This window comes from Peromyscus maniculatus, chromosome 12 (assembly GCF_049852395.1).
Source record: "Peromyscus maniculatus bairdii isolate BWxNUB_F1_BW_parent chromosome 12, HU_Pman_BW_mat_3.1, whole genome shotgun sequence".
Lineage (NCBI taxonomy): Eukaryota > Metazoa > Chordata > Mammalia > Rodentia > Cricetidae > Peromyscus > Peromyscus maniculatus.
In genome coordinates, this window is record NC_134863.1 from 78,518,777 (window position 1) to 78,662,955 (window position 144,179).

The 144,179-nt window shown below is 38.8% G+C and overlaps 3 protein-coding genes, 1 long non-coding RNA gene and 1 other non-coding gene across 10 annotated transcripts; all 5 read right to left on the reverse strand.

Moving 5' to 3' along the window:
• Positions 1 to 20,239: 20,239 nt before the first annotated feature.
• On the reverse strand, positions 20,240 to 46,136 carry LOC121821621 (uncharacterized). Of its 4 annotated transcripts, XM_076549151.1 has the most exons (5): positions 46,013 to 46,136; positions 37,679 to 37,753; positions 25,740 to 25,788; positions 22,870 to 22,989; positions 20,240 to 22,204 (listed from the first exon to the last, which is right to left on the reverse strand). In XM_076549151.1, the coding sequence occupies exon 5, from the start codon at positions 21,669 to 21,671 to the stop codon at positions 21,282 to 21,284; it is 390 nt and encodes a 129-aa protein (XP_076405266.1). In that variant the 5' UTR covers positions 21,672 to 22,204; positions 22,870 to 22,989; positions 25,740 to 25,788; positions 37,679 to 37,753; positions 46,013 to 46,136; the 3' UTR covers positions 20,240 to 21,281. The 4 variants fall into 4 exon arrangements, with proteins under 4 accessions (XP_076405266.1, XP_076405267.1, XP_076405268.1 ...); XM_076549152.1 differs by lacking the exons at positions 37,679 to 37,753; positions 46,013 to 46,136 and adding an exon at positions 41,593 to 41,964; XM_076549153.1 differs by lacking the exons at positions 22,870 to 22,989; positions 37,679 to 37,753; positions 46,013 to 46,136 and adding an exon at positions 41,593 to 41,958.
• Positions 46,137 to 49,075: 2,939 nt separating this feature from the next.
• Positions 49,076 to 49,181, reverse strand: LOC121821859 (U6 spliceosomal RNA). Its single transcript, XR_006062734.1, has one exon. It is a non-coding gene; the product is annotated as a U6 spliceosomal RNA (small nuclear RNA).
• A 6,199-nt stretch (positions 49,182 to 55,380) lies between these two features.
• Positions 55,381 to 82,086, reverse strand: LOC143268157 (uncharacterized). 3 transcript variants are annotated; one of them, XR_013043851.1, is made up of 6 exons: positions 81,879 to 82,086; positions 68,989 to 69,077; positions 63,521 to 68,632; positions 63,073 to 63,361; positions 56,621 to 56,674; positions 55,381 to 55,753 (listed from the first exon to the last, which is right to left on the reverse strand). It is a non-coding gene; the product is annotated as an uncharacterized LOC143268157 (long non-coding RNA). The 3 variants fall into 3 exon arrangements; XR_013043852.1 differs by having other exon boundaries at positions 55,941 to 56,674; XR_013043850.1 differs by lacking the exons at positions 63,073 to 63,361; positions 63,521 to 68,632.
• A 10,922-nt stretch (positions 82,087 to 93,008) lies between these two features.
• Krtap8-1 (keratin associated protein 8-1) lies at positions 93,009 to 93,576 on the reverse strand. The gene has a single exon (XM_006994262.3). It carries the CDS (start codon positions 93,534 to 93,536, stop codon positions 93,351 to 93,353), a length of 186 nt encoding a protein of 61 aa, XP_006994324.1. The 5' UTR covers positions 93,537 to 93,576; the 3' UTR covers positions 93,009 to 93,350.
• A 19,737-nt stretch (positions 93,577 to 113,313) lies between these two features.
• On the reverse strand, positions 113,314 to 113,623 carry Krtap7-1 (keratin associated protein 7-1). Its single transcript, XM_006994263.3, has one exon. The coding sequence runs from the start codon at positions 113,621 to 113,623 to the stop codon at positions 113,360 to 113,362; it is 264 nt and encodes an 87-aa protein (XP_006994325.1). The 3' UTR covers positions 113,314 to 113,359.
• Positions 113,624 to 144,179: the final 30,556 nt, after the last annotated feature.

Here is a 144,179-nt window from a genome sequence, read left to right on the forward strand (position 1 = left end):
TATGGGGACATTTTATTAATAAAATCACCTGCCAACCCTACGAGATTTATCTCACATAATTCAAAGCACATGATATTTCAGTTATTTAATTTCAATACTCTATTAATTAATGATCACAATTACATAAAGGAGTCTATACTTCTTAGTGAATCATTTATTTTATTCAGAAACTGGCATTTTTTTTCACATTCATATATTCCAACTGGACATTTCTTCTGTGCCTCTGAAGACAGCTGCAGCACAGGCTCCAAGAGGTGATTGTGAGGGTTTACACTTCAAAACCCAGTAAAATCAAATCCATCTTCCATGATGTGCTGAAAGTATTCAGGCTATACCAGGAGTAAACAGATATTGTGAGATGTTCCCAGGTATCAGCACACAGCTGTCAGTCATTCCTTGAGCTCACAGTAAACAGATGAAGGTTCCAGTTGGACTTTCTCTTGCAGTGCTTGTTCCCAAGCTGAAGGAAGAATTGCGCTGGAGACTAGCAGCAAGAAGAGTGGCATTTTCTGTAGCAAAGAGGTCTGTAGCTACAGCAGCCAGAGCTGAATCCACAGCCATACCTGGAACCATATCCACAGCCAGAGCCATATCCACAGCTGTACCTGGAGCCATATCCACAGCCAGAGCCATATCCACAGCCGTACCTGGAACCATATCCATAGCCAGAGCCATATCCACAGCCGTACCTGGAGCCATATCCACAGCCAGAGCCATATCCACAGCCGTACCTGGAACCATATCCACAGCCAGAGCCATATCCACAGCCGTACCTGGAGCCATATCCACAGCCAGAGCCATATCCACAGCCAGAGCCATATCCACAGCCAGAGCCATATCCACAGCCATAGCCTGAGCCATATCCACAGCCGTACCTGGAGCCATATCCACAGCCAGAGCCATATCCACAGCCATAGCCTGAGCCATATCCACAGCCAGAGCCAGAGCTGTAGCCACAGCCTCCACAGGAGTTTCTGTAATATTTGCAACACATGGTGTTGAGAGATTTAAGTTTCAGTTGAGAGGTCAGATATTTCTGAAGTGAAGCTACCATCCAGTCTCTTCAGACCTTTATATACTTACAGGACTGGATGGCTCATGCCATCACATGGGTTCCTCTCTCTTTTTACAGCCATGTTCCTGAAGTTAACTCATCCCCTGAACAGTCATGTTAGGAATTCACAATTTACTTCTCAGGAACTCACACAAACATTTAAAGAAATAGATATATTTTCTGAACACTCAAACTTATGCATCATAATTTATTCTCCATAAAGTCATTTTATGACCATGACATAACAGAAAACATCACCAGCCTATGTGGAACCTGTGAAGATGTGTTTTTCACTATATTATTGAAGTCCTCGTTATCACATGCTGTATACTTAGAGTTAAGAGCATCACCAACAGTAACAGCTGGAGCTTCACTCTGTGACTTGTTCTCCTTTCCTCATGATTCATCCTCCCCATCAACAAATCTCGAAATTCCTTTTCATGGATTCTGGACAAAGAAGTATATTCTAACTCGCTACAACCACTTTTTAAGCTTCCTCCTTCCCTCTTATGGAAGTCTCATCTGTCTGTCCTTCTGTAGGTGGGTTTTGTACTTCTCTTTCTTTCTCTTTCAAAACATGTTATTAAATTCCTATGCATTGGCTTCTGAGTATATTTATCTCATTCAGTTTAAAGGTGAATGGATCCAAAAGTTTCCATGTGGAGAGTTGAAAATGTTTTGGTTCAGTAAGTTACTTGTTCAGTTTTTAGACAAATTGAGTGGAAAAAAAAATTAAGCAGGTCAATTTTTGTGAGATTACTCAATCTACACTTAGATTTGGTCAGTGTTTCCATGCTTCCTTATACAGTGTGATTAATATATAAGAGTTATTCTGGATGAGTGGAGAGTATATGTAAATGACATCTCAATCAAATGGTATGGAAATATAACTAGAAGCAGAGTGACTTAGTGTCTTGTTGCCTGGAATGGTTATTATAGCAAATAACCATGCTGTGTGCTTCAAGGCATCTATAAAAGGTGGTTTGGGCCAGGCGGTGGTGGCGCATGCCTTTAATCCCAGCACTCGGGAGGCAGAGACAGGCAGATCTCTGTGAGTTCGAGGCCAGCCTGGGCTACCAAGTGAGTTCCAGGAAAGGCGCCAAGCTACACAGAGAAACCCTGTCTTGAAAAACCAAAAAAAAAAGGTGGTTTTGGCCAAGGGGGCAGAAGCATGTTTGTTAAGTATGCATATGATCTCGTCTCCATAAATGGCCATAACTTATAGGAGATCTCTACTTTTATCTAAAAAGTATGTGCTTAATTACCTTTTTCTCCCACTATTTCTATAGTGATGGGTTTCCATAAATTACTTGTCTCTCATTCTTAGCGATCTTGAGCTTGAACCTTTTTCAAGATCTTCACCTTGAACCTTTTTCACTCTTCTGCTCACTGTAAATGTGTACTACCCCTGGCTCAGCTGTCATATGCACACAATCACACCTCAGTATAAAAATCTTCAAATAATTCTAAGTCTAGTCAGTAGTTGTAAGCCACATATGAGACAGTAACAGACAATTCAACACAAAATCATTATTCCATGAAAGATAAGAATTTAAATGTATTATGAATATGGTCATCTAAGAAAGTCTAGCAAATGCTTACAGGACGACACTTTATAAAAGGCATCATTCCCATTTAACAAATGGACTGAAATCTGTGCTACACTCCACAATGGGGTACTTGGCACTTTGAAATCCGTGAGAAGCAGCTATCATGTTAAATATTCCTGTCATGATTTTTTTTTTAAAAAAAAAAGCAGAATAAGGAAATTTGACAGGGATTAATATGTTTGATTAATTATACATGACAGATTTGCATGTGCAAGCATAGCTCTAAAGTCAGGAATTTATATGCATTACATTCACGCACTTTATATGAGTGATGTCTCCATAAGGCTGATGAACAAATACACAAACAAACACGCCTTGCTGTGTAGTCATTAGAAAAGTGGGACTAACCTGCCGGAAACATAGTGACAATCAGCAGTGCATTTTGGAAACAGGCATAGGATCATAAAAGGCTTCATAAGTGACAGCCTATGATGAAGGAAGAGAGGACAGATGACATTGTCATCTGGTTCCATATATATGGCTAGGAGGCTACCCATATAACAAAAGCAAAAACAAAAGTCAAGGTGGTACAAAGGCCTAACCCAGTAAGGGGGAACTGGAGAGAGGGGAATCCCTGAAGCTCACAAGCCTAACCCCAGGCCAATGAGATGACCCTATCCCCAAAAAAGGGAATGGAATGTCACTAAAAGCTGTCTTCTCCTTTCTACACGTAGCAAACATATGTGCACATGTTATACACATGGAGGTGGGAGGTAATGAATAATACAGCCCCCTTCCTTCTGTTCTGATGTCTTACTTTTCTTTTCTCAGGCCATACAACTCAGTCACCTGTTACATTCCTGAACAGGTATGGCAGGAATGGGCATCCTTTAGGAAAGGCTTCAGATTTTCCCTGTTGAATATAATGTTAGCATCAGACCCAGTATGTACACTTTAATGTGTTCAGGTAAACTGACTACAGATCAAAATAGTTGAGAGTTTTTTATTGTAGACTGTGACAAGTATTTTTCTTTGTCTTTTCTACATCTGGTACTATTATTACATGAGTTTTGCCTTTCATTGTGTTAACATGGTGTGTTCTGTTGTTTATTCAAGTGTAGCAAACCATCCTACCATAACAGGACAAATTCCACTTGTCCATGGGAAATGATTCTCATGATGCCTTATGGGTTTTGGTTTGCTAACTGTAGAAGATTTCCACATCTGTGTGCATCAAAAATGCTAGCCTCTTACCTTGTTTGCTTACCATACTCTATCTTCCTTTGGTTATAAAAACAAAAAACAACAATAATAAAACCACTGGACTCATTAAACAAATAACAAATATGGCAGAGTCCCCTACTCTTCAATTCTCTGGAAATGTTATAAATGGTTTTACCTTAGACCTTAAAATATTTGATAAGGAAAAGTGAGAGTTGAGTGATCAGCCCTAAATGAGACATCTGTATCACTCCTCTTAAATGCCCAGGAAGCATAATCACAAAAGAGGGTGAAAAATATTGTAGGTTCCAGAGAATGGAAAGGGTCACTACAAACACTGTCTTCTGCATATATCCTATTGTGCCTGATTAATATATCTTATCTGCTCTGATTTTGGGATATACTAATGGAATTATTATATATTTCTATTAACGAATCCCCATATCATAATATGCAACATTCTTCATTCTGTTTTATATTTCTGTCTATTTCTCATGATAATCTCTTCTCACTTGCTATTATTTGCCACTTACATAAATTCACTTTTAATAGATCATGTTGTTAATTGTAAAGTGAGTTTCTGTTGGGCAGCAAAGAGGTGGGTGATGTCTTATTACTCAGTTAAGCATTGAGTGTTAGTGATTAGATAATTCTAATCATTTTGATTGAAGCTATGGCTGCTATTACTTAGATTATTTAATTATTAATGGAAACCTATAAATGATGGAAGTAGATTATTTCAAAGTTCATCAAAAATGTAATATTATTCCTCATAAATCCACAAATAACTGAGCATCATTTTTCCTTGATTTGCTGAACACATAGTCCTTACTCTATTTTTTTGAATGTGTTTTTCATTTATTCTTCCCTTACAGAATGTAGAAGTGATTGAGAAGGATTAATTAACTAAGCTTGCATTTTAAGTGTGAAAAGTTACTCAACCTTACAACAAGTAGAGATCCCAAAAATTGAATCACTTCATGACAAGACATGAAGGGAAGCTCTTCTGTTTTTACACCCCTCTAAACATTTCAGAAACTTCTCATATTGTGAAGAGTATTTTGCATTAAATTCTAACAGTTGATGTAATTCTTTTCAGTGGTAATTAATTCCACATCATACACAAAAAAGTAAGATTTTAATATGCATAAATATGCAAAATATTCATAATATGAATAATATGCATAAAATGAAAGAGCTTAATATGCAGTTAGAGATAAATGTGAAAACACACTAATAACACAGAGTCATCACATAAAAGAGGAATGGCCAATCAATTGAAATGATTTGCTGCCTAGCAGATTATGCAGAGAAAACCTTCTCAACATAGATAGATATGAAACTGAAATTAAATATAAAAAGGAAGCTTCTTGGAGGTTAATGATCCAAATGTGAAACATAAATATTTTAACAAATGAGTGAAATGTAGAATTTTTTGGCTTTTTTACGTGTTTTCATAAAATACTTTTATCTTTTCCTCTCCTCCAACTTCTCCAAGAATCGTCCCCACCTTTCTACCCACACAACCTTTTCCTCTCTATTCTTTAAAAGAAAAAAACATTCCAGCAAACCAGATATTAAAATATACAAGCAAAATACCACACACACGCCCAAAAAAAAGCAAGACAAAAATAAAATAAGTTCACTTTGTGTTGGTGAAATACTCCTGGGTATTGACCCTATTCTGAAGTGTAGATAACACATACAGTGAGACTCCATTGGAGAAAATGAATTTTTCCTTTGCTGGTGGGTATCTATTTTAGATAGCTTCTTGGTTAAGAATGGGATCGTGTGTCCACTTCCTTTTCTCAGTACTGGAATCACATCTGGTTTGAACCAGTACAGGCCTTGTGTGTGCTGCCACAGTCTCTGTTAGTTCATATGTGCATCAGTCCTATGGAGTCTGGAAAACATGATTTCCTGGAAGCCATCCATCACCTCTGGCTTTTATAATCTTTTTGCCTCCTTTTCTACATGAGTCCATGAGCCTTGAGGGGATACAGACCTCCCGTTTAGGGTTGAATGTTTCAAAGTCTTTCACTCTCTGAACATTTCTAGCAGTTCTGTGGTAAGAGCAAAAGAGGGTAGATTTTTATGACTCTTTATGATTATGGAATGGCAAACTTCTGTGTCTGTGACACGTGGAGAACCATGAAGCAAATAGAAATAACAAATATAGGTAAGTACAAGATGTAATTGTCTTTATCATAAACCCCTCCTATTTACAAATGTCTATGCCCAAATGGGCACATGGTAGCAAAGATGAATCTTTCAAGACAAAGCATGCTTAATGATAAAAAAAAAAGATTTTTCAAAGATAGCTAATATGTTTTCACCACCTGAAATGCACAGAGATTAAGATGTCCCTTACCCACTAGCACTAATATATTTTGCATTTTTCAATATTTATATACACAAAATAAGATGTCATACAAATGGGATTCATATCTAGACAGAGAACTCATTGCATTCCAAATAATCCTAGCACACATAGTGTGAAGCCAATGTTTTTCTTTGTTGCTAATATTTTTCGGCACAACATAAATTTTTGCAGTATAGAATTTTCCAGTGGTCAACAAATGAACCCTTTCACATTTGGAGGCTTCCAGGTTTTATACTTGCATAGTAGGTATATGCAACTTATAGAATGATCATTTCTCTGGGGACCAGCTGGCAGGTGTTGAAATGTGATAGAATAAATTGGAAAAATGGCTGAAAATGGATGATGGGGAAATGAATAGAAATCAAAACAAAACTGCAGGAAAAATAGTGACATTTGAAAGGGCACAAAAAGCCCGTGGGAACAATAATCTAATGGGAAAGGGGTGGTTTATTCAGCTCACTCTTCTACCCTGTATGTGACACAAGTGTGTGCCTGCACAGTCAGAATTCCCATCAGTCACCTGTTCACTAAACTTTTGTTCACTTAGATCTTTGTTCTTCTCCCCAGAACCCCAAATCTATCAGATTTCAGAACACGCTGGATGGCTGACATGGCAGCTGCTCACACACCTCCTCTGCTCAGCCGCCTTTAACTGTCAGTGGCCACAGGAGCGTGTGTTAGGCAAATATAGATGAGCAGAAGGTAGGCAATTCCTTTTCCAAAAATGTAAACCAAGGTTCTCAGTAAGCTTTGCTTGCCCTCACCATCCACCATCCTTGTTTTCATGCCTAGATCATGAGCAAAATGGGGGTCACATTCATCACCCTCTTTGAAACATGATCATAAAAGTAATAGAGCAACAGCAGGAAGAAAAATCCTAGTCCTTTCCAATGGTTTGGGTTCTGGCATATTTTATGCACTCTAAGACTTCTTATTTCACATATTTCAAAAATGTTAGTTTTCAAGTATATAATAATTAAAGATAATGCTGACAGAAGAATCCAGACTTCATGGTAAATGAATTAATTATTTTATTCAGAAACCGGCATTTCCCCCACATTTGTATATTCCAATTGTACATTTCTTCTGTGCTTGTGAAGACAGCTGCATCACAGGCTCAAAAAGACAGTTATAGTCCAAAACCCAGGAAAATAAAATCCATCTTTGTAATGAGTCAGACTCTTCAGTTTATATCAGGAGCAACTGCGTATTGTGAGATGTTTTCAGCTGCCCGGCACACAGTTCTCAGTCATTCCTTGGGCTTGCAGGGGATGGATGCAGGCACACACTTGTGTCACATCTAGTTCAGCTTGCTCTTACATTGCTTGTTCCCAGAGTGAAGGAGGAATTGTGGTTGGAACTAGCAGCATGAAGAATGGCATTTTCTGTAGCTCTTGCAGCCTGAGCCATATCCATAGCCAAACCTGGAACCATAACCACACCCAGAGCCATATCCACAGCCATAGCCAGAGCCGTATCCACAGCCATAGCCAGAGCCATATCCACAGCCATATCTAGAACCAGACCCACAACTAGAGCCATATCCACAGCCATACCTAGAACCATATCCACATCCATAGCCAGAGCTGTATCCACAGCCATAGCCTGAGCCATATCCACAGCCATAACCAGAGCCATATCCACAGCCATAGCCAGAGCCATATCCACAGCCATAGCCTGAGCCATATCCACAGCCATAGCCATATCTTGAGCCATATCCACAGCCAGAGCTGTATCCACAGCCTCTACAGGAGTTTCCGTAGTAGTTGCAGCACATGGTGTTGAGAGGTGAGGTTTCAGTTGAGAAGCAGAGGGATGTTTCTGAAGTGTGAATGTCATCCAGTCTCCCCGGACTTTTATACCCTACAGATTGATGGCTCATGCCTCACATGGGCTCTGCTCTCTCATTTTACAACCATGTTTCCAGAAGGAATTCATTCTCTGGAAGTTTTGTTAGGAACTCACAATTTACTTACTACTACCCTAGGAACTCAAACAAGCATTCAAATAATAATAATAATACATTTTCTGAACAGCAAAGCTTAGGAAACTATAACTTGTCCTCTATAAAGTCAGTTCATGACCATGACACAACATAGCACATCACCAAATATGTATGACCAATTAACATGTGTTTGTGATTGTGTTTTTCAAGGTCTTTGGAAATATCAACTGTATAACCTCATTAATGGTAAGGAGAGTCATTAACTATCCCCATTAACTGCTGTTAAGGAAGAATCATTGCACCAACTTAGTTTTCATCATACAAATCAGTCCAAATTACCTTTCATAGAGTTTTGACAAAGACTTGAGTTTTGAACCTACATCTACAGCCATAACTCAGTTCTTTCTGAAGGAAGACTTACTAACTCCATCATTCCCTGAATGAACTCTTTCGATTAAGTTCCTTATGCATCAGTTACGAAATGAGACTTAGTCTTATCATCCACTGACAAATATTTCCAAGGGTTATCACCTAAAAGGTTGAAAATATCTTGGCTCTATTTTTTAAATTGTTGTGTTTCACTTAAATCAAATTCTTAAACATTAGTCAATCTTGGCAATTACTCAAAGTACACTCATACTAATTCAGTATATAAATAAATATAATTACTTTTCTCTAAAATATAAGTAGCCAACAGTGACTACTTCCATATGGGTGGAGTAGATGGGTAAATGAAAGATTTTGATCAAAGAGTATGTTCTAAGAGACTAAGTATGTAAGGGACACAGCTCAACACAATAAAACCAATTTACGGCAATCCCACAGTCACCATCATTCTGAACAGAGAGAAACGCAAAGCATTCCCACTAAAACCAGGAACAAGCCAATGATGTCCATACCTGCTCAATATAATACTAGAAGTCTTAGCTACAACAATAAGACAATTGAAAAAGGCCAGATAGAGACTAATAAAAAAGGAAGAAGTCAAATTATCCTCATTTGCAGACGATATGATTTTATACATATGGAAGTCAAAGACCTCACTAGAAAATTTCTACAGCTGAAAAATTGTTTCAGCAAAGCAGCAGGATACAAAATTGACAAACAAAAATCAATAGTCTTTCTATATACAAACGACAAACATACTGAGAAAGAAATCAGACAAACAGTACTTTTCACAATTTATCAGTAACTATCAAAGCAAATGAAAGAACTGTATAGTAAAGACTTAAGACCTTTAAAAAGAAATGGAAGAAGACAACAGAGGATGGATAAACTTCCCATGCTCATGGATCAGTAGGATAAATACTGGAGTTCTAAGTACAAGGAGCATTATTTAGAGCCCTATTGCACAGCACATGCTGACCATGGTAAAAAACCATGAATCATATTTACAGACATTTCTGGAAGAACTGATTTTAAGTGTTTTCAGACTAAATACTAATATATATATATATATATATATATATATATAACATTGTTCATGAGAACCTTCTAAGTTGAACCATTCCTCCTAATTCTCCTGGTCCTACTCTCGTTTCTCTGCTCCAAAACACCATTTCAGCAGGATATTTAATGCCATTGCTTTGATAGGTTTCTGCAGATGTGGTATGTGTGGTGGTCGACTTTTCTGGGATTCTATTTTCATCTTTGCCTTTAACTTCATGCTATCTTCATCAATTGATTCCATGATAAGGGTGTCTACTGAATGTTTCTTAGGAATATTCTTTAAATGTTTCTGCTCTGGGAGTCATGCTGGGATCGGATCAGTATGCACCTTTAAATCTTTCATTACATAACAGGAAATTTTGTGCCTTAACACTGATTCAACTACTATAGATGCAGAAGTGACCTCTAAGCTGAAGATCCTCTAATCAACAAGATAACAGCCATATAAAAGTTCAGTTTTAGTATTTAGAAAAAAAAAAAAAACCTCCCAGACCATGAAACCCCACAACTATGATACATGTGAGACTCAATGCTATGGATATCGCTCTGTATAAATAAAATACTGGTTGGCCAGTTACCAGGTATGAAGTATAGGCAGGACAAGCAGAGAAGAAAATTCTGGGAACAGGAAGGCTGAGTCAGGAGACGCTGCCAGCCGCAGCCATGAGTACCAACATGTAAGATACTGGTAATCCATGAACCATGTGGCAAGATATACATTTATAGAAATGGGTTAAGATATAAGAATGGGGCCAGGCAGGAGCAGAAAAATTCTAGCTACAACTCAATGTGAAATTTTTGTTCTCTGAAAATGTTCAAGGGATCTTAAACAGGGTACTGAACTGTAGCTAGAGTTTTCCTGCCTTACCCACAGTCAGAACAAATCTCTGTCACCCGCCAGTTCCACAGCCGCTCAGACCCAAACAAGTAAACACAGAGACTTATATTGCTTACAAACTGTATGGCCGTGGCAGGCTTCTTGCTAACTGTTCTTATATCTTAAATTAATCCATTTCCATAAATCTATACCTTGCCACGTGGCTTGTGGCTTACCGGCATCTTTACATGCTGCTTGTCATGGCGGTGGCTGGCAGTGACTCCTCCCACCTTCCTGTTCTCTCCATTCTCCTTTCTGTTAGTCCCACCTATACTTCCTGCCTAGCCACTGGCCAATCAGTGTTTTATTTATTGACCAATCAGAGCAATTTGACATACAGACCATCCCACAGCACTGAACCTGATGTATAAATATTTCAGGGAGATATTGTAATACAGCTATCAAGATTCTATTATGAACCTAAAATTAATTTTAAAAAAGGAGAGTAGCTGTCACATTGCAGGTTGCCATCACAAGCTTGTCAGAAGCTTGTCAGTGCTCTCCTCCTCAAGCTGTCATTTCTTTATTACAAGTCTTTGTGTTAAAGTCCCCTAAGTTTGTTCTATTTAAAAATTTACCATTTATAATGATCAGATAAGTAGTCACAATGGACTCTGTTTACAGGGAGGATCATTACCCATCCAGCAACTTTATAGTTGGAGTATAATTAAACCCATTTCCTAAAACCAACTCTTTAAGCTTAGTCAGAGCACTCTTGTGTCCATGCCGTATGTAGACCAGAGCTCCTCAGAGAAATAATAACAGTCAGTATTTACTTTAGATGAGGATGGTGGTTGAAAGAAGGAAAGTTTTAATGAAAACATACAAATTTTCAATTAATTATTATGGACAATCTTTAATGCCTTGCCCAAATGAATGGTGCTTATATAAGAATGTGCTATGTATCTCATCATTGCCAAAAGGTGGGTTTTAGGGAGTCTGAAAAGATGGCTCAACAGTTAAGAAACCTACTGCTCTTACAGAGGACCTGAATTTAACTCCTAGCACTCATATACGGTAGCTCACAACCATCTGTATAACTCTAGCTCCAGGGGATCAGACCCTCTTCCAGCCTTGATGAGCACTGCAGATACCATGAGCACACTTGCACATGTGCACACACACACACACACACACACACACACACACACACACCTCAAGTAAAATAATTTTAAAGTAGGTTTTAAAGTATTTTTCAACACCGAAATAAATATGTGAGTTCACAAATGTCAAGTCATGAGATCCTGTCATTGCACACCATTTCTCAATCCCCTTTTGTGTCCTCTTCAAAATAATATCCACCAAATATATTTACCCACAATAATTTTGCATATTCTTGTATTAAAAAATCAAACAAAAACATGAAACTTTTGGAATTAATGAGTGTGTTGGCACTTTGGTTGTCATGATGAATCTGTGGATGTAGTCATTTATCCAAACCTCCAAAGTTAAATATGTTAAATAAGTGTATTCTGTAATGAGTCTTTCTCTGTTCTGCCAGTTAGCTTCCAAATAATAACATGGAGACTTATTTATTATGAAAGCCTGGCCTTAGCCTAGCCTTTTCCCGCTAGCTCATATAACTTAAATTAACTCATTTCCATTAATCTATGTTTTGCCTCTTGGCTTTCTACATTCCTTTCATTCTGTATGTCTGCTCCTTCCATGTCTCACTGGTGTCTGACATGCACCTAGATTCATCTCCTACTTCCTTTCTCTCTGCCGAAGTCCCACCTATACCTCTTGCCTACCTATTGGCCATTCAGTTTTTTATCAAACCAATCACAGTAATATGTCCTCACACTGTGTACAAATATCTCACAACATGACTCTTTATATCAATTATACTTTCATAAGCCTGGCAAATTAATAACCCAAAAAATACCTTTTTATGCAGTTACTGAAGAAGAAAGACCTTCCTCTACAGCACAAATGGTGAGTGAGTGATCATCAGACAGTGTTGTCTCTGTCTGGAGGGCTGGGAAAGTGGATCACAAAAAGACTAAGTGGAGAGATGGGTTAGAAGACAGAGGACATGTAGATTCTTGGGTGGGCAATAACCAACTTGTAGTATCCCATACATGACAAGTACTCTCTGTAGTAGTTTATGTATCAGTAGTGGAGATACATAAGATTGCTCTCAGGTAATAGGTCCAGAACATAAAGGAAAGACTATAACAATTTTTAACTTGCTGCTTCAGTTTCAAATTTACCCCTTGATATATGAACTTTGAGCATTTATCTTTTTTTTTTTTTTTCAAGACAGGGTTTCTCTGTGTAGCTTTGCGCCTTTCCTGGAACTCACTCTGTAGCCCAGGCTGGCCTCGAACTCACAGAGATCCACCTGCCTCTGCCTCTGGGATTAAAGGCGAGTGCCACCACTGCCCAGCAAGTGTTTATCTTTAATTATGAATGCAGACTTAAGCTTTCTCAAGAGAGGTTACATACACACATTGAGGGAAGTATTGATATTCCTAGATTTGTGGTAGAGATAATGAAGGGAAGAAGATATTGTTGGACAAGTATGTATGAGGAAATCTTTGGGAGTCTGACTGCTGTATCTGGAGTTTCCCCTTAGCAAAAGGCACACAACAATATGTATGTAAATACAGATGTGTACATTCATATATGTGTGTAAAAATGTATGCAAGTGTGAAAATGTACAAATTCAACTACAAGCTGCACTAAACAAAACCATGTGGTGCTGATGAAAGAGCAGAAAGTATGAGACTTAAGACAAGCAGTAAGTAGACCTGAGTTCCCACTACCACAGTCACAGTGCTTCCTCAACCTTCCAGAATCCCAATGATGCTCCAGTCAGTCATGACTGACAGCAAGGACGCAAATTCTTGCCAAAACAAATGAAATGCACTGACTGAAAAAGCATTATTTTTCCAACTATGAAGCATTTATTTACCACACAAAAAGCATAATAAGAGAAACAAGAAACATTAATTTACATTTTGCACATAATCAACAATCTTCAGTCATTGATACCCATAATGGAAGCATATATATTCTCTCAACAACAACTTCTCTGAAATTAATTAGCTGTCTAATCTGTGTGTGAATGCAGAAATGATAGAATGGGGCGCTTTTCGTGGAGAAATGTTAATCTTGAAATACTTTGCTTCTTAAAAGATTTATCTTATTTCTAATTATGTGTATTGTATGTGTGTCTCTACATGGGTATGTACACATGAGTACAGATGGCCACAGAGGCCAGAAAAGGGTATCAGACCCCCTAAAACAAGAGTTACAGGATGTTGTAAGCCACCTGATATGGATGCTGGGGAACTTAACTTGGTTCCTCTACAAGAGCACCAAGTGTTCAGTGGTATCCAGCCTCTTGTAACACTTTACAGACATGTTGTACAATGATGTTCTATCGGCATGATGTATAACATATTTTATAACAGCTATATCCATAGCCAGACTTGTGCCCACAGTATTTCTGGAGCCACCATAACAGCAATATCCACCCCCACAGTGACGTCCAAAGTGGTTTCAAACAAAGTGCCAAAAAGCCAGGTTGAGTGAAGGGGCTGGATTTTTCCCACCTTTGCATTAATCTTAGAAACACTGTAATTCACAGGAAGATCCATAATGATTATGGTAAAAAAAAAAAATTCATCTAATGCCTAGTATGTATGAGTCATCTCACTTAACTGCTAATAAGAGAAGCTAGTCTCTTTATAGCTATAGCATCTACCTTAAGAAAACAATTTATTCTAAGTTCTTCAGTTTGCTATAGAACTGTGTGGTTGTCAGTACTAGTCATCATCCTATGCCAGCTTTCAAGTCTACATGAAAAGTCTACAGTCAGGTAGCCATCTTAACACATGACTCCAAAGGTATATTCTATATAGCGAAGCTCTGCAGGAGATTAGGCAATGTGTTGAGAACGCAACTGTGAAATGAACTTGACTGATTACATGCATTGGTTTCCTCGTTTCCAATTGCTTCATAGGCAACTGTGAGAGAACCTGAGGCCTCTCACACAAAAACTCAGTGCTTCATCTTCCTCAGGATCCACATAGCCATCAAAAGAACATGTTAATAAGGTGTTTTTCATTCCTAGGGCTCAATAAATTTCTCATCAGCTCTGTGTACAGATTTAGCTCAAACTAAGATAGAAGATTAATATCCTCTACAAAGAGAAGATAAATGTTTTGTAAATCATAAATTTCTTCAATTATTTCATCTATACAATCTCAGTTGGGAATGTGAGAGATGTAGGTACCAAATAGATAGAGGTCAATGAAAAAACTGTTGAGAAACTTACATCACTAATATATTACCAAACATAGGTATGTATTTTTCTTCCTTAAGCTACCTAAAATCCTCATTTCTTACTACCAAAATATTGAGCATGAACTGTGGCAGGGACTTTATTACATCTTATAGTGACCCATCACACTCTGTAATTATTTTTCAGTAAAACACACACACACACACACACACACTAGTGTATAGTAGTATATAACTAGTGTATAATCATCCCCATAGCATATAGACAAATTGTTTTAGTGTCTTATTCTCATGCCTCCTCAGTCAAGTATGGAGAATGGATCTTTTCACTCTCACCTTCATTCCATAATGGTCTATTTTTAAAACATTCTCATGGTATTATCTTCCTAATCTCTGATAACATGTGAATATTGTTCTGGTCACCCATTGTGACCAAGACTTCACCGGGTAGTTCACAGGTCAGAAGAGGAAGCCAACAGTGGTTGTTTTCTATTACTATGTAACAAATTTTTAAATTAACAATGTAACACAGGATTCTTTATCTTGGTCTTTGTTCAGTGTTTGTAAATCAGAAGTCTAGATACAAGCTAGCTGGAATCTCGAGTATCATAGTGCTACCACAAAGTATCAGCCAGAACAAGCTCAAGCTTTCTTTTCCAGATAATTTGAATAGTAAGGAATCACTCACTCCATGCGTGAAACATACTTGCACCAGAAAATTATTTCTTTCTTTCTTTTTTTTTTGTTTTGTTTTTTTTGGTTTGGTTTTGTTTTGTTTTGGAGACAGGGTTTCTCTGCGTAGCTTTGCGCCTTTCCTGGAACTCGCTTTGGAGACCAGGCTGGCCTTGAACTCACAGAGATCCGCCTGCCTCTGCCTCCCGAGTGCTGGGATTAAAGGCGTGCGCCACCACCACCCAGCCTTTATTTCTTTTTGTTACCTGCAATTCAAATAACCTACATGTGCTTTGTCCACCAACCCCAAACATTATTACTTAAGTGATATCCTCTCCTCTACGCTAGGGTTAAAAGGAAGCTTCTTCCATACCTAAAAAGACAAGTCACAGAATGGTATAGGTCATTAGAAGCCATCTTAAAATTCTCTCTACCAACACCTGTGAACTTCTGCCTTGACCTGTCTTGTGATTACATTTTCTCCACAATGACTATGAAACTAAGCTTCCAGCATATTGACAGTTCCAAAATCTATCTCCCCACTCTCCCCTTCCAAGAAGGCTCCAACTCTTCCTGAACAATTTGACCAACTGTCATTCATCCTCAATATTTAACTATAATTTTTCTTTTTCAAAAATATTTCCAAACTTTCACTCTAATCTCAAAAGAAAAGATTTCCACAAAAACAAAAACTTAAGAAGCTGAAAAGTTTAAAAAAAAAAAAGCTTAAATGTTCACTAACACGCTGAAAAAAATCCAAGGCCATCAATGCTTGTGAGTGGTTGAATCTTAATTATATAACTGAAGGCTTTTCTATATTCCAAATGCATAATGGGTCACTACAGAGAAATAAAAAAAAATGTAAGAACCTCCCTTTCTGCATTTTCCTGGAATCAGCATTACCATTTTAACAATCAGACATTAGTATCCTAGAATAGAGTGGGGACAAATATATATATATATATATATATATGATCCTGTTATTCCTTCTTGCTTGCTAGGTTCATATTATTCCCCCAAAATGAACTCTAACAGTGGGTCAGCTACATGGTTTTAAATGAATCTGTTTGTAAATTACCTGATAAGGAACTCATTCTTGATGTGCTGAATCATGTATTGGGAATAACTCGGTCACTGCTTCACTGCTGCCCATTCACTTCAAACTTAACTGTCTCTCCAGGGACAGAGAACACGCCTGTAATGTTAATCTCATTTTCTATCACCAGTCATTCAGGTATACAGTTGCAGCTCCTTCTTGGTACCATTTATGTCAACACACAAAAACAAGTCGGCTCAACAGTCTGCAGGACACTGAAATTTCTAACTTTTGAGCTTCTGTCTCAACCATTCCACCTGCAGGGGTTTGCCCCACTGGTAGCTTTCCTAAAGGTCTCTCTCTCTCTCTCTGTCTCTCTCTGTCTCTCTCTGTCTCTCTGTCTCTCTGTCTCTCTCTCTGTCTCTCTGTCTCTGTCTGTCTCTCTCTGTCTCCCTCTCTCCTGTCTCACACACACACACACACACACACACACACACACACACACACGCACGCACTCATGCATGCACATGCACATGTATGTTAATAAGGGCATGAGTGCTGGCTAATCTAAAAATTAAAAATGGAGAAGGCTAAAGCACACCCCCTTTCAGAAGACCAGAGTTAAAGTCTTAGAACTCTCATCAGGCAGCTCACATCTCACTGTGACTCCAGAGCCCGGGGATCGGCTGTCTTCTGATGGACTCCCCAAGCACATGCACCTATGTTCTCATACACACATACACATAAATCTTTTAAAAACAATAAGCCTTTCAGGAAAGTGAATTGGAAAGGCAAGATTCAGCCAATAAAGGACCATTCTTTTTTGTAGGTTAAATATTCAAGATATGCAGCATGGGCATGGCCAGCTAAAATGATTGTTCAATTTATACAAGTGACACAAATAGCTAAGTGCTAGTCCTGTCAATCTCTCAGGATGTCATAGAGTTTTAAAAAAAAAGATGAAACTATGTTTGTTTTAATCAGTTTTTTACCACTATAAGGATGTGTCACTTTGATGACTGTTTTATAAAGGGAAATGATTCATGGTTTTGGAGGGCCCAGTCCATGATTGAGGGGCTGTATTTCTTTGTTTCTAGGGCTGACCACTCAGTATTGGAAAAATCAATCAGGAAAGATTCACCCTCTCTCAGCTGATGTTAACTGCTTATAACTCTTCCATCTAAAAGTGGTGCCCATCCACACCAACATGTCAACTGGTGATGTCATTGTTCTGGTCTTGTTTAGGCAGCCATGCTATTGAGATTTTATGGGTGTAGCTGCCTTGCCATAGCTATCAGGTCCAATCTCAAGCAAACTTCCTGATTGTCTGGCCTCTACATTCTTCTACATTTTCCACAATATTCTCTGTGCCTTAGGCACGGGAGTGTTGTTGTAGACGTACCCACTGAGGTTGGGCACCACACATTCCCACTGGCCACATTTTAAGGTTCTTTTAATAGATGAACTATCATTGTGCCTTTTTATTTCTCTTTACTTCACTTAATGCCAAAATATTGCTAATCAATACTTTAACAATATTTAGTATAGCATTTGGTGGCTAGTATATATTTTAGGTCTCCTTTGGACCAGTAGTATTTTAAGTGTCTGATGGCTTTCACACTTGACATTGCAGCTTACTCAGAAGGCTGAAAATTACTCAATGGAAGTTGCTCATGAAATTTCTCTCAATTTCTACATCTCTTCATTGATAGAGAAATAAACATCCACCTTACAGGCCTCTTTCCTTGAGTTATCCACTATGAATCTATTTCCCCTCTTCTGTGAGTTTGATTCCATTCATTCTCCCTTGGAAGCAGTTTCTGATCTTGATCTGCCCCCCAACTTCATAGTCTGCCACCTCTTTTCCTCTTGGTAGTCACAGAGCACCTGTACACACAGCTAGTAACTCTAAAGTGAGATTGTAAGTGACCACTTTTTAACCAACTGAAGCTAGACCAAACTTAGACAGTTCTCTACAAACTGACAGCAAAACCCTATTGCTGAAGAAAACACCTACTCAATTCATTGAAAATGGTCAAGCTGGTACTTGCCTAAATCCTTCACCCCTACTGGCTAGTGTCCGTGGTGCCAGAAGGTACTCTGCCCATTACCACAGAGAAAGATAAACACCAACCTAGCTACAAACTCTTCTATCTACAATGTTGTCCTGCCTCCAAGATATGCTAGGGCAATGGCAGCACAGAGCTTGTCAGAGTAACCAACTAAAATCTGATTTGACTTAAGGCCCACTCCATGAAATGGAACCCAAACATGACACTGCTTGCATGACCAAAAAGCATGAGACTAGATAGTCCATGGACCTAGGGTAAATCAAATAACTAAATAAAGGACTGTAGCAATAAGATGACTCCTAATGACATTCTGCCATACTCAGAGACCAGTAGCTTCCTTAGCCATCATCAAGGAAGCTTCCTCTGCAACAGACATGAACAAATACAGAGACCCACAGCCAGACAATAAGCAGAGAATTAAAGACCCTGGAACACTCAGCCATAACAGGGGATTTATCTATCAAATCCCTAGCCCCAGGGCTCAGAGAGCCATACAGAAGAGGAGGCAAAAAGTGTGCAAGAGCCAGAAGGGGTGGAGGACAAGGAAACAAGGCCTTCCAAACACAAGAGGACCACTGCACACAAGAACTCACAGAGACTGAAGCAGCATGCACAGGGCCAGCACAGATCTGCACCAGCTAGGAACCTGGAGCTGAAAGGAGACGTGGACACAAGCTCCATCCCTAACCCAGACACTACCACCAATTTATAGCCACTTGTAAATTAAAATATAGTTTTCTCTCAGGGGCTCTCATTGGGAAAACAGACTACTCTTAAATGTAGGCCCCATGTCCAGCAGTCGATGGCTAACAGAAAACAAGCTCAGCAGCATCTTTGTAGGTTCCTTGACTCATAATGTTGTGGCAGAGCTTTTTCTTTTTTCTTTTAGGATTTTAACTTTTTTATTTTTACTCTTTTTTTTAATTGTATATCTCTCTTCTTTTTTGTTATCCTACAGGTCCTTTGTGTATATGTTATGACTTCCAGTGTTGTGCTGTTATGGGGTCCTAAGAATGTGAAAACATGACTTTCTGTGTCTATGTTTGTTTTGCTTTGGCTCTTTTCCTTCTGTTTTTGTTTGTTTGTTTTCTACGATTCCAATGTTTGTCTTTGTTTTATCTAATTATATTTTATTATTATCCCTTCAAAGCCTATTGGTTTTCTAATAAGAGACAGAAAGGATGTAGACCCAGATGAAAGAGGAGGTGCTGGGGACAAACTGGGAGGAGTAGAGGAAGGAGAAACCATAATCAGGAAGTAAAAGAAAAATCTATTTTCAATAAAAGAAAAATATATAATAAAAAAAAATACCAGGCGGTAGTGGTGCACCCCTTTAATCCCAGCACTTGGGAGGCAGAGGCAGGCGGATCTCTGTAAGTTCAAGGCCAGCCTGGGCTACCAAGTGAGTTCCAGGAAAGGCGCAAAGCTACACAGAGAAACTCTGTCTCAAAAAACAAAAAAACAAAAAAATAAGTAAATGAATGAATGAATGGATCCCATTGTCATGTCTAATTCCTTCCAAGAGAACTCATTGATATGGCGTTTGATAGTTAGCATATATTTCACACTTCATTTCATACTTGCCACATTTCACATATTCCACAGCCATGTCCAACAGTTGATTCTGGTGTCTTCACCTGGTCCTAAAATGCAAGGAACTTCTTTATATACTTAGCACTTGTTGCTAAATTTTCTTGTCTTTCTTTGCTACTGTGATTTTTTTTTTTTTGGTATTAGCTCCAAGAACACTACTTCAAAATACCTCCCTGAACTGCCTGACTGATCCATCCCTACTCTTTCCCACTGTCTGCAGCCCCTCAACTGGAGTCATATATCAGTATGTATCATCACTGTTGCTGTCTTCTCTATTGTGATGCAGATGAACTGAGAGAACAGAATTCCTCTGTAATAGTCTTGCTGTATCCAGGATGTGGTCTATTCAAAAACACTTGCTGTTTAAGAGAATCAAATCACTAGGCTGAATTCAGCAAAGATATTTGCATTTCTATCTGATGTAGAATGTATAATATATTTTTCTTCTAGCTTATCCCTTTCTGGGGTTTTAATCCTCCTGCTTAACATCCAAGTCTCACTTTAATTCTTCAATAACTCTGAAAACAATCCCTCTCATTTCATTCCTCCATCCAGGTCTCAGGCTATCTCTGTTCCCCCTTGGGACATTTGCTATAACCTCATAAGTGGGTATCATCCTCCTCTCATCCTCTCCTTCCCCATTTCAGGCATAGTACCATTTCCAAAGCTCAGTGCAGAAATACCCCATGGCTTGTGCTTAGATGAATGAAGTCCTGAGATGTCCTTGGAAAGCATGTAGAGAAGACATTATTGATGCAAAATAAGAAGGTCCACACATATCAGATAAGTGCTCCATAAACTTCAGCCAATGCAGAGTTAAGCCAGGTTTCAAGAAAAACCAAGGCAGGAATATACAAGTACACAAAGATTTGTTAGAATCCAATGCTCATTTTATTGAAAATAAATTATGTTCCCAGCTGTAGATGTTACAGCCATTAACACATTCAGACAACGGAACCAGAGGGCAAGAGAGCAAAGACTGACATTTGAGAACCAGTGAGATGATACTGTAGATGCCACCATCACAAAGATTTCTTCTAAATATGTGCAGGTGGAGGTCAAAGATTTTGTCAAGTTTGTAGTTTCTTGGACATAGAGATCCTGGCCATGGGTCTTAAAAGAAGCATGATCTTCAGAAGTGTCATTTCAGAAGCAACTGGTCCTCTCCTAGGGATGTTTTAGCAGCAAGAATAGCATTTTCTGTAGCAAGATGGTCTAGAGCCACAACAGCCGGACCTGTAGTAGGAGCCATATCCACAGCCACTTCCATAGCCACAGCCATATCCACAGCCATAGCCAGAGCCATATCCACAGCCATAGCCAGAGCCATAGCCAGAGCCATATCCACAGCCATAGCCAGAGCCATATCCACAGCCATAGCCAGAGCCATATCCACAGCCATAGCCAGAGCCATATCCACAGCCATAACCAGAGCCATATCCACAGCCATAGCCAGAGCCATATCCACAGCCATAACCAGAGCCGTATCCACAGCCATAGCCAGAGCCGTATCCACAGCCATAGCCAGAGCCAGAGCCACAGGAGCTGCCGTAGTAGTTACAACACATGTTGTCAATAGGGGAGAATTCACTTGGGTTGCAAAAGAATATTTCTCAAGTGTAGATGCCTCTGCTATCCTGGGACCTTTATATACTGCCAGTAATTGGCAGAGCATACCATTCATTCCCTGACTTAACTAACAAACATTTAAACTATTGCATTCCAGTCACTGTTGACAACCCATAATGGTTGCTTAAAACAAGCACATTACTTTGTAAACTCATTTCATTTAGAGAGCATCATTTCAATTTCCTCTGTTAGAGAAGTTTCTTAGTCAGATCATGTTGCCAAGCACAGAATTAATCTTTCCACTTGTCATTCAGTGTGTATCTTATACAGCGAGGCTTGGAGAAACTGTAAGAAAATCTCTCTTGGGGGCTGGAGAGATGGCTCAGTGGTTAAGAGTACTGACTGCTTTTTCAGAGGACCCAGGTTCAATCCCCAGAACCCACATGGCAGCTCTCAGCTTACAACTGTCTGTAACTCCAAGATCTGACACCCTCACATAGACGACATGCAGGCAGGCAAAATACCAATACACCTAAAATAAAAACAAATAAATTATTAAAAAAAAAACTTGTTTTAAAAAAAGAAAATCTCTCTCCTCCTCCTCCTTTCTTTTTTTAACTCTTTCCTAAATTTCTAGCTTCTCCTACCTGTCTTCACTTTTACAACCCCCTCTACCCAACATCTCTACAGATACCATATATCTGATAATTCAAGTACAAGAGCGTCTATTGGGTCTCTTATGACTTATAGATATAATTAATATGCTATCTGTATTTGAGCCATGCATATCCTTCTTTCCTCCAAATGCCAAGCAAGCTAAGGTCCTGAGAACCTCAGCATCTTTCCTCTTATCTCTTGCTTTCTGGGCCAAAATATGTCTTGTTGTTGAGATACCTTAAAAAACATAACTAGCGTAATTTGGATGGAAAAGTAAAAATTTTAAATCTCACTTAGATAAGGAACTATGTTCTTTTCTGAAAAGGAGTTTTTTTTCAGACTTTGTAGATGAGATACCTGTGCATTTGTGGAATTTAATAAGCCATTTCCTTCTCCATCCACTAATGTTTCTTCACCTTTAATTTGGAAGTTAAAAGATGATGAGTAATTTTAGGATGCTGACAGCAAGGTGCCCTTGCAGCTCCTAACACTTTGCAGATATAAAATAGGAAAAAAATATAATTTCTTCCATCTACTCACACTGGCTGAAACTACTCATTTTTTCCAAATTCTGAGACTTCTACACCCAAAAGAGTTGTTCATTGTGACTCTGAAATATGGCATTTTTCTCAAGCTCCTCAGCAGTTGTATCATGTTGACCTTTCCAAGATGTAAGAGAGAAGAATGAGTATCATTTCTTCAGATACTAATTTTTCCTTGTTGTCCTTATGCCACAGCTAAAGAACATCACTATTTGTACATTAAGTCAAGATTTCAAACCTTATCCTATAGGAAGGATTTTCTTGCTGATACTTTGATGACTCTCCTCTTTACTCTTATGTGTAAATAAAAGTCATGGACTTGTCACACTCTACTGAAATTTTGTTTTGTCCATAGATTAAAATATGGTGTTCATGAGGAGAGAAATCATATTGTCCACCTGGGAACTTCCAGTCAGATCCATATTTTACTGCAAATAAGCTTCAGATGAACATGAGACCTTGACAAAGAAGACATTCACATTGAAAGCTTAAATATACCAGGTTCTATTGAGGCAACGCTGAAGAGCTGAAGAGTCTACTAAAGTTCAAAACATGGTCAGGATTCAGGGTGGTATATGTAGGATGTGGCTGCTTGATCAGATGGTTGAAAGGTTGACTAATTTGGCTCTAAAATTCCTATTATATCCCACAAAACATCGAAGAAGTATTACTTCTTTTTGTATTTTCTCTAATTAATTTAAAATTGTACTTTTACAGATCCACATGAACCATTGATATTCTCCAAGGAAATGTTCATAATTTGTGTTTGTGCCTTTCCTCTCTATATATATCTATTTAATGTCTATATCCCTATCCTTCCATTTGTAACAGTTTGTTGCCATATACTACCTTAGTGGAAAATAGTATGTGTGCAGTGTAACTCAGTGCTCCATTTACATGATACAGAATATCTTTCAGAATATTGAAATTGGTGTAGTTAAACAAAGAGTAAAAAAATCTATCTTTCGATGAACTTTATCTTATATTCCTATCACTAAAGAATTTCAAAATTCATCCACACCCATAGTAAAGATAAAACCTAGAACCACGTCATTTATCAGTATCCCTCAGACATTTATGGCAGCTGGTTATCCTCGAATTGATGTGGGGCAGATTGCATCAGTTGTCAGTGACTACACTGACATCTCTAAGGACTTGATATTTTCAAAAGAATGTGGAGCTTAACAGAAGCCACTATACAGTGTGCAGGATGGGGAAGCATATTGTAGTTTGGTATTCTTCTCTCTCCTCTGTTCTTTCTCAGAGTACAAACCTACTAAAATAATTATTTGAGCAACAGGATAGTGTTGTGCCCTGGTTGTTATTTGAACCTATATTCGTGCTACCATGCCATAAGAACTTGTATTTAAACTTTATGAAATTCCATTTAAGGGAATATTCATAAACTACAAAGATGAGTAGTTCTTGAAGCAAGCTTAGGGAAGAAGACCACATCCTTTCTACAGGACATGGAGAGGTATCAAACAAATTTGGGGTCCTTAGTGTATTGGTCATCCTAATCAATGCTGCTTTCCATGTTTCTAGATCCTTAAAATCTAACCCTGGAGTTCTAACTCTAAATTTAATTCCAAGGATCAGATCATAAACTCATTGATTCCCACCCCCTCTGCAATTAAAATCATGAAACACACTACAAAGAATTCATAATTTTTTGTCTCTGAGTTTTATCTCTGTGCAGGCATCACTTGGACAACTGAGCTGAGTATGACAGACCCTAGATAAGCTCATGCTAGATGAAGGGTGTTCTTTTGGGAACTGGGCATTTGCAAGATCAGATATATGCACAAAGAAAGTCACTCCCATTGGAGACCTTATACAATTCCAAGTGTAGGGCTTATTGTTTCCAATATTGCAAGAACAGAAATGGAGCTACTGCCGCATCTTTCCAAACGCTTTAGTTACTTTGTCATGAAAGTCTTATAACTAACATGAGAAAAACTATATACAAAAGTACAATAACTATATACCATATATACAAGTAATAAATAACTAAACAATGTCTAGTCCATTTGTATTTGACAAATTCAGAGAAAATAATTCCATTATCTATCCTATTTTGGTAAGTCCAAAATGTACCTAATTCACTTTCTATCTTAACTAATCTTCAACTATAACTAATCTTCAACTCCCTTCTTCAACTTCATGTCCACAACCATGAAATCCAAGTTGGAAGTCAGAATAAAAATTGTATTCTTGGCCATGGATGATTGTGCTGTTGGAGACATCTGGAAATCACTGGAGAAATTTTCAATTGTTTCAATTTATGGTGAGAAGGAGCCTCCTGGGGTTATCAAGTGCTAGAAACCAGGAATGTTCCTAATTTTAGGAGACCAAGAAAAGTACTAGATAAAAGTGTATCTGACCTGAAATACCAATACTGTGGAGGTCTAGAAACTGATTGACAGCCATATGTCTATCAAGAGATGCATCTATTATGAAAAATTCTAATCCAAGCATGTATTTTTTCTTATGTTTACTCCTGATCCTTGATATCACTGTACATAAAATGCAAATGTTTTAAAAATTGTAAATTAAAGGAAGTCTGCTTACTTATTTTTCCTTGTCCTGCTTACGTAGATTTGATTTGAGTATCACCTTAGAATCATGCAGACTCCAAACTCCAGCTGTTTTTCCACTCCAACAACCATGAGATCGAAAGTGGAGGACAATATAAACCAGAAAGATCATTCACCTACTTAATGCTTGGTTTCAGAAGGTAGAATAATGAATGGAGAGCCACTAAATTAATGAATGTCTTCAGTAGGGTTTTCCCACAGATGACAGTTACATTTTGTGATGACTTAAGGCACCAAGCATTCCTTCTCCTTCTGTTGAGGAATCACCTACCTTTTCTCCCGGTCTTTGGTCTTTCTGGTCCATCTGTGGTGCTTCATCCCTAGCAACAAACATCAAGAAAATAAAACTTCACTGAGAATCTCAGTTTCTTTCCTCTTCTGTCAATCTGGAAATTCAAAACTATAAATCCTACTTTACAGATGCTATGGAATGGATGCTTTGCTTTTCACTGCCACAGTACCTACTTCCAAAACAGAAAGCACTAAATTATCTCAAAGTTTTCCCATCCAGACTGTATGGCTTCCAGTACTTCCCCATGAAGATGTTGATCCAGAAAAGCAAAAAACAATCTGTACTATGTACATCCATGAATAATCAGATCTGAATGAGTGCTTCACACACAATTTATACTTATCCAAGGCTTCATGCCTTTGGAAATGTTTGGGGTAGAAACTGCACTCAAGAAATGTTACTCCCTCATTTTGTTTTTTTAATCACACCATAGTTTTAGATGCTTGTGTGTAGTAGACTTTTGGACATCCATACTTAATTATATTTAAATACTGATGTACTCATACTTTAATGCAATAGTTTTAAAGTTTAAAGGCACATACTCAATGGCATATGTGTGTTCTCTAATTCACAAAGTTGTGATGAAGTTAGCAAAACGTTTCAGATATAAATCACCTTTTACATGGCCTTCATACAACCTGACTAAGTCATTTTCATTATTTTCCAGTAAAACTATAGCAGCAAGCTTATGCTATTGAGCATGATGTTATATGTGTTCTCAAAGTTGGCAACTACAGAGTGGCTGTGAGGTGTTTCTATAGCATTTTACTTGATAGCATGATTAGGCTTCTGCTGGAAAAAATATCATGGGATATTTTGGGAGAACTACTAGAAGGATTCAAAAATTATTGTAAAATATTTTATTGTTTGGGCTACAACCATTTTGATAGCTTTCTTGAGTACTAGCCAGTAGGGTATGTTAGCCAATGTCAAATATTTGTTAGATAATAAATCCTTAGTGTCCATGAAATATATTCTAGAAACTTCCATAATTTGGGTTGTACATGAACCCCTAACCCCTTCTCATATATTGGATTTATAAGTTCTGGTTCCAAAACTATTCTAAACTTTTACTAAACAATGAATAGCATACTTTTAATCGATATATCTGTATTATTTGCATAATATCTTTACACATATCATCTCAATTTATTCTTGTAATCTGATGTCATGAGTAAAGCAGGTAGTTGTTATACTCATGTTTAAAGAAAGAAGTGTTGATCAAGCCACAAGCTAAAGACACATAGCTGACAGGTGCTGTTCCTAGAAAATCTCCTTCCTGTTCATTACAAGGTGAGTGACTGAATAAGGAAAGATTTAAAAAGACCTCTCCTGACTGGGCAGGCAGTTACATTCTCCCAGCCGTGGTCATAAAAGCATTGGCATTCAGTCCTCCTGTCCTAACGCACTGGCCAATTGCTACTCTTGCTTCCTGCCTCCAGTCAAGTGCCCTCCCTTATGGAATTCTTTCTTGATTCTCTCACCACTAAATCACCCCCTTGTGTTTTATAGCTCTATACACTTGCTTCTAAAGATTGCCTCTTAATGTTTTTATTCTTGTTATATAATCCATATAAAATTTAACAACTGCTTTCCAAACTACTGAGTATCTACAAGACTTGATTTTTATCTAAAAAAAAAAAAAAAATGATATTTCACCCCAGCCCTTAATAGTATTCCTGGAGGTTTTTGTTTTGTTTTATTTTTCTGTTTTTATTCTCATATCTGTTTTTCTTATTCAAAAATTTTAATAATTGTTTTTGCTTTTTTGGCTTATGACACATTTGATCTAGCCATGGTGAGTTTTATCATTCAGGTCTGTCTTGCAATCCTAGGCTTCAAAAGCTAGTGTTTAATACAAAGGTGGGTAACAGAATAGAAAAGAGGAAATGTGAAAGATGTTTGGGCCTGGTGAAAATTGTATTCAATTTGTTTTCCTTGCCATTCATATTAGATCAAATAAACTTAAAGTAGGAAAAAGGAAATAGGTTAAAAATTAAAGATTAAAATTTCAACTTTACCTTCCATTGGTTATACAAATATACAATTCCCAAATCAAAATGTTAGGAAAAATGAGATGGTAAATCTGTCTAATGTGTGGTATGTAAAACAAGATCAGGGCTCCCACCACTCTCTCGGTTATCCATATTCTCTTCTCTCTCTCTCTCTCTCTCTCTCTCTCTCTCTCTCTCTCTCTCTCACACACACACACACACACACACACACACACACACACACACACACACACACACAATACATCCTGATTATAGTTTCCCCTCCCTCTACTCCTCCCAGTACTTCACCTCCTCCCCTCAACTCCAGATCCACTCCGTTTCTGTCTCTCATTAGAAAAGGCAGGCTTCTAAGGGATAACAACCAAACACAACAAAGTAAAATAATTAGGTGAAGGAAAAACTATCATACTGAAGTTGGACATGGCAACCCAGCAGGAGGCCAGGAGTTCCAAGAGCAGGCACAAGAGTCAGAGACCCACATGTTCTCACAGTCAGCAGTCCCATAAAAATACTAAGCTAATAGCTGTAGTATACACACAGAGGACCTGGTGTGTGGTGGTATATTGTTTGTAATCTAGGAAATAAAGCTTGCCTGAAAATCAAAGGACAGAGCTAGCCACAGAGTTAGCCATAGAAATCAGGCAATGGTGGCACACACCTTCAGTCCTAGCACTTGGGAGGCAGAGGCAGAGATCCATCTGGATTTCTGTGAGTTCAAGGCCACATTGATTAATCCAATTTAAAAGAAAAACAGAGCCAGGCAGTAGTGGCACACACCTTTAATTACAGCACTTGGGATCACACACCTTTAATCCTAGCACTGGGAGGGTTGAGACAGGAAGTGATATGGCTGGGCAGAGAAAGGAATATAAGGCAGGAGGAGACAGAAACTTGGTCTCCCTCAGGCTGAGGAATTGGTGAGGTAAGAGGTGGTGGCTGTGGTTTGCTCTGCTTCTCTGATCTTTCAGTTTTCACCCTTATATCTGGCTCTGGGTTTTCATTATAGGACCATTTAGGATTTATGCATCACTGGTGTGAACCCATACAGGCCCTGTGCTTGCTGCTTCAGTCTCTATGAGCTCATATGTGCCTTGCTTAGTTGATTCAGAGGGTCTTGTTCTGGTGTCCTTATCTCCTCTGGCTCTTACAGTCTTTTCACCTCTTCTTCCTTGGGATTTCCTGCACTCAGAGGCAAGGGATTTAATGGAGACCTCCAATTTTGTCTCTCTTTCCAACAAGTCACTCTGATGATGACTGGATAAGGCACTGATCTATGAGTATAGCAGAATATCATTAGGAATCATTGTATTGATTTTTTAAGACAAGTAGTGTTTGGTTTTAGCCTATACCCTAGGTCTCTGGCATATCTAGTGTCTGGTTCTAGGTTAGCCAAGCAGCATATGAGTTCCTTCTTAGGAGCCTTAGGTCAAATCAGACATTGACTGGCTGCTTCCACAAGTTCTATGTGGTCATTGCTCTAGCACATCTTGCAGGCAGAACAGATTGTAGGTAAAAGATTGCGTGACTGGGTTTGTGTCCACGTTTCTTTTTCATTAGCCTTCAAAGTACCTTCTCACACCAAAGAGCCTAGGAGGTAGGAGTGAAGACTCCATGGAGGCACCAGATAGACTTCTTGGTGTTCAAAGAGTTGTGTATATGTTGTCCCCAGCAATGAGGACCCACTGTCAGTTTCTACAGAAAATATTTTGTCTAAGCAACAGCCTGGGTTGTTTGGGAATTTCCATGAGACCCCTTGGCCAACAACCTAGTTGAATGTAATCTAGTCCTGCCCCTGAAAGCCTTGCCTGGCCATAAGAGATGGCCAGTTGAGACTCTATTCCCCCTGACTAGGAGTCTTCATTAGAATCACCTTCATAGACTCCAGGAAATTTCCATTGCACTAGGTTTCCACCCCCTAGCACCACCCCCTAGTTCCAGCTGTCTTCTCTCCACACTCTCTACTTCCCCCCCATCTCCCCTCAACCTGATCCCCCAGCTCCAGTCCACATCTGACCCAAGTTCATCTATAAAATATATTCTATTCCTCCCTGCCAAGGTAGATCCATGCATTACCCCCTAGAACCCTCCTCCTTATGTCTCTGGATTTATAGATTGTAGCTGGATTATCATTTACTTAATAATTGATATCCCCTTATAAGTGAATACATACCATCTTTATCTTTCTGTGTCTGGATTACCTCACTTAGGATGATTTTTTTTCTGCTCCCATCCATTTGCCTGCAAATTTCATGATGTCATTCTTTTTAAAAGCTGAGTAATAATACTCCATTGTGTGAACATACCACATTTTTTATGCATTTGTCATTTAAGGGACATCCAGGTTGTTTCCACTTTCTGGCTATTATGAATAAAGCCTCAATGAACATTGTTGAGCAAGTGTCCTTATGGTTAGGAAGGAGTCTCCTTTGCCCAAGAGTGGTATTGGGTCTTGAGGTAGATTGAATCCCATTTTTCTAAGTAACCACCATATTGATTTCCATAGTGGCTGTGCAAGTTTGCACTCCCACCAGCAATGTAGGAATATTTTCCCTTGTTCTACATTCTCACTAGCATGAGCCATCACTTTTTTATTGATCTTAGGCATTCTGACAGGTGTAAGATGGAATCTCAAAGTAGTTTTCATTTGCATTTCCCTGATGGTTAAGGGTGTTGAATACTTCTTTAAGTGTTTCTTGGTCATTTGACAATCCTCCATTGACAATTCACTGTTTATAGCTGTTCCTTATTTTAATCATTTGTGTTTTTTATATATAGTTTCTTTTTATAGTTTTTTATAGATTTTGGATATTATTATTATTATTCTATCTGATGTGGAGTTGGTAAAAACTTTTTCCATTCTGTAGGCTTTGTCTCCTTCAAATTACAGAAACTTTCATGTGATCTCATTTATTGTTAATCTCAGTGCCTGAACTATTGGTGTTTTGTTCAGAAAGTTGTCTCCTATGCTAGTGTGTTCAGAGCGCTTTTTCCTGCTTTCTCTTCTATTAGTCTCAGTGTGTCCAGTTTTATATTGCAGTTTTTCATCCACTTTGACTTGAGTTTTGTGCACAGTGATAAATATGGGTCCCTTTGTATTCTTCTACATGCAGAAATCCAGTTTGACCAGCACCATTTGTTGGAGATGCTTTTTAGAGTGTATATTTCTGTCTTCTTTATCGAAAATCAGGTGTCCATATCAGGTATGTGGTTTTACGACAGGCTATTCAATATGATTCCAGTAATCAATGTGTCTGCTTTTATGCCAATACCATGTGGGTTTTATTAGCATAGTTCTGTAGTATGACTTGAAACTGGGAATGGTAGAGCCTCCAGAGTTTCTTTTCTTGTTCATTATTGTCTTAGCTATCCTGGGTTTTTTGTTTTTCCATATGAAGTAGAGAATTGTCCTTTCAATGTCTATAAAGAGTTGTATTGAATTGTATTGAAAAAATTTTGGTGGGGATTGCACTGAATCTTGGATTAAGTTTGCATGTATTTATTGAGTATTTTTACAACTATGTTCATATAGGAAATGTCTGTAATTCTCTTCCTTGAGTCTTTATGTAGTTTTGGTATCAGGGTAGCTGTGGCCTCATAAAATGAATTGGGTAATTCCTTCTGGAATAATTTGAGGAGTATTAGTGTTAACTTCTCTTTGAAAGTCTGGTAGAATTCGACACTAAAACCATCTAGCCCTGGGCACTCTGGGATAGCTTTAATTATTTCTTCTGTTTCACTAGGGGTTATAGGCCTATTTAAATTGTTTATCTGGCCTTAATTTAAGTTTGATAAGTGGTACCTATCAAGAAATATTTTCCATTTCTTTTAGATTTTTCAATTTGTTGGAGTATAAATTTTTTAAATATGTCCTTATGATTCTCTGAATTTTCTCAGTGTCTGTTGTTATTCCCCCCTTCCTTTCCATGTCTGATTTTGATAATTTGGATATTCTCTCTCTGCCTTTTAGTTACTTTGGATAAGGGCATGTCTATCTTGTTGATTTTCTCAAAGAACCAACCCTTTGTTTCATTGATTCTTTGTATTGTTTTCTTTGTTTCTGTTTCATTGATTTCAGCTCTCAGTTGATTGTTTCATGCCATCTACTCCTCTTGGGTGTGCTTACTTCTTTTTGTTCTGGAACTTTCAGCTGTGCTATTAAGCTGTTAATATGAGATCTCTCCAATTTCTTTATGAAGGCACTTAGTGCTATGAACTTTCCTCTTAGCACTGCTTTCACTGTGTTCCACATGTTTGGGTATGCTGTGTATCATTTTCATTGAATTCTAGAAAATCTTTCATTTCTTTCTTATTTTTGTCTTGATACATTTTTTTCATTCAGCAGTGAATTGTTCAGTTTCTATGTGTTTGTAAGCTTTCTGTAGTTTCTGTTGTTGTTGAAATCAAGCTTTGTTCCATGGTGATCTAATAGGATGCAGGCAATAATATCAATTTTCTTGTATGTGATGAGACTTACTTTGTGTCCAAGTATGTGATTGATTTGGGGGAAAGTTCCATGAGTAGAAGGTATATTCTTTTATATTTGTTTGAAATGTTCTGTGCATATTTGTTTGGTCCATTTGGTTTACAGCGTTAATTAGCTCCATTATTTACCTGTTTAGTTTTTGTCTGGATAACCTGTCCATTGGTGAGAGGGGATTATTGAAGTCTCAGTGTGCGAGAGTCAATTATGTGATTTAACCTATAGTGGTGTTTCTTTTACAAATGTGGATGCCCTTGTGTTTGGGACACAGATGTTAAGATTTTAAGTGTCATCTGGGTGGATTTTTCTTTGATGAGCATACAGTGTCCATCCCTATCTCTTTTGGTTAGTTTTGGTTTAAAGTATATTTAGTTAGACATTAAAATTGCTACTTTAGCTTGCTTCTTAGATCCATTTTCTTGAAATATCCTTGTCTATTCCTTCATACTAAAACAATGTCTATCATTGACATTGAGTTGTGTTTCTTGGATACAGCAAAAGGATGGATCCTGTTTTTGCATCCATTCTGTTTGTCTGTGTCTTTATTGGGGAACCGAAACCATGGATATTGGGAGATATCAATGACCAATTCTTGTTGATTCCTATTACTTTGTTGGTGGTGGTGGTAGTGTGTGTGGGTTTCCTTTGTTTGATTGTTATGATGTTAAATTATTTATTTCCTATGTTTTCATGTGTATGGTTAACCTATTTAAGTTACAGTTTTCCTTCTAGCACCTTCTGAAGAGCTGTATTTGTAGATAGGTACTATTTAAATTTGACTTTATCATGGAATATCGCATTTTCTCCATCTACGGTGATTGAAAGTTTTGTTGGATATAGTAGTCTGGGCTGGCATCTGTGGTCTCTTAGAGTCTGCAGCCTATCTGTCCAGGCCCTTCTGGTTTTTAGAATCTCCATTGAGAAGTCAGATGTGATTCTAATAGATCTGCCTTTATATGTTATTTGGTCTTTCTCCCTTGCAGCTTTCAATCTTTCTTTGTTCTGTATGTTTGGTGTTTTGCTATTATGTGGCAAGTGGACTTCCTTTTCTAGTCCAATCTATTTGGTGTTCTGTATGTCTCTTACACATTTATAGACATCTCCTTCTTTAAGTTAGGAAATTTTTATTCTATGATTTTGCTGAAAACATTTTCTAGAACTTTGAGCTGGGTTTCTTCTCCTTCCTCTATACCTATTGTTCTTGGGTTTGGTATTTTCATAGTGTCCCAGATGTCCTGGATGTTTTGTGTCAGGAGTTTTTTTTTTTTAACCTCTTCTTTTATGGATATATCCATTTCTTCTATCATATCTTCAATGCCCGAGATTTTCTCCTGGATCTCTTGTATTCTGCTGAAGAAGCTTGCTTCTGTAGTTCCTGTTCAAGTTCCTAAGTTTTTCATTTCCAGAATTCCTTCAGTTTGGTTTTTCTTTATTGATTCTATTTCCAACTTCAGGTCTTGAACAGTTTTATTTCCTTACACTGTTATTGATTTCCCAGTTTTCTTTAAGGGATTAATTAATTTCTTCTTTAAGAGCCTCTATCATAATCATAAAGACCGTTTTAAGGTCTTTTTCTTGTGCTTCAGTTATGTTGGAATATTTGAGGCCTACTGTGGTAAGATAGCTGAACTCGAGGGAAGATATATTGGCTTCACTGTTGATTGTGTTTTATGTTGGCATCTCATCATCTGGGTTTGTGATGATTGAAGATCTAGGTGCTGATTTCTGGATTTGTCTTTGTTGTGTAGGTGTTTTGTTCCTTGGTTTCTGCTTCCTCTCTGGATTTTCAGAAAGTGTGATTGCTGTGTATTGGCTGTTTTCCTGGCCTGTTCAGCTGGTGAGTTCACATGTAATGCCTGCTGGTGTGGTGGCTGGGAAACTGGAATGAGTTAGAGAAAGAAAGTTAGAGGAGAAGGTCTTTGTAATCCGTTAGGGTTGGGATCATACAGAAAAGGAGACTGCAGCAGGTTCCAGCTGCAGAGCTGTAGATGAGGCTGGAGGTATTGGATCTCAGGAGCAGAAGGAGAGGTGTGCATCTGCCTTCAACCTACTTGTTGCCCTGAGAGGGGTGGCCCTTTGGTTAGCAGCTAGTGTATGCTGGAGTTGGGGTCTGGGATACAGTGATGAATGGAGAATGGGGGCAAGGAGGAGGCAGTCTGTGAATCCACAGGAGATGTGGACAGGGGTGAGTGAAGGCCACAGCTGGTATTCTGTTGTAGTGATCAGGACAAGACTGTGGGATTGGGTCTGGGAGAACAGAGAGACAGGAGGTCCGCAGGCAGCCTATCTGGGTTTCTGGCCAGCCTATTCCTCATATTCTAAGACACTATCTCCTTTGAAAAACCGCCTTTCTTTTTCTCTAGAATATCCAATCACTGCTACAGGTGTGTGAGACAATAGATTCAAGAGAGAGAATAGCCTTCCACTCTCTTGTTCCTATTAGTACAACACTGATTCATCTACTGGTCAGATCCCACATTCAGTTCTTCTTAACCTTCTTGATAGGTGGCTCAGAGAACGTCAAGGCCAAGGTAGACACAAGGATGCCAGCTGGCCTGGAGCTCCACTTGTAGTGATCTATCTTATCTCATCTAGGATCTGGTATCTGGCACATATATTCTCATGAAATAGCTAATATAGTGCTGAGGGCTAAAGTTTATTGGGAGGATGTTTTACATTTAGAAGTTATTATCCCTAAAAATATTGTGTAATAAGTCTAAGAAGAACACTTAGTCCTGTTGCCACATCATAAACTTCTGTGTGAGTTTTGATAACCCATGGGGCATCACTTTCCATGAGTATGGTGTTATAAGGATCTCTTCCTTAGGCTTCTGTATTCTTCCCTTATCCTGTCCTACACTCAGAGATTTGATCTCCAGACTGAAGTCAAATTTATTAACACCACTTTCCTGATTCATTGGAACCAATAATCAGTTCAGACCTGTGACAGTGTGTTGCTAATCAGTCTCCTAGACTGATCCTTTCCTCTTTTAATCATGTTTATAAAATATTACTTGTTGCAGTTTCTATAATTTCAATTCTTAATTCTTTACTTATGAAGTTACAAATATACATTTCTTTTATTTCCAGTAAGAGTGATTATGAAAAGTACATTAGTTTTAAAAACTGGGAATTTTTTTTGTTTGTTTTTTGTTTTTTGTTTTTTTTGTTTTTGTTTTTCAAGACAGAGTTTCTCTGTGTAGCTTTGCGCCTTTCCTGGAACTCGCTTTGGATATCAGGCTGGCCTCGAACTCACAGAGATCCACCTGGTTCTGCCTCCCAAGTGCTGGGATTAAAGGCGTGCGCCGCCGCCGCCGCCGCCGCCGCCGCCGCCGCTGCCGCCGCCGCCGCCACCACCGCCTGGCAAGGGAAAATTTTGTAAAGAGAAGCAATATTGAAATCACAGCAAACTACATACCGAATTGTACTTATAATAAAACAGAAGAGACACCAAATTTGAAGTCATTGATGATTTAAAATAAGATCAGTGACATGGACTTGATAGAGTTGAATATGAACTTTGGAGAGGGGAGGGAGCAGCGTGATTCCAAGGCAGAGCATTTGTTTTCAAGGTCAAACGTCACAAAATTGAAAGCAACTAGGAAATGAAAAGGTTAAATTTTAGACAAAGTGAATGAAGTGCAACCGGTCTTCCAAGAATGTCAACGTCCTTCTGTGACACACAAAAACACTCACAGGGGGCTTAAATTGAATCAGAGTTTTCAATGTCTTCTCCCTTGGGACAGTTTTCTTCTTGTTACTTCAGCAGCGAATGATGCACTAGTAATTGTTTTTTGAAGCAAGAGGGAATAGCATCTCTTGTAACAAAAGTGAATGGTAACCATGATAACTGTAGTCAGAATCAGAACCATGGCAACTGCCATTAGCCTGACCCAGAACCAGACCCAGAACGCTAGCCAGCTACATCCACAGCCTTAAGAGAAAGCTTCAAAGAAACAGCAACCCACAGCTTTGGGAGGGGCACATGTCAGGAGTTGCCAACCAGGAGCTTTGCAGGTCTGAATTCCACCTGAAATCTTAGACTTGCAACATGCAATTGGGGATGGGTGGGATGCATCCAGGCTGCAATTTGCTTCAAGTAAGTTCATTTTACTAGGCACTCCAATTGTGTTAGGAAGTCTCTTTTTAATTGGTTGTCTCCCAGTATTTATTTCTAGTTAATAATGGGCCTGAAACAAAATTGACTTATAATTCATCATTCTTCTTTTACTAAAAAAAAAAAAAAAATCTTATGACTCACAGTCCTACATAAATCAAAATATGTGTTTTAGCCTCTAATTAAATTGAGCAGCTTTGAAATTGTATCTCTGTGTGTACACATGTATAAATATGTTTGTTTAAATCCTTGTTAAGTAAGATGGGTATTATTATTCTAGTTTACAGGAAATAATATTGTCTAAAACTAAAATAAGTGTCTGGGAAAGAAACACATAGATGTACTATATAACAGAGGTATAACTTAGTCATGAAACACCAAATTCCACATTTTTCATGTCTGAGCTCAAAATAAGAGGCAAACTTCCAGGAATTGGCTTTCACTGTATCATGGAAATGTCGATATTGGCATCTCATAGAAGGCACACATTCTTGATCTGCTTTTTTCATTAACATGTCATTTATACCCCTATGTAATTGTCACCCTCGGCACTCATCACAGACACTTCTTTTGCAGTAAACAGATACCATCACGGAAAATGACAAGTGTTTGAAATAAAGACATATAACTGGCCATGAAGTGCCCAGTTCCAGCTGATGCATCTATAATACCATCCATATAACTAATGCTCAGGGAAAGTAGCAGAAGAGGAAGAAGAAAGATTGTAAGAGCCAGAGAATGAGGATGTCTGCTGTAAGGTAGTGGATTCTATATATGATGGAGATCTCCACCGAGAAAAATCTCAACAATATGGTTGATTAAACAAGGCCTGAGTAATGGCACCACCAATTGACATGCCAACGTGGGTGGGAGAAACCTCCTAAGGCTCCAATGCTGGATGAAGAGTTACAGTGAATTAATAGCAGCTAATAGAAGAAGAATCAGCATTGCCCAGAAATGAACCCCCCTGATGGGTTATCTAACCCCAAGTGGTCAGTTCTAAAACATACACATGGCACACACTAAGTGAAGTCAGGAGACTATATCTCTATATAAATATGTGTGTGTGTATGTAAGAGAGACAACGGTTAATGGAGAAGAAGTCATGAACTTGGGAGGAAGTTGGTGGGAGGCCCAGAATAAGTCACAGGAGTTGAAGAATAGATAGAAATAATGCAAATATAGTACTCACATATGAAATTCTCAGAAATCTTTAAAAATTAAATTAAAACATCACGTTTCTTGCATTTTATTTGACATTCATGCATTTATAGAAGGCAAATGTAACTGGTTGTTTGTAACTTACCCACTCTCCCATTCATACCATTCTAGATGTGGTCACTGGAGGTCAGAGTAACTTATAGTCTTCCTTCTGAAAAGACTAAGTCAAGAGTAAGAGAAAAGGAAAATGGTTTTCACAAGCCTTATATTTCTATATGCAAGCAATTCACTTGACTGTTCCATGCTTAATTTTCTTTGTCCTAAAATAATGTAATACCTTATGTACCTATCTCTTTGGAGTGTGAGGATGATTTGAATTAATGTGAATCCTTGGCCGATAATAAGCACAATTCAGAGGGTTTATTTCTAATATAAAGTCGAATATCTGTTCTTACTGCCCCTCACACTTACAAGAGTATGAATTCCTTGGATTCTAAAACTTTACCATAGATCATTAAATTCACAGTGCTGAGTAAATCCCAAAATATAGTCTATAGATGTTTGATGCATAACTGTTAATGCATCAGAATTTAAACAGTTTGAGAGGTAGATTTTTGTCTATCTTCAAAGCATTAACACATTCTATCTCCATCTCTTTTTCTCTCTCTGTCTCTCTGTGTCTCTGTCTCTCTCTCTGTGTCTCTGTCTCTCTCTGTCTCTGTCTTTCTGTCTCTGTCTCTGTCTTTCTCTCTCTCTCTCTCGCACACACACACACATACACACACACACACACACACACACACACACACACACACACACACACACTTTACCTAACCGCTGCTTTGGATCACTAATGTGCTCAGTACTAAATAGATGGTGTCTTTTCAGTATGACCAGGTTTCTATAATCTTACTAATACTATTTGTTCTCTTCCTCTATTATCTGTTATCCTGTGATCTGATCTTCTGTCTTCTGCTTCTGTATCCAACATTGTCATTCTTCTGAAACCTCCATATTCCACAGCTACTCTTTGTTTGTATGAATGCAGTAACTACGCAAAATTTGAAGAGGCAATCAGAGATTCATCCCTCCTGGAAGCTGGAATTGAAAGGGCAATGTGTGCATATGTTGATGGCTCTTCCTTGCACCAGTTCCTTCAGAGACAGGGCAGCTGTGGCTGCCCATGTTTTTCCAGGCAGAACTAATTACTAGAGGAACCTCTTCAGGTGCCAAGTCTGACCCACTGAGACTTACATCTATTTATTCTGATTATGGTCTCTTGAATGGGAGAGAGAGAATAAAATACAGCTCTCTAATAGTATTCGAATGCACGGCACCAGAGGCAAAGTTCCCGGAGCCAATTTCTATACTTTTAAACACTATAAAGTACCATTTTCATTGTGTTTCTAGGAAAAGCAACCAGCCATCTTCCCTTTCCTAATACTCATTTTCTGATCATTTAAAGTTATTTCCTTCCTCACCTATTGCATTTTCACTATCCTTATCTTTATGAATCTAACTCCTTTTATCCAAGGAGATCGCTATGACTAATTCACAAGTCTGTATGTCAGCTCTAGACTAAACATAGTTATTATTCCTATTGGTTTATGGATGGTAAATCATAGAAGAAACAGAGGGGGGATTCCTCCAGGAATGTCCTTTCTTTTGTAATAATTACCAACATCAACAATAATCATGTTTAGTGAATGGCAGATTTCAAATGTCTAGAAAGGAGGGGTTTAAATATTTTTGCCATAAATAAATGATCTTTGGGGTGATAGATATATCTAACCTGATCTAAACATAGCATAATACGAACATGTGTAAAAAAAATCACAATACCCCACTACAGTGTATAGCATATTTTACTTTTGTATCAATTAAAAGTCTATGCCATTCTGGTTGATATCCATGGGAGGCCTGCCCTCTTCTGAAAAGAAATAGAAGAAGAGTAGATGGAGGGGGCAAGAAGTGAGGCAGGAAGAGGGATTGTGAGGAGAGGGAGGGGAAACTGATCTTCGGAATGTAAATAAATAAATTTAACTTTACAAATCAATACTTGTGCTAAGGACAAAAGCTTAAGTTTCAGCCATTTGTGTAAATTTCTCATTATGCAATCATAATTGATAAGCTGACAGTTTTTATCCATTAGAGTTCTCAACCACAAATGAGACATCTATATCACACACCCTTCCCACAAGGCTCAAGGAACATCCTGGATGAAAGAGCAGAAGATTGTAACAGCCAAAGGCTAGTGAGGAATAGAGGTAAACAGTGTGTCCTGGCTATGACAAGACCACTACCTCCATTAACTCAGAGCAGCTATGGTGACCTGCACAAGATCAAAACAATTGACATTCATTTCAGGGTGGACTGGAAAAGGGCAAAAGAGCTCCCAGTCCTAGAGGAGGAGCCATTGACACTTGAGGGTTGCTAGAAAAGGATGAGTCAGTTTTCTATAGGGTGTGGCTCTTGGTAGGTTGACCACGCTGCAGTGGATGGCTCCAAACCCATGCGCACATCGACAGTACTAACTAGATTTGGTGGGTTATTTTTTTTAAAAGGAGTGAAGTTAGAAATGAGTATGAGGAGGACCCAGGAGGAACTGGATGAGGAAGAAGAGTGTGGATATCATCAAAATATATTGTATACATACATAAAATTCACAAAAAAATAAAAATTATATTTTTAAAAATAGCCTTCCTGAAGCCTAGCATTTTTCTACATGTTTATCAAATTATTTCTCTCTCAACTAATTCTATAATGTTAGATGCGTTTATTGATTTTTTTAGTAGTGGTAATAAGCATTAGGTCCTCATTAAGCACACACAGCACAGCTGATATACTTTTGGCCACAGGGCAATGTAGTAGCTGTCAGAATGCCTACCAGTATCATGTACCTCTTTATGTATGTAATCTATCAGTTTGGATATACACAGGATCTGTGTCTTCGTCAGTGTTCTATTGCTATGAAGGGACACCATGACCAATGCAACTCTTATAAAGAAAAGCATTTAATTAGGGCTTTCTTGCAGGTTTAGGCCATTATCAGCATAATTGGGAACCATGGCAGCAGCATGCAGGCAGATATGAATGTTAGAGAGGAGATGAGAGTTCTATCTACATTTAGATCCAAAGGCAGCAGGAAAAGAAAGAGCCCACTGGGCCTAGCTTGGAGTTTTGAAACCTCAAAGCCCACTCCTAATAACACGCATGTAGAATATTATTTTAAGGTGTGTTAGTTTTGCTTATTGCTTTTGTTGAACTCTGGGAAGCTGTGTTACTGTGCCTGTCTAAAACACCTGATGGTCTAATAAAGAACTGAACAGCCAATAGTGAGGTAGGAGGGAAAAAGGATGGATGGGGCTGACAGGCAGAGAAAATATAGAGAAGGAGAAATCTGAGAGGAAAAAAAGAAGTAGCCAGAGAAGGAGGAAGACATCAGGGGCCAGCCACATAGCCACACAGCCAGCCACGGAGTAAGAGTGAAAGTAATATTACAGAAGCAAGAAAAGGTAAAAGCCCAGAGGCAAAAGATGGGTTATTTAAGTTAAGAAAAGCTGGCAAGAAACACGCCAAGCTAAGGCTAGGCATTTATAAGTAAGAATAAGCCTCCATGTGTGATTTATTTGGGAGCTGGGTGATGGGCCCCCAAAGAGATAAAGAGCAAAAACAAACAACATACACTTCTTCCAACAAGGTCATTCCTACTCCAAAAAAATGCCACACCTACTCAAACAAAGCTATACTTCTATTAATGCCACTTCCTGGTAACCAAGCATACAAATCTATGAGTCTATGGGATCCATTCTCATTTAAGCCATCACATTCCACTCCCTGGCCCCCATAATCTTGTAGCCATGTCATAATGCAAAAAAAAAAAATGCTTTCAGTCCAACTTCAAAAGTCCTCATACTCTGTAACAGTCTCAAGACTGTTTAAAAGTACAAAGTCTCTTATGAGACTCATGGCAATCTCTTAACCATAATCCCCTGCAAAATCAAAATTAAAAAGCATATCACATACTTCCAGCATATAATAACATGGAATGTATATTACCAGTCCAAAGGGGGAGAAAGGGAGAATAGTGAGACCACATACCAGCTGGGCAAACTCCAAACTGTGCACCTCCATGTCTAATGTCAAAGGGTTCTTCAGATCTCCAACTCTTCTCAGCTTTGTTGATAGCAACATACTTCTTTCTCTTGGGCTGGTTCCACACAGTCTGCAGCTTTCTTTGGCAAGTATCCCATGGTTCTGTCTCCTACAACATCTTGGGGTCTCTAACACTTCATCTTCACATTTTCACACAAAGACCTCCCTGGGCCTCTGTGCAGGGACACCCCTGACACATGTATGGCCTTAGTGGCTTTCTTTAGGCATGGAGAGAGATTCCACAACCCCTTTTCTTGTATCCTTGACTCTAAAGCCAGAACCACACAGCTGAAGTTGCTGAGTTCTGCTGTTTGCTGGGCCTGGAACATGGCCACCTCATTAAATTATGCTGTCATCAGCTTTTTGGGTTTGGTGGGTTCCTTCACTGCTTAAGCTTTTCTTTAATTCCTTTTTACAAGTTGGAAGGTTAACTGAGTGGGGCCTTGCCCTGAGATCACCACTCCCTTAATTCCACTTAGCATCAGGCTTTTTTCTTTAATCTTTTGTCTCCTTGAGCACAGGACTTAAGTCTATTACATTTCCTGGTGCCTCTTTTCTCCTCAGATTGTGCACTTTGTATTTTTCCTTGCTCAGTTTGCTCCTTTTCATTATAGATCTGCATAAGAGTGACCACTAATAACCACATAACAGTGTCAGTACTAGGTCCTCTTGAAATCTCCTCTGCCATGCCATTAATCCAAAACTCTCGAATTTAACCCAGGCATACTTTTTGACAAGGGCAGAAAGGGCACATTCTTCACTGAATAATCACAAAAAGTGTCTCTAGACCAATTACTAATATTCTTCTGAAACATCTTGAGCTAGGCCCTCATAATATACATTGTTCTCAGCACCACTGTCTTACTTGCTTCTACTAGCATGTCCCATTAAGCCCAGTTTAAAGTGTTCAGTTGCTCTCCTAATCCAAAGTCCCAAAGTCTAAATTCCACCAACAAGCAGCATGATCAGGCCTATGACAGCAATACCCCACTTCTGACGCCAACTTCAGCTTAGTCAGTGTTCTATTGCTGTAAAGAAGCACCATGACCATGGTAACTCTTACAAAGGAAAGCATTTAATTGGGGCTTTCTTACAGTTTTAGAGGGTTAGTCCATTATCAGCATGGTAGCAAGCATGGTGCTGAGACTTCTACATCTGGACCTATAGGCATCTGGTTGAGAGAGCCAGTGGACCAGCCTTGGGCTTTTGAAACCTCAAAGCCCACCCCCAGTGACATACCTCCTCCAAAAAGGTCACACCTACTCCAAGACCAGACCTTCTAACAATGCCACTTCATGGTGACCAAATGTTCAAATCTTTGAGTCTATCGGGGCCATTCCTATTTAAACCACCACAATCTATAAACAAAGAATAGATAGCACCCTCTTGATTATTTTTGTCTCTTAGAGCAAAAGTAAAAGGAATTCACCAATGTAATGAAGTCCTCTAGTCAGCTGATTTAATCAAAGGGGTATTTTTAGGTATGCCTCACATAGTCATAAAAAAAACTCAAACTTTCCTCCTCTTCTTCCTCCTTTGCCTCCTTTTCTTCCCCTCACCCTCTCTTTCTCTCTCCTTTACTCACTTCCTCCTTTCCATACCTCTACCCATATCACCAGTCTTCAGCTGCCCCTCTCTCACACTAACAGCTTTGAACAACCAGGTATTATTCCATAGAACAAGAAATAGACTCATCGCTAAACCTGAAGAAACAAAGTAGATACTTCTGCTCAATCCCTAGATGAGAAATCAACTGGCCAACAACTTGATTTCTAGAGTTAAGAGAGATTTTAACCTGAGCACCAAATGGGCATTCAACACAGTTGCTCTAGACTCCTGATCTATGCTGAGATAATAAATGTATACTTGGTAGCTAAGTTTATTTGTTACATGACAATAGATGGCATACATGCAAAGCCCATGAGACATGCAAAGGTGAATAATCCTCCATTTCTCACCTTCTCTTGTCCATAAAGCTTGCTACAACAACATACCACTTGGTGCTTACACTACTTTCCAATAAATTCATTGCAATCCAAACAAAGTGTATTCCCTCCTACCACTCCAAAGTATACATTGTGTTCACTAAGACAACGGTAACTGACCAGTCAAAGGATAAGTGGAAATTTGAAATTATTGTTACAAAGAAGCAGAGAATAAAAAGTGAGAAACCATTCACAAAACAAACCTCTCCTTTCCACAGATATATCATCTGTTATTTTAAGTACTTCACATAATTTCTTATTTATAATATAATGAAAATAATAATATTCCCTTGTCTTACTACTTATCTGCACAATATGTTCACAAATACTGGAGGTGAAATTCAGGACTTCCTCTATGTTGTTTCCAGTGCCTGGGAAACATTGCGGCCAGAAGTGTGTCTGGCAAACACCAACAATCTGTCTCTGGACTTTCAATAGAAGCATCACCTCCTCCAAGAGAACTTCTTTGGTTCATACGATTTAACATTTCTCCTCTCCTCTGAAGCCATCACCCCTGCTATATTACACTACAGTTTTTTCATGGTTTCTCTACCTTTCGCTCCATGTTCTTGCCAGCAATGCCTCTATTACTTATCTATCCCTAAGACACAATCCAATGTCTGACTCAAAAGTGGCAATTGAGCTGGAGATAGTTTAATAAATAAAATATAAGCAAGGAAATGAATTATTGCTTAGCTAAAAAACAAAGATATTGATCTGATATTTAAGATCTCATTTTAACCTTTCATTTTTATTATTTTAACATAGATGAAATAGTCAAAATAACAGCTTAAATGCCACAAAATTTTTATATTTGACTATAAAGCACTCTTCTATTAGCCTTATGTTCTTAAACATATCTGGTGGAGTTTTGAAGGAGTGGATCTTAATCTTGTTGTATTGCTAAGTAAATTTGGTGTCAAAGTTCCATTTAAATAGTTGTGTATTACCATTGACAAGTACTACTTTTAACCTTGTTCAGGAAAGCTTCATTTTGCACCTAATGGAAGAGAATGAAGAGACTCAGAGCTACTCAAGGTTCTGAGATTTAAGTAACTGTTGAATGCCCATCCCTAAGACATCTATATCACTCCTTCCAAAGCTCAGGCAACAACCCTGAAGAAGAGACAGAAAGAATAATGAGGAAGAGGGATGTGAAGCAATATCTTCTTGACCTTATATGACTTCACTCATGAATTTATTGCAACTGTGTTTTGTTTTGTTTTTTGTTTTGCTTACACAAGACTGGGCCTTTTAGTCTTTATTCATGGATGGTGGTTGGGGCTCTTGAGGATCCCTTGCCTGGGGATCTATTGACTATTTGTAGATTGATGCTGATGGAGAAGGAGTCATTGGATTCAGTGGTGTAGACAATGGTGAGTCTCCTATGTTCTAGTGACTAGCTAAAACCAACCATCTATGGTGATATTTTATTTGTACTGAAATGTAATTTTATTTTTATGTTAATAAATAAAGTTGCCTGGGGGTCACAGCTAATAGTAAGCCATAGCAGAAGTCTGGCAGTGGTAGCACACACCCTTAATCCCAATCACATGACAGGCAGATCTCTGTGTGTTCAAGAATACAGCCAGCATGGAGATACACGCCTTTAATCTCAAAACCAACAATAGAAGACCTGGAGGTCTGTATAGATGGGCAGTGACAAGGAGGTCATGTGGTTGGGTTTACAACCAATGAGAAGGCAGAAAGAAAGTCTTTAAAAAGACAGAGACACAGGAAGGAGGTCTCTGGCGGAGGGAAGGACAGGAGTGACAGTGAAGGGTAAGGTTTTTAGCACTTAGCTATTACTCTGACCCATTGGGCTTTCATCTCTGCATTGGCTCTGTGTTTCTTATTTAACAAGACGGTTACATCTACACCCATCATGTGTATATCCCTGGTTAACTCAATAGGCCACAACACAAAATGATATAAAATCAGGACAGGGACTTTTAAGGAGAAAGGGAAGGATTGGAGGAGATGGGAAGAGAATCAGAAATAGTAGGGGTAGGTATAATCAGAATATATTTTATACATACATGAAATTGTCAAGGAATAAATTTAGAATTTTTTAAGTATCCTATGATAATCACAAGTCAGTTATTATATAATTGTGGCTAGAGAATGTGCCAATGAGGTCTCACCACTCCATGAGGAACTATTGGCAGTTAATGGTAGTTGGGGCAGGAAACGTCATTTTCCTCAGTGGTATAGCAACTGATAAGTTATCCAAACTATCTACAGCACATGGATATAAACTGTAGATTGCAGAAGGTTCCTAATGAATATCTTCTACATTTAGTTGACAAGAAGATTCCCAGGTCTTTCTTACAACCTACCTTTTCTCATGGATCTCTCTCCTGTGTAGCCAACCTCCATCAGGCAGACAGCTGGCAAGACCAGTCTTCTCTTTTTTTATTGAGTCTTTAGCAGATCCTTTTATACTAAACAGTGCTAATGCCTTTGCAGAGGGGAAAATTAAACACAAGAATTAAGAAAAAATAATTTTATAGTTTGCTGTATATAGAATGTTCACTTTAATCTTATATACAAAGTAAAGATTCAAAAGTCTTAATTAAAAACAAAAAACAGAATGCTATGTGTAACATTGCTGCATTCTTTATCATGTTGCTTTTTGTTTGTTTTCTAAGTTTATTAATATCATAAGTGGGATGATTTATTCTTGTTTATCTTACATGTTCATTCTCTGTGCATATGCAGCATAATTGCTAGATTTAAATGCATCAACTGTGGTTGGACATAAGATATTAGTTCTTACAATAATGATCTGGAAAAACTATATCAAAGAAAAACCGAATCTTCATGAGACTATTTCTTGCACCAGGTAAAAGCCAGGGAATTCCTAGCCTAGACCAATTGAAATAGCATTCCAAAGAAGGGGAGGCTTTAGGAAATAAACAGAACTCAATGAGAAAGTTCCTGAGGTAGTGAAGGAGGAGTAATAGAAGAAGATATTAAATTTCCAGATCTTCACCACTTGGCAACTCTAAACAATTAAGATAACTTCTACTGTCTTCATGGAATGATAAAAAGGTTCCCACAAAACTCAGTGAGAAAATGACCCAGTTTCCAGTACTTGGGAATAACAGTGATTAAAATGTGTAATGAGAGCTCTGATATTCCTCTCCGCTGGGTATACCACACCCAAAAGATGCTCATAAAAGCAATGATCCAGTTATTAAGTCTATACACTGACTAATGTCACAGCTACCACAGTGCTTTATTATAAACACTGTCTGCTGTTGCTACAAAATTTACTTTGTCATCCTAGTATAGCAGTAAGCAGGGTAACTATAACAGTGTGTGAGTATGGGCCTACCAGCAGCACATTGCTTATGGACTGGCCCTTCCAGTTATAGATAAAGTGAGTTCCCTCTCTGCAGTTCTGTATCACCAACAGAATGTAATTTGTTAAATATTGGGAAGACCATAAATAAGAATGGTAACTGGTTATTTCTTTAATTATAGAATTCAGATGAAGCTAGTTTTCTGTTTATCTAATTTACATCAAGCAAAAGCCCAAAGAAGGCCATGTTATTTAGGCTCAGTTCTGTCAATGTTGATGCTGGTAACCTAGACGATACTTATTTCATAATAACTAAGCTGTGCTTGCAACCAACAACTGCCCAATTTTATGGTGCAGTAACAAAACATGTGAGTTGTGTTAGTATATATTAATTATTTGGTTTTTTCTGGCCCTTTCAAGACAAGAGAACTACAGTATATGATTTTCAAACATGTAAATTATGTCAAGTCACATCCAGTAGTGGTTCTACACATCTTCCCAGAAGGCATGCATACCCAAGCAGTGAAAATACTGGCAAGAACTCATATTCCCAACAGGCAGTGGGAGGATGACTGATGATTTTTTGAAACTACTCATGTCATGTGATGCACTAACCTGATTTTTTTCACTTAACATAAGATCATTACCAATTAACAGTTGCTTTGATCATTTCATGTCAGGAGCAGCATTCAACACATGAGACCATCAGTGCTCATCCAGATAAACCACAGTGTTCAGGGTTTTCAGAACAAATAGAAAATGATCCAATGATGGGAATAGTGCATAAAAATACATGTCATCACTTTTCATATTGTATACAGGTTAAATAATTCACTCAAACGCAATAATTCAGGATGGGGAGATGGATCAGTAAATAAAGTGCCTGCTACATGAGCATGGGAACCTAAATTAAGATCCCTAGAATACACACCAAAAAAAGTGGCATGTATTTGAAAGCCCAGTGACGGGGAGGCAGATGTAGGTGGATTTTTGGAGATCACTGACGGGTCAGCCTAGGCAGTCTGAAAAACTCATGTGGAGATCAATTGAGGAAGATATTCAACAGCAACCTCTGGCCTGCTTGTGTACATACAAACACACCACACAACAACAACAACAACGTGTTCTTTCAGCATTTGGGTTACAAAGCTACAAAATACATTTTGTAGCACATGATTGTTTTTTTCTAAATTTTCACCTCAAAGACAATCCAAGGATCTCACTGTAAAAAACTCTTGACTCTATGGAAAAATTAAGTGTTCTTCTAGACTGTTCTCAGCCTATCCTATCTTCTCCATGTCTAGACAAAATACCAATGCAATCTTTCCTTAAAAATAAAAAGCATGAGATTTTTCTGCTTTCAGATTCCCTCCCCAGCATTAAGCCTAAGGTCCCAAATTGCCAGGAAAACAAGGGAGTGCTTAACCAGATCTGTGGTCTGCTGCTCTGTTGATCACATTAATCAATGACCTCAGAGATTCAACAGACAAAGATGTGGTCCTGGCTACACCACCACATTACATCATCTCACCAATAAGTTTTGTATCCTAACAAATATTTGGGTATTGGAAATTTCCACAAATCAAGAATTTGTGTGTAAGATTTATTATTGCATTGAAATACTTGAAACAGTTGGACTAGTATCTGCTTTTTATTTTAAACTTCAGATAAGAACTATTATCTCAAAAAGACCAAGTGTCGGTAATTTCTTTAGCTCAATTGAAAACCTCAACCTTTTCTGTGGGTGCGATTAGATAAGGTGCCAAAGACATATGCAGTTTTGTGTTTATTTTATGTTGTGTTTATAAGAATCTGGGCTGTGACGTTTATAGCCTGAAGTAATAATTCAAAACTTTCTAAAGCTATTCGAAGAGACCAAAGTTTTACTAGTGTCAGTGGCGGGGGGGGGGGGAGGTGGATAAAAGCACTTACTGCTTTACAAAATAACTCATGGTGTGTGTCTGTGTTTGGTTTGTAACTATTTTATTAAGGCTTTTTAAATCTATGTTTATCAGGGATATTAGCCTGCAGGTTTCCTTATTATTGTTGTTGTGTTTTTACTTGGCTTGGTTATTATAATAATAGAGTTGTTGAGAAAAATATGGAATGCTTCATAAACCTCTATTGTCACCCTTGCTCAGAGGCCGTGAGAATCTACTGTGTCGTTCCAATTTTAGTATACATGCTGCTTAAGCAAGCACATAATTGAGTTATCTCACCTGGAGAGAGGACAGGAGGAGGGAAGCAATCTGAGGAGTTGTCTGCTTTGTTTCTCATTGTGCGAGGGTAGAAAGCAGCACAAAAGAAAGAGGATACATTGTTACAGTCCAGTGCAGTTCACTGTGCTTTCTGTAGCATGGAAAGTAATCTAATTTCTTATTTTTTTTTTTACATTTTTCTAATGGTTGAGTCTGCTTTTCATTTCTTCTATCACCCATCCTTCTAGAGATCTGATAATCTAAAAACTATTTCGTTTCTACTTTGGCAATATTTATTTGGTTCTTGCTCCAAAATAAAAATGTAAGAACTAAACAGCAGTCTCACACGCAGCACCTTCTCCAATTTTGTTTCACCCACACAATCTGATTTTTACTTTTTATTTTCTCTCTCAAACCCTTTCTGGTGCTACATGTTTGTTGGAAAGTAGTAAGGGTGAAATCTTGCACATGGATTTGTCCTATTTTGTGAATGCAATCTTTTTAAATAAAAAGCAATCAACTTTGTTCTCTTTAAGATGAAAGTCAGAGCTGGGCAGTGGTGGCACACGCCTTTAGTCCTAGCTCTCAGGAAGCAGAGGCAGGCTGATCTCTGTGAGTTTGAGGCCAGCCTGGTCTACAGAGAAAGCTCCAGGACAGGCTCCCAAACAACATAGAGAAACACTGTCTCAAAAAAAAAAAGAAAGAAAAAAATGATGACAATGAGAAAGGATCAAATCAGATCCCATCAAATTTATCAAGTTAGATATCTCTGGGGTGTTCTGGATTCTGGGTCTTGAAAAACAGTCAATCATAGCTACTATAAAGAGTTCTCTACTCCTTGCCATCCTTGGCAAGTCATATTATTTCATCAACAGAGTTCCCTTGTTTCTTCTCTGTCTCAGGTGGAAATATTTCAGAAACTATACAAGAGACATGAGCTTCTGCAGAAAACTTCCAGGGACCCAAGAGACACCCAAATGTAGACAGAAGAAGAGAAGAATATGCCAAGGACCTATGCCTCAGCACTGAACAAAGGAAAAATTAACTACTGCAAAATGGAGAGGGGCATGACCAGAAAGGCTTCCCAGAAACCTCACAGTAAGGGAAAAATAAGCAGGCTAATTCAGTAAGTACTATAGCTAGAATGGAGAGAATCATTATGAATTCTCTTGTTTTTATTGTAAAGTCCACTTTGTCATGATTTTTTTTATCATAACCTGTTTTGAACCAGTTACAATTCTTTATGACTGGTTTAGGATCAGTTATATATTTTTTTAAATATCAGAACCTTAACTCTTTCATTGTTTGACAATGTTCTATTGTACATGAAAGTATTTACCCACGTATCAGCTTATAGAAACAAGTTTTTTCCATATGTTACCAATTATGAATAATAATGCTATGTTCATGCAGCTCAATCTGGGTTATGTAATGCACTTTCGTGTTTAACCTTTTAAGAAATTTCCAGGTTATTTTCCCAACATCTATACCATTCTGGTTTCCCTTACTAGTGTGAACATCCTAATGTCTCTACATCATCAGCAACGCCTGTCACCTGAATCTTTTCCAACATTCATCCTAGCAGGTACAAGGTGATGCCATGTGAAAATGTGGTTTGCATTTGTCTGATGGCTAATGTCATCAAGCATCTTTCATGTGTTTGTTAGCTGCTTGCACATCTATCTTCTCTGGAGAAATAACTATTAATCCTGAGGTCTATGTTGAAATCAGATTGTTTTTCACTGTAGAAGTGGAAGATTTCATCATTCATTCTGTATAAAGTCAGTCACAAACTATATGGTTTGCATTTTCTTCCATCCTATGGATTGTTCTGAGCATGTCATTGAAAACTCAAGTTTTTAATTTTGACAATGTTCAATGTATAAATATTCTTCCTTTTGTTATGCCTACTTTTTAACAATAATAAAATTTTGCCTAAAAGTCATAAAGTTTTATTGCTATATTTTATAAGAGCTGTATGATTTTAGATCTTATATTTAGTTTTATGACCTAAAGTAGTGTTTTTGCATGCTCAAAAGAATGAGTGAAACTTCATTCTTTCGCATAGGATATTCAATTGCACAGGCATCACTTATTGAATTCAGTATTTTTATACCTATAGAGTGTAGTGGTATTCACAAATTAGTCACTCTGTGTGTGTGTGTGTGTGTGTGTGTGTGTGTGTGTGTGTGTGTGTGTGTGTGTTCTGAGGACTCATTAATGTCTTATATTTTCTAATATTTAATCATTCAATTTTTCTTTAATATTCCTTAATGAATATTTGATTTTGTGCAAAGAACTAAAGATAAAATTCATAATTCTTTAAAATTAACTTGTGGGATGAAAGTAAAAAATACAATTTTCTTATCTTTAAAGTGAATTAAAACAAGGTCAGCAATAATTAATTCTGCAGTAACTAATATACTGAAATAAAAAGAAAATTAGAAATGAAGAAGTCATGTTGAAATGGTAGTCTTCCACACATGAGATGAACTCACTGGTGTGTGGTCTCCTTACTTTTAAATTGAGATGATAATATTGCATGAAACCTGGGGTTTGATGTGAAGGTAAATCAAAATATTCTTGCATAGGTTTTTATATTAAAAAAAATCCACAAAATCAAAATTCACAAAACAAAAAATGCAGCCATAAACTTAGTGCATAAATAAATTAGAGTTATCTATCTATATATGCTGGAGCATGTGGTGTGGCCAAGATGGTGAACAGGAACCAAGACACAAACTCTGGCCTTAAACAGCTTCTTGTTAGGAAGAAGGACTCTAGGTTCATGCCCAGAACAAATTTAGAGTTTGTGCCCTTTCAACTTCACCTGTAGAATAATTACTCCAGAATCTGTGGCAAAGGCAGCTTGTGAAGAGATTATAAAAAGACTATAAGATAATGAACCAAATGGTGGAAATATAAAAAGAAGAAAAGGCAGCTCCCATGTGTGACATCATATGCACAGCTGTTAGCTGTTGAGAGAATACATGCTGAGGAATTCATCACAAGGTGAATATTTTCCAAGGTTTGAGAAAATGTCTTTCATTTTCCTAATAATAATTTATCTTTTGCATGCAAAATCTCTCACTTCCTTTTTCCTTCTATCTGAGTTTATTTGTTTTCTACCTGACTTATGAATATATAAGCTTTATCTTAAAGGTGAACATTATACATGGCTTAGAAAAAGAATTAAAAATAGACTGTTCAGAAGCTGTCACAACTTAAGTCATATGGACTCACTGAATGCATACCCATAGCTTGCTTAATTGATTGGTCAGTATATAGTGATGTGTTTGGAGAGAGAAACTGGTAAAAACAGAGAGGAAGCCTGACCAGTTCTTACAGACCAGTGCTTTTGGACATTCCTAACAAGCTAGTGATAAATGGTTTAACAATATCATAAAGGTTTTTATAAGCACAAATAAAAAACAATGTCCTGTGAGATGAATTTAATTACACATATTTAAAAATATCAACATAAACAACAATATGCAGATAGAGAGGTCAGAACTCCAGATTGTGCAAGGTATGGTTAAGTTTCTCCACAGGCTAAACACTCAACTGGAATAGCATGTTGCCTGCCTCTGTCCACAAACAATAAGGAGAAATGTAAGAAAAATCAACATAGGCATCCTAAAATTCATCACAGATTAGAATGAAAGGCATAAAAATCAGAAAATCAAACATTTATAGGAATGCATGAAACATTTGAGGACATGGTGGTCAACAGAGTCACCATAGCCAGAGGTGGGTCTAGAACCGTAACATGGCCCTGCTCAGTCACCACCACATCCAGAGCCTTAAAAATAATCCATTCCTGGGTCCCTGTGTCAATCATAGCCGTGGACAAGGTCATATCCACAGGCCTCATAGAACTCTACAGAACTAAAAAGCATGAGGTGAGCAGGTGGGTTCCCATCCCAGTGTAAAGGAATATTGACTGACATGCCATGTACCAGGGGCTCTTCTTCAGTGAATGAAACATATGCCGTACAGAGGTTGCCTTCTCCCCATCTCCCTCAGCTTGTGTTGCAGTCTCTCATTATATTGTAGTGTCTTACAATTTACTTTGTCACAGCAGTAAAGGAAGTCTTCACATGATCTCTCACAAAATTGTTTCTCCCAAAATATATCTTCAGTTAAAAATAAGTGATTTTTATAAATACAATTCACGGTTTCTATCACAAGTAACCAGCAATGTAGCACCAACCATGAAGGAGAGGGTAGCAAGTGAGTACACAACCCTGTGAAAGTGCTTACAGCATACCTTTTGCTTCTTTTGTCTCCCTGTTATTTCCAGCTGTGTCCTGGTGTACATATGAAGTCAGAGAAGCACAATTATACTATGTCTACCTGCTTTCAAAATAACTTACAATTGGTGCTTAGGTCATATCTACCATCAATATAGAGTTAATTGCTGAAGAAAATTATCAGCATGTGTATCAAAAACTATTCTTTATTAACAAATGATTCTTCTCTTTAGATTATGCATGCCTTGTATTTTTTTATTGTTCTTTAGACAGGACCCTGATATATAGTCCAGTCTAGCCTTGAACTTCATGTCTCAGCCTCCCAATTTCTAGGACAGTGGGAGTGTATCACCATGTCCAGATGTCTCGTGTGTATTTTAATATATTCTCATTAGTCAAAATTCATTCAAAATCTACTAAAACATGTTTCCCACTTTCCAACATATCCCCCAAATGCCTGACTGTGGCTAGACAACACCTGTCCCTTAGTGGTTAACCTAAATATAGCCTCACCCAAGTAAAGAAATAATATAGATCCTAAGCTGGTTTTGTTGAAAACAAATTTTATTTTACACATTTAAGGACTACACATGATGCTGTAGAGCACAATATAAAGGTTACTGTAAAGACACAAATTAATCACCATCTCAGTTAACCCTGTTTTTAAAATTTTTTAACCAGAACAAAATGCAGTCAATTGACATGAATCCCAATCACGGTGCAAGTGGATCTCTCATAGCCTCCAGCAGTTGTTTAGTGCTCTAAGTGGGTTCATTCTATGACTTTTCCCCTCTGACCTACAGCTTCACAATTTCTCCCACCACCCCCAGCCTTGGTACCACTCTTCTTTTGTCTTTTTTCCCCTCTGTCTCTGAATATTTGGTATTTTTTTTCTTTGAGATTGCACTTACAAAGGATATTTTTCTCCCATTGTCTGATATTTTTCATTTAGCATAATGTCTTCAGGCTCATCCTTGCTGTGGCAAATGTTTGGCTCATTACTCAGAGACAGTATAATCACAGTGCGGCCACAAGTGAAAGCAGATTGCCATGCTGACTCCTACTGCATCATCTTGGGTAACGAATTACTTCAGCATCCTGTTATCACAGACAGGAGGGACGACCCATCTACATTTTGATCCTAACCTTGTCGTTCGCCATATGTGGATGTCAGACAAGTCTAACCTCTGTCACTCGCTCACCATTAAAAATACGAATAGCAAATAAATGTTAAGGAGCAAGTGAGTTAAGCTATAAGAATGATACCTAGAAAGGACAGTTATTGGAACATTCTTAGATGTAAACCATGGTTAGTGTTGGCTACATTTTAAGACCAATTACACATTCAGAAAGAGAAAATGTCCTTGTGGCCTCTGGCACTTTAGAAGTGAAACAAATGTGAGCTAGAAAACCAATTAAATTAATATTATTTGGTTATACATAGCATTGACAAAGAAATGCTAATGGGGACCTTTGGGACTGTGGAAGTTTTAGAAGGAAATGGTTATTAGCTTTTCCACATATTACCTGAGGCAAAATGCATGTTAATATTCCATTGAAATATTAACAGTTAAATCTGAATAATAGTTCTAATTTAACAATCATGGAATACGGAAAAAATGTACTGAGAAAATTCTGAAGATAAAAAAACATAAGTAACTTACTAGCTATATGAATAAATTAACTTTAAAGTAATAGCTTTACATAGTATTTTCATTTTGAAAGAAAAATGTAGAACACTAAAAGAAGTTTGTCCCCAGGAATATGAAAGCATTATTATTAAAAAGTGAGAGGTAAATAGAACAGAGAGGATACAGAATCTATAGCCACTGAAATAAAATGAATTCACCTTCCAGAACTTACCAGTTATGGAAAAGGTTTATAAGGTGTCCAGTAATGTTCTTAGAGTTGGAAATATGGGAGTTGGAAAGAAATTATTAAGGAAGCCATTTAGTATTTTTGAGAAAGTTTATTTAATTCTATTAATAGTTGCATAATTTCCCTTTCTACACATGATATACTAAGAAAGGACATCAGTAGAACACATATTTGGGCAGTTATTACTAAAAACAATGGTAGATTTGAAATGACTCATTTGTGTTTTCCCCTGACAAATGCCAACCTGCAGATTAAAGGTTGTCAGCCTGGATTGGAAATCAGGCCACAGTTATGAACTAGATTGCAGTCAAGTCCCCAAATAGACTCACACTGACGGCCTCCACCAAGAGCCCCAGACAAGAGTTGCTGATTGCATAGATGCTTTTTACATTCCATACTGCTCTGAGATTCAGAGTTCTTTCCAGCAAAAAAATATTCAGCTCCCTGGAAATACAGCAAAGTAAAAAGAGGCCATAGTCATTACATCAGAAAGTCCCCAAAACTCCTAAATTGATTCACCTAGCGCATAAGAAGAGACTATCTGCCCCTAATTAGCATTTACATGAATAAAGATAAACAATCCTAAAAGTATGATTGACAAGAAATAAAAAATAAAAAATAAAAAGCATACTTCTCCGTGCCAAGAACTCCGGATGAACTGATTTGAGAAATACATGAACCTTAAAAGAAGCCAGTCGGACACAGCAGTGCACACCTATAACCCTAGTCCTGTGAGGCTCAGGCAGGAGGATAGCTCATATGAAGCCCGCCTGAGCTGTAGCATAAGAATATGTCTTCAAAACAAAAGAGAGATAAAAAGGCAGAAGCCGTAGACAGCTTCAGCGTTGCTGGAGGCAGATGACACTCTGGGTGTGGGAAGACTTAAGCACAATGGATTTTAAACAGGACAGATAAGCCAGCCCTCCTAATTCCATTCCAACGTCACAAGTGGGCCTTGGATTGTAATTTCCAACAGAGGTTCCAAGGCCAAAGCCAGCTGAGTGGCTCCGAATGTGTGCTGGGAAGCCACCAGGGAGGAAAACAAACGCGTTCCAACTCAAGAATCCAACTCGCCAGAGCACCACCACCTCTCTCATTCGGGGCCAGTGCTACTTCCTTTTAATCTATATCTGACATCACTGCGATGCTTCTCTCTGAAGGCTGTAACTGACAACCTATAAAACGTAATAGCAGGCAGCCTTACAGTTCCAAAAATGAAAGGAGATTCGCCTCAACAGCAGCTCAATTGCCATACGCTACGTGGACTCTAAGTGCATGTTGAAACACGGCACACTCTGATCATAAACACACCTTATCTTCATGCTCAGCACCTGGGGCAAAGGCAGGTTCACGATGTATGTCTTTCTGGAGAGACAAATAATAACAGTATTTCAGACTTTACAGTGTTTTAAAGCTTACAAAGTGTTTTCATGCACATAATCTAGGATGGCAATAAAAAAATTATGAATTCTGTTTCACACGAAAGCAAACCAAGGCTTGACGATATTAAACAACCTCCAGATGGTTAATGAAATGGTAAATACAGGACTAGCCGACAACTAAAACTTCCTTATTCTATAGGGCTTTTTCCATAGTCACCATTCTACAGTATATACTATATTGTTTTAATAGCTATCATAAGAACCAATTATAGAATCAAAATCTGTGTCCTGGCCTTTTATTATGACAGGATAGATAAGTAGATTCATTTTATAATCTAATCTATACTCCCACTCATGTGGCAAATATTTATTGAGATGGAAAGTAGCCCCTACCCTCAAGAATCATACATATGATAAATAATAGGTAACCAATTCTAGGTTAGTCAGTTTTCTGCTGCTGTGACAAAATACTTAAAATAATTAAGTTAAAAGAAGGAACCTTTTATTGTGGCTCACAATTTCAGTCAGCTACATTGCTTTGGGCAAGGCAGCGTAACAAAGCAGGACACCCCTCAACTAGAAAGGCTGCCCACTTCATGCTGTTTGGGAAGAAGATTGAAAAGCAAGGACAGAGAATAAGAAGCTGTCATCCCAATATCCATCCAATCCATCCCATGACCCAAATTCTTCATCTGGGACCCAGATCCTCAAGTCCCTGCCATCTGCCAACAGTGGCAAGATCTTAGAGATAAAGTGTCCAACACATGAGACTGTGGGTGACAGTCATGCCCCAGACAGGAACTTCCAAAGCAGTAGAAAAGTAATTACAAAAGCATCGAGGTGGGCCAGACATTGTGAAAGCTCCAAGAGGAGGAAATGCTCTGTGGGCAAAGGAAGCTAGTCCAGGGCAAAGGAAAGAAAATGTATGAAGAAGTAAAGACTCAAGCGTCAGGGATGCTCAGGATGCAGATGCAGCAGATGTTTGATATGGAAAACCCAGACTCTGTCTTTGGATTTCCACCTATACCTCCTTCCTTAGTCACCTCATCTAGCCCTGTGGCTTTAAATATTTTATGCTGCCAACAACTACCAGATGTTTAACTCTTATCTGCATCACTTCCTGGGCTCATGTCCAACTCATTGCCCAAGTGACATTTCCACTAGAATATTTGATAAGTGTCCTGACCAGGAAAAGCCCAAAACTGACCTCCTTATTTGCCCTCCATGCCTCTTGCAGTCTAGTTATCTCAATTTAAGACTGACTTGCTTTCTTATTATTGAGCCTAAATCACAGAGCATCCTTTAGCATCTTTCCCACATTTTTACTTCACAATCATTCAATAAAAACAGTAAATTCTGCTTTTGAAGTATGTCATCATTTCGTGATCACCAACAACCAATTAACTGCAAGTAGCCTTCTAACTGTTCTTCCTAGTTCTACGTTGCCTGTTGAGACCACTTAAACCAGTGGTTCTCAACCTGTGGGTCACTACCCCTCTAGGGGTCAAATGACCCTTTCACAGAGGTCTCCTTCGACCATTGGAAAACACAGATATTTACATGAGGATTCATAACAGTACTAAAATTACAGTTATGAAGTAACAACAAAAATAATTTTATAGTTGGAGTTATCACAACATAGGAACTGTATTAAAGGGTCTCAGCATTAGAATGGTTGAGCACCATTGACTTAAAATGATCTTCTCAACACAGTCGCCAGAGAGACTCTGTTACAATATGTATGTAGGAAAAAAAGCAAATACCCATGAGTTATTCTTGATTATAATCTAGATAAGATTTACAATTACCAAAAGACACACCTCTAGACATGTCCTCGGGGTGCTTCCAGAATGGTTTCACTGATGTGGGAAGATGTACTCTGAATGTGGGCTGCCCTATGCCAAGGGCTGAGCTCTTGGACCAGATAAAAAGGATAAATCAGGCTAAGCATCGGAATTTATTTTTCTCTGCTTCCCCAGTATAGAATCACTCTTACAACTTTCTCCCACCACTGTGTCTTCTCCAGAGTGATGGACTGTACCCTTTCAAACCATGGACCCAAGTAAATCCTTCTTTCTTATGTTATCTGGTGCAGGCATTTTGTCATAGCAAAGAAGAAAACAACAGATATAAGCTCTTAGCTGTAGTTCTCTGGCCTCGTGTCCCAGAACACACTCATCATCTTCACTGCCTGAGGACTACACTGGGGCTCTTTCTACAATGCGCTAATCAGGGACCACACACTGGACTTCTGTTTACTCTGCCTCAAGAGTTCTCCCCAGATAAATATGACTCATATTTTATCCCCTTTCCTGGGGTTCTTGAACATTCTCTTCTGAAAATGATTTTTTCTGATCATCTTGTTTAAAATTTCAACTGCCATTTCTGGTACTCTCTGTATCATTAATTCCCCATATTTATCTTCAAATATTTTTGCACTATCTGACATAATAACTCATTGCAAATCTCTGTTATGATTTAAATATAAGTCTCCCAGGGTCCCCCATTTACAGCTAGTGACGCTATATTATACTAAGCTGTAGAAACTTCAGGAAACAAGGCCTTCCTACAGAATATAGGTCCCTAAGAGAGTGTTTTTGAAGATAATATCACATGCTGGACAACTCTGTCTCATTCTGCTTCCTCATCTAGCTTGATAAAATATGGATGCTGTGGAATATTAGTTGAAGATGTGTTACATCGGTTTATGCTGTGGAGTTTAATGATGCAAAAATGTGTTGCATTCTTTTATGTTGCATTTGTTTAACTCTGTGAAGCTGTGTTACTTTGCCCATCTAAAACACCTGATTGGTCTAATAAAGAGCTGAATGTCCAATAGCAAGGTAGGAGAGGCATAGGCAGGGGCCAGCCACCCAGGTACACAACCAGCCATGGAGTAAGAAGGAAAGAAAGGAATATAGAATAGAGAAAGATAAAAGCCCAGAGGCAAAAGGTAGATGGGAGAATTTAAGTTAAGAAAAGCTGGCTAGAATTATGACAAACTAAGACTGGGCATTCATAAGTAAAAATAAGTCTCTGTGTATTTATCTGGGAACTGGGTGGAAGGGCCCCCAAAGAGCTAAGATGAAAAAAATAATCAACTATACTGAGAGAATGTTATTGAAGATTAACACCTGGTTCCTGGCCCCTCTGTCACTTTCTACATCCTGTCTGTAGATATCTACTTTAAAATACAGTATTAGCTACAGTCATCATGGCAAATATTCTCCAAAATTTATCTTAAACTACAGAATCTTTATACTCATTTGACCAACCCTGCCACGTATCTCCATCTGACTCCGATTACTGTTTTTCTATTCTCTAGTGCTGAGTTGAACCACCTTCAACTCCACACATCAGTGATGTCATAAATTTGTCTGAATGTTCCTGGTTTGTTTCTTTAAGTACAACATCCTCCAAGTTCATCTATCTTGTCATAAATAATAGATTTTTCTTTCCATTTTAATTAAGCAATATCCATTTTATGCATGCATTGCCTGTTCTGTACCTGTTACTGAGCACCAGGGTGTTGCCACAATGAACACAGCAATGCAAACATTCCTCTGGGTGCAAACATTATTTCAGTTCCTTTGGGTAAATACCAAGACGTGGATGATCCAGGTCATTTGGTAACCCTAATTTTAAATTTGAGAGGAAACCACACTGCTTCCCATAACATCTTTACAATTTGCATTCCCATTCACTGCACACATGGGATTCCTTCCTTTTCTCCATTTTTTTTTCACCTCCTTGGTGGCTCTTATCTTTTGAAGTATAGACCTCCTAATAGTATCTCATTGTGGCCTTAATTTTCCTTTCCCTAATAATAATTGATTTTTCCATCTTTTCATAATCCTATTAACCTCTTGACTAACTTCTTTGGAAAATGCAGTTTGGTCTTTTATCTATTTTCAAGTTGGATTATTGGGGGAACTTGCTCTTGATTTGTGACTCTTTACGTATTTTGAATGCAGGGTCCTTCTTAGCCATATGGTTTATAGATGTTTTCTCTGTTCCCATATGCTGTTTTCACTCTATTGACAGTTTCCTTTGCTGTATGAAAGCCTTTTTGATGCAGTTCTATATGTCACTTTTTATATTTGTTCCCTGTGGTTTTTGTTACCAAATGTTCATCATCAAAACCAATGTCAAGTAAATTTTTCCCTGTGTTTCCTGCCTGGCATGTTATAGTTTTAGGTTTGACATTTAAGTCTTTAATCCATTTTGAGTATATATGTTATATATATAAAGTAAGATAAGAATGTCATTTCATACTAATGTTTATAGATATCTATATCTCCCATCAGTAATTATTGAAAAGAATATCTTTTCCCATTGTGTACTCTTGGCACTCTTGTTGAAGGTTGGTTAGCTATGTATCTATAAGCTTCTTTCTGGACTCTTTTCTGTGTATATCTGAATAGAGTGAAGTTGCCCTTATTATACTTTTCAATGTATCTATTCCTGAATTTCTCTGAAATCTCCCCACTTATGTTCCAAAAAAGTATTCCTGACATAAATGGTTGTCGAAATTTGATGGTTGGTTGGTTGGTTGATGTTGCAGTTTAGTGAGGAATACAATCACTTCACTGCCGTACTATCATCTTGCTGATATCTATACTGTTTTTATTTGGGTAGAGATCTTCTACATGCTTGTTTACTCATTTATTTTGTATGCATTTATTCAAACTTATCATGTTTGTGTTACATTTAAGCAAACCTAACAAAGTCTATAAAAAATATAAAGATTGCTTATAGAGCCACAAATTGTAGTGGAGCTCCAGGAGTCTAATTAGAGAGAAAGAGGAGGGCTTATATGAGCGAGAATTGTTGAAACCAACGTTGGATAAAGCACAGGGACAAATAGCCAAACGAATGGAAGCACATGAACTATGAACCAATGGCTGAGGGGCCCCCAACTGGATCAGGCCCTCTGGATAGGTGAGACAGTTGATTGGCTTGATCTGTTTGGGAGGCATCCAGGCAGTGGAACCGGGTCCTGTGCTCATTGCATGAGTTGGCTGTTTGAAACCTGGGGCTTATGCAGGGTCGGGTCGCTTGCCTCGGCCTGGGAGGAGGGGACTGGACCTGCCTGGACTGAGTCTACCAGGTTGATCTCAGTCCTCGGGAGGCTTTGCCCTGGAAGAGGTAGGAATGGGGGGCTAGGCTGGGGGGAAGGGGAGGGGGAAGGAGGGGGGAGAACAAGGGAACCCGTGGCTGATATGTAGAACTGAATGGTATTGTAAAATAAAATAAAAGGAAAAAAAAACAAACTATTGTTCGGCAGATTCTGACAAAAAAACATACTAAAGATTTCCAAATGATTAAGCTTCCCTTTTCTAAGAGAACAACATGAAAGAGCATTGCCTCTGTACGTTTTTGAAATATGATCATTGCCATAGCTGAATTTTCTTTGAACCCATCTAAGAAACTGAAACTTATGATGATGCCATCTAAAGAATTTTAGACGTGGACTTAGAATTCCCTGTCTTGAGGTCCTATTAAATTAATTATAACATCTTTGCTGTTCAAAATCATAGGCTTTATTTAGTTAGGCCAAGGTAAGAAGAACAGATCAGAAAACAAATGACATTAAAAAGGCAGTTCATTATTTTCATAGGTTGCAAGATAAACAGGCATGCCATACTACCCATGGCCACATAATAAACCTCTGGGATCAAGACAAGGAAAGGAGAGTTGGAGGACATAGGAAACAATCATTACCATAGGTCCTATGGGAAATGGTAGAAAAGTCTGGGTAAACAGGTTAGGGATTGGCTATGTAACTGAGAGTTTGAAGGGAAAAGCCTAAGCTAGGACCCTGGCAATCCCAATAGGGTAGTTATACTGCTCATCTTCACACGCCAATTTAAAAAGAAAAAAATGAATGAGAGAAAGAAGCTGGAAGAAGGGATTTAACCAATGCATGCATCAAAAAGAGGAAATAACACAAGTCCCAGAGACCTTCACACCTGTCTTCAGGACGTTGGCTTGGCCTTTAATATTAAACAGAGAGAATTTCAGGAGGGAAACAAAAGGCATGCATGATGCAACTGCTATCATAAACTTGTGATCCCCTTAGTCATTGTCTCAGAAGTTGTTACTATCACTATCAGTGATTGAGGGGACAATTTGATTCTCATAAGTTACTTATGTTGCCAGGCAGTGGTGGCGCACGCCTTTAATCCCAGAACTCAGAAGGCAGAGCCAGGTGAATCTCTGTGAGTTTGAGGCCAGCCTGGTCTACAGAGAGAGAGAGAGCCAAGACAGGCAGCAAAACTACACAGAGAAACCCTGTCTTAAAAATAAATATAAATAAATAAATAAATAAACAAACAAACAAACAAAAGATTACTTATGCTTCAGAATAGATAATTTTACCAGTTTAGGATTCCAGTTTCCAGTTGCTTGTGATTAGTTTGGGTTCCATATAACAAAGATGTTTATCCATCAGTCCTGTTGCTCTTATAAGTCAATGTAACTCAAGAGGAAGGGTTTAGAAGACAAACACAGAACCAGAGAACGGCAACATGGGGTTAACTAATCTCGTGATGGTGCTCTTCTTCAGCTGCTTTGAATGATTTCACTGAGCTCTGTGGCACGGGAAATGTGTCTAGTGTCTGGTCGTGGGACTATCTGAAGAGGTATTCAGTAGGCAGAATGTGAAAATCTAAAAGAAAGGCAGCAGGCAGGGGGTTGGGGGCAGGGAGAGACAAAGGCCGATCATGGGCTTTTGAAATCTCAAAGCCCATTTCCAGCAACCCATCTCCACTAAAGACACACCTACCCCAACAAGCCCACATCTCCTAATGCTTTCCAAACAACTTACCAACTGGAGACTACATATGGCAAATATATGAGCCTATGGGGATCATTTTCATTCAAACCACCACACTCTGGAAGGAGCATTGCATCCAAGGTCAGAAAGAACCTAAGAGTCAACCAGTCACAATGCATAAAGTAAAAAACATGATTAGTGCATTTGCCTGTACATAAAGCTTTGTTTAGTCATTTCAGAACTCTTTTCTTTGAGCCTTGTATGATAAGAAGAAATCTTATCTTGACTTTCAAGGTGACTTTTGAATAAACTATCCATATGTCAATTTCCATGCTTGCATACCAAACTCAGAATCTTCTCTAGAACAGAGAAAGCAATACTTTATTCAATGGCCTGCATTCTTGAGTTTGGTTATTTTAATAGATGATTCCCACAAGTAGATTAGATACCAAATATCTATTCAATTAGTATTGTCTATCAAGAGCAACATCAGTACTTTAAACACCATTTAGTTGTGAAAAATGCTGTTGTGTCTAGTTTAAATCACCATATTCAAGCATGACTACAAAAGTTCCAAAATTCATTTTGTCCTTGGTTAAGAATATTGACTTAATTAAATTACTATTTCCGTGATTATAGCAAATGATTCTTTTATTCTGGTATGTACTGTAATTACGACCTGAACAAAAATCTAAAGGGTAAGAACAAAACTCACAATGAAAATAATTGCTAAATCTCTCAGACACTCCATCTTGTTGACAATGGTGAAGGCAACTGTGATCACTTTTAATCGTACTTTCTACAAAGAGATTCTTCTGAACAGACTCATAATGTATGATAATTGCATATGGCCCAGAAATCTCTCAGATAAAGACAAAGATAGAATCACAATGGCTGCATCCTTAATTCAACATTTTGGTTTCTGCATGTCCAAATGTCAGATACATGCACTATAGGAATAGTATATTGTATTGGATCATAAGCTCTTTGGAAAACAGAAAAATACAATCCAGATCTTTTTTAAGTAGTTAAAATATAAGTATTATCTTGAAGGAAATCTGTACTTTGGGGTCTAAGTCAATGAATAAGGAGCTATTTAGGATTATACTTTGGAAAAATTCTAGAGGACTCTTAAAGAAAGTACATGCCCACAACCCAGACCCACCATTCCCAGTCTGATTTCTAAAAGAAACTTCTATGATTTGACCATAGCTTAAAGTTTCAGAAATATTGGTCTAATACAGTCTCAAAATATTTAAATGAATCATTGGTGTATTTTCCCCTTTGTTTAAATGTATTGCAATTCTTAATACTTTGGACTCCCCAAATCAAGAGTATTCATAATCACCACTAAAAGGCATATTACTCTTATGATTGTAAATTCTTCAATTAGCAGATGACATTTACAACATATAAACCATTAGCAGTTAAATTTATCATCTATTGCTTGCCTACATGTAAAAGTTAATATTCACACAATACCATAAATCTTAACATGTATTTTGTATACAACTGGCATTGTCATCCGATAACAATCACAGATCAGAAAGGGTGAAAATTTAGAGATATGAAGAACGAGATTGAAGTTGGCATTGAGCTGAAGTTGAAGCCACAGCAAAATTGAGATTTATTTTCTGGGTAACTAACCAATACTTTCTCCTCTTTTGACTCTGCCAATTCAGTCTTAGAAATCTACTTATGCTCATGTCCAGGACAGTTCCCTAAGCACAACCTAGAACATGCTGTGTCTCTCAGCCACAATGAATTCTACCCCTTAGTTACTGGCTGAACTTCATTTCTATGAAATTCAAAAGTATAAATATAGCCATGATCTAATATTAAATAAAATTAGAAATCTATGATTGATTGCATAATAACTCTCTGTTTACTTTCTGTCTTGTCTTCTGGTGACTTATAAGTATGCCCTAAAGAACAAGAACACTGTTCAAATGTACCTTTAGGTAAAACTGTAGTTTTAAAAGATCTCTATTGCCTAATGTCATCTCACTGAGAGAATTTCACAGTTTTGGGGATGTTTAATACATGACAGGTTGACTCCATTGCTTTGGGGCCTGTTATAAAGCAGTACCTCATGGCAATAGCAGATGGTGACCACAATTTGTGGCCAGGACATCATTTTAAAAAATGATGAAGACATTGGGTCTTAAAATCTCCTTTGAGGGTACAACCTCACCTTCTAAAGACTCCATCCAATAGCAGAAAGGGATGTGGACTGAGCTACAGCACATGTCTTTGTAGGGGAATTCCAAATTCAAAGTACCACAATATTTAAATACTGTGGTATCTAATAATGAGCATTGTAAATAATTACAAAGTACTATACAGTTTTTCTATTACAAGAAACAATGTATTATAAAAAGTCTGAACATGATCTTTCTCAATGCCAGGACTTATTTGTTTTATGCCCAATCAACTCTGCTGACCAGTCTGTGAAAAAGCATTTATTACTGCTGGCTTCCCATACAGTGTGTTTAACCTGCATGTCTGGTTGCCCTGAATGCTGCCCTCGTCATTTTACTGACTGACAAAAATATGTTTAGCTCAGCCAAACAGTCAATTTGGAAGAGAAAGGTTACACCAACTTGTTACTGCCTCATTTCAACCTGTTGGCAATACTTCTTTTGTTTTCTTTCAATCCATGAGATATTAGTGACAATTTCATAAACCAAACAAATAATCTCCATAGAAATAGGTTCACTATCAAAACATAGGTATTTAAAAGAGTAAAGTAATATGTCCATAAATGGGATGTTCTAGAACAAAATCATGGAAAGCCATTCTTGCTCATGCACTTATTAGAAGAATCTCACCTCAAAAATTACCCTCAGTCCAGTACCAATATAAAGTGAATCCTAAAAGTTTTCACAGGTAGAAGAGTGTGGTATGCATTCAAAGGATTCAAGACTGCAGTAGTATTAAATGCCTAGTTGAGAAATCAAGTTCATGCTAACTAGAAACTTCATCACTACTTACTAAGGCCCATGGTGTTAAAAGGTACTTTACACACTTCCAGAGGAGAAAAGTCATTATCAGTGTCTCCCAGCTATATCAATATCACCAGCTACAACATACAACTAAGACCATCCTGCCTGTAATACATAACAGTACGATGCTGACACAAATATTATAAGAGTAACCAATCACTTTTTGTTGGATTTAAGGCTCATCACTCCAACCTCTATCATCTCTCAAACCTCTTTAGATAAGTTTCTTCTTACAGTAAATGGGAATTAACAAAAAGATCCACACATGAACAATGTGCAGAGAGTGAGAAACTTTGGACCATTCAGCTATAAATGGGACTTTGTTATCAAATCCTTCCCATCAAGTCTCAGGAATCTACACAGAACAGGAGGTAAAAAGAATAGAAATACTTTTTTTGTCTCAAAAGTAAATATAAAAGATAGAAGAAAATAAAGCAAGAAAATGCAAGTAAATTATTTGTAATCAAATAAAGTAGTTAAGTCTAAACTATCAAGGTGAAGATCCTCATCTTGCATAACAAGAAGTCAATAAATCATGTATAAATTTGAGAAAACAGAAAATTATTATAATGATATGATTAATTATGAAAAACTAAATAGTTGAAAGTGGTTGTTACTAAGTAGAAAAGTAGGGAAATTGGTGTTATCTCCTTTTGTACACAAGTTACTAAGCGATTCTTTTTAAAGACTTTGATCATTTTCAAAGTCAACTAATAACTATAAAAGATAATTGTAGTTAGAGATAAATGTTAAAAAATAGGTCTTGGGGATGGAAATTTATGAACAGTTATCTCTACGACTTTGTGAAAGAATTCGGTTGTAATAATTGATATTAAAGGGGTATATGCATTTTGAGCCTTAAAATATTGTTAAAATATTGCTGAACTTTGATTTAATATCTTGACTATAATTGAAATTTAAACCAAATAAATAATCAAATTTGAGAACTGGTTATTTAGTGATGTGCAATTCATTAAAGTTTTAATGATCAGTAGTTGAAACATTCTAACTATATAAAAACTGATATCAAATAATGAGGCCATATTTATATGGAATAATATTTTACACTCATCCTAAAATTTTGTTTTCAAATAATATAAAATTATACAGCAGAGTATTCAAAATAATTACAATGTAGTAAACACTTTTATTATCTTTCGTTTTTGATAATTATTTCTCTATAAAACAACATAATTATTCCTAAATAGTGAATAACACATGTTCTTCCTAACTGAGTTTTCTATATTGTCTGCAACACTCAGTTGTGGATGGAATAAAAGAGAATAAGTGTGTAATTTTCTATAGATGTAAACTCAATCCAATTCCTATATTTTCCAGAAAGGCTCAATTCCTTCCCCTTTCCAGTTCCTCATGTGTTTCTTTCCAGGCTCTTCCTCAGTTTCTTAAATCCTGAGTGAAATGCAGATGACAAAGTAGAAGAGGGGTTTGGGCATGCCATGTAGCAAGATGTAAAGGTGACCGCAGATGTGTTCTTCTCCTATTGACACCCATTTGTATCAGGTTCCTAACTAATCAAATTAATTATATACAATACATTGCGGGTTCATTCCTAGTGCCTAACTGGTTTGATTTCTGCAATATCTTTCCAAGCCAGTATTTCTCCATCATTACCCTGGCCCCACCTGACCCTCTCTCTCCCTCTACTGACAAATTTCATGGTTTCTGCATATATTTTTTAAGTTGCCTATGAAAATCTGTTCCCTCATTTAAGGTTTGGTGAGCATATTCACTTTAGCAACACTGGAGAAAATGTGGTAATCATACCTGAGTTCTTTTTTATCTAGATACATGCTTTTCAAAAAGTGATTCTGGTACTATCTGGAAATCACTTGGTACTTGTTAAAATGTGGATAAATCATCTTGCTCCAAGCTACTGAACTGGCATGACCCCCAAAAAATGCATCTTTAAAATTTGAGATTGAGTTTTTACGCAAACTCGGATTTATAAAACAAAGAATTCAAATGTTTATGAACATAATCCCATATGTTTTACATATACGTAAATATTAACACACTTTTAGACATTGTGAATTCCCTACTTCAACCTTTCCCTTTTTCCCCTAAAGCTTAGAACAATCAACCAGGAAGTTTTTCCTACCTCAGTTTCTGAAAGGAACTCTGTTCTTAGCGTGCTCTACTTCAAAGACAAATTCACAGTTAGCAAAATGTATATAGTATAAACCCACGAGATAGATTTCACACAGCTGGATAGCGTGGGATCCCATTTACATCACCTTGTCAGCAGGAAGGACAAAGCCATTGTGGTGGACAATTTATTAACAGAAGACAGACTGGGTATAATAAGGAGAATGACTGAAAAAGGATACCATAAGAAAAATTGGGAGATAGCTAATCTGTTTTGTGTACTGATTATTTAGGTGGTTAAACAAATAAATGCACACATTATAAAATGTTGAATTATTCAGTTTTATAATGTTGACTATAAGACAAGTTTTAGCTCAACTCAACAGTGGGTTTTGGGGGACTACTTACTTAGACGGCTGGTTACGCCTTTGGACAGTGTAACACTTTTCAGAGAGTACTAAGTCTGTAGAATATTCATTTCCAGCCATGCATGTGCACTGTGTGCAAATAAACACAAATAATACTGAATAAAAAAATAAGACAAATAATTATGAAAATATTTTTAATAAGACAATTTCTGATAGAAGTCCTTAAGATCACAAAGCTGGGCATGGCAGAGAAGTGTGTGATTCTGGGTCTCTGGGTCCAGCTGTGGTTTGGAATGATTCCTTTGCCATTGGTTTTTCATGTTTACTGTGGTAGTCTGAATGTAATTGGCCCCCATAATCTCATAAGGAGTGGCACTATTAGAAGGTGTGGCTTTGTTGGAGTGGGTATGGCCTTGTTGGAGGAAGTCTGTCACTATGTGGGGGGAGGCTTTGAGGTTTCTTATGCTCAGAATACCACTCAGTGTCTCAGTTGACTTTCTATAGCCTGCAAGATGTAGGACTCTTAGCTACCTCTCCAGTACCACATAAGCCTGAATGTTGTCATGCTCCCCACCATGATAATGGACTGAACCTTTGAAATTGTAAGCAAGTCACCCCAATTAAATGTTTTACTTTATAAGAATTGCTGTGGTCATGGTGTCTCTTCACAGCGATAGAAACATAACCAAAACATTTACTTTTAAGATGTCAGTTTCAGTGATTCCAAAATAAACCAGAAGTGCTCAGGAGGCAGAGGCAGGCAGATCTCTGTGAGTTCCAGGCCAGCCTGGTCTACAGAGCAAGTTCTAGGACATCTAGAGCTGTTACAGAAAAATCCAGTCTCAAAAAAAAAAAAAAAAAAAAAAAACGAAAGAAAGAGAGAGAGAGAGGGAGGGAGGGAGGGAGGGAGGAGAGAGAGAGAGAGAGAGAGAGAGAGAGAGAGAGAGGAAAGAAGGAAGGAAGGAAGGAAGGAAGGAAGGAAGGAAGGAAGGGAGGGAGGAAGGAAGGAAGGAAGGAAGGAAGGAAGGAAGGAAGGAAGGAAGGAAGGAAGGAAGGAAGGAAAAAGGAAAGGAAAGGAAAGGAAAAGGGAAAGGAGAGGAAGAAGAAAATAAGAAAGCACAGTGTGACTCACTCTAATAAAATACAACTTTTGGGCTGGAGGTGTAGGTCAGTGATAAAACCCTTTGTCTAGCAAACTCAAAACCCTGGATTAAATCCCTAGTGCTACCAAAAAATGTCATCTTTAAACAATTTTAAAATGTATTTTTCATCTTCCATTCATATTCCATTGAGAAAACTCAATAGCCTTTTCTTAGCTTGCTGTGGAATGTAAATGCTGCTTGAACTCATTGTAGTTTGTCTTGAATTCACAGCTTCTCTTTTATTGGTTTAGCTAGTGAACTCATACAGAACACTCAAAAAATTGGCCATGTAAACAAAAACAGAACGTAAGGGTCAGATAAGGGTTTAATTTTAAACATCGTATATTTAGTTTCCCATTAACAGGTACAGTATTTTTCTTTTAATGCCCATCATGAGGTGATTATTATAATAATCCAGCTATTGGGCATATCCACCACCATCCACTATTATTGTTTGTGTTGTTATACAGTCAGAGCATTGAAAATCTGACTCAGGAAGTATCTCAGTGCATACTGCAATATTATTAACTATAACTTTTGTCTTACAGACTAGCTCCCCAGGACCATTTATCTTACCTAAGTTAGCATTATGTCCTTTGACCCAGATTTCCATTTCCTCCTTCTGTCTGTCTTTTTATTCTGTATCCTAAAATTCAATTGTTTTTACTGTTATGTATTAGGGAGACCATACAATATTCTTCTTTCTGCAGCATAGTTTACATAGCATAACATCTTCCAGATTCATGCAGATTGTTCCCAGTGGCAAGTAAAAAGGTTCTTAAATTTGATCATAGTGTCTATGTACCAATTCTAATTAGCACTGCAAATACTGAGCCAAAATAAAGACAAAAGAAAAATGAAAAATATTCTCCAGAACCCAGCTCATAATACCCAGGAGATTAGGTTGTGACTAATCTGTAACTCCAAATGTCTTACTCAAGGGAATAATATAAACAAGAATAGGGAGAGAGGCACGCCTTGAAAAACTCACCATAGTCTATTTACTCCCTCCTTAAATCAATACTCCTTTAATAGAAAGAGAGAGTAGAGTGCCATTACCCCACTGCCAACTGCAGCAGGAAAATATATCCACAGAGAATGAATCGGGAGAAAAGAACAAAAGTGAAATCACATACACAGCACTGAGTTAAACACATTTGTTAGAATCAGAGCATCAATGAGAAACACACAAAGCTTGGAGAAAACAACAGACGTCAACGACATTGGGAGTCATTTACAATAAGGTACAGTGTTTTAGAATGAAAAACTAAGCCTTATATTAAAGTTCTGAACACAAACAAATAAGATGGCTCAAGCCTGTAATCCCAGCACTTGAGAGGCTGGGGCAGGAAGATTATAACAAGTTTGAGGCCACCTGAGACTAAATGGTGAGTTCTAGGTTGGGCTAGTTCACAGAGTGAGATCCTGACTCAAAAAGCCAATAAATAAGTAAGTAAAGTTCAGCACACAAAATCCATAACTCTACTCTTTCCAGTTCAATATATTGAGAATATAAACATGACTTTTTTCTCAGCATACTGTTGCTTCAAGTTTTATTTCTGAGATACAGTGAGATATAGTTCACATATTCAGAGGTTAATGTAAATTGAATGTCAAGAACAGTCTGCAACCCAGTAGCTGGAAGCCACTCTATTCATGTCTAAATGCACAGCCCACAACAGAGAGAGGCTGCCAGACCCAGAGCCAGCAGCATCTGCAGCCCAGAAGAGCACAGTGGCTCCAGGAGGATCTGGACAGAGGCTCTCACATGAACACTTTGCTATGAGCTGGACTTCAGTAGAGGAGGCATGTTTCCTAAGAATGGTTTGCACTGTCCTTCCAGGGTCTTTCCCCATCCTGACTAGAGATGATGGTGGCAAACTCCACTCCTGGTGGTTGACATCCTCATCCTTGATGCTCTTTCAAAATAGTCTTGTATGCCTAATGTCCTCTTAGTGAGTTTAGTTCTTACGATGACAGACCATTGTGAATGGCATCAAGATCTTAGTTAAAGTAGACCCCAACTTACCACCAGCAATCAGCCTTATAAATAAGCCAGAGTGCTCCCACTGTGTTATCTACAATTGCTCAGGATTGTAGATTACTAACATCTTTGGAGCATCCAAAAGGAATTATTAACACTGTGTTGCCTGAGTTTGAATATTTGCAAAGGTATTTTTCCTAAGAACTTTTTTAGAATGGCTTCTTAAATCATAAAATGATTTAATATTTTATATTAAAATACAGAGTTACAGAAGGCTGTGGTGGTAATCTAATTGTATTGAAATATTATTTTGATTTGTACCGAAATATTAATTTGATTGTATGTTAATAAATAAAGTTGTCTGGGGGTCAGAGCTATTAGAGCCATAGCAAGAGTGTGGCGGTGGTGGCACACGCCTTTAATCCCATAGATATCTGTGTGTTCAGGGTCAGAGCTATTAGAGCCATAGCAAGAGTGTGGCGGTGGTGGCACACGCCTTTAATCCCATAAGATCTCTGTGTGTTCAGGGATACAGCCAGCATTGGAGACATATGCCTTTAAGACCTAGGGGGCTGTACATTCAGACAGTGACGAGGCAGTCATGTGTTTGGGTTTACAACCAATGAGAAGGCAGAACAACATACTTTAAAAATACGAACCGACAGGAAGTAGGTCTCTTTTCGCGAAGCTGGGACAGCAGGAGGAAGGGTGAGATTTTAGCTCTGAGCTCTGACCTCTCGGCTTTCTCTTTTACATTGTTTCTGTGTTTCTTATTTAATAAGACGGTTGGTTACATCTACATCTGGCGCCCAACGTGACAAGAATCCATTAAAAACTGCTTGGCTTGGCGGCAGGTCCGCTTTCCCACAAGGGCGGCAGGCGGCCCGCGGCGGCGGCGGCGGCGGCAGCGCTGGCACACGGCGGCCGGCGGCGATCGGCTTCTTAGTCCGAGCTGCTGGCGTCCTAGTCCGGGTAGCAACTTCTAGCCCGGGCCTAGGTCTGTGAGCAGCTTGCCTAAAGCCGGTGCTACAAACAACTCAGACCTGCCCTGCCGAACAGGGCCCTGCCTGTAAAGCCAACGCACGTGGTCGGAGCTTAAGGAAGCCAGACCCAAGCCTTGACTCGGCACAAGAGGGAACACGTGGCTGCATTTAAGCTTTAGCCGGCTACGCTTTCTTGTGCGTTCTCTCTTTCCCCTCTCTCTCTCTCTCTCTCTCTCTCTCTCTCTCTCTCTCTCTCTCTGGATTTACACCTGGGACACTAGGTGGCTGCTTTGAAAATCCCCTCGGATTTCTACTGTTCTACGCAGATTTGGTAAGTCATAATATATCAGATATTTTAAAGGAAACTATCTAAAAGAGAATTTTTTCCACATTAAAAAACAAATGGGTTTTATGTGTACATTGGAAGAAAATTGGTTTTTGTTCGAAATTTTAGGCAGTCTGGCAATGGAACAACTATATAATATTAGTATTGGTGGAATTATGCACCTCATCACTATAATAATCCACATTTTAATATTTAAAAAGATAGTCAATTTAAGTGCCAGGATAACAGCGTTAGAAGAACTTGTTAAACCTGTAAAAATTCAGACAGAAGAAATTAACAGTGAAGTTGTTTCAAGTCGGGATCATAAGGTTGCAGAAAGAAAGCCTGTTTTCACACAGTCACCCTTAATTTATCCTGTAACAGTACAGCAGATGCCTGATCAAATGGCTACACAAAATACTTGGGCTCCAATTGAAATGTTGGATTTAAAAAGGTTTAAGGAGGCAATAGTATCTTATGGCATGCATTCCCCATATGTAAAGCAAATGTTAAACACTTGGTCAACATATAATAGGATAGTACCACAGGACTGGCGGGACCTCGCACAAGGTGTTCTGGAACCCAGCCAGAGACTTCAATTTCTGACTTGGTTTAAGGAGGAGGCTAAAAACATAGAAAAACAATGGAGGGATAAAGGAGTACAAGTTTGCCAGGATCAGCTTATGGGCGAAGGCCAATATGCTTCAGCACAAGCACAATGTTTATATGATGTCCAAACCCTAATTTTATGTCGAACGGCAGCCTTGAATGCATGGGACAAAGTTGAGGAACCAGGAAAAAAATCTGAGTCATTTACAAAGGTGAAGCAAGGCCCAAAAGAGTCTTTTACAGATTTTTTACAAAGACTGGCTTCAGCAGTAAAGAGAACGGTCTCGGATTCAGAAGCTGGTAAGGCAATAATTGAATCTTTGGCCTTTGAGAATGCGAATGCAGCATGCAAAAGAATAATCAGGCCATTAAGGGCAAGATCTGCACCTATGGAAGATTGGATTAGAGAAACAATTAATGTTGAAGCTGATGAGCATGATGATACATGGGTAGGAGAAGTAATTTCAAAAGGTTTGAGGAGTGTTAGATGTTTTGGATGTGGAAAGCAAGGACATTTGAAAAGGGACTGTAGACAGGTCATTTCCAGAAACAATGTTTCTTCAAGGAACAATGGCAACAGAATGCCCCTTCCTTCTGGAGTATGCAGAAGGTGTGGTAAGGGAAAACACTGGACCAACGAATGTAGATCAACAAAGGACAGACAGGGTAATCCTTTGCCTCAGTCTTCGGGAAACTCCCAGAGGGGCCTCAGGCAGGCCCCCAGTGCAAATCCAGTTCAAACCTTTCCGGCAGCCATAGAGGAAATGCCTGCTCTGGAGAGCGATTAAATAACCAAATGCCTATTGGAATAAATCATGCTGGTCAGAATGATGAAACAGAGAGAATAGAAAATTCAGGAGAAAACATAAAGAAAATTTTTTGGCAAACTTCTATTAATGAACAAAGACCAAAATTAACGATAAAAATAAATGGTGTTTTGTTGTCTGGTCTGGTAGACACAGGTGCGGACGTTACCATAATTGCACCAGAATTTTGGCATCCAACTTGGCCTCTTCAGGAGGTAAACGTTCAACTGTTAGGAATTGGGACATTATCTCAGGTGAAACAGAGTGCAAGATGGCTCGAATGTATAGGTCCAGAAGGACAGAGAGGAAAATTAAAACCATATGTGGCTAACATAACTATGAACCTGTGGGGTCGAGACTTGTTGCAACAATGGAATACTCAGATTAACATCCCTCCAATCTCAGAAACAAATCATAAACTAGCACATGTTACTGAGAGAAATATTAGAAGATATTGTTCTAATGAGTGGTCACCAGCCATCCATATTATACAAGAACAGGGCACAATAACTGATGATCTTCCAAAGACACCAACAGCTCTACCTTTAAAATGGTTAACAGACAAGCCTGTATGGGTCCAGCAATGGCCTTTAACAACAGAGAAACTCCAGGCTTTAGAAGAGCTGGTAGAAGAACAGTTAAATGCTCAGCATATTGAAGAATCAACCAGCCCTTGGAATTCTCCTGTATTTGTTATTAAAAAGAAATCTGGTAAATGGAGAATGGTAACAGACCTTAGGGCAATTAACAAAGTAATTCAGCCAATGGGTTCTCTACAATCTGGGATGCCTTTGCCTACTCTGTTACCAAAAGGATGGCCTCTCATAGTTATTGATTTAAAAGACTGTTTCTTTTCAATACCCTTACAAGAAAAAGACAGAGAAAGATTTGCTTTTACAGTGCCTACTTATAATAATTCTCAACCGGTTAAAAGATTTCAATGGAGGGTCCTCCCACAGGGAATGTTGAATAGCCCAACTCTGTGCCAATATTTTGTACAACAGCCATTGGAAGTGATACGTAAAAAATTTCCTAAATCTATAATTTATCATTATATGGACGATATTTTACTAGCTGACTCAAATGCAGATACTTTAGAAATAATGTTTGAAGAAGTAAAGAAAATTTTGCCTCGCTGGGGATTACAAATTGCTCCTGAAAAGATACAAAGAGGAGATTCTATTAATTATTTAGGATATAAAATAGAGCTACAAAAAATTAGACCCCAAAAGGTGCAAATTCGGAGAGATAGACTACAGACTCTTAATGACTTTCAAAGATTATTTGGAGATATTTCTCATCTACGAACTATTGTTGGGGTAAAAAATGATGAACTGACTAATTTGTTCAAAACCTTAGAAGGTGACAAGGACTTAAATAGTCCAAGAGAATTATCACCTGAAGCTGAGAAAGAATTAGCCTTGGTAGAAAAGAAAGTGCATGAAGGACACGTGAATCGTATTGATCCAAAGCTGGATTGCATTTTGGTTATCTTACCTTCTAGGCGTTCTCCTACTGGAATATTAATGCAGAGGGAAGATATTATATTGGAATGGATATTTTTACCAAATAAACCAAATAAAAAATTAAAAACTTATGTGGAAAAAATCTCTGACTTGATTTACAAAGGAAAATTGAGACTTCGTCAATTAGCAGGCATAGACCCAGCAGAAATTGTCGTACCATTAACTAAGGAGGACATTGAAAAATTATGGACAGAAAGTGAACCTTGGCAAAGAGCTTGCAGTAATTTTTTGGGAGAAATTAACAGCAAATATCCCAAAAGCAATAGAATTGATCTTATAAAGAGAGCTGAATGGATCTTGCCTCGAATTGTACGGCAAAAACCCATATCTGGAGTTCGTACATTTTATACAGATGCCAACAAAGAAGGAAAGGCAGGTTACAAATCAGAAAATTTAAGTAAAGTGGTTCAAAGTCCGTATAATTCAGTGCAAAAATCAGAATTGTATGCTATTCTGTTGGTATTAATGGATTTTTCAGAACCTCTCAACATAGTAACTGACTCTCAGTATGCTGAAAGAGTGGTGTTACATATTGAGACTGCAGAATTTATCCCTGATGCTTCAGAATTAACTTCACTATTTATTCAATTACAAGATACAATCAGGAAAAGGAATCATCCTTTATATATAACTCACATTCGATCCCATACTGGTCTGCCAGGCCCTCTAGCACAAGGCAATGAAGAGATTGATAAATTATTGATAGGAAATGTGCTGGAGGCCTCAGAATTTCATAAAAAACATCACGTTAATAGTAAAGGTTTAAAAAAGGATTTTTCCATAACCTGGCAACAAGCCAAAGAAATAATAAAGAAATGTCCTACTTGTTCCTTCTACAATCAGACGCCATTACCAGCAGGATGTAACCCAAAGGGTACTCAGAGAAATGAAATCTGGCAGATGGACGTGTTTCACTTTGCAGAATTTGGAAAATTGAAATATGTACACCACACTATCGATACTTATTCAGGATTTCAATGGGCAACTGCTTTGAGTTCTGAAAAAGCTGATTCTGTAATCACTCATTTGCTAGAAGTTATGGCCATCATGGGTATACCTGCACAAATCAAAACTGACAATGCTCCATCATATGTCTCTGTTAAAATGAAACAGTTTTTTGCTTATTACAATATAAAGCATATTACAGGCATACCACATAATCCTACAGGTCAAGCAGTTATAGAAAGATCAAACAGAACTCTAAAGGATATGCTAAATAAACAGAAATGGGTAACAAAAACCCCCAGAAATAGACTGCATAATGCTCTTCTAACTTTGAATTTTCTGAATGCCAATGAGAAAGGAACAACAGCTGCAGAGAGACATTGGATAATAGAAAAAACTACAGAATTAAATCAGCCTATATACTTTAAGGATGTGCTGACCTCAGAATGGAAACCAGGGTATGTATTACATTGGGGACGTGGTTTTGCTTTTGTTTCTACAGGAGAAGATAAGCTGTGGGTACCATCAAAATTGATAAAGGTTCGATTTGAACAAGAGAGACCTCTTAATTAGAGGAGGTGATAGTTCATCAACCAGCATGAACATCCAATTTAAACTAACTTGTATCAATAAAACATGCCTTTTCATTTCATCAGATAATAACTTGCCAAAAAGGAACATCCCCAAAATTAGTCTTGGGGAAAGGTTTTTGTTTTTGTCTTTTAGGAGAATGAAGGTTAAGGAATCTGAAGAACACTGGACAAATGAGACAACTGAAGAAAAGGGACAAATCATCTATCCCAAGAAACAGAGTGAAACGGTGTATGGGTATATATTATCTAAAAAAAAATTTATGTCTTCCTAAATGTTTGTTTCTGCTTTTCTCTAAAGATTTAACACTATTGGTCTTCTAACAGTCCCAGTTCAATTAAAATTTAAAGCTGACTTTGGAGTTGGAGAATGGCTCTCTCCTTCTTTAAAATCAAGCATGTTGTTAAAAGGAAAATGCAAACTCCCTGTATCATGCCAGAATAAGAGCCATCTTCTGCTATGGTACAGGACAAAAGCAAAATTAATTAAGGGACTATTCTATTACTAATCTCAACTCTTTGATTCTATTCTGATTCTTTAAACTTTTCTCAAAGTATAAATTTTATATCAAAATTTACAAGATTAGTATATATATATATATACATTTTAAACTTTGTTAAGATATGAATGGTCACATAGAGTACTAACTAATTCTAGAAAAAAGGCTAGCTGCATATATATGTTTTTGTGTTCGAGTCTCTTATCAGTTTTCTGCAGGAAATCATGGCCAGGCCTAACATCAACTGAAGTCTCCAGAAAGAAGATGGGGCCCCACAACAACAACAATTCCACGTGGACAATAATAATATCATTAAGCTGACAAACATCATCCACAGATCAGCTTTGAACTACAAGGATAAAGAAAACTTCGCCCATACCCAGCAGGAAGCAATTTTAAGAATACGACGCCCACATTCCCAAAGAGGTGGTGTGGGGCAGACATGTCGGCTCCTGGCAGTACCAATCTACTTTAGAGAAATATGGGCATTGAAGAAACTGCATATGGAGTCAACTTTCATTCTGGCAAAAGTTAGCCACTGGACAACAAAGTATCCTCGAATCAACAGGACAAAATGGACAGACAGATCACGAAACAAGGGACTACTGATTCTTGCCAAAACAAGTGTGGTTATGGCTTTATCAAAAGGCATCTTCTGAGGCCAGGACAATATGGCCCCATCCCTGAAGTGGCCTTCGCATCCGGAAAAGGTACGGTGCCCTTTTCTTCGAAGGCAGCTTAACAGGCAGAGGGCCGATGGATTCTGTTGTACAATGGAACAGCAGCTGAAAGCTCATGCCTCTCAAAAGTAGACTGGCATTTAATAGAGGGATGTGGAGAAGAAGGGGATGCTGAGATGAAGCCATATATACACAGCCAAGAAGAATGGACAGCTGAATTAAAAAACTGTCAACAATTTCCAGAATTTAAAATCCTGAATCATGACAGGACACTAGTGGAATTCAGGTGTTTCTGGTACGTGGACTGCTCTCACCCAATGTGAGGTTGAACTGTTGACCTTGTGTACATCCTACTTCACAAATGAGTCTGTCAGATACACTAAGCCTATAGGCTGAAGATGATGCCCTAACACTGCGGAGAAACCTCAGGTGACTGCCCAGGCAGCTGGCTGTTTCTGTCAACTCACAAAATTTTTTTGGAAGTTGCTTGCATGCACTTCCTGTTTTTATTTTTGTTAGCTAATATTATTCCCTTCTTGGGTCTCTGAGGGAGTTGAAGATTAGTTAGTTATGGTTGAAGATTAGTTAATTATAGTTGAAAATTAATTAGGATAGAAAGTACATTAGATACATCTTGGAATTATCAAAATAGGATAGATAATGGAATTATTTTCTCTGATTCGTCAAATACCTGTTTAGGTATTTATTACTTGTATATATTGTATATAGTTATTGTACTTTTGTATATAGTTTTTCTTTTGTTAGTCATAACCTTTTGCTTTTTTTCTTTTTATTAAAATAGAAAAGGGGAAATGTGGTGGTAATCTAATTGTATTGAAATATTATTTTGATTTGTACCGAAATATTAATTTGATTGTATGTTAATAAATAAAGTTGTCTGGGGGTCAGAGCTATTAGAGCCATAGCAAGAGTGTGGCGGTGGTGGCACACGCCTTTAATCCCATAGATATCTGTGTGTTCAGGGTCAGAGCTATTAGAGCCATAGCAAGAGTGTGGCGGTGGTGGCACACGCCTTTAATCCCATAAGATCTCTGTGTGTTCAGGGATACAGCCAGCATTGGAGACATATGCCTTTAAGACCTAGGGGGCTGTACATTCAGACAGTGACGAGGCAGTCATGTGTTTGGGTTTACAACCAATGAGAAGGCAGAACAACATACTTTAAAAATACGAACCGACAGGAAGTAGGTCTCTTTTCGCGAAGCTGGGACAGCAGGAGGAAGGGTGAGATTTTAGCTCTGAGCTCTGACCTCTCGGCTTTCTCTTTTACATTGTTTCTGTGTTTCTTATTTAATAAGACGGTTGGTTACATCAACAGAAGGCCATGTTCATGCAAGTAGCATATAAGGTATATGTGAATATCCCCACACACCCTGCCACTGACCCTTTTTTATTCTCTTTTTGTTAGTCTCCTTTGTTCTACTAGAATTTTGCTTCTATTTTCAAGTCATCTATATACATATTGTGTTTCCATGTGTGTCTGGTGCCAGAAGAAGTTAGAACAGCCACCATGTGGGAGCTAAGAACTGAAACCAGGTCTTCTGCAACAATTGAAAACTTCTTAACCACTCTAGCCCCCACATGGATATTTTTTCATCTATAATGTGTAAGATCCATAAATTAGAAAAGCGAATATGTCATATAATCTTTATGGGACTGACCTAACTCACAGTTTAAAGTTGGGGTTTATTAAGTCATCATTTGAGTTAGACAAGATTGTGAGAAACGAGAGAGGACATTTTCACAGGATCCATAGTTGATGTAAAATATCCACTCAGTTCCCCCACTTCGTAGGACTGTCTCTTACTCCTTCAGGCTTTACTCGTTACCTGACTGTCTACAAAACCAACACTCAGAAACATAAAAATACACACTAACCTTTAAACAGAGACCTAAAAAAAAAACTGTGAACACATTTTAATTATTGCATATATTTAAATCACTAAGCTTACTAATTTTCAATCACTTAATTTTTACCTGGGGTGTTACCCACTTTGCTAAGAAAAGATCCAGTGAGTTTATTTACCTAGGAAAGGAGTGTGTTACAGCATCATGATCCAAATTAAATAAAATAAGGATATGAGTAGTTTTTCAAAGTCTACTGAATTCCTTAAAATACACTATTGTGCCAGGCGGTGGTGGCGCACGCCTTTAATCCCAGCACTTGGGAGGCAGAGGCAGGCGGATCTCTGTGAGTTCAAGGCCAGCCTGGGCTACAGAGTGAGTTCTAGGAAAGGCACAAAGCTACACAGAGAAACCCTGTCTCAAAAAAACAAAAAATAAAAATTAAAAAAACACTATTGCTTAGGAAAGCACAGTAGAAGATAGCTTGGAGCTTGGTGGAGAATTTGAGAGAATTAATGAATGATAATGCCTGAAAACAGACATATAAGTAGCATTATACACATTAAACAGGTTATATTTAGAAATATGTGTGTGCATATACATATACACATACAATAAAAATTAGTCTTAAAAAAGAAGCAGTAAATTTGAAGGAAGCAGGGAGGAGTATATGGGAAGATATGGAGGAAGTAAAGAGCAGGGAGAAATGTAGTGATGAAATTATAATCTCATGAAGTAAAAAAAAGAATTAATGAAAAAAATATAGTCACAGTTCTGTTGTATTCTAGGTTTGTAGTGTTTAAATACACTGTTGTACAGGGATTTGAACTATAAAAAGGGACACCTGTGCGCTGGATCTAACAGTGGGTTGAGAGACAAAATACAGGCCTTAAAAATTGAAAATGCTCGGAAATGCTCCTTGTTCTCTTCAGAAGCAGCATAAGGTGCTCGAAAATAACTCCTCCACAACTCACATGCGCCTGCGGGGTTCCTGGCTTTGTCACTCAGGAGAGTGTGACTTGGTCTGTAGGCAACACACAAAGGACCACAGTGGGGGAAAGCAGATTGCAAGCCAGACTGAGAGCAGCTCTGTTCCGTCTCTGATCTTCACCAAGGACACCTTGTCATTGCCTAGGTGCAGAGGTATAAACCGGAGGTAACTAGCTTGCCCAATTCATGAGGTTCTTGTGACGCTCTTAGATCATAGCTGAATGCTCAATGACATCACAATAGAGGATAGATGAAAGCAGGGTGAGATCATAGGAAGCAGTGTAAACACATGTGAAGTGTCTTGTCTTCTGCTCATCCCAAATCAAAGAGTCATGAATTAAAACTATTTGATATTTGTTTGATAAACCAGTTTACTACCTGTTCTTGTACTGTATTTCTCAGGCATGACACAATTAGGATCTTTCAGTGAAAAGTATATTTTATATTAAAAGCACATGTTGCTAATGCTACCTATCTTTGGATGAGAAAGAAAGGGAGCAATGCAGAGGCCGAAGAATTTGTCTTTCTAGAAACTTCCAAATTAATGTCAATGCTGCTAGTCCTGAGATCACACAGTGAAAAACTGCCCTACCCTTGATGGAGAGATACAGGCAATCAATGGCTGCTGAGAAAGAGAAAATCAGTTTCTCTGCAGACAAGCTCCCTGACAGGTAATCCAATCTCAAGTGGTCAGTGCTAAACACACATACATACGAGCAACACTAAATGCATTCAAATAAGATGTGTGTGCACATCCACGTGCATGTGTTCATGTGTGTAATTAATTAAAGAAGAGATCACAGATTTAAAAAGTAGTGGGAGGGGGCAAGCAAGGAATTAGAAGGGGAAGAGGGAGGGGTGGAAATGATGAAAATATAGAACACATTTAAAAATTCTCAAAAAATAAAAACTGGGGATGAGGGGTGGGCAATGGAGGGTAGGGGATAGGCAATGAAAACATAAGGGAATGGGATGGTTGAGCTGGAACAAGGAGGGAGGGGAAGCAATGAAAGAGATACCATGATGGAGGCAGATATCATGGGGATAGAGAGAAACCTAGTGCTAGGAATGTTGCTAGGAATCCCCAAGGATGACCCCACCCTGGGCTACTAGCAATAGTGGAGAGGGTGCCTGAACTGAACTGGCTTGCCCCAGAGATCAGACTGGTGAATACCCTAACTGTCACCACAGAACTTTTCTCCAATGACTGATGGAAGCAGATGCAGAGATTCACAGCCAATCACTAAACAGAGCTCCAAGAGTCCAGTCAAAGAGAGAGAAGAAGGATCCTATGAGCAAGTACATCAGGATCATATTGGGGAAACATGCAGGGATGACCAAATCAAACTAGAGGGAACTCATGAAAGTTGAACCAATGGCTGTGGAGCCTATATGGGACTGGACTAGGCCCTCTGCTTGGTGAAACAGTTGTGTAGCCTGATCTGCTTGGGAGGCCCCCTGGCAGTAGGATCAGAATCCATCTCTGGTGCATGAGCAGGCTTTGTGGGGCCAACTACCTATGAAGGGACACCTTGTGCAGCCTTGAGGCAGGGGGGAGGGGCTTGGACTTGCCTCTACTGAATGTGTCTACCCATAGGAGGCCTTGTCTTCTTGTAGGTGGGAGTGGGGGGTAAATTGGGAGGGGGATGCTGGGGACGTGGGAGGAAGAAAGAGGGGAATCTTTGATTGGTGTATAAAATGAATGAAAATTTTTTCTTAATAAAAAATTTAAATTAAGAAGTGAATAAGAGAGAAATAAGCATACATACCCATATGGATTAATATATTAGGTCATATTTTAGTGAATTTTAAATTGATCTAGTATGTGCTATACATTTGAATAGGTACAGTATTTTTATTTCAAATACCAAATTGTTTTTATTTTATTATTTATTGTTTTAATATTAATGTATAAATCAAACTAATCCAAACCCCCTTTTAGTTATCCTAAATATTAGAACAAATGTCTTTTAGCAGTCCAAAAATTCAGTCTTCATTTTACTATTCTATGTAAAATATTATCTTGATGTTTTATGTTTTATGGTGTTTTTGAGAGAGAGTACTTGAAAGTAAAAGCACTATAAATATATTTAAACAAAAAAATTAGAATAACATATCCCATGTCTGCTTAGGGTAGTTTTTGAAAAAAAAAAGGGCATAACTTCAAGATGTAAACACTGACAAATATGTGAGAAGAAAGCACAGCTCATGTGAGAGTCCTGGTCCTAAGGACAAACTCTAGCAAAGTCTGGAGGCAGAAAGAGCAAGGTTCACATCTCAGATGAGTTGCCCAACATCTAAAGAAAGGCTGTATTTGGCCAAGCAGCATCTTTGGGCTCCAGAAAGAACATCACCAGACCAGAAACAGAAAAACTGAATATCCAGAAAGTGCCAAGGTATACAGAGCAATTAGAAAAATTTCCCATTTGCTCATGTAGATCTGATCTATTTCTCCTTTGCTTGGCTATCTACATATCCCTCTTAGGGTCCTCCTTGTTAGTTAGCTTCTCTGAAGCTGTGGGTTTGTAGTCTGGTTATCCTTTGCTTTACATCTAGTATCCACTTACGAGTGAGTACATACCATGTTTGTCCTTCTGAGTCTGGGTTACCTCACTCAGGATGGTATTTTCTAGTTCTATCCATTTGCCTGGGGGGAGGGAGGAGGCCAGGGGCGGGAAGTTGGAGAAGGGGGGGGGATCTGTAGTTGGTATGTAAAGTGAGTAGAAAATTTCTTTATAATGAAAAAAAAGAAAGACTTCCTTGCTCAATATGTACTGCAGTGGTGGTCTGAAGGAAAGAGGCACTTCGCCCACCCTCCGCTGGGATGGTGCCTGAGACTCTGCACCCTTTCCATGGTACTTCTAATGGAACATATCATAGCACATTACCCAGGGGAAAGAATGTGACCACTAAGCTAGGTCCATGGCTATATCATCAAATGTGCTCCCTCCTCCCTTGAGACTCCCATATAACTTCAACAGAGCCTGTGATGAGAAACATCTCTCCTCTACTCCTTTTTAAATTGATATATAGGATCTACACATACTCATGGCATGTGATGGACATGTGTACCAAAATAATGAACTATTCAAGTCAAGGCAAGCATGCCCATATCCTTCACATGGGTGCCACTTCTTTGTAGTGATAACACTCAAAATCTTTTCCTTGAAACCTTTACTGAAATTTATCTATAAGTGCCCTACTGTGTAATCAGTTCCAAAACTTATTTATCCTAAGAGTTGCTGACCACCTACTGATGGATGTTTCCCATCCCTCCCTCCTCTCCACATCCCACCTGTCTCTGGTAACCACCATTCTACTTCTTGCATCTCTGAGGCCAGCTCTTTCAGATTTCACATATGAATGAAATCATGCCATCCTTATCATGCTGTACTTGGCTTATTTCACTTAATACAAAGTCTTCCATCCTCATCTCTATTGTTGGAAAAAATAGGATTTCATCTATTTACAGCTGGATAGTATTCCATTTTTGTATGTATACCACATTTTTAATTCACCTATCCTATCCATTGGTGTACACTTAGGTTAATTTTATTTCTTGCCTATTACTAATAGTCCTACATGACACACTTAATTCATTTCCTTTTGACATGTGCCATACATTCTTTAGATCAAGGAAAATAATATCCTCATTAATTTTCTAGGTCTCATTGAAAAAAAGAAATAGATCCTCATTATTCATGAAAGAAGTTTAAGCTCCACTAACTGCTAGTCCATGAGAGATTCTACTTTATGGGTTTTGTACCTATAATGAGAAGGTACTGTAGTGTCTTCAAAGTGTCCCATCAAACCAGACTCCAAATTCAATCCTCCAATTATCTGACTTCTGGACAACAAGAAAATATGACATCCACAATTCCAGACCACATTTTGGTCCCCAGGAATTTATTGAACACCCTCATGCTTCAGGAAACTCTACCAGGATTTGAGAGGTAGACATCAAAGACTGTGCAACACAGCAAACACTTCAAACTAGAAGCCAAGGTAAAGCAGACAAGCCTACAAAAAAAAAATGCATCCACATGTCATAGTTAGAACACATGGAGTGGGTACAATGGGAAAACAATTATAGTAATAGATTAAATATGTGAAAAGTGGTAGGTGAATGAAGTTGAAAATCTGATTTCAGGACAAGTGTGGGTACAGCACAATGTCCAGCAAAGGGGTCTGTCTCATTGCATTATAAACTGAAAAAAAAAAAAAGCAAAAACTTGAAGCAACCTATAAAGTCTGATACTCAGGAAGCCTCCCTCTTTTCTCTTTTGGCTGCTGTTCTGTTTCTGAACTGGGCAACTTTGGAGAGCTTGCTCATCTTATCATTCTAAGGCAGGGCAGGAAATCATTTTTGACATTTATGAAGAAAAGTGCTGAAAAGTCCTCTCTATTTGATGTTTCTAAAATTCTAAGGGACAGTTAAATGAATGTCTCAGAAAGAGGTGGGGGAGGGGCATGAAATGATTTGCTCCAGCCTCTCAGTAGACTGGAGAAATATCATCTGCAATCATCTCTGCATTGTCAGAAGGATGTTTGGAGCTCAAGGTCTATGTATTCATAGGATTTCTCTTGCATGCCACAAAAAAATAGTTAAATAGTATCATTTCCGGGTTTAAATAAATGATTTTTTTGAAAATATCATTTCTATGATTAGAGATTTAAAAATATATTTATTTCCCATTCATATTATTTTTCACTAAAGACCCAATATAATGTATGAAAGTGGGATGTTGTATTTTAAGAATGCGGTGGTGACAAACACAGATGGAATACCTTTGTGGCTAATAGTTTTTAGTGCTTTCGGAAGCAATGGAAGTCTGTTCTCTTCATAGGGAGACAGATTAAAAAAGCTTCCAATAAACACACACCAATAGGAAGTCCCACTCTGCCACTCCAAACCTGTGAAACTGCGAATGTGTCACTAGGGCTCTCTCAATTTCAATAAATGCATGAATGAAATTAGAACAATGGAACCTAGAATGAAACCAACCATATGTGATTATAAAGAGCAATAATGACCTGCTGCAAACCTAGAAATCAATTAAATCTTAATTCTCTTGCCTCTCTCCTGCTTATTTTTAATCTTGAAATAATAACACAAAAATATCTAAAATAAAGATTAGAAGAGTCATAAGAAATCAATAGTATAAAAACTTGTTCTAATAAAGCACTCAGCTCAAATGTAACTATGCTACACGAAGAACATACACCAACCTTCATCTGAGACCTGACAAGTTGTATGGTTGATTGGTTGGTTGAATAGGTGGATGGATGGATGGATGGATGGTTAGATGGTTAGTTAGATAGTTTCAAAGTATAATTTATTTTCATATATGCCCTCTGAAGATGTCCATTATTCAAAATCAATCATAGTTTGAATCTCTGAGAAGGGTCACCATTTGGTGGAAGGAGATTCTTGGAAATCGGATATCAGAATCACATTAAGGATGAAGCATTTCCAGGTTCAAGTTCACTTCTTGTGTTTGAAGTTGTCAAAAGAAGTGCAAGAATAAACCTTCTTTAGATGAGAAAATAATTACATTTGAGAAAAAATTATCTCATTTAAATATTATAAATTTATTCTTCCATGTTTGAGATTGTTAGAATTTGAATGTGAAATGTTCTGAGCAGGCCCCTGTGTTTAAACACTTGGTACCCACCTTGTTTTTGTTTTTTTTTTTTTGAGAGGTTATGGAATCTTGGAAATTGCAGCCTACATAGCAGAAGTCATCCACTAAGGTCATGTCGCTGAAGGGTTTAACCCACTCCTGGACCTCCTTTCTGCTTTTTCATCTGCTAATATGTGAATGGCTGCTGATTCATGCCCCCTCTACTAAAAATGGAACCCTGGTGCTATGCCTTCCCCCACTGTGAAGTACTACTATGCCTCCTGAAACCAAGGGCCAAAACAAACCTCTCCACCCTAAAGTTGCTTTTGTCCAGCATTTTGTCGTAGGAGTAAAAAGGTGACTTATGCAAGTATTCATGATTCAGCCATTTTTATTGAGTAAAGAGAAATTGATTTCATAAAGTGTTTCATCATCTTCTTTAGATATTCACTGGTGTCAGGAAAAAATGACAATGAAAGGTGGAAATACATCTGGAATCTTTGAGAAGGATGAATTCTGGGGCTTTAAGTTTCCCTGTGCTGTGTGGGATCTCTCTTGACCTCTGCACTGAGACAGTGTTCACACATCCAATTAGGAACTGACTTTGCCTTGCAAGCTTGAGTCCTCTGGTTCTCTAGGAAATAAGAAACTTGGCAACAAAGTTATACCATGAAAGGTGAAAACACAAGTGAGTAAAGTGAGTGGGAGGGAAAATCATTTTATTATTTTTCTTACATGCATGAACAATGAAATGTGGTTATGGGATGCCTTACATCTAACAGACTCTGCTGTCTTCGGACTCCTGACTGTCTTCTCTTGTGGGAAACACATTTACAGGTCGGTATGACCAGATGCACTAGTCACATACAGAATGCCACTCAGAGAATACTTCTTCAACCTTGGGAAAAGGACAGATGATACATACCTTCAAAACAACCTTTAGAGGCCACTTGGGAAATGTTTGTTGAGACACAGAGCAGTAGATATTCTATTAAAATCAGCTCAGCAGATTTCATAGGAGCTTTAAAACACCACATTGAATCCAGGTGGGTAAATAGATATTAACATCTTCATATTCAGTTGCCGCTGGTGAGTCCTTCCTGCTAAGTAAGCAAGGAGTTTCAAAGTCTAATGACCAATGTAGAGGGGTTTCCTAAGATGGATATAAAGCCTAAAAATGACACAGATAATCAAAGACATTGGAGATGTTTTTTGATATGTAGATTGTAGACATGTTAAAAAAAAAAAAAAAACCTCTAAAGAACGTTGAAGCATTCAAAAATCTTTCCTTTTATGGAGAAAAGGTGGCCGTGGAAAGAAGTCAGTAAGAAAACCATAAACAGAATGGAAATCTCACTGTCCAAGGTTTAGGAGAGAATTGAAGAGTACAATTATTCAGTTCATAACTCAGCAAAGAATTCTAAAATGCCAGAATTCATCTAAGAATAACCTCTCTCTCTTTTTCCTTCTCTCTCTATATAGACAGACAGACAGACAGACAGACAGACAGACAGACAGACAGACAGATAGATAGATAGATAGATAGATAGATAGATAGATAGATAGATGATAGATAGATAGTCTTCTGAAAATAAGAGGATTTCAATATTCAAATAAAATAATATTTTCCAGTTCTACAAACTTCATCCAGAGGGAAATCTCAACTAAGCATATCATGGTTATACAATTAGAAGAATTAAATGTTAAGCTATGAGAGAAAAAAATCAATTTGTGTGACTTTGAGAGGGGACCTTACATCATAAACCACACATGCATGAGGCTTGTAACCCACCAATGACTATGGATTCAGGATGACTTATAAGACATTAGCAAATGGATGCTTACCATCTTTTGTATGTTTGTTGACCAAACTTCAAGGTAATCCAGTTGTCTATAGTGAGTCCCCGCACTATATGCAGAGTGCTGAGTCTAACTCCACTGAAAGCCAAGTAGACCTGCCACTAGAAAAAACAAGCTAGCTCCATTCCATGAAGAGCACCACTGAGCTCAAGTGTAGTACAAAATATTCTTTCTATTCTTTCTGTAAATTTACTTATAAAAATGTACTTGTTTTAATTTTATGATGTCTCTATCAGTATAGATGAGTCATCTTAGTTCCTATATTCACATTTAACAGAGGAACCTGAAAAGGACAATAAATGAAAAGATTTTAATATAAATCTATAATTTTTCTGAACTGATAGCACAAATTACTTGAATATTTTCAATTCAGATTCTCAAGCACGATAGAAGTACTTTTTTCCTCATTAGATTTCCCAAGTATTATCTCTTGATATGTGTATTTTATAAAAAACCACAGTGAGCAAAGTGAAATTCAGTCTTAAAAAGATTACCAACTGTGACCCAAAAGTGTGTCACAGTGGTAGTCTTGCCTTGTATCCCTGGGGGCCTGCAATCCATCCTTAGAACTGAAAAGAAAGTCAAATTACTTCAAATAGTGCAGAACATAGACCTATTGCATAACAAAGTGTGAACCTGAAAACCTCATAATAACATAGATATCATGGCATCTGGCTTCAAAACACTAGTCTACTGAATCTCTGATATACAATTCTTTTTTGAACACTTGTAGACATTATATCCAAAAAGAGTCTCCAGTTTGAAATATTCCAGCAGCCACCTGAGAACTGAGATTGAAAGGTACCCATCACACATGTGGCACTTAATGCATGCACTCTGTTTCCTGGGTGTGACAGTCATCCTTCCTTGGCCTTTGTCTTGCTGGATGTGGTGGGAAGCTCTAGGTAAATGATTTTCCTTTACCAAGGCTCAGTTTTACAGATGACCCTGAACTTGGTGTTCCCAGAAGAATCATTAAAGCCATACCTGTTTTCTGATCAGCTGATTAGGTCTTCACGGTCAGAGAGAGAAAGTTGCAGATTCAGAGCCAAAGTATCTTTAGTCCTCTTAATAGTCACTGATTGCCCAGCTCTGTGTCTGACCTAACATTATTTTAACTATCACATAAAACCTTTGGAGAGCATTTTTAGCAGACCACTAGCTTCCATCATCCCAAAAGCTAAAGATACCACCAGATAGCATCAGAAACTTACAGCAGAAAACCATCTCCCTGATATCCCCACCAACGTATTCAAAGCATGCCTTGATTTATGACTTTCTTTCATATCCTTCAGCTAAAAAGCTTCATAAACTCTTCCAGTGTTGAAATGTGTTATTTTGGGGCAACATGAATCTGGTTTTGGACCACAGTCACTCCTACTTGGTGAAAGAAAAAAAAAATATTTCTTATTACCTTTGAGGTACAAGCTTTGTTTGTTCTGTGTTGACATGATAAGGTGGGTAAAAAAAAAAAGGAAAAGATGATAGATAGACAGATTTATCTATATGTCTATCCAGATAGACATATAGATGATAGATAGATAGATAGATAGATAGATAGATAGATAGATAGATAGATAGATAGATAGATAGACAGATATATGAATGGATGATTGGTGATATTGTGTGTATGTGTTTGTATATTTATGTGTGTATAAATGCATATTTGTGTGTGTGTGTGTGGTGGTATTGTGTTCCCCAAAATATTGTGCACCCTAATAAAGTTATCTGGGGTCAGAGAATAGAACAGCCACTAGATATAGAGGTCAGAAAATGGTGGCACACATGCCTTTAATTCTAGCATTCCAGAGGCAGAAATCCATCTGGATCTCTGTAAGTTCAAGGCCACACTGGAAACAGTTAGGCATGGTGACTCACACCTTTAATCCCAGGAAGTGATGGCAGAAAGCAGAAAGGTATTTAAGAGGTGAGGATGAGAAACTAGTTGCTGGTTAAGCTTTTAGGCTTTTGAGCAACAGTTCAGCCGAGGTCTATTTGGATGAGAACTCAGAGGCATCCAGTCTGAGGAAACGGGATCAGCTGAGGAATTGGTGAGGTGAGGTGGCTGTGGCTTGTTCTGCTTCTCTGGTCACCCCCAATACCTGGCTTCAGGTTTGTTTTTATTAATAAGACTTTTTAAGATTCATGCTGTGTGTGTGTGTGTGTGTGTGTGTGTGTGTGTGTGTGTGTGTGTGTGTGTGTGTGTAGAGTAGCCCCCCAAACAGTGTTTCCTTAAACTGTGGGTGTCAAGTCCCCTCTAGTATCCCTGAAACATTAAAAGCTTCAGAATCCCTGGACCTTATCCAGATGTGCACCAAGTCAGAATGCCTGGGGGTGGGGTGTGAGATTTGTATGGTTCACATCAGCTATGCAAACTACTCTCCTGCATACTTCTGGCTTAGAGGCTTTCTGGTATCTGTTGAAGCCCACCACCTTATAGCAGTCAGCCATCATTCCAAATCAGTATATTTTTTATTCCAATTACTTGGTCTATTTTTTAATCTCTCTTACTTGTGGGTTTATCTAAGTCATACTTCTCAGCATGAGTTAACATTGTGCCTACTAGGATGAAGTGGAGGTTGTATTGGCTGTGATAATGTCCATTGTTGTTAAAAAGAAAATGATATGCTGCTAGATATTCTTGGCATTAATATTTGCTGAAAGACATCCATTGGGTAAAATATGGTGGAGAAAATTCTCTTCTGAAGTGATCTCTCCAGTCTTTACATATTTAGGTTAATGATGTGCAGTAAAACCATTTGCAGATATTCAGTAAAAATGCAGAACTCAGTCAAATTGCCCATTGCTGGAAATATTTGTACCATACACAAAATGCTGTCAACAGGAGGATTGAGACATTTTTGACATGTCTTATAAAAGAGCTATTGCTCTCTTCACTACAGGAATAGAAAGAAAGGCTGATGTATCTCCAGAGATACTCATTTGTTATAGCTCATATCTTTTAATAGTGGAGCTCACTACCTGGTATTGATTCTCCAAAGATTAAGAAGCTTCCCATCGTTGTCTCTAACCTGTGTGCCTCTAAGCTATAAAGTAGACATCTAAGATGATTTGATACAGGGGATTTATCACTTCACTTAACAGAATCTCAGACTCCCAAAGGATGTATGTACCTTCTCTATTACTTAATGCTCCAGAGTCCTTAAAGAGGGGACATAGTGCTAAATTCTGCAAGCATTATTCCCTGGGAGAGAGATCACAGTGAGTTTCATCAACACTAACCTGGAATAACTGTGAAAGTTGCCCCTGTGTTGGTTTTCTTAGGGACAGGCAGGAATAGTGAGATGGGAGAGAGATGCCAAATAACACTGAGTGCATCCTTGGCATGAGAGATGTCGGACTCATAAAAATCCTTCTTTGTTGTCTTATTCCAGTCCACCATCTGTGCCGCATTAACTCACGGCATGGGGAAGGATCAGATAAGCAACTTTGCCCAGGATCAGCACCTACCCTCTTGTCAATTTACCCCACAGGATCAAGGATGATTTGCCTCTTCACAACTCCTAAGGCTAAGTGATTAAAAATAAACCTGCTTCCCTCCCCGACTCAACGTATCAGAAAATATGCACATACCCAAAAAGGAAGCTCCACTCAAGGAAGGAAACATTATGCAAGCTGAGACAAATTTATTGAGAATTTGACAGACACTTCCACAAGTTCACCATGACAAGGAATCATGAGAGTCTTGAAAAATTCAAAAGCAAAGCATGTCACGATGATTGCCAAGCTTCTGAAAAAGTCCCAAGAAACAGGATCCAGAGAAGGCAGCTTGAGGCATCATCTAGATTTTCAGTTCCTTTGCTTGAGACTCAGTTGTAAGATCTGAAAAACAGCTTTCTGGGAAGAGGTTGATGAGCAAGCGAGGATGAAAGAAGAAGGTAAAGCTGGAACCTGGAGGTGCCACTCAGCCTTCACGAAGAGATGAGTCTATGCCAGGGAGATCACAGCACATCAGTAGAGAGCGTATGGCCAGTATCTTCTGTAAGCCCCACAGCCATTGTAGCCATAGCCAAGGCCATAGCCCACTGGAGAGTAGGTGCTACCATAGCCACAGCCAACACTGTACCCCAGAGGGTAGCCATAGCTGCCCCAGTAGCACCCTGGGAAGACAGAGCCTTCGAAGTCGGTGTAGTACATGATGTGAGGAGTGGAAGGCTTAGGTAGGAGGGGAGTGAGTGTGATGGATTCTCTAGTCTCAGACCGTCTTTATATACCCTGACTAAGGGGTGGGGCTTGAAAAAATACAGGGCCTTCATTTTCATTCTTGACATCAATTTGCATGACACAAAGCTCGTTAATTTGCTGTGCTCTTGCTTAAGAGTCTTTACGAAAGCTTTTGTGTGATATAATGCAACGAGACGATTCCATCAAACAAATTACGTGCCTTCCAAAAGGGGTTATTGCGGGACTTCAAAGCCCTTGGTCTTACCGACCCTATATGTAATTTCAGTAAGCAGGCTTTGTAACGCCAAGAAAGATTCCAATGTTGTTAACTCTAACACAGTCATCTTGTGCTCTGAACTTATACCAGGGCTGGTTTTCAGTAGATAGGTATTGGACATTTGAAGTCAAATAATAATTCATGAGTTTGTCTCAAAATAAAAAAAAAAAATCAGAGAATTTCTTAGCATTTGCTGGTTTCAAGAATTCTCTCTGTCTCTCTTTCTCTCTCTCTCTCTCTCTCTCTCTCTCTCTCTCTCTCTCTCTCTCTCTCTCTCTCGTGAGGCACTCACCACAGACCTTCCCTCATCTATAGCCAACCAGTGCAGGAAACTAAACTGTGCAGAAAAGTTAATTTTATAGATCCCATCAGAATTGTATCTAGTAGTACATGTCTATACTACCTCTGCAATTAAAAATTGTTAACATCAAAGTAAAATTTGTTGATTAATCCTAATACTAAATGTCAAACCAGTGATTTGCTGATCTGATACACTATTTCAGGTAAATACTGAAAGAAATAACATGGCAAAACCAGGGGAAAAATAGAAATTTTTGTCCTAAAATAAGACTATTTTTCTACTAGATCCAATAAAAGCATTTTACCTGAAAAAAATATGATGATTTTATAAAGTGTCAAGTGATAATATGAAGTCACTGTTCCTTCATTTTTAGAATGATTATGTATTCTAGGATGGGAGCCTAGACCGTTCCCCTTTAAATAGAGATTTAGCCTACAAATAAGAACTGGAGGCAGGATCAGATTCATCAAAACTGTTTTGGACTGAACATGACCTGGTAAATCATTCCCCCAATGCTTGCATGGAAATTTCCCTTCATGGAACTTTATATGGGACTTAAAGAAAGTACCATAGATGAGAGCACATAGCATGAAAGAAAAAACAGAACAGAGTCAACCTAGATGGTACAAAGCAGACATGTGTTATACACCAGCCCCTAGACTTTACTTAACATCCCAGAAGTGACTCCATTCTATCAGCAGTTAGGGGGCATACATTCATTCCAAGGACAAAGTGAGACTCTTAGAGAAACTCCAAGCCATCCCAGGGTTCTAACCACTAATTGTTTAATTACAGCAGAGGCAATTTTGAAAACACCTACAGAGTCGCCCCACCACCCTACTTCATAAAGCAAGGGGCTGCCTAAGGTGATTCAGAACTTAAAATCAAATCCTTCATGTGATGTACAACTAAAAAGGGCCAGAAAATTACAATTAGTTTCATTGCTACATGGAAAGATACTAGACAGAAAAGCATTCCCTAAAGTACTTAGAATGAGTTATATTATACTGTGACCTTTATCATATTGCTGCATTTAATAACAAAAATGTAGGTGACAATGGGGAAAGAATTAAACAAAAATACATTGTATAGCAAGTAAAAATATTTGAATCAATGCCAAGGTTCAATCATAAAAGCCTAATTAAATACATTCCTCTCCCCCACCACCCACCTACCCAATCTGACACACGCTGATTTTTGCCCTTGATGATATAATATATAGCTTTGTATATGAGTAATAATGGTGAATAAAGAATTTATATTTGCTGTCTTTTTAAACAACCATATGCCTTGCTTAGAAAAAAACAGCTTGAATTCTATCCACAATACAGAAAATAATGTAAAGAGAAAACTTTAGGGAAATACATTGTTTCTCAACAGGTCATTTTATTTTTTTAAAATAATAGGCAACTCAACCTAATTGAATATATAAAAGCTTTGTTCTGATATGTGATTTTCAAGGAGAATCCATGTTTCACGGGGCCTGAACTTTGTACATATTGAGAGCCTTCCTTGTGAAAAGGAAAACAATATAAACACAAAATCAGTGCAAAGGTAAATCACCACAAAGAATTTAAATGCCAACAAAAACAACAAATGTTAGAAAATCCAGGAGCAAACACTGTTTTTACTACTTAGCTGCCTGACAAATGTCTCTATTTTTCTTCCCCATAAATGAGCTTCTGGCTCCATCACTTCAAGCTCTTCCCTCTACCTTCCTGGACTTGATGTCATGGAAAAGATACATCCCAAGATATAATCTTTAGCCATGAATGCTCACAGCACACGCTCCAGGTCAGCCAGCAGAGCTGCTGAGAGGAGAATGCTGTTCCTACATGAAGTAGCTTTGATGGACACGTAAGTGGCTGAGAACCACAGCAATCCATCCTTCCAGTCCCAGTTAAGTTTACTTCTCTTTCACTTCTCCTTAGTCAGACCCTGAAACAAATCTCTTTGGACTTCCCAGTGCCTTCCAATGAGTTGTAGGAAACTCCAGAAGGAATCTGAACTAATCCAAACTAATCCGCACTAATCAGCACTAATCCAACCCAAGCGCAGCTCAAATGTCACCCCTCAACCTCCTCATCAACAGACTCATGCCATACGGGGGTCTCAGGAAGAGAAAAACATATTCACATATGCTGGGTTGTCATTTGCATAAAGCTCAGGATGTTTTTCTCATTTAATGGCATTCCTAAAATTATGTGTAATCAATAGCTTTATTTCATTTTTAGTCCTCTTCTTTGATTTAAAATAGTTTAATCTGAATAAAGATGAGGAGGAAATCCTGTTCCTTGCTCTTCTCCAAAGGAAAAAAATATATACATGATTTCCAGAGGAGGAAGCAGTTCAAATGTGTCTAAGTATCATCACCTTCAAATGTAATGGTTCTAGTCAGTATATTAGTTCCTTAAAAATATGATACAATTAGAAGGTAATGTTTTGGGGTTTGCAGTTTTTCTGGTACTGGGAATCAAACTTAGGACCCTGACCGTGTTAGGCAAATGTTTTACTACTGGAGAACATTCTCAGCCCACTAAATGAGCTTTAGTATATAGGACAGTAGTCATCCTAGAATACAAAATTTATCTTTCAATAAACAAACATGTATTTAAAAAGACAAAAAATGAACATCTCTTGAATTCCGGGTAGTTGTTAAATGCTAGAAATTGTAAAAAGAAAAAAAAAATGGGTGAGAAATGGTAACTACACTAGAAATGATCAATAAATGAAATTCGTGTTATATATCCTACTCTAAAAGGACAAAAGGAGAGAATTCTAACTAAAGTAGTGGAGACCGACCAGCAAAGTTCCATCATGGGAAAATAAATGTATCAACTTTGTCTTGAAACTGGTATTTTACTAGTGAACACAGATAAGGGAAATAGTTGGATCTAGGTAACATTCCAAAAAAAATAAATAACAGTTGAAAGCAAATTCACAGTTGTATAGCTTGATCTGCTTAAGGGTCCCCCTGGCGGTAGGATCAGAATCCATCTCTGGTGCATGAGCTGGCTTTTTGGAGCCCACTACCTATGGTGGGACACCTTGCACAGCCTTGAGGCAGGGGGAGGGGCTTGGACCTGCCTCTACTGAATGTATCAGGCTCTGCTGACTCCCCATGGGAGGCCATACCTTGTTAGGGGAGGAAATGGGGATTGGTTTAGGGGGAGAATGCTGGAGGGGCAGGAAGAGGGAAGAAGGAGATCTGTGATTGGTATGTAAAATGAATAAAAAATTTCTTAATTAAAAAAATTCCCTAAGATGATGTAAAATAATGATAAGGAGGTGCCTTCTGGAAGTCACTAACAGTTCAACGGACTCCTAGATGTAGAAGGATGAATGAAGGCCAGTGCTGAAAAGGCAGTCAGAAAGAACTGCTTTGAATGTCATCTGGACATAACAGGGCCATTGCACTCATGGTGATTGATTGCACAAGATGAGGCCAATAAACACCCCAACGTGGTAGTGTTCACAAGTCCCTATCCCCAGCCAAGGAGCTATTGACAGTTAGTGGCTGCTAGGGAAAAGAGAGTCAGGGCTTTGGGGGTTTTGTTTGTTTGGGTTTTTTGGGGGGGATTTGGTCCCCGACCTGGCCAAGTTGGCCATGCTCCAACAGATGGATCCACACAGATAAGTATATAGGTAGCATTCAATGGGTTATAGCATTGCATTCAATGGGTTATAAAATTACATTAATAACATTTTTAAAGGAAGACATAAAGTTACTTTCTTAATCTGCTACCTACAGCCAAAATGTTTAGACAACAAAAAAGTTGTATTATGTTTGGCACAGGCACACACACACACTTGAAAAGATTTCAATACAATAACGTGAGAATAAATAGCAGAGTATTATATCCCTGTCTTTTCCCCATCACCACGCACACATATACATACACCAACCAAAATTAGCTATCTACAAATTGTATTAGAATAATTCAGGAGACTATTTAAGAACCTTTGGCAACATGTTAGAGACAAAACCCTGAGGGTAAAGAGGTAAAAAGATTAGAAACACCCATCACTTTACTAAACCAGCATGGTTTCTAATTACAATCTAAATATTTGTCATTATGCCCAGAAATAAGTGTATTCCTAACCCTGTATCAAAGGAACTTCTCTTTGCAACAGAGACCATTATAGAAAAATGCAACCAATCAAAATGCAGAGTTGTGGAGCCCAGGCCAAGTGATACCTCTACAACACAATTCCCAAACCTAAGGCTCAGGAATCATTTTGGAAGCTGGAGTGGAAAGACTGTAAAAGCCAGAGGACCAGGGAGCTTGCTGTGAGATTGTGTCTCCTAGCAGTTTTAGAAGCTACACCCATTAAAGTCTCACCAACATAGTTTCTTAAACATGAGTTGAACAGGAAACCACCAATAGATGAGCTAGCATGGAAGGAAGAAGCCCATGAGGCCCCAAAATAGTACACAAAGAATTACAGGGATCTAAGGAATGCTGGGAATGACAGAAATAGTCTTCCCCAGGGAAGAGTACACTAATTGGTAATTCCATACCAAGTGGTCAGCCGTGAAATTGCATATAAATAAGTAACATTAAACAGACTGAGCAGATTGTATGTATATATTTTAATACGTACATGTATGTGTGTGTATATATATATATATATATATATATATATATATATATATACTTACAACAAAGAAAACAGGGCTATAAATTAGAAAGAGAACAAGGGAAGGTATATAAGAAAGTCTGGAGGGAAAGAAAGGAAAGAGGATATGATGTAATTATAATCTCAAAAGCAAAAAAAATTTAAATGAAAATAAATTTAAAAAATGAAAACCAATACTGAAAAATAAAAGAGTAAAAACAATAGTTTCGTTTTGTTCATCGCATCCCATCCCCTCAACTTGCACAATTCAAGACCAGGAGACAACTTCCAAGCCTCTGGGGTGCTGTCATGGGAAGGCAGGTGAAGTGAATTCAGAGGCCACAGCCCCTCAAAGGGCTTGCTGTAGTGCTGACTCACTACATCACTGGGGAGACATCCAGAAACAGCTGGGAACAAAGGAAGCCAAGAACTGTCAAAATCGGTGACTTGGCACCTTCTACTGAGGCTCCCAGTGACCTGCTTTTCAATGACCTTAGCAGCCTTCACCAATGGGATAATTTCAAATGGTCTGTTGCCAAGAAATACAAGAAATGCTAAAGGGAGTTTTCCAGCATAAATCAAAGGATATTAATTATAAATATGAAAACATATGAAGGTATAAGACTACCTGGTAAAACATAGCACACTGTTTAATTCAGAGCACTCTAGTATTACAAGTGCGGTAATGGTGTTATAACTCTGAGATAGAGGTTAAAATATAAAAATGTTAAAAAGAACTTTAGCCACATAATTTGCAGTGGTTATGCAATATGAAAAGTTGTAAATATTTACATCAAAAACATAAAAGGAGAGGAAAGATGCCAAGCATTTGTGTAAGATCAAAGTTTTAATGCCAGTTAAATATTGTTTTATGTAACCCTCCTAACACAAAAGAGTACCTACAGAAAAGTGTACTTATAGAAAAAGAAGGAAGGAAGAATCAAAGCAAGAAAACAAACATTAGGGAACAGATGAGCCAGAAATGAACAAAGAACCCATAAAACAGACAGACAGCAGTCCCTAGGCAATTGTAACAATTGTGTTAAATGTAAGGGGATTAAACTCCAACCAAAAGACACAGAAAAGCTGAATGAATACCAAGCAAGACCCAAGTATTTACTATCTACAAGAGAGTCTCTTTACTTCTAAGAAGACAGTTGGAAAATAAGAGATGAAAATAAGCAAGTGGAAAACACAGGGAATAGAAACACAATAAACATTGTTTAAGCTAAGAACTGTGACATGAAAGGAAGTCCAGCTGTGTTAAAAAGAGGAAATTAATTAAGATATTTAGCGCTCATTAATACATCTATACACAACATAAGAGCTCTTAAATATATAAAGCAAATATTAACAGATCCAAAGGGAAAAATAGGTGTCAATATAATCACAGTAGAAGACTTTTAAAATCCCATTTCAACAGTGAGCAGACCATTTGAGTGGGAAACCAATGAGGAATCATTGGATCTAAACTCTTCTTTAGACCAAATGGACTAACAGGCATATGCTGAACTCCATTTAGCAGCAGCAGAATAGAATTTGCTTGCAAGCACACACAGGGCATTCTCTGGAGCAAATCAACTGTTAGGACTCAAAGCAAGTTTTAGCAACCTTGGGATGACTCAAATTATATTAATTAATTTTCTATTAGCAGTAGTATACAATTAGAAATTGATGATGGAAGAAAACTGAGATAAAAAAATCACAAATAGGTGAAAATTAAGTATGCCTTCTTCTACTTCCACTGAGACAGTGACATTAGAAACAATAAAAATGTGAGATACAACAAACAGACTAGTAAGAGAAAAGTTTATAGAAATAAACTCTACATTAAAAAACACAAATCAACTTCATATGTCAAGGAATGAGAAAATCAAACTAAGCACAAAGTTGGTAGAAGAAAGGAAATAATGTTTGAAGTATAAGTAAATGAAGTCATGTAGAAACATCAATGAAATGTTTTTGTAAGATAAAACTGAAAGATCTTTGTCTCGACAATAAAAGAAGATTTACATAAAATGAGAAATGCAAGAAAAGTTATTATGACTGATAACACAGAAATATAGAATCCTAAAAACTGCTATGAACAATTATAGGTCGAAAGATTGCATAATCTAGAAGGAGTATGTTAATTCCTATGGCATGTGATCTAACAAAAATAGGGAAGAAAGACAAAACATGAATACTTCAATAATGAAAAATGAGAGCAAATCATAGTAAAATATCTCCCCCAAAAAAATGATATACAGAAGAAGATGACTTCATTCTTGAAGAACAGTGGACAGCAAGGCTTTTCAAACTCTCCCCAAAACTCTCAAACTCTCCCCCAAACTGAAGTGGAAGGAATGTTTCCACACTCATTTATCAAAGCCAGTGTTACCCCGACAGGGAAGCCAGGAAATGTTCCACATGCCATGAAAATTATAAACCAATGTGCACAGAAGTGTAACTACTCAGTGAAGTCCTAGAAAATTCAGTTCAACAGCTTTATACAAACACCATATACCAGAGGACAGAAATGGTTCCATTTACACAAATCAATATATGTGGTATATGCCATTAGTAAGTGAAGGATTGAGATCACTTGACCATCTTAACAGATGTTGAAAATAAATCTGACAATGCTCAACAGCCTTTCATGGTAAAATCATAAATAAATAAATTCCTAACAACTTACAGAAGGAATGCACTTGAATAAAACAGAAAAATAAGTTAATAGCACTCTTAGAAAACAAAAAGTATTTCAGTAATATCTACTACTCATAGAATAAAAACTATAACTTCATGTTTATGGTTATAGAAAAGCCTCTAATTTATACTACTTAAGATGTCTTGTGTTTGAGCAAGGCATGGAGGTATGCACCTTTAACACCAGCATTCACAGAGGCAGAGACAGGCTAGTCTCTGGGAGTTGGAGGCCATCTGGTCTACAGAGTTAGTTCCAGCCAGCCAGGCCTGCATAGTGATCTCACTCATTGAGAGAGAGAGAGAGAGAGAGAGAGAGAGAGAGAGAGAGAGAGAGAGAGAGAGAGAGAGAGAGAGAGAGAGAGAGAGAGAGAGAAACAGAATTTTCCCTGTGTTTTAGTCCTTCAGACCTTCCATGCATCTGCTCATTCTCAAGATTTGGCACATGGTGTTTGCTCTGTGAGGAACTGTTTTTATCTCTGCAACCTTCAGATACCAACTCAGTCACTTCCTTTGATATACTTTTCCAGACCCCTCAGCTAGCATTTACATACAGTCTCACATCAGACTTCCATCTTTCTGACACATGAGTTACTTATCACAGCCACCACTTAAGCATTACTGGTGGGCCTAACATCTACCTGCTTATTTCAATCAGAACAAAAGTAATGTTTTTAATTACCATGGATTTCCTCGTGTCTGGATCTCTACTGGCCTCAGTGCAGGTTTTTCAGTAAATATTAATTGAATTAATTCATGAAAGAATAGGCTAGGCCTAAGTGGGCCATTCACTTGCTGTGAGAATGTAGGCAAATTACTTCTTAGGGCTCAAGTTTCTCAACTGAAAAATGAGATGAGCTGACCTCCTGGGACTTCTCACTTTATGCACTGTATGAGTCTCCCATCACAGTCACAGACAAGCCAAGATTACAATTCAACCTTCTGTCATTATAAGTTGTTCACTTAGGCATGTCACTGTGGGATGTGCTTTAGCTCACCTCATTATGATCCTGCGAAGACCAACTAATGAACTCCCACCTCTCTTTCCTTTAACAGAGAAAGCAGTGATGTGAAGAGCAGAGAAGAATTGCTAAAACCATACCATGCATATTATAGCACAAGAGCACCATCATAGTTTTAAAATGCTAGCATGCCTAAGCATCTCCCAAGATGCTGTTTAGAAATGAATGTTTCTCAGTTCTATTTTTGTGTATTCGGCTTCTATGGGTGTGGAGTAAAACCAAGAAAGCCGCCTTCTTATTGGACACCAGGTGATTCTCATCAAGGTGGCATTTGGTTATACCTAGAGCGAGTCACAGTTCCCTGTGGTAAGGTATCTGAAGACACCCTCTCTAACAAAATGTAAAATAGTGAAGGACTAAAAAGAAATATAGTCATATCAGGCTTATTAAGGAGAGGTGATTTGATTTACAGCAAGTTTGCTCTCCTCAGGATGTTTACAATGTCTAGAGGCATTTTTGTCAAGACTGGGAGAAAGGAGTGTGTTACTTAGTGTACAATGGGTAGAAGCTATAGCTCCTTCAAACTGTCCTGAAATGTGCAGGGCCACTCTCTTCAGCAAGACTTATCTGGCTCAAATGTCAATAGAACTGAAGTCAAAGTGCCATCAAGCCAAATATAACTGTCAAATCGGGAATGACGCTACACTCCTGTGATCCCAGCATTGGGAGTTGGAAGCAGGAGGACAAGGAGGCTAAAGCCATCCTTTGATTTATAGCAATTCAAGGCCAGTTTGGGCTACATGAGACTCTCTCTGTCTCTCTCTCTCTGTCTCTCTCTCTCTCTCTCTCTCTCTCTCTCTCTCTCTCTCTCTCTCTCTCTCTCCTCTCTATCTCTGTGCATGTGTCTGTGTCTGTGTGTCTGTGTGTCTATATGTGCTACATGAGACTATGATTACTGGGCCATATGCCAAAAATGTGTCAGTTGACTTGATAGGATCAGAAACTGCTGACCAAAACTAGGTGCTAATCTGAGACACCATTTCCATACCTCAGCGCTTTGGGAACTAACCACATTGGTGAGGCTAGTTCATTAATTATTAAGCAAGAGCTTCATTAGTAAAGCTTACTATTTGATGTAGAAGTTCTGTGGTTTTCTTAAGAAATAACACACCACCACAACAATGCCTGGGTGTGAAATAAGACTCCCTGACTCCTGCGTGCAGCAGAGGGGGGGACACCTCACATGTGATTCATACCAACATGAAAAAGGTATTTCAAGGAAGGCACAGCTTTTCTTTTTTGGCTGCAAGCTTTTTATCATGAGTAACTTAAGATTGCCTCTCTTTACATCCATCTTATTCTTAGATGGAACTGGGAGAGCTAAGGTCTTCTTCTGCGGGATAAATGTGGTACTTGAGCCAGACACTGAAAATGAATGTAAAGTTAGACCCACAAGCTGAGTTAGTTAGTAAGGTTGTTTGAAATATTCTAAGATAGGCTCACTTTTGAATGGAGTTTGGCATTAATTAACCACTCATCGGCCTCTGGAAAGCATATGAAGTATCCTCTCTCAGGATTCTTCAGACAATGGCCATATACTCAGCAAACAGCAAGTACAATGGTAAGCTCTGTCAACTGCCAGCATCATTCCTTCATAACCCGCACTGGCCAAAATGCATTTTGGAAATAAATTTATAATCTAACTTTGAAAACTAAGATCATAACTAAATGTCAAAGCTTCTCTTACAATTTAAGATTGCTGTTTTTAGAGAGCATTGGGTTAGTAAAGTGCTGCCATGCAAGCATGACTAGCTGAGGTTAGCTCCAAAACCCATAGGAAAGCTGGACATGGTCACTTGTGCTTGTCATCACAGAACAGAGGAAGCACGGAGACAGATCGATCCCCAGAGCTCGTTCTATAGCCACCATAGACTACCTGACTAATTCCAATGAGACTTTGTCTTACAAAACAAGGTAATAAATGCTCCTGAGGACTGGCAACTGAGGTCGACTTCTGGCCTTCACATACCTGTACACATATACACACCTATGCGCACACACACACACACACACACACACACACACACACACACACACACTTGAACTGTTCATAAGGAAAGACTTGACTGTACTGAAGTTGCATTCTAGTGTCTTAAACATAGAAGCTTCCAACTGGAAATAATAAGTTTTGCATGGAGAAAAGATTCCCAAGATAGGAGCATGGTTAGAAAGGCAGAAGAAAATAAACTGTATATAATAGAGCAAATGGCATTCTCAAAGATAATGTCAGAAGGCTGAGAGACAAGGCACTAAAATGAAATTGTTGTCTAAGAAAGAACATCATATTTTCAGAGACAACAATACTTAATGTGCTTAGAGGTCTTGTAGAATACCCAAAGAGCCTCCTGCCTAGCAAGACTTAGAACCAAAAAATGTTTTCTTTTATTTAATACATGGCTCTCCTGTTCCAACTACAAATGGCACTCCTATACTCTCCATGGAAATGAATAACATGATCTAGTTTTTCCTGTAATAGCAATAAAAACAGAACAAAAGTATAATAAAAATAATTTCTGAGAAGAAAATTATCTTTTTGATGAACATGGTAATGCATACACCAGTACTTTAAGAATCAACAGTGAGATGTGTCTTCCTCTCTCCTGCCTTTGGAATGAAAAATCAATAAGACAGGGTCAGTGCTCAAATTTTATGTGCACACAAATCACCTGAGAATCTTGTTAAAGTGGAAAGTCCAATTTTACAGCAGAGGCTCCCAAGATGCTGCACTGGACAAGTGTGATGTCTGTTTTTCTTGCCACTAGACTAAATTGCAAGTAACAATGGATTTGACTTTTTCCATAAAGTTTTAAATAATTAAATTGCTTCAACTAACATTTAGTAAGGGTATAAAATGATTATGAGTATAACACGAAGCTTGTCCTGGAGGAATTTACGAAGTGCACATCACGTTGAGAGAATCAGAGTTGTCCGTTAATGGAGGCGCTGGTAGGGGAAAGTCACTAAGAACCCTACAACACTGATGGTCAAATAGAGCATCCATTCCTTCCTTCCCACGCACAAACTTCAAGACTCCAAATCAAATGCGGCCACTCTTAGACAATGAAGATCAGCGTTTCCATTCCCTTCTATCTATGCACAATCTTCAGAGCTCAAATGAGACCAGGTCACCCTGAGACAGTGGGAATGGGAGTAATAACCCCCTTCTTCCCATAAGCAGCCTTTAGAACTCCAGGTCAGATGAGGTCAGTATGAAACAATGAGAGAGTAGCACAAACCTTGCAAGGACCTTTCTACAATCATTCCTAAAAACAAAGAAAAACAAGAGCATCATGTCAAACACAGCAATGATTACACCACTTGGCTGTGAGCTTTGTTCTACCTCTTAAATATAAATTATTAACACAACCAATTACAGGCTCAAGTTCACTTCCAGACAGTACCTGAGGTAGGCAGAGTAATGGTTTCTCAAGGTAGCAAGGACTCTAATCCCTACAAATACGCTTATCACACAGGAGAATTAAGGTTGGCAACAAGCTGGCCTTGAGATGGGGATGTTATTGCACTTTATCTAGGTTGCTTCAGATGAAATAACAAGAATATTTGTAAGTGTAAGGAGACAGAGAGTCCAGTGCTAGGATCTTGGAGTGATTTACAGCTCTCTTTTAATAAGGGTAGAGATGTACAAGCTGAGAATGTTAGACGCCCTACACAAACTGGAAAATCAAGGAATCAACTATCTTCTAGGAACTCTGAAATGAATGTTAACTTTTCAGTGACTTGATCTCTGAGTCCAGGAAGAACCATTTTCAACTCCTGACCTCTGGAGCTGTGAGAAAATGAACCTGTGTTGTCTTAAGCTGTTAAATTTGTGGGAGTTACAAGGGAAATATGAAACTATTTTCTAGTCCAAGTGGCCCCCCTCTTTCTTTAACATCCTCCAGACCACCTAATCCAAGTCCAAACTCTATAACAATCCCCTGAAGACATCTTCCCATAGAGACACCCTGCAGTTCTTATGTTATATGGTCTCCTACTGCAGCAACAAGTTAATACATCCAATTTCATCTGAAAAAAAAAGAAAAGTATATTCCTGCAGCTGGGAGACTGACTCGGTGCAATAAAAACAATAATAATAAACTGAGCTCTAACTTCTCAACTGGAACAGGGGAAGTTACTAGAGGTTGAGTATGACCTTCTGAAGGCTCTGTACGAATTTTCTAGAAGAGGGTATAGGAGAACAAAGAATTACGAAACTCCCCATTTCAGGATGTGGAGTATGGAACCTTTATCTAGAATCTTTAGCCTAGAGAAAAGATTGGGCTTTTGTGCGCTTCTGATTGCTCTTTTTCCTTAAAACTATAAGGAAAATTTATAAAAACACAAACAACTTATGAGAACTAGCTACATGATTTTCCTTATATATTTATCTTATTCTATGTATCCATTGAAGAGGGATTAGGACTTCCAGGCAGAATAGATCTACAGCTGGGGTAAGGATCTACATAAGAAATGGTGAAGTGTTAATGGAACAGAAACATAGGAACAAAGATCAGACAGCACTTCTTAGACATAATGAGAAGGAATTACCACAGGAGTTGGCACGGAGATTAAAAATGGAGATGAATAATTATTTAAATTGCCCCTTTCTGAATGAATCCAAGGAGACGTGGATTGACGGGGGGCAGAAGGGAGGTGGAGATAGCGAGTGGGAGGAGAGGATGTAAAATAAATTAATGAATGATAAATAAATAAATAAATAAATAAATAAATAAATAAATAAATAAATAAATAAATAGAAATGTTTTTCAAGCATATGACCATCTTGAAAAGATATTGATAGTGTCAGTTAGGGGCCAATTGACAAGTATAGAGCTAAGGTTTTTCTTCTCTAATTAATGACAGAACAGTGGGCATGTGGGACAGCAGACGACTTCATTTTGGTATGTTAGTTCAAGACTTGTTTTCCCATCTGCTTAATATTTAGCCATTGGGACACATTAATCGCTAGCAATTTCTTCAAATGAAGCCAGTTTCCTAAGATACTTGTCAGATTTAAATACAATTCTATTCATGCAATTTATAAACTATAAACCATATTGTACAATGCATGATACTGTTATTGACCCAGAAAGAATGGCCGTGACAGTATCAATCAGGAGGGAGTAAATTTCTGCATGAAGGTAAGAAGGGAAAAGAGAAAAGAAGGAACAGCAGCACAGCTTTTTTTCCTTAGTACTTGCCTAACATCTTCAGATACCATGAGCGCTCAGCCTCGGGGAGGAGGGTCCTAGGTCAATTCCAGCTTGATTCCTCCAAGTCCTGTTTCTGAACTGCACACTGTCCTCAGCAATTGGAGACTTGACTTGAAGTTCTAGAAGGAAGCCAAGGGCAATGCCTTTATTGATTCTGGAATCTTGTGGATCCCCCCTGACCAACAACTCAAAGAGAGGATTCCTATGTCTGGCACTGGTATTTTTGCTAAATACTCTATGACTTTGGAAAGAGCATTATGGAACTAGAAAATGTATTGAATGAGTTTGTCCAGACCCCAAAAAACAAATGTCATGTGTTCTTTCTTATTTATGGATCTTATCTCTGAATCTTTAGATTTAAATATATAACCTGGGAGTAAATAAAGAAACCAGGAAAATAAAAGGGGACCATTGGGATGGAAGACCTCTAGAGAAAGTGTAGGAGGACACAGATGCTATGAGAGGAAAAATAGGAAAATGGGAGACTTTAACTGGGGTAGCAGATGGAGAGTACTAAAGAAATCCACAACTGCTTAAAAATGAGAGAATAATGGACCATGAGTGTCCAACTCCAATTGATACACCTAAGTCTCCGGGAACATCCAAAAGATCTTAAGAGTCAGAGAACCGGAGTCTCTGCAACAAGATAGTGTCTTCTATATGTTACAGAGAAGCCACACTCAGGAAATATCAACAGTATGGTTACATAGAAAAGACCTGTGCATACTCTAGTATGGATGGGGGAAATCTCACAATGCTCCATCCCTAGATGAAAAGTTCTAAGGCAGTTAATGGCTGCTGAGACAGAGAACCAGTTTCTCTGGAGACCAACCTCTAATCTGTTATCTAGTACCAAGCTGTCAGCCCCAAATATACATATACATATAAAAATTAATTATATTAAATATTTTTAAAAGACTCACAGAGAGAGGGGGAGAACCCAAAGATGAAGAGTAAACAAATATTCCCTTCAAATCCTGAGACAACACTAAAAATGCTAGGATTGGAGCAGAAACAATGACAAGGTAGTAAAAAAGAAAATCCAGCAAAAGACTGTGAAAGGAAATTAACAGAGTCACTAGTGACCTGTGCTTTACAGGCTGTTGTTTGGAGAACACTGCCTCTTCCAGGCTGAAGGTCGGTGCCTTTCACAATAAAATGAATCTTGCTCATCAGTGAGCTCTGTCCCTATGCATAGACTTCCAGCGCATCTTAAGAGCCTGTCATTCTTAAATAAGAGAGGATTGTGTACAATTGTAAGGACGATTGTTGTAGCATATTATTATATTGCTTTAGCATATTCTCCTTATCAATGAGAATATCAACAATGATAGCACAGCAATGGAAACACTTAACATAGATATTTGCTTTCTAAATTCATCCCTACTAAAAGAACTCAGGGATTCTGGGAAAATCCCTATATCCACAACCAGAATAGAAAAGTGCAAGATGAGCCTTTGGACTATTCTGTTGAACCACAAAGAAGTGGAAAAATAGTTCAAGAGTGGTGTGGGCCATTTCCACAAGACATAGGAGCAAACATGAATGGCATTTAATCCTCCATGTCCAGAATACTTTGAATATTAAATTTAACAACAAATTAATTAATGTAAATAGTTGAATAAAATAAGAAACCGTGAGCCAGTGGCAATATTGATTGAAATTTAAAAAAATAAGCAAACACAATAAATGAAGAGAAGAAAAGCACTTTTATAGTATAACATCAATTAACGAATGCAATAAGGCTTAAAACTATTAAGTCTAAATGGGGAAATAACTTTATAATGGAGAAACTTGAAGAAAACCTGTTCATATATGATGAACTGACAATATCAACTGAAACTGTATAAGCACACAACACAATACAGCTCTGGTGAGGAGCACAGAGAAGGATACAGCTTCATGTCTACGGTGGTTCTGCAAGATGCACCATATGAGTAAATAAGAAGGAAAGTCAAGAACCAACAAAACCTTTAGTCCACAGTCTTCAAATTGGTTGATGCCAAGAAACACAAAGGCAGCGAACTGGTCCAGACTGAAGAACACTAAAGAGATCTACATTATACAGGCTTGGGTCCTGAGAGGAAAGGGGGCTACCAGAGACAGGGCCAGACAACTGACTACATTCTGAACAGCCAGTGTGGACAAGGGCTGGAAGGAAAGCAATGGATTTGCAAAAGGACCTTGCCTCAGTACAAATTGTATAGAGTAATTGTTTGTTTTTTAAGGAAACTATTATTGCCCTTTATATATTAGATGGTGGATTTAACATCCTTTCAATGCCTTTCACATGCTAAATAGTGAACGCCTGAGGGGAAGGACTGTTTCATCTGTGCCCCTAGAACTAAGAGTGCTGCTCAGTGCTGGCATGGCATGGTGTCTACCAAATGAGTGAATGCCCTCTTGAAGACGGTCAGCTTCCAAGTCAGACTCTACCTACTTGAATGTTTCCATAGTCTCAAAGTGCTAAACACAGTGGCCACAGCCAATACTTGTTAATGCATGAATATATGAAATTTATAATGGACTGTACCATATTTACTCTTATAAAGCAGAAATTTAACAAGTCCATGAACAATTAACTGGGTATATTCTTAGAGTAAGAGCATAATAAATACTTGACATTGTGGTGGTATTGTGTTCCCCAAAATATTGTGTACCCTAATAAACTTATCTGGGGTCAGAGAACAGAAAAGCCACTAGATACTTAGGATAGGCAGTGGTAGCACATGCCTTTAATCCCAGAAATCGAGCCTTTTTTTTTTTTTTTTGGTTTTTTCGAGACAGGGTTTCTCTGTGTAGCTTTGCGCCTTTCCTGGAACTCACTTGGTAGCCCAGGCTGGCCTCGAACTCACAAAGATCCGCCTGCCTCTGCCTCCCGAGTGCTGGGATTAAAGGCGTGCGCCACCACCGCCCGGCAAGGCACCTTTTCTTTATACATTAAGAATAGATTTTTCAGTCAACATTACTGTATATTTTCCTCCAACACAAATGTAATATTGCTATTTGTTTCTCATTTCAATCTTGAGATAGATTGCAGACTTCATTTTGATTGTTTCTTCCAAACTTAGACTTCTCACCAAGACACAGACCCTGTTCTGGAATGTTCTCATTGCTCTTGAATAACATATGCCACTGTATTTAATTACTTATTCATTTACTTAGTTTTGAGACAGAATATGATGACACTCAGGCTAGTCCCAGCTTTTTATGTAACTGAGGATAGACATAGCTCATGATCATTCTACCTCTACCACTCCAGTGTAGTGTTTTAAGTTGTATCATCATTCTTCAATCCCAAGGAGTGATGGCAGATAACAAAAAGGTATATAAGGCATGAAGACCAGGAACTAGAAGCATTTGGCTTTTAGGTTTTGAGCAGCACAGTTCAGCTGAGAGCCATTCGGATATGAGGACACAGAGGCTTCCAGTCTGAGGAAACAAGATCAGCTGAGAAGTTGACCAGGTGAAGTGGCTGTGGCTTGTTCTGCTTCTCTGACTTTCCAGTGTTCACCCCAATACCTGGCTCAGGTTTGATTTTATTAATAAAACTCTTTAAGATTCATGCTACATGACATATGAGTGAATGACCCTTAATTCAGAACATAATCTGAAGACAAGACAGGGAGTATCCTGTCAATGCAGACCATACACCATCTCAAGTGCTCTTGATGGTAACTATCATTCCAGAGAGTAAAAGCTTCATTTTTATTACTAGATAGATGTATAATCAGAGGTGAAGAAGTTGAAGAAAACAAAACCCATTTATTAAAAATGGAAAATATACTATATGATTTCAGCAGTTGGCTTTGCTTTATTGATAGCATCTTATGGGTCCCTAAATACAGAGTTTCTTAGCTCAATCCATTTAATTATAATTCACCCACCAGTCTGTGGTATTCAGGTCACACAAAAACAAAGATTATAGATACTAGGAGAATAATGAATCCAAACTGAACTATTTCAGTAATTAAAGGAAGCATTTTGTTTTTACTTTTTTAGTATGCAATATTTTGTCTATGTTCATAATCGACACAGAGATATGACAACTGCAGTATGTTTGGATTAAGTCTGGGACATTTCTCTTCTCTCTTTTACATGTATTTTTATTAGATCTTTGAAAGTTTCATACAATGTGTTTTAATCATATTCATACCCTCTCCCCCAACTCCATTTCTCTTTCCTTACCCACCCAACATTTTTGGGTTTTTTTGTTTTTGTTTGTTTTAGTTTTGTTGTTTTGTTTTGACTACTACAAGGCCAGTTAGAGATTCCCAAATGTTCTTGGATGTGTTGTCTTCTATTGTGTGCTCAACTGACCAGGGGCGACACTCTTAAACTTTCTCTCCCTCTCCCAGAAGCTAACATTGTCACTATCCTTACATTTTGGGTGGGATTTTATGCCCAGCTCCCATTTACATGATGAGATTTTCTCTGGCTTGGGCTTGAACAAGTATTGTGCATGCTCTCACAACCACTGTGAGTTGATAAGCACAGCTGCCTTGTAGTGTCCAAAAAACACTGTCTCCTTAGAGTCCTCACCTGCCTCTGGATCTTGCACTCATTCTGTCTGCTCTTCCACAGTGGTCACTGAGCCTTGGTCAGAGAATATTCAGTATATATGTCCCATTTAGGCTAAGCATTCTAGGGTCTTTCATTCTCTGCACCTTGGCCAGTTTTAAGTCTTTGTATTAATCACCATCTACTGCAAGTAGAAGCTTCTCTGATGGGTGTTGAGAGATGCATTGATCTATGAGTATAACAGTATCATTAGGATTCAGTTTAATACTAAATCCATTTAGTAAAATAGTAGGTTCTCTCCTCCCCACCCACCAAGATTTTGGCCCAATAACAGTGCCAGGTGTGAGTTTCATCTTGTGGAGTGGAACTTCCATCCAATCAGAAAGTGGCTCTTGCTCCCTTGATGTTTGTACCACTTTTGTACTAGTGGGTTACTTTCTTTGGAGTTTTTGGCCAGCGAGGACTTACAGACCCACAAACATTTCCATGTGTTGCCATTGTTCTTGGTTACCCTCCAGTACTTATTTGATGGTAATACCCTAATGCTGAAGACACCATATACTTGGGTCATAGAACATGAAGAAATCAAGCTGGGACTGACCTGGAAGCTTCACTACTACTGGATAGCTTTCACAGTCCTGAAAGGTACTATGCACACTACTGGAGGAGAAAAGTGACCATCAGTCATACCCACCCGTAAACTTTAGTTAAAATCAGCCATTAGAGATTGAAATGGTTGATGAATTTAAGAACATACAAAACACAGTCAAATAAAAGGCCAGAACAAAAGTATGCATGCTGAATGAAATAGATTTATTGAGAGACTAACAGTAAGACCCTGCCCAAACACTCCAATTAGAAATACGTTTAGGTTGATGCAGTTTAATATATGAGCAGAACAGCCTGGGAGGTAAGCTGCCTCCTGCACGGCTAGATTTCAGTCTTTTGTAAAAAGCTGTGTCTTGCTTTCCTTAGCTGTAGATGAGTTTCAGTGTGGCACTGCCATCATGTTCAGCATCACTGAAGAGCCATATCATTGTAAGTTGTCTGTATCTTCCAAGCACCTGGGAGGCTGGACGACAGACATTGTGTTTTCAGGTTGTTCCTTGTGAAGATAACTGGTTGAGGGTCCTGTAGTCTTCAGAGCCATTGGTCCATCAGTAGGTGCTGTAGCCGAAGCCAGAGCCAGAGCCCCATGGCCTGTAGAGGCTGCTGCCATAGCAACAGCCTGGATTTTGGTAGTTACTAATGCCGCCATAACAGAAGTTGCGGGAGCTGTAGATGGTTCCACAGCCATGGTTCAGGGGAGAACCCAGAGGCACAACACAGTTCAGGGGAGTGGCTCTGTAGGTCCCGTGGAAGTTGGTTCCATAGCAAGGGTAACCTGGGAAGTAGTTTCCACAGCAGAAATAGCGAGTCATGGTGGCAGATGTGGAGAGAGATTTGGAGAGACTGTGAAGAACAAGTTACCCAAGTGCGAATGAAGCATCTCTCCCACACTGGACTTTTTATACCTTGAGTTGGTGGACATGACACACCAGTCACTGCACACCTTCCCACAAATTTGCATAAATAAACCTATTATTTTTCTAATAAAATGGGCATAAAGAAACCCACAGACTCTTTGGCCACATTTTTGTTGGCTTTTCTGTTTACAAAGGAATGTGTGATATCTTCAAAGCCAATGACCATCCTCGACACACCACTGAATTCTTTTCATCAGTTTAACTACTATCCTGATTGCGTCATCTGAGGCTCTAAGTCTTCTGCTTATGAACTCCTCCCAGTTGACATAACTAGGCTGAAAAAGCTTTGGCAATAAAATCAACACTCACACCAAGACATGACCACCCTCTGAGATCTTTGACTCCTGGGTAAAATCATTCTGAAACAGTATACAGAAACACTATAAGCCCCCATGAAACTCACTTCCTGTATCATTACAAAACATTGGTACTTGGAAACAGAGGGGTTTTTTGTTTGTTTGTTTTGGTTTTTTTTTTTTTTTTTTGGTTTTTTGATGGTGGAGAACACCATTCAAACTAGGTAAAAGTTGTGGCTGAAGAATGCTGTGAATATATTAGATACCACTAAATTGCTGGCTTTAAAGTAACTTGTTTTGTTTTATATAAATTCATCTCAATACTTTAATTTTTAAGAGCATTACTATAAAAATCATCTGAACAATTTTTTTTTTAAAAAAAAGACATGAAGTAGAGGGGGAGATAGGAAATACATTGGTGGGAGGGCTGAGGAGCTAGAGGGAAAGATATTATATCCACATATGAGTTTTTAATTAAAAATGAACAGATCTTTTCATAAAAGCTGTAAGGGCACTGCATAATAAGATGGCTCAGGAAAATCTACCAGTAATTTTCATCTGTCTCCTTTATGAGCATCTTCCTTGTTAACACATATTTTATTTTTTATGGAAAACATACAACCTTTACTTGTAAGTCATCTTAAACGTTGCCAAACTATCTTGTGGTGGTGGCGGTGTGCTGGCACTGAGTGGAATGATGCCCATTTCAAAGTCACATTGTATCGCATTTGGTTCTCGGTGGCTGGTGGTAAACCAAGCCTGGGTGCCATGACCCAGTTAAAAACTTTGAGTTCTATTTCAGAATGCAGGATGCCCTCTTCTGCTCCTCACTGCGTTATTCCTGTGCAATTGTTCCTGTGATAAGGGGACTCATACCAAATGTAATTTAAAATGCTGAATGTGTACCAATTTAAGCATTTAATAAATAGCCATACTCCTGTGTGAGTGAAAATCTGTATCCATTGAAAGAAAGAGTAACAAAGAGTTGGATATAGCTGGGCCTTATGGTGCATGACTGCAACCCTAGTGCCTCGGAGTTCAAAGCCAGCTTTAGCTGCAGGGTGAGACACTCTACATAAACAGTGTTGTGCGGATATGGATGGATTTGTTTATTGTAAAACCATGGGATCCATTAGGCAAAATGAATTATTCGCACCAGAACTGATTTTACTGATAAAATAGAATAAGAGCTATCTACAGAACATACTGTAAGTGGTTACCACTTCATAAAATTATTATATGTTATGAGTGTATTTATAGGAGATAAGAAAAACATCTTCTAATTCATTTTTAGGGAAAATGAATTAATAATACATATTACCATTTTAATTCATTTACTGATATACATATAGATGTATATCATATATATGTGTATGTATACATACATAGACCTAGAGGAAAACCAAATCCTATTGTTCTGCTAAAGGAACAAAACAATAAAATGACTCTTAATGACATTCTGTTACATCCATAAATCAGTGTCTCACTCAGCCACCATAAGAGAAGCTTCCTCCTGCAGCAGATAGGAACTAATACAGAAGCCCACAACTGGACAATGTGCAGAGAGTAGGAGACCTTGGGACACTCGGTACTAAATGGGATGTCTTCATTAAACCCGTCCCATCAGGGTTCAGGGAACCCTGCAGAAGAGGAGGTGGAAAGAGCGTAAGAGCCAGAGGGCCTGGAGAACACCAAGAAAGCAAGACCCTCTGAATCAACAGCATCGATACCCATATGAACCCAGAGAGACCAGGGCAGTGTGCACAGAGCATGCGCAGATCCAAATCAAATGAGGTGCCAGCACTGAGGGGGAAGGTGAACACAAGCCCCCATTCCTAACCAAGACGATCTCCAATTGACAACGGCTTACAGAGGAAAAGAATAGTTTCTCCAATGGATTCACACTGGGTAGACAAGCCACACTTAAGGGCAGGCCCACGCCCAGCAAGAGATGGTCAATACAAAATGAACTCAATGGTATTTTTGGAAGTTTCTGTGTCTCATAATGCTTTGTCTGGGCATTTTTTACCTTATTAGTCTTTTGTTTATATATCCTGGCTTCTGATTTTGTGTTGTTATTGTGTGTTTGTTGGTGTGTGTGTATATGTGTGTCTGTGTGTCTGTGTGTCTTGTGTGTATGTGTTTCTCTTACTTTTCCTTTTGCTTTGCTTTTTGTTTGTTTGTTTTCTTTTATTCTGACTGTTTGTTTGATTTTGGAGACAGGATTTCTTTGTGTAAGAGCTCTGGCTGTCCTAGAACTCACTTTGTACACCAGGCTGACCTTGAGCTCACCAAGATCTGCCTGCCTCTGTCTCCTGGGTACTGGGATTAAAGGCAAGAGAAGTAGTGATTAAAAATGAACTGTGACTGCTGAGTGGTGACTGCTGAGATCATTGGAACCTGCAATTCAGATAAGATGACAATGGTATTTCATTTACAGAGTCTGCACTTAGGGTGGGGATCTCCAGGGGAAATCAGGTGAAGAGTCTCCAAAGGAATGTGTTGGCAATTTAGGATTCCAGAATCTGCCCCCCCAAAAAAGCAAACAAAAACAAAAATATGAGATTTTGGAAGCTGTTACTCTTAGTACGTCAGATGATTTTCATGAATAAAACCATTTTCATAAACCCTATGGTCAGTCTTTCCAAAGATGCTAAGCATCCTTGCTTGGCCGCTGTGTGAGGTAGTCCCGAGCTGTGTGTCTCACATGGTAAGGAGTGTTGCACATGCATTGCAGGCATGCTGTTCCCTGCGACTCTGGGTGACAGAGATAAACAATAGAAAGGCCTTGTTTGTCTTTTCAGTTCCCTTTTCCTCTCTGCTTCCTGTCTGATAAGAAATGGCTAAGAAGAGTTCAGACATCTCCCCAGAAAAAAGTCCACCCGAATGGCCTCTGTTTTGGTTAACCAAGTCAAAAGAAAAAGATTCATTTTTCTCCCATTTGCTTGTTTTTCTGTGTACTGTTAGACTTTCCTGGAGCAAATTCTCAGACAAATATTTTATTATTATTCAATTTTTTATTCTAAATATTAGTAATAATGAATATTCCCAGGGAGCTCATTCTGTGTGAAGCTCTGCTATAAACACTACATGTAATACTTATTTACATATTTCCCAAATAGAATGCTAGATGATAGATGAGATTATTATGCATTCATCCAAGTACTTGACAAACACTAATTTATTTAATTTTTATAATGATCTTATGATGTGAGTACTAGGATATTTTATATGAAAACTGGTTCCAGAATGCTGAAGAAAGCTGCCTGAGGTGACAGACTTACAACTCAGCAAAATCAAACTTCAAGCTCATGTGATCTGCTCCATGACATAATCACAGTTGCTTCACTATGCTGCATTTAAAACATCATTAAAACTTTAAAAGGGGCCAACTTGTAAAGCGCTTCAGATATATAACCCATTGTGTTGTTTTCTTGACTACACCAGCCAGTAAAGGCTCATTTTGGCTGCAGGAGCAAGCAACCCCAAACTGTCACGCTTTGAAAGACCTAGACAATTTCCTATCTACATCACTCACATTTCTCAGGCTGGTGAGTGTCTCGGGTGCATGTAATTATTATCCAAAGACTTAGGGCGGAGTAGCGCTTTCATGATCTGAAATATCACGGACAGGGAATACTGCCACAAACAGCACTAACTCATTCCTGGAGGGTTCCTGCAGACAACAAGCATTGTTTCCCTTCCCTTCTCACTTCTGAAAGTCTGGCCACTTCCCAGTTTCCCGCCATAGGAAGGGCCACACTCCCTCATACGTGGTAGAAGAGCATTCAAAATGTGTGCATCAACAGCAGTGACCTCCACAGATGGTTTAGATTCCTTACACAGACTGAACAACTCAGGACATACTTTAAAATAAGAGATACACCACCACAGCACTGTGCCACATAAATAACACACTATCATGATTGGAGCCCAAGAAGTGTAGGCTTTGAAACAATATAATCTCCTACCAAAGCCTATACGAAACCCTACTGCCCAGGAATTATGTTTGACCCAAAATCTAGTTGATGCCTGTATGCTCTTGAGACTGCCAATCCTGTCTCAGTGCAGAGGGCAGCACACAACCCTCACTGGAGAGGAGCCAGCCCCGACCCGGCCCTCCACCAAAGGTCACATTTGACCCAGCAGAGAGTAGCTCCTGCATTTCCTTGAGCAACCCTGCCTCGATGAGGAGACTGTGCTTAACCCACCCACTGGGGCCGCAGCACGGACTTCAGACGAGGCCACTGAAGGATTCATAAACCTTGATGAGCTCACTGAAGCTCAGAAACTAAGTGTGGCCTACATGACTGCAACCACAACCAGCGTGTCCCACACAAGCAACATCTTAACGCACAGCCATCCTTAGAGACCTTTCCCTACGAAAGCATCTCTGTAAAACCGGGAAAAAAAGATGTGACCACAGGGACGTGAGAAGCGTGAAAACACAAAGGAACATGACACCACCAAAGAGGCATGCTCACTCTTCCGCAACTGACGCCAAAGAAAGAAAATTGCTGTAAGAGGATTTCAAAATAATGGTCCCCCAAGAGAGGCTCAGTGAGATGGAGCAAATACAGACAGACAGGGCAGCAAGGTCCGCAAAACAGTTCTGATCTGAACAAAGATGCAAACGGGGAACTAGAGACCACTGACTTCCTCATTGTACAGGGGTGGAGACTCTAATTGTCAGAGTCAAAAGAATATTCGAGAGCACTGGTAGCAGATGTGACCAGGCAGAGGGAAAAGAGCTTTCGATTTCGAAGGTAGGGTTTTGAAATAAACTCATTAGGGGAAAAGAAGGAAAGAGGAATGAAAAAGTAAACAAACCGAAGACATACGAGGCATCAAGCCAACAAATGTCCACAATGTGGATGTTCCCCGGGAGAAAAAAACACAGACAATTTAATGAGATCACAAGTCAAATTTCCCCAAGTCTTTGGGAGAGATCCAGACATAACATGAAAATACAGTGAATGAAAATACAGTGAAGGACTGTGTGTGCAAATGCTGATGGAATGATTAAAACTTCAATGAATATGGAGAGACTGGAATGCTGCTGGTCCAGAGCTGTGTTATCATGTATCTCAGGAGATCTTTAGCACACTGCATAGTCAGTCTTTGTCTAGCTCTGTGCCACAGCTAGCCCCCGTAAATAGCAAGTAAAAATGAACCTAACACCTTGACAAAGGGATTTTAAAAAAACTTTTGAACTATATTAATTTACCAAAACCCTATTGTCCACCGATGGAAGAGTAAGACTGCTCTCAGGGAGCATCTGAGGCTGGTAGTTGGGATTCCTCTGCCCGCTGTGACTGCCCACTGAATGTTTCCACTAAGGAATATTTTGATGCCTTGATTTATAAATTTCTTTATTCTGTTACTAGAGAAGCTCCATGAAACTGTTGGAACCATGGTACCCAGGGGAATCTATATCCCCAGCCATGCTCACTCTAATTCGGTTCCAGAATAAATTATCTTTTATTCAGGTGAAAGCTGTGTTTCTTGCATCAAGAATACGAAGGTGAAAATTTATAATCAATTTCAGAATTCTCCATCATTTGAATAGTGGAGATTACTTTAATGATACATGAATTTCTGTGTCTCTAGTAAGAAAATTAAAAACAAAAATTCAGAATAACAACCACAGCTACAACAAAATAATAAAGAATATTAAAAGGCAGCCCTTGAAGTAACTTTCTTACTTTATAAGATTTTTATGGAAGCCTCATAACACATATGAAATTGAAAATAAGAGCTTATCACACAAAAAAAATAACCCAGGAAACTACAAACACAAACAATAAAGTAGGAAAATAACAAAATATCTACAAAACAATCAGAAAATGGCAACAGTACAGGAATAAATGCTTCACAGAAGACTCCATCTGGCCACAGCAAAATACACACTCACCTCAAGAACAAACAGAACACTCTCCAGGATAATTTACACAGCAGACCCCTAAACAAATGGGAGTCACTTTAAATCATTCCTAGTTTTTTCCCCGTCATGTGCTACAACACTAGAAATCATTTATGGGTGGCCCTTTGGAAACTTCATGAATATAGAAAAATTGAACAACATGATCTCAACAACCTGTGAGTCTATGCAGAAGGATTTTAATTTTTTTTTAAAGAATCCTATATGCAACTGAAAATAGACACAACATACCAAAGATGAGAAAGAGAATGGGGAAGAAAATCCCTAAAATTCACACTATAAAGCCAGCACCACCCTGGGGAAGGATTAACCACTGCGGAGAAAACTGTTCAGGTGTGTTATTGCCCAGTCAGGTGACAAGATCAGCAAGAAGACACTGTGCCTTTCAAAATTCCTGGAGGTTTCTAGAAGGGAAAAAGAGGTTTCTAGGTGCTCTCTTCCACAAAGAGCTAATGGATTTGAGAGATAGTAAGTATGCTAATTATCCCAATTTAATCATTAAACAATCTATGCATGTAAGTTAATATCACATTGTACCTCATAAGGGTGAACAGTTATTACATGTCAATAAATAAAAAATTTAAGCACATTTTAATATTGGTTTTGGAAAGACTCTAAAAAATTATATAACAAGATGAAGAGCAATATAAAAATGTTTTGGGATTCAATAAAGTTGAAAAGATTTTAAATATATAGATTAAATTTCTTATATTGAGAAATTTAATCAGCTATTGTTTTACATTGTTCAGTAGCTTTTTCTCCCCTTCTTTCTTCCATAATCAATCACCAGGTGATATAACTGAGGAAAAGTTTGCCATAATATTAGTTTTTCAAAGAAAACCCCTTGATGATTACTGGAAAAATAAGACTTTAATTATTGTTTCTGTTTTTATTTCATTATTTATATGTATATACTATTTAAAGAAACAATCGATAATTTATTACCTATAAGGAAGAGATAAGGCTGAAAAGGTTAACATAAGGTTGTCACTTACCTACCATGCCATCATTTTTAGTGAATATCTTTACTGGACATAAATTACACAGTACTTCACCTCTCCAACCTATATAGCTGCTCATGTAGGATTCATCTTGCTCTACATTCTAATCTGCCTTAAGCAGGCACAAAATTATAACCCTCGCCTCCTTCCTTCAGCAGACAGTTCCCACCACCCTGAGGAGTTTGACTGGGTAATCCATGAAGGGGGTGAGTGATGTCCTGTGGATGAATCTCTAAAAGCAAGGCATCCTGGGGAGTAAGCCCATGGCATAGTGCTTGGCTGTGGTCAACTTGATCAGATGTCCTCATTTAAAATCCCACTCCTCCTGCTTCTCTCCTTTCCCTCCATTCCTGCTCCTGAAGAACTGGTTAGAGCAGCCCTTCCTCTGAGACCTTGCTTCCTGGAAACCCAGACCGGAATATGTCTCAAACACTGTTCAATATTATCTCTATTGAAATATAAGTCACATGACATAGTTTGCTGTCAGAATATGTCTCCTAGTAATGACAGAAGCTATGCCCATGTCTCGCCAGCAAGACTACCTAAACATGAGCTGAACAAGGATGACATCAACAGGCATGTCCAAGTGGACAGGGGAGAGCCCGGGAGGCCTCATCCCTACACGAAGAATCACAGGCGAGTAAGGGATGTCGAGCGCAGGAGAGAGAGTCCTCCCCGGGAAGAGCACAGCAGTTGCTTATAAATGTTACATGTGAGCAACATTACTCAGATCAAACAGGTTATATTTAGCAATATAGATGTATATACATTTATACGTCCAACAAAAAAATTTAAAAGAAGCTGTGAACTTGAAAGAGAGCAAGGAGGGGTATATGTGAGGTTTTAGAGGGAGAATAGGGAAGGGAGAAGTTATGTACCTGTACCTGTATTATAACCTCAGAAATGAAAAAATGAAAGTGTGTGTGTGTGTGTGTGTGTGTGTGTGTGTGTGTGTGTGTGTTCCTTTAAGCGATATAATTTTTTGAGCTCTAATGTGCTTGGGGTTGTACAGCTACCACTTTTATCACTCCAAAAGGAAACCTCATGATCAATGATACTCATTTCCCATTCTCAACCATTAAGCTAAACTCTGTCTCTATGGATTTTCCCACTCTGGACATTTAGCACAAGTGGAATCATACATTACATGGCTTGCAGCGTCTGGCTCCTCTCTCCTCGTCTGTCTATGCGGTAGGTTTCATTAGTAACTCGCCCTTTTTATTTCCAAGCAGCACTCCACTGTACATTCTTCTTGATTCATTAGTTGGCCGACATTTAAATTATTTACAATGTGGGTCCTAGCATGAATACTGACACTCTGAGCATTCATGTGCAGATGAGTTGTACCATGTGAAAACTGGGTGTCTTCACTTTCTTCTACATATCTACATATACTCCACTCTGTCACATCTCAGTAAGTAACAGTCACCTCATTTCTCAGAAGTGAAACTCAGTTTTCTTCTTCATCATTATTTCTTCATCCAGACTGTCACCAGGTCTAGTCAGTTATGCCTCAGAACTGAATCTCATTTCCACTAGCTCCTGCCATCTCCACGGTTGACACATGGTCAGACTACCAGCACCCTACCCTCGCCTCCTGCCACAGCCTGCCTTCTGCTTTCCTGCTTCCTCTTTCCCTCCTCCACAGGACTCTTCAGCCACTGCAACCTTTTCAAGATAAACTACTTTGCCCTACTTAAAAAGCCTTCAGTGACTCCCTATTCTTAGAGGAAATAAAGGTTAAATGTCTTAACGTGACCTATTTCCAACATCATTTCTCATTGCTCGTTTTCCAGGATGCGTCCCTTCTTTCTGTCCTTCATCCCCACGGGAGGCATCATTCTTGTGCTCCTCACCCTTGCATATCCACCTGTGTCTTTTGTTATCCCGGATGGAGCAGCAGATGGCAATGAGACCAACATCCAGCCAATGTGCAGAGAACAAGAGGCTTGAAGTGCTTGGCTCTAGATGGAACATCTATATAATATTCCTTTCCCTCAGTCTCAGGGATCATTGCAGAAGATAAGGTAGAAAGATGGTAAAGAACAAGAGGGGATGGATATCTGTCTCCAAACCATATTTTCTGGACATGATAGCACAGTTGCACACGAATTCTTAATGGCTCCGACTGTCTGCACAAGGCTTGAACAAGATTGAGCCACGTACATACAGCCACACCACCTAATGTGCTAGATCTGAGAAGGAAGGAGGGCGTCCACTGGAATTAGTCAAGATGATGCTCTCTAGTGAAGAAGAAGAAGCAAGGAGGAAGAAGAGTAGCAGATGGAGAGAGGAGAAGAGGAGAGAGAATGGAGAGGAGGAAGAGGGGAATAAGGACTCTCATCCCAAGAGTGAAAAATGAAAAACAAAAACCAACCACTTGATGTAAAAGACCACAGGGCCCCGAATTCTGCCCGTGATGGTGTGAACTTGGTAGTGAGTGAGACCATGAGATTTCCTGCAGTGCTATGAACTTGGTAGTGAGTGAGGTTGTGAGGCTGCAGCCCCAGCAGATACCCTAATGCAGAGTACAGAGTCTATAACAAAGCAGTTCCCAGAATCTTGACCCGATAGAAACTGAGATAATAAGAGGGTGCTATTTATACACTGCTAAGTGATACTGGTTACCCAGTAATTAAGTAATTTAGCACACACACACACACACACACACACACACACACACACACACACACACTCCATCTCTAATCCAGTAATTTTAAAACGTTATCTCATATCCGTGCAAGTGTCTCCACCTCTGCTGGCGCTGGCCACCAAAGGACATTGCATTCTGACGCCCTACACTCTCTGCCTGAACTTGAACTGCATTACTCTACACATTGCTTAGCACAAGAAACGGGGTGCCCGTCAACTTCCCACGGTGTTCCAAAGCAAGTAGCCTCCCACTGTGCTTCACTCTCCAAACAGCCCTATTGTTCTGCACATGCTCAGTCTTGACTGCTTTCTCTCCTTCAGGGAGTCCGCATTTCTGTTCTCGTCTGACATAAATCTTTATTTTTGCAGGGTTGTTGTGATTTATTCTTTTTTAAAGATGTCATCTTTTTCTATCATTTCTAGGCATGAGGAAAGGAGTAGGAAGTAGGTGCCTGTATTTATCCTGACAGTTTGATACAATATCCTTTCCAAGGCAATTTTCAAAATATTATGCTGCCTCCCCCAAAATCCATTTATAGACATTTTTCCTGTAACTGAAGTCTGGCAGGGACTTTTTACAGTAGTTCTTGTAAGTACTATGCACCACTATAAATTACATTTATGAAGAACAGATGATGGCATTGCCAAACACTTATACTATAAGTTATAAGGCAGTACAAACCTGTATACTGAGGCTTTGTCCTCCTTGAAGTCAAGCATTAAGCTGTGTGAGTAAATGATGCCATTTTAAACTAGAAACAAGGCTCGGATACATCTCAGGAACCATCCCCCCCCTCCCCCAAGAGATTTAGAGAGACAAAGCCGTGCAGAGAAGGAAAATAAGAGACACCAGGTGCTAAAAAGGATCGTGGTCATCCTGGAAGGCTTCCTGAACTAGGGTAGAAGTGAGCTGATTCGTAGAGGTGAAGAGAAGGGAGCCAAGAGGAGTGACCAAAGGAGTACCAACAGATCAGGAGAACCACGAAGAAAAAGATCCAGAAAAAAGCATCTAATGTGTGGCCTCGGAGACGCTGATATTATATAGCCCAGAATACAGGAGATTCTTATAAGTATTTTGATGCATTGATAGATTGATTAACAAAATCAGAGTAAATTCAATGCTGAAGCTGTTCTAATAACAGCCAAACATACAATACAGACATGTGCTCTTGGACGGGACTCTGCTGCCCTCTGTAGGTCATCACCATCACCTGCGTGCTCAGAGCTGTCGACCAGGCACCAGACAGTTAGTTGGCTTGGTAAAGGAAGAGCATGCTTGAGTCTTCGAGGCTAGGCGGTATCTCCACAGAGAATGTATAGACAGAGGCCAATGGTAGCCACAGGAAAATGAACCTAAAATAATGAGACCATTTTACTAAATGCTTCAGATTCAATCCAGCCATGTTTCTTGTGAGAGTAGACTGCCCCAGAACAATTATCCTGATGCTGTCTCTTGCTGAGCCTGCTGTCTTTGCTGCACTTTTACTTGGTTTTATCAGTGGAGAACGTGGCATGGAGTTTAGAGACGAACCTAGGGACAACTGCTGGCTCAGTTAAGTCCAAGAATGTATTTCTCCAGTTTCTCAAGCAAAGAAACTGAGTGTTGTTTGTGAGATGTCATCATCATTGTTGTTATTGCTGCTGCTGCTTCTGTTATGTTGGAAATAGGTTATCAAGGACCCAAAATATTGGGAAACAGCAGGAACTAGCCTGAAGGTGACTGTTATGAAGTCCAGTGTACTCTTTCATGTCCAAATCAGCAGATCACTGTTCCGCCTGTACACAGACGTTATACCCAAAAAGTTCAGTAATTTTCCTCTTCCAGCTTTGTTCCCTCTCTCTCTCTCTCTCTCTCTCTCTCTCTCTCTCTCTCTCTCTCTCTCTCTCTCTTTCTCACACACACACACACACACACACACACTGAAGTTGAGAGAATTAGAAAAATTTGGAGCAAACTCAAAAAATAGTATTGAACAAGTAAACATTGTACCTGGATAATAATCATTTTAAAAATCACTATTGAAGTTCTGGTCTCACTCCAAAGAAGAATATTTATTAACTGTATATTCTCAGTGAACATCTGTTCAGCATCCTTTTTGTGTAAAGTATGTCCCTTATCACTACTGAAAGTGTACAATTAAAAGACACGGTCTTTCAGATACAGGAATGTAGTGAGGTGGGGAGAAAAGGGAAATGGATATGAATCCTGCTCATACCAAGAACACAAAGTGTCACTGGGAAGAAATAGCACAGCTCCAAGTGCAGAGTGGGGTGGTAAGTAGTCATTGATACTCATTGAAGCAATTTTGGGACACTCTGAGGAAGGGGCAAGATGGCAAAAGAAGCTAAACACAAGGCAAATCATCACTTCTGCAAGGCAGAGAGAAGGCACAAACAGTGACAATGGTGACTGGAGAGTGTTACCTTTACATTAGTAGTTGATGAGCAAGCCCATAGAGAAACAAGTCAGCAGCATTAACTAGAGAACCAAACTGCCTTCCTAGATTGGCCCAAACAGACTTGTCAATCATAGAACCATGCTGAATTTTGGCTTGCTCTAGGCAAGTTGCCTATGTATTCCAGATGTAGACTATTTCACCATTTTAGAGTTCATGCACATGGTAAAGATGGAGAGTGGAAGCATTTCTATACCAAGAGCCTGAATGTTGGCTAGTTTTATTTTTAAGGGGGAGGGAAGAGGTGTTTGTTTGAAAGCTTGAGGTTTTGTTAAGAAGCTATGGGGCTCAGATTACTTCCTGAAGCAAGGAACAAAACTCTCACTTATCAATAGTCCAGTGGTGGGAAGAATAGAAAGAAGTGAAGATGCTCTAACTGTGGTCATTAGCCAAGATCAAAACCTCCTCGAGGCTCCATTTAACATAAACTATAGTTTTCCTTCAGACCAGTAATGCCTGCTATTGTATTTCAAACAGTAGAACAGCTATAGAGCCAAAAAAGACTGACCTGATTGACAGATCAATAATCTTATACTTATTGCAATAACAATTTTAAAAAAGGTATTTTTTTTATTGAGTACTTAATACTAAACAGATCAGAGAGACCCAACCCTCTCTAAGGCTATTTGGCTAGGGATTAAGTACTGTTAACAACTTGAGCTGGCATGAAATTTAGATCAACAGCTGTGGAGACTACATGGCACTGGACGAGGCCCTCTGCATAGTGAGACAGTTGTGTAGCTTGATCTGCTTAAGGGGCCCCCTGGCAGTAGGATCAGAATTCATCCCTGGTATATGAGCAGGCTTTTTGGAGCCCACTACCTATGATGGGACACTTCCTTGCACAGCCTTGGGGAGGTGGGGGTTGGACCTGCCTCTACTAAATGTACCAGGCTCTGGTGACTCCCCATGGGAGGCCTTATCTTGTAGGAGGGAATTGGGAGTGGGTTAGGGGAGGTAGGCTGGAGGGGCAGGAGAAAGGAAGAGAGGGATCTTTGATTGGTGTATAAAACGAATAAAAAATTTTCTTAATTAAAAAAAAGAATGTGAGTTCGGCTGGTGAAGAATTTGACTTGTAAACATAAGGACTGAAGTTCAATCCCCAAAACCCATGTACAAAATGCAATTTCAGTGCTGAGGAGGTAGCAATGGGAGGATCCGAGGGCGGAGTGGCCAGCCAGTCTAGCCAAATAGCTAAGGTCCAGGCTAGGGAGAGAATCTGTCTCAAAAGAAGTAGATGACATTTCTAAGGATGATGCCTGAAGTTGTCCTCTGGCTTCCACAGACACACACACACACACACACACACACACACACACACACACACACACACATACACACACACACCTATTTGTGTATGCATTAAAAATTGTTAACCTCGTATTAGGGTTTTATTTCTGGCACTGTTCATTCTCTCTGTCTTTAAATGGCTAATGCTATGTAGAAGCTTTGGGACCCTTTAATTGACAGTTGATGGCCTCTTCTACCTGACTGCAGCCAAAGCTGTCTTAGAGAGTAGCCACTTGAGGAGTTGCAGAGAGTCAGTGGGAATGATCAGTTCTGGCTGCTAAGGGGTCACCTAGTGTGGTTAAGAACTGAGACTCTCAACACACAAAGCTTAGGAACTATCCAAGTAACCACTGGCAAAGTCCAGAGCAATAAGCCCCTCACTTTGAGAGCATAGAGCCATAAGTCTCTGGCTTTGAAAGCTTAAGACTAGGAATGTCTGCTTCCCACAGCTTCAAACTATCAGTCTTTAAGCCTGGAGCTAGGCATCTATAAGCATGTGGATTCAAAAGTCCAGCCACTCAGCTTCTGGCATTTAACAGCACGGTGTTACCAATCCTACATAAGCTAACCTTACCTGCTCTTGATTTCCATTCAAATGGAGCAAAGGAACCCATCTAGGACAACATACTTGGCATCTCTCTAAGGACTCTAGGTACATTCTTGGTTGTGATCTTGGAGAACTCGTTTTGAGGTGCCTACTGTTGATAATGCATTGTGGCTGAGGAGACTGAGGTGGAGTAACTTATAGACAGTCACACAACCCATACATGGAGAGGAAGGAGCAGAGCACAGGCAGCCTGAATGACAGGACATATTAGAATAGACAAGTCTGCCAATATCACTGAATAGAGGGTGAAGCTTGAGTCAGCCATGTGAGCTAGTAACCACTTTGTTATTACAATTTATTTCGTTATTGTTTGGTTTTGCAGTAAACAATGATTCATGATGAAGACAGGAGTGACTGGTGAATCCCTAGGCTGAGTCTTGGGGGGAAAATCAAGGATATAATGATAGCTGAGATGTTAACCTCCATCAAAAAAAATTAAAATGGTAAATTATGATATCGGGGCAACTGAATTGTCTGTCAGGCAAGCATACAGGCCAGAGGAAGCTAGAATTCTTCTGTTGTGTAACTTCAACAGTAGAAGTAGTTGTTTAACATTGTGAATTACTCTCTTGTCCATATCCAAAAGGCAAAATAACTTAACTCTCTCTGAGGGCAATTTTCAAATCTAGCAAAATTACAAATGCATTTACATTTTGATTTAGAGGTTTCCAGCTAAATGTATCTGCCAACGATTTAATGGCAGAAACTGGAGCAGCCAAATGCACAAAGCTCTCAGCTACATTGCTATGGGTGAAGTTGAAAATTCCAACAGCCCACATACCCATCAGTAAGAGACTGACTGAATGAACTATGGTACTCCACATAGAGTCAACAACTAAATTGAATAAAGGAAGCTCTCTGTGTAATAACAGGGAGTTGCAACCAGAATTTTCTCCATGAAAGGGCCTGTGCTGGGTGATTGCATTTCACTACATTTTGAGTTTGAAATGAAAATGGTAATTCATATTTTCCTACAGTTTTTAAGAGGAAACAAGAGAGTGTCAAATCAAAAACCAGTGGTGAGGGTTGAGAACACAGAAAAGAATGTGTCTCTCTCATTTTCAGTATTTATTTTGGAATCATATAGTACTTTTTTAAATAAAAAAAATCAATCTGAAAACATAAACCCCTTGTCTGTAGAACAGTGATTAGGAGGAGGAGGCTGAGGAGATAAGCATGAGGAACTAAACTGGAATCTCCAGCACCCACACAGAAGCTGGGTGTGCCTGGGTCCCAGCATTGGGGGAATGGAGACACTGGGCATCTGGAGAGCTTACCAGCCCAGTTTGATTGGAAACAGCAAGTTTTTGGCTCAGTTGGAAACTCTGTTTCAAAGGAGGACTGCAGTAAAACACTGTTTTCCATACATGACAAGCCTGTCACACACATGAACTCACAGCTGCTGTGGTTATGGGTAGGTCAAATCAGTCAAGAATCCAGCACGGATGGAGCAGAGCTTACAAAATCCCACCCCTAACAGAGAGCTATTGATACTTGATGGCTCCTGGGGAACTGAGAGTGTCTTTTCTTCAGGGATGTCTCCCTGGTAGATTACCCATGATTCAGTGGATAGCCCTACTCCTGTACCAATACTGGAAGCCCTAATGAGGCTTAGTTGTGTTTCAGACAAGAGGGCATGAAATTGAGAGAGAGACTGGAGTCTAGGAGAACTCAGAACAGGGAAGCAGGGGCACACTGAATACATGTCTGAAATTCTCAATGAATAAATAAGCAACATGTTTAAAGGGATAAAGTAGATGTGGTGTGTGTGTGTGTGTGTGTGTGTGTGAGAGAGAGAGAGAGAGAGAGAGAGAGAGAGAGAGAGAGAGAGAGAGAGAGAGAGAGAGAGAGATTGTATGTTTGGAGCTGAGACCCCCAACTCAGGCTCCTGAATTTACTAGGCAAGTGCTCTGCCATTGAGTGTTATCAGAACTACAGACATCTAATGCTGAGAGACAGAGAATCAGCCAGTTCTGAGGATGAGCCCCCTAACTGGTCATTCAATATAAAGTGCTCAGCCCTGAAATCATATCAGCCTCAATAAACAGATTCAGCGCAGCAATAATGATCAAAAAGAGGCCATCAGTTTGAGAGGGAGGGAAGGAGGGAGGGGAGAAGGGAGGGAGGGAAAGAGGAAGGGAGGGAGGGACCTGTGAGTGGTTGGAAGGGGGACAGGGAAGGGAGCAATGATGCAATTACATATTAATTAAATTTTTATAATGAAAATATGAATAAAGTAGATAGTTGTAGAAGATGCCTGGTATCTTCCTGTGAAGTCCACATGCTCATACATGTTCAGGTGTACCAAAACACACACATACACACCCAAATTAAAGTAAAAATGAACGATCAATGTTGGGCAGTTTGCCAGGAGAAAGATGGATAAAAAGGAAACCAGATTATTTGGTCAGTGTGTAAATAAAAATGCCACTCTAAACCCCACTAATTACACATATATATGTATATATATATATATATGTATGTATATATATGTATATATATAACTACATAGTATATATAATAAATATTTATATATTTAATTATATATTTATTATGTTATATATGAATATAAATAATGTCATATATTGAGTATTATATAATACAATATAAATTATATATAAAGACATAGTTATTTAAAACATGATAAACAAAACAAAGATAAATGATTTGAAAACCATATGGAATAAATGAATGTAGCTGCAGGCCTGATGGTGTTAACTCAGAGGATACTTTGAGCAACCCTAAAACATGAGATTTTGACTCTGTCCATACAGACTCAGTACCCTAAAATGAAATGTAAAGGAAACTATGCCCTATTCAGTAACTGCTCATAACAGTATTACTTTTGCTACTTTGAAGTTATCATAGGCTATGTTATTATATAAGATAATGCAAATTAAAACTAAAACCTTCAGCTTAAGGATGATAAAAAACCACAGGAGTTCACACAGATTATGTAAAACCTCTTAAATTTGATTTATAAATATCAAGAGAAAATCATTGCTTTCTTCCCTTTCAAAAGAACTAAGATTTCCTAGCTTTGCCTATGAAACACCTCAGCCATGACAGCTCAGGAGAAGTGAACTGCATCGCACCCCAAGTCACAGCCTCTTAGTGTTGTATATGAAAAGGAAAGTTTTGTTTGGGGAACTAAGGGGATGGATGGGTCCAGATCTGGAGCAAGGCAAGCACAAACAAGCCAGAGACCTTACACAAAAGTAGACCAGCATGACTTTGGACTTGACCTGACTAGAGCAATGGGGGATTAAAAAAAAATGACAGACACAATGAATTCTAAGCAGGGATCAGGGGAGCCACGCACTCTGAGAGGCACCAGCAGTAGCCTAGAAAATCAACGGGTTTATGATGTACAGCATGAACAGGGAGTAGGTTAACTGATCTAGGTTAGGACTCCTGGTAGGGAAGCTGTCTCGGGCTGTAGTCACCAAGGAGCAGGAAGCTGCTCTACTTTGGGTGCTGGTTTGAGGTAAATGTCAACTGTTTGTCAATATCTCGTCCAGGGGTTGGCCCTGCCATTCCCCTGAGTCTAAGGCATTGGTATCCTTGACATGGCTATGCTCAAGTCCATCATACACATTCACTCAGGACTTCATCTGTTCCCCACACCACAGATCAGAGCAAAGAGCCAGATGGCTACCTCAAGCATTCTCACTAGGCAACCTTTGGACAGTATGAACACAAAAAGAAAGATGAGAAAAATGGGTTGAAAAAATCAAAGGTGATTAATTCATTTTCACAAATTTCAAATGACGTGTGAATCAATTTCCAGGTGGCCAGGGCACCAAATCACTTTTCTTGTAGTTGAAAAGGCGTTTATCTTTTTTACATGGACTCGATTTAAGACACCACCAATAATTCATGAGTGAAAGTTAATGATCTTCATAGAACAACTTTAGCTAATTAATACACAAAGAACAACAGGAAAAATCTACTAAAACTGGACCATAGCAATGCTCTCCGACAGATGTTAAGAGAATTAGACCAAGGTTGATGGTGCACTATCCAGAGAGGACAAGAATTCCTCCAACACTGATGAGGCTTTTGCCTGTGATTGGAGACTCGGTGGCCACCCAAGGACTGGGATCAAACAGACAGAACTTGAATTTGACAATCTGTTTCAACATTTCTAGAAGTCAGTCAGCCTGTGCCTTCAGATGCTAGAGTGACATTCAGTACACAGAGTTACCTACTAGCTAGTGGGGAGAGGGAAAAAGGGGGAGGACAATAAGGAAGGAGGAAGGGAAGAGAGGCGAGAAAAGAAAAGAATAAGAGATTTTTTTTTAAACAGCTGGAAACTTACCAAGTCCCTACATTGAGGTTTCTTCGCATGCTGTTTGGACCTGGAACTGGCCTAGCTGGAGTCAACTACCACCCACATTTGTTCTTTACAACCCATTTTTGTGGGTGCCCATTGGTCAGTCCTTCCCAAAGCTAACCTCCTGCATTACACTGGCACTTGGGTCTATGCAGGGGAGTTGTATGGGAACATCTGATACATGGATTCAATGCTTTATGTTTGTTTTAAAATATGTAAGAAATGAAAAGTGAGGGCTTCTGGAGCTGGAGTCACAGGCCGTTAGGAGCTGTGCAATGTGAGTAAGTACTTGAGACTGAACTTGGGTCCCCTACAAAAGAAGTACACGTTCTTAACCACTGATCCATCTTTCATTCTTCAAGGCTTCTTAATAAAATGCTAAGTAAGCAGTGTTGCTATTTTTATTAAAATTTATTATAAGAAATTTTAAACTTACACAAAAACCAGAGAAGCCAAAAATAAAATACTTTTGTCCCTCACAGCCTGAATATTTATCAACATTTCCCTGTCTTACCTGTCTTCCCTCACTGCATTCATGTGTACAAACCTACACTCAGACATACACATATACACCTAATTAAATAAAAATAAAGTGTTTTCATAAAAATGAATCCTTGGTTTCTTTGATTCTATACCTTTCTTCTCCTTGCCCTCAGTATTTTGACTTCCCATGTGTTCATTACCTCTTCTATCATTAAAATAATAGAGGAAAATTTTCCTACTTTGATAATTTATGCTGTACGCATAATTTGAATCTGGCTATAATAAGGACTTTTGATGATTTTATTAAAAAAATATTTAAACTGGTGAATGGGCTCTGTGCCTTGCCTGGGCAGCACAATAGAATTGACCCTGTAGACAGGGGCACTGGTGAGCCAGCCCTAAAGGCATGAGCAAAGCATGGCTGGTACCACCTCCCTCGTCTGTGATATGGTGGTGGGGGCAAAGGAAAGATGCCTCCCCCACACACACCCCTACTGCTGTGGGATGTTCTGTATGTTCAATGTGTTGCTCTGATTGGTTAATAAACAAAACACTGATTGGCCAGTAGCCAGGCAGGAAGTATAGGCAGAACAAGGAGAGAGGAGAATTCTGGGAAGTGGAAGGTTAAGTCGGAGAGATGCTGCCAGCCGCCGCCACGAGATGTTAAGATACCAGTAAGCCACGAGCCACGTGGCAACTTATAGATTAATAGAAATGTGTTAATTTAAGATATAAGAACAGCTAGCAAGAAGCCTGCCATGGCCATACAGTTTGTAAGCAATATAAGTCTCTGTGTGTTTATTTGGTTGGGTCTGAGCAGCTGCGGGACTGGCGGGTGAGAGAGATTTGTCCTGACTGTGGGCCAGGCAGGACTGGAGAAAACTCCAGCAACCCCCTACCGCCTCCAACTGGCAAGGGAGCTAACCCTCCTCTTTATGGGCTCCAACACTCGGGAAAACAGGCCCTGCACCTCCTCTGGGCAGCACAGCAGAGCTGACCCTGTTGACAATAGCAAAGGTCAGCAGCCCAGAATGCAATTGCGAACTATCTGGCCCCGCCCCTCATCTGCCATATGGAAGCATGGGTGAGGGAGAGATGCCCTCTCCTCTGTCCCTCAACGTCTGAGGCAGGTAGGAGAGCTGGCCCTGAAGTCATAAGGGCAGGAGAGCTGCCCCTCCCCCACACACACACACTAGCTGCAGCACTCAGCAGAGTATGCCCTGTGCCTCTCCTGGGCAGCACAATAGAGCCAACCCTGTTGGCCAAGGTGTGGGTGAGCCAGTCCAGGAGCTGTGAGCGTGGGAGAGCTGTCCTCACTACTGTCTGTCATGGGCAGTGTGAGCTCGGGAAAGATGCCACCCATTACCCTTGAGACGGACAAGAAAACTGACGCTCCCTCTTACCAGTTACAGCACTCAGGAAAGTGGGCCCTTCTCCTCTCCTGGGCAGCACAGTAGAGCTGACCCTGGTGGCAGAGGTACAGGTGGGCTGGCCCTGAGGATGTAGCCGTGGGATAGCTGGCCACACCCCCTTCATCTGCCATGTGGTGGTGAGGGCGAGGGAAAGATGCCCTCCCCGCCTTTCCTCTGCCTCCTGTGGTGGGCAAGGGAGCTGACCTTTCCCCCTTACCAGCTGCAGGACTCTGGAGAGTGGACCCTGCACCTCACATGGGCAACACAGTGCAGCTGACCCTGTTGAAGGAGACAGAGGTGAGCCGACCTGAGACCATGAGCATGGGAAATCTGGCCCTGCCCCTCATCGGCCACGTGGTGGTGTGGGTAGGGGGGGAAATGCCCTCTCCTTCCCTACTCCTCACTGTCGGTAGCAGGTGGGAAAGCTGACCCTGAGGTCATAAGAGCAGGAGAGCTGTCCCTGACCCTCACCAGCTGTAGCGCTCAGGAGAGTGTCTCCTACACCTTGCCTGGGCAACACAGTAGAGCTGGCCCTAAAGGTGTAGATGTGGGAGAACTGTCCCTGAGGACATGAAAGCAGGAAAACCGGCCCCGCCCCTTGCTCAGTGCTGCAAGGAATGAGCTAGCCAGGGCAATGCTGGAGAGCTCACCCCCTGGTGGTGAAGAGAGTGAGAGCTGGTGGGCTGACCAACCCTGCAACTATCCAGGCCCAGAACCAGGGTTATGGGTTGACCCAGCCCAACATTCACCTCACCTATGATCGGCTGGAGTACATGAAAGGCTTAGTCCTTCAGACCCAAAGCTGCAGGATCTCCATGACATAGGACAACAACAGGATACACAAGAGGAGTGCCAGTGAGGGCCCAGCATGAATACTGTAGCAGAAACCAGAGGCCTCAAACCAGACTAATGAACTTTTGCACATAAAGACGTATGGATAAAAGGGTTTGCTGCGTGACTCACTATGTCACACCACAGCTTCCATGAGGAGATTTTTCTTTTTTTTTTCTTTTTTTATTCTTTGTTTTTCTCTTAAATTTTATTTATTTTATTTTGGGGGGTAGGTCGCAAGGACAGAGTGTGAATGCAAAGGGACAGGCAATAGTGCATTATGTAACAGATGCAAAGAATAAATACAAAGAAAGTTTAAAAATTAGAATTCTGAAAAATAATATTTTAACTAAGACAAATATAAATTAGATATTAAAGTTTTACAAATTAATTTAAAGAGCTATACACTTACGACTTAGAGAAGAAAATGCCCAAACATTACTAAAAGAAAATTATAATATTAGATATTAGATTTTAAAAAAAGATGAAGTCATGAGCAACTTTAACACATCCATACCTTCTCCTTGAAAGACTAAGATAAAGTAAAAGTTTCAAGACATATGAAAGAGCAATTAAACCATTGTTCCAAAGAGTAGGCTGATCTATGTAGACTGAGAAACTCAAATCAGTAACTTCCTGCTAAATGAAAAGATATATTCCCTTAACCTGTATTCACTACCAACAATGGGAATGGAATCTCATGAGAAGTTTTTAAATGCTTAGCAGCATTCATTTCCATTTCGCAACACCCTTATTTTCATATCTGTGAATAGAAGTTAATCTGATGAACAGCTCTTCCGAGTGATTCTAGTCTTTAACCTGTAAGGCTCATCTTGCGTATTTTCAGGTCTGTTAGTAAAACACTTGCCACTTAAGTGTAAAGACCTGAAGGTCCACAGCACCCACATAAAAAGGCTGGTGTAGTGGCACATGCCTGCAACCAGCACTGGAGAGGCAGAGACTGGAGGATCCCTTAAGCTTGTTGGTTAACTAGTGTTGCTGAATCAATCATGTCTGGGCTTCAGGAAAGACCCAGTCTCTAACACTCAGGTGGAAAGCCATGGAGGAAGGGCAGCCAGCATTGACCTCTCTCTGGCTTCCGTGTGTGTATACACACATGCATGTGTACCTGCACCACACACGCACAAGCACATGTATATGCATGCAACACTTACACATACACATACCTAAAGCAAGAAATCCACAGAGTTTACTTAAAGGGCAAAGGGATTTATTAACAAAGGGAAATTCACAGGACAGAACAGAGGAATTGTCGAAAGGTCCTGGAAAGATGAGGCACAGTCCCACGCTGTTCTTCCATCTGAGACTGTCCCAGCATCCAAGTTCCACAAGGGAGAGAAGCAAGCAGCCCACGTGTGTCTCAGGTCTTAAGAGTAGCCCTGAGCCATGCCCCAGGGGCAGGTACTTCAAGGCCATAGGTATGTAGGACAGTTACCTGCTACATCTCTAGGTCATAGACAGAAGAGCTATCCACTACACATACCACACAGTTCAGTGGGCATAGCAGTGTGACACTGTGCAATGTAACATTTCAATAAACAGCAAACAGTTTTCATTTTCCAATAATTCCCAGAACCAGTCTTTCATCTGTCATCTCAATGGGAAAGCTGATTAAGCTTATAGATTTTCCATATACTCTTTAGTCATTCATTCACATTCTAAATGTTCTAGAAAATGCCGGGGTATTGTGCTTTAACTTTTTTTTCAACATGATGTGGAACTTGTAAAATATTTTCCATGTAAATGCTCCAATTTGAAAGGCATGCTAATAAATGAACCATCACAACTGTTCAAACAGGAACAAAATGTGTGGTCTTTAAATCACTGCAAGAAAAGTAAGTAAATGAAACTTTGCATTTTTTTTAAATTTTGGTGAAGAAATATCAAATATAGTTTCACAAAATGATTAGAAATCATTTTTCTTCCAGTATCAGAACAGCTAGTAATTATTTTCAATCTTGTCATCATGACTGTTCTGCAATTTTCCCAGTGAACCTTTGTAAAGCATAGCATCTCTTTTTTATTTCCCTGTTCGTTCTCTCTCATTGGTCTCTCATCACTAATGAAGTCTGAACTTTTCATCATCAGGTAAAACCTTCAGCAATCTGACCCAGTAAATATTCCGGAGCACAGCACCCCACTTTCTTCTGTCCTGTGCTCCGGATAACCGAGATCATTACCATGTCCTACTTTTACATTGCCATCTCCTACTCTAAAATTCTACTGACCCCACTTAACAGAATGTCCTGTCCTCTCAACCCATCTCTGAATTTGAGATTGGGATAAATATTTTCACTCTCAAGACAGTGACTCGAAGCCATTGGAAGAGATTTGCCTACCAAAATCTGAATTCTAACCATGGTTCTTTGAACCAGTGCTCTAACAAAGGTATACCTCATGCCTTTTCTGGCCCTAATATCATGAACTCTTTAAAGTGATGCTTGCAGATGTTTTCCTTTGATTTCCCCTAGCTGTGGGTTTGTCAACTTCCAACAAAATGTTAAGCAACTGGAAGGAAACACTTCTTAAGAGGAGCAAAACCATCTATCTCTCAATTAATCGATGATGGCTGCTTCGATGAACTGGCTGAGGTATGTGGCCAAACTTTGAAAAACTGACAAAAATTACCAGCGACATTGCCTGAGAACATCTATCGCAGGATGTGTGCCAGAAGAAAGCAGCAGAGGGGAGTGGAGTAGCCACTGCTACTGCAGAGGGGAGCAAGGCCGCACCGGAGAAAAGAGTGTGAAGGGGCCAGGAAGAGGTGGAAAGACTGGCACGTCTCAGACTTCCACAAGAGTGCAGGGAGGGTCCAGAGAGTCTGCTCTTGAAGGGCATCTATTGGCATTGGGAGCCCTCTTCTTTGGGGACATGGCAAGTGGTAGGATGTCCTTGCTCTAGTAGATGGTCCCACATACATATACAGTACTGATTGGACTTGGGGGAGGGGGTGGTTGTCGTCAAAAAAAAAAATGAGAACATGAAGTTGGAAGGGTAATGGGGTGAAGGGCATTAAGAAGAGTTGGAGAGGTGTGATCAGAGGTAGATATGATCAAATACAGTGAGTAAATGTATAAAATTAAAAACAAAATGAATAGTGTTATTAAAGGGAAGTATAAGGATAGAAGTACAGTTCAATGGAAGAACAGCATGTGCATTGTCCTGGCTTCAGTCTCTAGCCCAACCCAGAAAATAAGTCTAAAAATGTTCAGGGGAACTCACTGAAGAGGGTGCAGGAAGACTGTAAGAGCCAGCGGATCAGAAAGTCAGCTTCGAGGCTGTGTTGTCTAGATGTGACAGAGGAGCTGCAGAAATCTCAACACGGCTGCCTGAATAAGACCTCAATAATGGCAACACCAGCTGGCATGTCAACATGGATGGAAGAAACCTCACTGAGTCCCATCTCAGGATGGAGAGCTACAGGCAATTAACAACTGCTGAGAGAAAGAGAATTCGTCTTCCACAGGAATGAGCTCTGTAACTGGTTATCCAATGCCAAATTGTCAGTCCTAAAAACATACCCATAAGCAACACTAAATTGACTCAGCAGGTTGTATTTATATATGTATTTGTGTGTGTAAAAGTTTAATAATTATAGAAAAGAAGGCCATGAATATGAGAGGAAATGGAAAGGGTTAGAGGGACAGGAAGAAGGAGAAAAATTACATATTTTAATTAAAAATAAAACAAAGTGATATACAAGGAGAGCCTTTTGTAACAGCAACGGTAGCTCCGTGACATGAATGATAATTCTTGTCTTACATCATGAGGTGACACTTTTGTAGAGTTACATTATATCTTTACCAAACTTGTTGACTGTTTTTACATTAACGTATGCATAATTTTGCCCAAAATAAAAAGCTTGCAAAGAGAATAAATCATTTGATAATTCCAGTTGGAAAAGAAAGGCAAGAGTGAAAAGTAGAAAAGAAGGAACTCAGGGGAATTCACTGAGAGACAAACTACATAGTCCCTCCCCTCCACAGCTCCATCCAGCTTTGACTGGAGTTTGTGTTGTCATTTTATCTGTTTGTTGCTTCTAAAACTGTTGCTAACATCAGGACTGGATAAGAGCTGACACTGGATAACCCAGTTACCGAATGTTCCAGCGGGTCCCAGAATCACACTCTATTTCTATATCACCTTGAGTACAGTCTCTGAAAAGGCTGGGTTTGAGCAAGCTCACTGTAGACTTGCCCCTTGCTCACTCTCCATCCCTACTTCCATTTTGTTTGTAACATTCCCTTGTCAGAGGAAGCCCACTGGGCTTCCGTGAAGGACAGCCACTGCCACGAAGGCTCAGGGATGAATTAGCGTTTGCAGACGAGTTCCATCTCACTGAGGAGCAGCAGGCGGCACCACCTTTTGCAGAATTTGGCCTATACCAGGTCTGTGAGTGTTGAGGTAGGCTGCAGTGGACTTTAGGACACGGCAGTGAAGAGCAAGTGGGAGAATATGAATATATGACCTTTAAGAAACTGACTTATTATAGAGCTGTCAGTCTTTCATTGGGGAAATTTTGATCACAGAGAATGGTAAAAATTTGGTTGAAACTTCAGTTCAGAGGACTTTAAGAGTCCCCTAGTCCTATCCTTCCTTCAGTGACATCACTGCTTAACACACACTGTGTGAGAGAAATCTGCATACCCTATGCATCTCCTCTTCCTTAGCTGCCAACAAAAACTGCATCTCCCCATCACTAACTAGGCTGATGAGGATTGCTGACATCTAAAAGATGTCCACACGTGGATGTTTGAAAATCTTGAAACTAAGACTTAGCATGAGACAATAAACCACTGATCTCCCTGAATGCAGTGGAGAATTAACATGCACCCTGTCATCTCTGCAAAAGCAGCCATTTACATAAAGCATAACTTTCCACATGGTGCTCATTACTGTCATCTGAGAGGAGATGCCTTGAAGAAAACAGATAGGAAAACGGTTCCTCGAGCTGTGTTTAAATGACAGGCCCCAGGTACACTACTTGAAGCAATTAAAAGAGTGAAAAGCCGGGAAGCCATGGTCGTGCTACCAACTGTGACTGTTTATTAGAAAACAAAAACAGAAAATCTTTAAACAGAGGAAAGAGATAAATAGACATCTCTGGAAATCTAGAGAAGCGTGTCCTTGGCCACTCAATATTAATGAGGCAACTCCTGGATAATGATCAGCTGATTCCATGCTTGCAACTGTTGCTATTTTTGCAGCTGATATCCTAACAGGTCCTTAAGTAAAAGTCTATCTCTGAGCAAGTCAATTTGAAGATGCTGTTCAAGAAATATACATTAGTCTTGGAAGCAGCTTTTCCATGACCTGACACCCAAGGACATCGAGTTCCACTACAGCCCCACAATGACCAGGGTCTCTGACCAACAGCTAGAAGCATTGACATCCCATTGAAGACATTAACAGTTGACTAACAGACTTAAACCCCACATCCATACTGGTCACAGCAGGATGAGTGAAAAGTTCAAGATCTGACTTCAGATGACCTGAGATAAATGTCTCCCTCACCTGGACACTTGCTACCCACTGTTTGCACAGCCCTGATGTTAAAAGAGTAATGGAATCACTATTGGGGCTTAAATAGCATGATGGAAGAGGGGCAGACAAAGGCCTCAGCCAGTAAAGGCAATTACCTGAAGAGCTGAGTTTGATCCTTGGGACAGCATAAAGGTGGGCAAGGAAACGAACTCCACAAAATTGTCCTATGACCACCATGCCCACTGTGGAACATATGTACCTCCAATATAAATCACACACATGCACACACACACACACACACACACACACACACACACACACATGCTCACAAAGGTAATAATAGTAATAAACATAATACATGTTTAAAAATAACATGGAGAACTACAAAGGAAGAGAGCTGGTGTTGACCTCCAGACTCCATACAAATAACTGAAAAAGATGGTAAGTCATAGTTGCTCTCTCAGCCGTGACTATTTATGAGAAAACAAAACCAGAATTTTTTAATCTTTTGCTTTTTATTTCATTTTATTTCTATGTTTATTTTATTTTAAGTTTCACTTTTTAATTTTTTTAATTCTGTATGTAGATGAATATGTGCATGTGTGACCGTAGGTACCCATAGAGTCCAGAAGTGGGTGTCAGATCCCCTGGACCTAGAGTTACAGGCCACCCAATATCAGTATTGGGAACCAAATTTTGGTCCTTACCAAGAATAATATGGATTCTTAAGTGATGAGGCATCTCTTGGACTCCTCCAAAACAGAGAAACCTTAAATAGATGAAAAAAATAGATAGCTCCAAAATAGATAGCTCCAAAAATGTAGAGAAATGTGTGATTGCACACTCTCTGTCTGTCTATCTCTCTCTCTCTCATACACACACACACACACACACACACACACACACACACACACACACACACACACACAATGACATTAAAAGGATGGAATGATAGCCCAACAAATAATAAAGCACCATTTGTTATTATCAATTACTCACAACTGATGCAAATAATCCTATATCTTACAGTGGGTTTATAACCTAAAGAATAAAATTCCATTTGTTTTATGCATTTCAACCCCAAGGGAGCCAAAACAAAGAATATCTTAACTCTCATATCAGTAAAGAAAAAAAGATCTGGTATGCACTAAGGAATTGCTTTCTGATAAAACTTTATCATGTTAAATTAGATATCAATTATCTGAAGTTCAGAATTTTAAACATTTGTATCCTACAAATTATATCTTAAAAATAAAAGTTGATTCAATGAGTAAAATTGTAATAATATTTATAATGCCAGTACAAAAGTTTAGACATAGTCTCTAAGGGCCCGGCTGTTCCTTTGTGTTAGGTTTTATTATGAGAATTACAATGTGTAGAATTATACTATGATTTTGCTAGACAATGGCTAGAGTGCTATGATAAAAATCTTAGAATTATGCCTTAAGAGGAAAATTAATGAACACTAATGTGGCACAGGAGGCTTGGATACTTGAAAGCACATTTATGTGCATAGAGGTTAAAAGAACTTGGGCTATTGAGCTTAGCTTTTAAAGACAAGGAAGAAATAACAGTTATCTCCAAATATTTGAATAGCCATTATAATTACTCCCAGAAAATAGAATTAGACATAATTGCAAGCAGCTTCAGGCAAATAGACCTCATCTGTTTTCTGAGAATAGTGAGTGATATCAAACTAAAAAATGGACAGCTACTTGGACACTGCACTGCTGGAAAGATTTCAGCATTAAATGGAGTCAGAAAGAAAGTTGTGCCTCATTTTATAAATGGTCTGTCAAACCCACATTGTGTGTTTCTGAAACCTTTGTTTCTTCTGCAGTTCTATTTAAAATATAGAGTTGAAAGATGCCCATGATTTTCCAAAGTCCTTAGCTGTGTTGCTGTTACCTAACTATATGCCTTAAGAATTAAAGTATATTTTTGAGTTAAAAAATTGACTCAGAGAAATTGTCTTAAACTTAAAATGCACAAAAAAGTAGTCCATCATACACAGAAACACACATGACACATTATGACACTATAAACATCATTTCCCAAGATGCATACAAGGGGTTCTTGTAGGCTTTTGCTGATGATGAGTATTAGGCAACATCCCCACTGCTGTTAGAAATACATGCTCCATCAAAAATGATCAGCATGGCAAAATATTCCTAAAGGTAAAAATAGTGGCACTTACATCTTGGTGGTAACCAAGAGCTAGCTGTCTACCTGATTGGACTGAAGGCCCACTCAAAAGGAGAAAAATTAGGGCTGGTATTATAAACCTAGCCAAGCACTTATAGTTAGTAAAGTCACAGATCTTAAACAATACCCTACTACTGCCAGTTTCCTAAACCAATATAATTCCTAACCCCATTCTAAATACTTACCCTTATGCACACATATAATTGTAACCCTCACCCCTTGTCTAAGAAGCTTCTTTTAGCAGCAGATAGAGACCATTACAGAAAGTCACAACTGGTCAAAAGTCAGAGAGCAACTAACTAAGGCTTGCTGAGTCCAACAGAGATACATCTACAACACAACCCAATATTCTCCAAGTCTCCACAACACTTGGAGAATATTGCAGGAAAAAGGATGGAAAGATTGTAAGAGACAGAGGACCAGGAAGTCTCCTGCAAAATTGTATCTTCTAGATGTGACAGAGAATCTACACACATGAAATCTCAACAATATGGCTGCCTAAACAAGACTTGAACAATGATGGGACCAGGTGACATGCCAAGGGGGACCCCACACCTAGATGAAAAACTATAGACAATAAAACTTATAAGAGATGGAAAAATCAGTCTTCCCTAAGAATGAGCCTCCTAAATGGTAATCCAATCCCAAGTGGTCAGCCTTATAAATATATACATATAAGCAATAGAAGAATAGAGAAGAAGGTGGAGGAGGAGGAAGAGGAGGAGGAGGAAGAGAAGGAGGAGGAGGAGGAGGAGGAGGAGGAGGAGGAGGAGGAGGAGGAGGAGGAGGAGGAGAAGAAGAAGAAGAAGAAGAAGAAGAAGAAGAAGAAGAAGAAGAAGAAGAAGAAGAAGAAGAAGAAGAAGAAGAAGAAGAAAGAATCTATTGTACTTCAGAGAAAAGAATTCTCCACTAGACTTCCCATTTCTTATAAAGCAGTAAGATGATAATTTCTTGAGAATGATGAGTGTCAGAACATTTCTTCACTGATTTCTCTGGTTTATGTGACTGATGAGACTGAGGGAAATAAACTGCACACAGGTTAGGCTCAATTCCTTCTAAGTTGTGATGCAGGAGTTAATCACACTTTCTCCTTTGCCATGTGATTCTCCACTTGCTCCAAATGCAGTGACCTGCATTATCCAGTACTTATCTGTGATGTAGTATTTGCCAGTAAGTGGAGAAAATTGTGAGAATTCAGTTGTGCAAAAAGTGCGTTTAAAAATTAAATTTATAATTAACAAAGCCAATGTTTTTGCTTCAATCACCATCTGCTGGAAATCTGTTTCTTTTCTGAAATTAGCTCTTGATGACGTGGTGAGGGAAGTTGGTGTAATTAATTATTTACTCTAAAACCTGCATAAGCTTTGCCCAAATTATAGGAAAATACCACATGAGATGCAAATCTACATTGGCATTGTCTCAGTAAGTCTCTTACT

What these genes read in the sequence shown, in the direction of transcription:
- Krtap7-1 (XM_006994263.3), bottom strand. Translation starts at nt 113,623, where the DNA reads ATGACTCGCTATTTCTGCTGTGGAAACTACTTCCCAGGTTACCCTTGC.
- Krtap8-1 (XM_006994262.3), bottom strand. Translation starts at nt 93,536, where the DNA reads ATGTACTACACCGACTTCGAAGGCTCTGTCTTCCCAGGGTGCTACTGG.
- LOC121821621 (XM_076549151.1), bottom strand. Translation starts at nt 21,671, where the DNA reads ATGTGTTGTAACTACTACGGCAGCTCCTGTGGCTCTGGCTCTGGCTAT.